The sequence below is a fragment of the Engystomops pustulosus genome, chromosome 6, assembly GCF_040894005.1.
Source record: "Engystomops pustulosus chromosome 6, aEngPut4.maternal, whole genome shotgun sequence".
NCBI classification, from domain to species: Eukaryota; Metazoa; Chordata; class Amphibia; order Anura; family Leptodactylidae; genus Engystomops; species Engystomops pustulosus.
In genome coordinates, this window is record NC_092416.1 from 138,338,705 (window position 1) to 138,448,844 (window position 110,140).

General features: G+C 42.9%; 4 protein-coding genes across 18 annotated transcripts; 2 read left to right on the forward strand and 2 right to left on the reverse strand.

Moving 5' to 3' along the window:
- Window positions 1-1,850: 1,850 nt before the first annotated feature.
- Window positions 1,851-4,990, forward strand: LOC140064415 (uncharacterized). The gene has a single exon (XM_072111293.1). The coding sequence runs from the start codon at window positions 1,851-1,853 to the stop codon at window positions 2,922-2,924; it is 1,074 nt and encodes a 357-aa protein (XP_071967394.1). The 3' UTR covers window positions 2,925-4,990.
- An 8,937-nt stretch (window positions 4,991-13,927) lies between these two features.
- LSM12 (LSM12 homolog) lies at window positions 13,928-22,735 on the reverse strand. Of its 2 annotated transcripts, none has more exons than XM_072111295.1 (5): window positions 22,593-22,735; window positions 20,344-20,477; window positions 17,016-17,125; window positions 15,545-15,671; window positions 13,928-14,632 (listed from the first exon to the last, which is right to left on the reverse strand). In XM_072111295.1, the coding sequence occupies exons 1-5, from the start codon at window positions 22,642-22,644 to the stop codon at window positions 14,540-14,542; spliced, it is 516 nt and encodes a 171-aa protein (XP_071967396.1). In that variant the 5' UTR covers window positions 22,645-22,735; the 3' UTR covers window positions 13,928-14,539. The 2 variants fall into 2 exon arrangements, with proteins under 2 accessions (XP_071967396.1, XP_071967395.1); XM_072111294.1 differs by lacking the exon at window positions 22,593-22,735 and adding an exon at window positions 22,373-22,584.
- Window positions 22,736-27,356: 4,621 nt separating this feature from the next.
- G6PC3 (glucose-6-phosphatase catalytic subunit 3) lies at window positions 27,357-38,482 on the forward strand. 5 transcript variants are annotated; one of them, XM_072111308.1, is made up of 7 exons: window positions 27,357-27,507; window positions 29,482-29,699; window positions 34,438-34,538; window positions 34,636-34,714; window positions 35,612-35,730; window positions 37,204-37,345; window positions 38,025-38,482. In XM_072111308.1, the coding sequence occupies exons 2-7, from the start codon at window positions 29,482-29,484 to the stop codon at window positions 38,383-38,385; spliced, it is 1,020 nt and encodes a 339-aa protein (XP_071967409.1). In that variant the 5' UTR covers window positions 27,357-27,507; the 3' UTR covers window positions 38,386-38,482. The 5 variants fall into 5 exon arrangements, with proteins under 5 accessions (XP_071967409.1, XP_071967412.1, XP_071967408.1 ...); XM_072111311.1 differs by having other exon boundaries at window positions 27,431-27,567; XM_072111307.1 differs by lacking the exon at window positions 27,357-27,507 and adding an exon at window positions 27,574-27,818.
- A 2,556-nt stretch (window positions 38,483-41,038) lies between these two features.
- On the reverse strand, window positions 41,039-105,684 carry HDAC5 (histone deacetylase 5). Of its 10 annotated transcripts, none has more exons than XM_072111300.1 (27): window positions 105,565-105,684; window positions 78,750-78,922; window positions 71,779-71,850; window positions 63,904-64,172; window positions 62,428-62,572; window positions 62,226-62,337; window positions 61,900-62,030; window positions 59,947-60,078; window positions 59,666-59,778; window positions 59,336-59,449; window positions 58,607-58,784; window positions 58,319-58,509; window positions 57,758-57,967; window positions 50,516-50,648; window positions 49,910-50,043; window positions 49,558-49,678; window positions 49,168-49,217; window positions 48,935-49,042; window positions 48,798-48,853; window positions 48,496-48,583; window positions 48,285-48,404; window positions 47,742-47,839; window positions 47,385-47,503; window positions 45,034-45,167; window positions 44,868-44,952; window positions 44,634-44,781; window positions 41,039-43,754 (listed from the first exon to the last, which is right to left on the reverse strand). In XM_072111300.1, the coding sequence occupies exons 2-27, from the start codon at window positions 78,796-78,798 to the stop codon at window positions 43,715-43,717; spliced, it is 3,150 nt and encodes a 1,049-aa protein (XP_071967401.1). In that variant the 5' UTR covers window positions 78,799-78,922; window positions 105,565-105,684; the 3' UTR covers window positions 41,039-43,714. The 10 variants fall into 10 exon arrangements, with proteins under 10 accessions (XP_071967401.1, XP_071967399.1, XP_071967402.1 ...); XM_072111298.1 differs by having other exon boundaries at window positions 105,305-105,684; XM_072111301.1 differs by having other exon boundaries at window positions 63,904-64,169; window positions 105,305-105,683.
- Window positions 105,685-110,140: the final 4,456 nt, after the last annotated feature.

A 110,140-nucleotide genomic window follows, 5' to 3' on the forward strand; every position in this document is an offset into this window, starting at 1 on the left:
CTGTGCACAACCTTATAACCCAGCGTCAGCATGGGTTTATGAGAGATCGGTCCTGTCAGACTAATCTGATTGGTTTCTACGAGGAGGTAAGTTCAAGACTGGATCTGGGGGACGCTGTGGATGTTGTATATCTGGACTTTTCAAAGGCATTTGACACCGTGCCACATAAAAGGTTGGTATATAAAATGAGACTGCTGGGAATAGGAGAAAATCTGTGTATCTGGGTAAGTAATTGGCTTAGTGATAGAAAACAGAGGGTGGTCATTAATGGCACATTCTCCGATTGGGTTGATGTTACCAGTGGAGTGCCACAGGGGTCAGTATTGGGGCCACTTCTTTTTAATATTTTTATTAATGACCTTGTAGTGGGTTTACACAGTTAAGTTTCAATATTTGCAGATGATACTAAGCTGTGTAAAGTAATAAATACTGAGGTCGATAGTTTAGCATTACAGAGGGATTTGTGGAAGCTTGAGGGATGGGCAGAGAAATGGTTGATGAGGTTTAATGTAGATAAATGTAAAGTTATGCACTTGGGCCATGGAAACAAAAAGTATAATTATGTTCTAAACGGTCAATTACTTAGTAAAACTGAGGCTGAAAAGGACTTGGGGGTATTGGTGGATGGTAAACTTAATTTTAGTGACCAGAGCCAGGCGGCTGCTGCTAAAGCAAATAAAATAATGGGATGTATCAAGAGAGGAATAGATTCTCATGATAAAGACATAGTTCTGCCCTTATACAAATCCCTGGTCAGACCACACATGGAATATTGTGGACAGTTTTGGGCACCAGTATATAAAAAGGATATAGTAGAGCTGGAACGGGTGCAGAGGAGAGCAACCAGGATTATTAGGGGAATGGGGGGACTAGAATACAATGACAGATTACAAAATTTGGGACTATTCAGTTTAGAAAAAAGACGACTGAGGGGAGACCTCATTACAATGTACAAATACCTGAACGGACAGTACAAGGATCTCTCCAAAGATCTTTTTATACCTCGGCCTGTGACCAGGACAAGGGGGCATCCTCTACGCCTAGAGGAGAGGCGATTCTACCATCACCATAGACAAAGGTTCTTTACTGTAAGAGCAGTGAGACTGTGGAACTCTCTGCCGCATGAGGTTGTTATGGCGGACTCTATGTACATGTTCAAGAGAGGCCTGGATGCCTTTCTGGAGAGAAAAAATATCACGGGTTATGGGGATAAAACATTTATTTAATTCTTGAAGGTTGGACTTGATGGACTTGCGTCTCCTTCCAGCCTTATATACTATGATACTATTTACTAAGGGCCCAATTCGCGTTTTCCCGACGTGTTACCCGAATATTTCCGATTTGCACCGATTTCCCCTGAATTGCCCCGGGATTTTGGCGCACGCGATCGGATTGTGGCGCATGGGCGCTGGCATGCACGCGACGGAAATCGGGGGGTGTGGCCGAACAGTAACCCGACGGATTCGGAAAAACCGCCGCATTTAAAAAAAAAAAAGTTGGTCGCACGGGCCATACTCACATGCACCACGATATAGACAATGAACTACGGGGCACCTCGGCGGACTTTGGCGCAGCAGCGCCACCTGGTGGACATCGGGCGCAGGACCTTCATGAATCGCCGGAAGACCCGAACGCTCATCAGAGAAGCCGCCGCTGGAACGCGAATGGACCGGGTAAGTAAATGTGCCCCAATGTGTTAAGTAAAGACACCAGTTAAATTGTCTATGCTACAAAAAATTGTAACTTTTAATTCATTTTATATCTCCATAGAATAAGAAAGAATACATCACAAAGTTGCATAAGATGCTTTGAGAGCTATGAGAAGATAAAGCATAAGGAGATCCCTCACCATGTGCTTCATCATGGCAGCACTGCTTACACTCCTAGTCCTGACGTACACAACAGATGCAAATCCCACCCAGTTCTGTCCTTCATCTTGTCTTTGCTATGACTCCTCTAACCTAGTGGAATGTAGAGATCTGGAGCTCCTCCTGGTTCCTCATCACCTTCCTCACAGTACGTGGATGCTGGATCTTCGCCAGAACAACCTCAGCCGCCTTGAGCCTACCTCATTTCAAGCCTTGTGGTCACTTCGGATCCTTCTTTTATCTGATAACCAGATTGAGGTTGTGTTAGCAAGATCATTTCGTTCTCTTGGCTTCCTTGAACGTTTGGACCTTTCTAATAACTTACTCAGTAGCCTTCCTCATGACTTCTCCAGGGGTTTAGGTTCCCTTAGAGAACTGCGAGTTCCTGCAAATAGGTTGACTGCCTTGAATTATGAAAGTCTAAGACACATGGAAAGTCTGGAAAAATTAGACCTGAGCAGGAATTATTTGGGTTCTATAGAACAGGGGGCCTTTCGTGGACTTTCTAGGCTACGTCACCTTCACCTCCAGTCCAACTTTCTAGATTCAGTTAGAGGGGGATATTTTTTTATGTTGCAGAACCTAGAACTCCTTGACCTTTCAGACAACAATATTAGTACCATCGCTGTAGAGTCTTTCACCTCCCTGCACTCCCTTCGACTCTTGTCTCTCTCAGACAATCAGTTAAGTCATCTCAAGTTTAAGACGTTCCTCAACCTCCAAACCCCCAGTACTCACATCCAAGTATCTGGCAACCCATGGATATGTGACTGTGACTTGCAGAGAGTGTTCGGGAAGATTACCAGTGTGAGGCATCTGCACATAGATGACTATGACAATCTCACTTGTGCAGGACCACCTCAACTCTCTGGTGCTGCCCTGGTATCAGTGGACAACCAGCTATGTGTAGCCGAGACTGCCACAGTACTGGTCATCACTATAACCGTGTTAGTTACTGTCATAGCTGCAATTGTAATGGCCGAGAGGAACCGTAAAAAAAATCAAGAGAAGAACTGGAATGAACCTGATGGTCCCTTTGAAACACAGGACAAGTGAGATGAATAATCTTAAATAAGAGGATACATGTAATATGTGCTGCCATGTGGGATTTACTGGAGTTGGTCAGAACAGACAGAAAGCAGGACTTACGTGGAGAAAAAAGTATTTACTCAGCCACCAATTGTGCAAGTTCTCCCACTTAATAAGATGAGAGAGGCCTGTAATTGAATCATATAGGTTGTGAGTCCTCAAGGGCAGGGTCCTCCTTCCACTTGTCTCCTGATCGATATAGTTTGTATTTGTACTTCTATTTGTTCTTGTCTTAATGTAATGTATGTGAACCCCTGAATGATTGTACAGCACCATGGAAATAATGGTGCACTGTAAATAAATAATTATAATCATGGGTCTACCTCACCTAATAGAGATAAAATCTGAAAACAATTCCAGAAAAACACATTGGGGCATATGTATTATCGTATATATGCGCCTAAAAAAAAGTGTTGGGAACTCAAGTTTTTTAGGCACAAAAGTGTTGCGGATCATTTATAATGCGTACGCACCAGAAAGAACAGATGTTTCCGGCTATCCCGACTCGTCCGCCTTTTTGGGGGAACAAGTGGGCGTGGCCTATATTTTTCATATCATCTGACACATTTAAGTTGAGTTTGTCGGCTTTTTATGCACAATTTTTGGCGCAGAACAGGCAAGGAAAAAATGGTCTGAAATCAAAAGAAAAACAGGTGCAGCCCATGTAAGATTTGGCGCACATCTCATTTGTGTCTGCATTTTTATGGCACTCGAATGATTATTTCCGATTAGACCAGGGGACCCACGCAAGTTCTCACCCCGTGCCGTCAAAATGATCACAAGAAAGGCAAGAAAAAAAATCCCAGGACCACACGGGGGACATAATGACTGACCCGCAGAAAGCTGGGACCAATGTAACAAATGCTACCACCAGTAACACACTACCCCACCAGGGATCCTGCAGTGCCAGACGTGTCCCACTACTTAAGCCAAAACATATCCGGGCCCGACTGAGGTTTGCTGGAGAGCATTTTGTTGTTCCAGAAGATTATTAGGAGAATGTCATATGGTCAGATGAAACCAATGTAGAACTGTTTGGTAGAAACACAACTCGTAATGTTTGGAGGAGAGTGAATGGGAGTGAAGCATTGGAGGGGGGGGGGGGCAACATCATGACGAGGGGCTGTTTCTTTGCAAAGGGACCAAGACAATAGATCTGTGTACATGAAAGAGTGAATTTGACTATGTATTGTGAGCTTTTGAGTGAAAATCACCTTCCATCAGAAAGTGCATTGAAGTTGAAACATGGCAGAGTCTTTCAGCATGACAATGATCCCAAGCAGACCACCAGGGCAATGAAGGATTGGCTGGTAAGAAAACCTTTGGAGGGAATTGAAGTCTGTGTTGCAAAGTCACAGCCCCAAAAATCACTGCTGTACAGGAGATCTGCATGGAGGAATGGCCAACATACCAGCAACAGTGTGCGCCAACCTTGTGAAGACTTACAGAAAACGTGTGACCTCTGTCATTACCAACAAAGGATTTATAACAAAGGATTGAGATGAACTTTTGTTACTGACCAATTACTTATTTTCCACCATAGTTTGCAAAATCAGACAATGTGATTTTCTGGAACTGTTTTCACATTTTGTCTCTCCTAGTTGAGGTTCTACCTATGATATCAATTAGAGTGATGGCACACGTAGCGTTTTTGGCACGTTTTTAAGCAGTCCATCAAAAACCGCATGCGCTTAAAAACGGCGCCAAATGTGTGCCATCAACCTTACAGGCCTCTCTCATCTTTTTAAGTTGGAGAATTTGCACAATTGGTGGCTGACTATATAATTTTCCCCACTGTATGTAGACCTCTGAAATGCTTCAGGGTTGTAACATAGTTTAAAAGACAGCACCACTCTTGTCCAGTGGAAGTGTGTGGTATTGCAGCTGGCTTTACCTTTAACACAACAAGGTTGGAATATTATACACAGCTCATGGGCACCACGGACGCTGCTAGTTTTGATTTGAACAGAAGTGATTGATATAAAGAAGAATGATTTGAGCACTCTTCTCTGAGGCATTAAAAATCTACACATTAAAGATGAATTCATAAATAAAACTAAATGTGAATAGTCATTCCATGCAGTTATGGAAGTGGGCATCGGCTGACATGTTCTACTCATCATTTATACATCAGGAAGAAGGCTTCCCCTGATAATATAGGTTTGTGATCAGGGTCAGCTCCAGGTTTCAGTGGGCCCCTTTTCAATGAACTCCTGTGGCAGCATTAATTATAATAAAAATTATAAAAAAATAAAAAGAAGAAACCAATACTCCTGTTCCCTAAAATGTTCCCTAGTTTATCTTACCTAACAGCCCCTTAATGGGTATTTTATATAAAGCCCCCCTCACCCCCATGGATTCCTTATGTACAGCCTTATGTGGGCCCCTGGCACTTGCCCAGCTCTGCCCAGTGCTGGTGCCGGCCCTGTCTGTGATTACAGGTATCATGGTAATGCACATTGTGATGTCACAGCACAGTACAAGGATAAAGTACCCTATAATGTTGTGATTTAGACATGATATACACTCACCGGCCACTTTATTATGAACACCTGTCCAACTGCTCGTTAACACTTAATTTCTAATCAGCCAATCACATGGCGGCAACTCAGTGCATTTAGGCATGTAGACATGGTCAAGACAATCTCCTGCAGTTCAAACCGAGCATCAGTATGGGGAAGAAAGGTGATTTGAGTGCCTTTGAACGTGGCATGGTTGTTGGTGCCAGAAGGGCTGGTCTGAGTATTTCAGAAACTGCTGATCTACTGGGATTTTCACGCACAACCATCTCTAAGGTTTACAGAGAATGGTCCGAAAAAGCGAAAAAGAAAAAACATCCAGTGAGCGGCAGTTCTGTTGGCGGAAATGCCTTGTTGATGCACGAGGTCAGAGGAGAATGGGCAGACTGGTTCGAGCTTATAGAAAGGCAACAGTGACTCAAATCGCCACCCGTTACAACCAAGGTAGGCATAAGAGCATCTCTGAACGCACAGTACGTCGAACTTTGAGGCAGATGGGCTACAGCAGCAGAACACCACACCGAGTGCCACTCCTTTCAGTTAAGAACAGGAAACTGAGGCTACAATTTGCACAAGCTCATCGAAATTGGACAGTAGAAGATTGGAAAAACGTTGCCTGGTCTGATGAGTCTCGATTTCTGCTGCGACATTCGGATGGTAGGGTCAGAATTTGGCGTCAACAACATGAAAGCATGGATCCATCCAGCCTTGTATCAACAGTTCAGGCTGGTGGTGGTGGTGTCATGGTGTGGGGAATATTTTCTTGGCACTCTTTGGGCCCCTTGGTACCAATTGAGCATCGTTGCAACACCACAGCCTACCTGAGTATTGTTGCTGACCATGTCCATCCCTTTATGACCACAATGTACCCAACATCTGATGGCTACTTTCAGCAGGATAATGCGCCATGTCATAAAGCTGGAATCATCTCAGACTGGTTTCTTGAACATGACAATGAGGTCACTGTACTCAAATGGCCTCCACAGTCACCAGATCTCAATCCAATAGAGCATCTTTGGGATGTGGTGGAACGGGAGATTCACATCATGGATGTGCAGCCGACAAATCTGCGGCAACTGTGTGATGCCATCATGTCAATATCAAAATGGACCAAAATCTCTGAGGAATGCTTCCAGCACCTTGTTGAATCTATGCCACGAAGAATTGAGGCAGTTCTGAAGGCAAAAGGGGGTCCAACCCGTTACTAGCATAGTGTACCTAATAAAGTGGCCGGTGAGTGTATAGCACTGATAGCAAAGACCAAAAATGAGTTAAACCAGTGATGTCCCATTACAGGCATAATGCGCACACACAGTGATGTCCCAGTACAGGGATAATGCATACACACAGTGATGTCTCAGTACAGGGATAATGCATACACACAGTGATGTCTCAGTACAGGGATAAAGCACACACACAGTGATGTCTCAGTACAGGGATAATACACACACACAGTGATGTCCCAGTATAGGGATAATGCACGCCATGATGTCACAGTAGTGAGATAATGTACACAGTGATATCACAGTACATTGATAATACACAAAGTGCTGTCACAATACAGGTATAATACACAAAGTGATGTCACAGTAGAGGGATAGTGTGTATGGCAATTACAATATTACTACTTAAGGACATCCGACTCAAAGACAACCCCTAGTTACACATGGACCTCTGCCCACTGTGACCTCTGGTGAAGCTCTCTGGAAGCTTTACTTTAGTCCCAGGTTGCAATGATCAGCTGTAAGGCGTCTGTAATTAAGTTTTATTGATAATCCTACAGCTACAGTTGTAAAATATACTGCCTGACTTATATACAAGTTCAACTTAAGTACAAACCCAAGGAACCTATTTTGTACGTAACCCAGGGACTGCCTGTATAGGCATAATCTAATCAGCACTGGTACAATGCGGGAAGGAATTATACAAAGCGATATCACAGTGGAGGGATAATCTAGCGATATTATAATAGTAATATTGCACAACAAAACTTGGATTACATAGTGGAGTGTTAATTAGTCCAGTCATCAGGGATAATATAGAGTGATGCCACAGTAAAGGAATAACCTATGGCACAGGAAATATTTAAACAGTAATGTCGTGACACCATCTCATAGCACATGCAGAACACAATAAGCCCACCATGTACACCGCGGTTATCAAATCCAATCCACAGCCTTGTGTTAAGTGGCATAAGATACTCAGTTACAGGACTGTGACTATTGGCTTCTGTGTGGTGGCGCTGTGACTATTAGCTACTATAGGGGCACATATTCACCATGGCGATGTCTCAGGTTATTTAACAATATGTGCAGGTTTGTGTCCTAAAAGGGCTGATTGTAAATGGTAATAGTGTATAAATGGATAACAGATGGATTACTTTGGGACTTTTAAGGCAACCACAAGGATGAAGTGGCACCCGGTAAAAATTAGTTACACTGAAGTACAGTATCCCATCACAGCAAAGGAACAATGTCATCAACATGCAGGTATAATGAACTCACACTGTCACAGCACCCTAATAATTCAAGAAATAATTCCCCTCCATAACCATAAATATCACTTATTATACTAAATGTCTAAATGGAGATGGGCTTATTAGGAGTCGCTACATCTGCCAGCTATACCAGGGGCAGACACAGACTCTGAGGGGGAGATTTATCATAAGTCTCAGAGCAGAACTTTTCTAGATACCCATGGCAACCAATCACAGCTCAGCTTTAATTTTCCCACAGCTGTTTCTAAAATTAAAGCTAAGCTCCGATTGGTTTCCACAGGTAACTAGATGAGTTTTACCGTAGAAACTTGATGATAAATCTCCCCCAGGGAGTCTAGTGAATGATTTGCATCCCACCACTGTATGGGGCCTTACCAGGGGTGTAACTACAGTGGTAGCAGCCATAGCAACCGCTATGGGGCCCACAGTGTCAGGAGGACCCAGCATCCAGCCAGACACCCTAAAGCAGTGGTGGCGAACCTATGGCACGGGTGCCAGAGGTGGCACTCAGAGCCCTTTCTGTGGGCACCCAGGCCTTCACCCCAACACAGAGTTTGCCAGCTAGGCTTTCTCCTGTGATCCAATACAGCCCAGGACGTGCCATGCTTGGCGCTTTTTTAAAGCAACATCCTTGGCTGCCAGGACTATAGGAGGAGCTAGAAGGTGTGGATAGAGATGGATTGTCATTGGAGCTTCTGCTCTGGGTCCCCTGATTCTCTCTCTTCAGGGGACCTTGTGGGGAAGCTACAATCCAAATTTCTCCAACATCTTTCTATTGTATTGGTGAATTCAGGAGACCAATACGATTAAAACCTGTGCTACAGCAAGAAGCAATAAGTTACTGCTTAAATTGTCATGTTGGCACTTTGCGACATATACGTGGGTTTTAGTTGTAGCTTGGGCACTCTGTCTCCAAAAGGTTCGCCATCACTGCCCTAAAGAGTGGAGGATGTGTATCATTATATCCATATTATGCTGCACTTTGTACATCATAATATGTATATAACAAATATGCTGTGTGTTTGCATATGTTCTATATGAGTGTGCATAAGTGTACAAATGTGTGATTGTAACTTGCATGTGTGAGTATACAAATATGTATAATTTTTAAGTGGGAAGGGGGGCCCCAAGCCGAAGCCTGTTATGGCGGCCTGCCACTCCTAGTTACGCCACTGGGCCTTACTGGTCTCTGGGACCCAATGCAGTTGAATAACATGCATTATATGCACATACCATGATGTATTAGCCCAAGCTATATGACCGCCCCCTTAGCTATGCCCTTGTTCACATCTGCTAAATCTGTCCTGTTTTAATGGTCATGCAGGGTTTGGTGATCGTTGTACTACTAATAGCTGCTAGATGGCTCCCTAGCTAAACTTTTAGCTTACAAGGTGAACTTACATTTGGTTATTGCAAAGTAGAAAATATTGGTATTCAGGGACCTTGGATGGATAATTGGTACCAAGGTATTCTTGCCAAAAGAAAAGCAAAAAATATACTTTTTATTCATTGTCTCCATACATGAAGTTCTCCAAGTAACAGCAGTGTCTGCACACGTCAGCATAACCCCACTGAAGGGAAGTAATGAGCCAACATCCTCTTATTAAAGGGAGTTTCCAGTTTCATGCAAATATACATATTTAAGTATGAACTTGTTTTACTGTGGTGCCTTCTTTCATGACAGAAGGACCTTTGAGCCCCTCAGGCACCTGAATAGATAAGGGGCAACAACCCATCGGAATCATATCCAAGTGTCTGGTTCTAACATTGAATGGGCACTAATAAATGCTCCGTCACGGTCCTCACTGTATACACTACCAGCATCTATCACAGCAAATAACAGTAGTATTTCTAGAGAAAATTCTTATATAGGAAACATTGACTGGAGTAAACACTATTCCCAGCTCTCCCACAATCCTGAATGTCAAGTCTGCTTATTTATATCATCATCTGCAGGATGTCCATTAAAAAAAAAAACCACAACAGGTGTTCAGGGCTCAGGAAAAGCAGAGTGCCAAAGCTACTGTCACACAGCTTTCCCAGAAACAGATGTGTTGTCAAACGAAATCCTATTTCTATTGATATTTTGGTAGTAAAAAAAATTGTCAGGAGAAGACGGAGAAGCAGCAGGGTCATTATACATCGATTTCGAGGCATCTTTGTATCTGAGAAATTTATTTGTAGACACGACAGCCTTGGACGGACACCAAGGACGCTGCCTGGATGCGTCACTCATGCTTCAACCAATCCCAGATATGACGGAAGGAGCCAATGTATGGACTCCAGTCTGTACCAGACACAAAGATTCCTACGGCGTGGCCTGTCTCCAGCATCTTTGCTGCCTCCTACTGTAAGCTGAAGGCACTACATTCACTAGAGCATCAGCCCCACTTACTAGAGTAAGCAGCTCCTAGTGCCGTTTGAGGTTAGTATGAAAAATTCCCTTTATGTTCCACCAACAACAAATCACATGCGCAATATAAACATTCACCACATTTTTACATGAGTTTAGCAATTTTAACAAGCTTAGCAGTTGACATGCAAATTGTGTCATGTTAAATATAAGAATATCTTTAAGACCCCCATCTCCGTTCTGCAAGAACTGGATATACAAGCAGCAAATGAGCAGGAAGTTGATCTTGCATTTCTAAGTATGTCTTAAAGACGTATTCTTATCTGGGCATTCACATCCAGATTAATTAATCTGCCTTATATAAACTTTTCTTCAATGGGATGTTATTAAAAAAAATGTGTGAAGATAATTTCTCATAAAAGTAGTGATTATGGTCCCTTAGAAACAAGACTGTGTCCCTGGATACGGCCACCTCTGCTGGAGTGATTGCACAAAGAAACAAGGTTTGTGTATATATATAATGTCCGGGAGTTACTGCAGGTCCCACAGCCGTCCTGTGGTAATGATTGCCAAATCCAGGAGGTCAGGCAGGACTCAATAGCGCATGTCTGGCCACTGCTGTCAAAATGTGAGGTGGCCGTATCCAAGGAAGCTCTCATTTCTAAGGGACAACATGACTACATTTATGAGAAATTATCTTCACACAGGAACTTTTTTTTTTTTATAACATCTAATTGAAGAAATTATTACATATGGAAAATGAATTAAATTTAAATGCCCAGATGGGAATACCCCTTTAAGCTGCCTGTACATCTGGTTCTGTAGCCATAGCATGACAAAGAACATGTTAGGTTTCTAGGTATTCTAGAAGCAAAGATAATGGATTCTGAAGTGACCCTCCCTCTGCAATCACAAAACTTAAATTCATGTGAAAATGAGGCAGGAAGAATTGACTTTCTTTTCTTTAAATATGGAAACTTAGAAAAGGGAACTGAGAAAGGAAATTCCATATCCTAGCTGAGGGGTCTAGTAGTTTAGTGGGGGTAAAGCAAAGTGACAGCTTCTCTAAGCTAGGAAGCAACTAATATCAGAAGGTGTAGTATACTATACTTTAAGGACCTGTCACCCATAATTTCGGCACTAGGAGCTGCTTACCAAGGTAAGCAGCTCCTAGTGCTTAAACAAACGCCGCAGTGTTAGAAGGATAGCGTTACCGGAAACCTCCGGTAACCCTAACACTGCTGCGGAGTACAATGTAATCGTCGGACCGCTCGCCATGAGGGGGCGGTGCGAGGCGCTGCCTCTTCCCTGAACCGCCCCGCTCGCTCCATAGGCCAACGTGGCAGTACGTCAATTACATTGTACCCCGCCGCAGTGTTAGATAGCGTTACCGGAGGTTTCCGGAAACGCTATCCTTCTAACACAGCAGCATTTGTTTAAAGGGGTATTCCGGGAATCAGCATAATTCATATACAAATGGGTACTCAACTAATTACACATTAGCTTATATTTTATTTAAAATTTTGCTCCCCTTAGCAGAAAATGCTGGTGACATAGACTAACGAAGAATTAAAATGCTACTGGCCCTTTAATCAGTCCGTTAATTTCCCCCGCGCGGTCCGTTGTGGATCAGACACAGGCCACAAGATGGCCGCTGGTCACATGTCCTGCACCTGCCTGGGCAGGTCATGTGATCACCACTACGTTTGGCTGCAGTGCATCCAGTATGGCCAGTGTTGTGGTGATGGCAGTTACACATCATTACTATGGTAACAGAGCAAGAAAACCTGTTACATCATCACTGGGAGCAGAGCATAAGAGCACTAAAGGATCATGGAACCTGTAGTTTCCAGTGGCGGCCATCTTGGTGATAACCCCACCTACTTTAGAGAGGCCATAAATTTTGTAAATCATAAAATCAAACTATTTAAGTTCTGGTTTGTGACGAATTACATTGGGTATTGTTGTACTCATTTATTTATATCATCAAGGGTGCGGTCACACGTTTCAGTTAAAACTGCATTGCAATCAGCTTTGAGGAGGTTTTAGGTGCAGTTTTGTCAATTTAACAGGTGAAAGACAAGAACTGAATGGGTGAATGACATTTGTGGAGCAGGTTTCCCCTTCAAAATCAAATTCACCCGTTCAGTTCAGGTCTTTCACCTGCTAAATTGACAAAACTGCACCTAAAACCACCTCAAAGCTGATTGCGATGCAGCTTTAACTGCAACGTGTGACCGCACCCCAAGGGTTTTGTGTCAGACGTTCATATTCCTGGAAAACCCCTTTAAGCACTAGGAGCTGTTTACTTTAGTAAGCAGCACCTAGTGCCGAAATTATGGGTGACAGGTCCTGTTTAAGGGTGCATTCACATGTGGCGATGAACGCATGGAACAACCGAGGAGAGATTTGCCTAATTAAATGGCCGTTAACCGTTGCATTTTGTAAACAAATGTTAATGCATACATTACCACACGTGTTATCACATGAACTGCTGCATTTTGTAAATGCAAATATTAACAGCCATTTAATTTGACTAATTTGATAGCATTTACCAAACCTTCTGATAAAACTCCAGAACAGGCGATGCGGATGCTGCGAGTGAGGGGCCGATGTGAATGTTTAAGTGAGAAAAACAACAAGACACACATGCTTACCGAGTGGGACAGGGGTTGGGTAATCCAGCTCATAAGATACATGTGAGAGTCCTTAAAGTACATCTACCACTGAGGTGAAAGACTAAGCAAATTAGGCCGAGGGGCTCCATTAACACCCATGTAAGCTGCTGCCACTACCATTACCACTACCACACTAAAATAATGGTAGAACATTATAAATTTAGGGGATCCAGGAACCGAACTAATGAAGTGCTGTGGGAGCCATTGAGGCAACCCTGCCAACTGGAAGATGGTAGAGGGTAGAATTAGCCAAGAGTTTTGTTCACCTCCTAAAGTTCAATAAGTTGGAGTCTTATGGAGAACAGAGTGGATTCCTCCAACTATTTGCTATCACATTGAAGCATGATATACTATATGATCTTTAAATGTGTTATCCATGGCCTCCTTCCTTCTGAAATCCCCCACCATTCAGATGGCAGCGGTGCTACTGTTTTCTGGACAGAGGCCAAGGCAGACAATAGAAAGGTGGTGTTGGGTGTTACAACCAAGAATATTTCATATTAACCATCTGTCCTATGGTTATGACACGTATGTTAAGGCTGGAAAACCCCTTTATGAAACTTCAAGCTGGAAGATTACCTGTTTATCTGCCCCACATTTACAGCGCTTTTCCCTGTGGTAGCGCTGCAGAGAAACTGAATGCAGTTTTTTTCACAGTCACTGGAGGTCCCAGGGGAACATTGTGATCAGCTTATTGTCTAGGAACGTTTAGACTATTAATAGATTGCACAAAGTTTAAAAGCTCATAATACACAGCATATTAATACCATCCTCTACCAGGGACAGCCCTGATGGATTTCCAAAAGAGCCTTCAGTGCACTTTACAAATGTAACAAGAGAATAAAAGGGCACTAAATAGAATGAATCTACACATAGTCCACACCACATTTGCTGCCAACCAAGGAAATATCTTGCAGACAGGGTTTACTTTTGTTTTTCATTTTTTTATTTTCTGTTTTTTGTGTTTTTTTTTGTTTTTTTAAGTTTGTTGTTCTTTTTACAGGCAAATTTATAACCCTTTCACGGCCAGAGGGAGCCATGCCAAGCACTGTCCTGTCCCAGTGGCTGAGGAAGGGTTGAGGATTTCACCCAGCAACAGGAGAGAAAAGAGAAACATAACACAAATAAAAGACAAAAAGTAAACATTAACAAAAAAAATAGGATTGGGAGAACAGTACTGTTGTGGGAGAAATGCAACCTTGGGAAAATTCTCAACTGGAGCCGGACTGGCAAATGGAACGAAAAAAAAAAAAAATTGGGGGGAAAAAAATAGGGGATCCCCATGGGGTCCGCTATAACTCTGCATCTCCTCAACCCCCTCAATACAAAATCCAGTACTTCGAGGCCATTGTAGGAAGGGGTTGAGAGGGACTAGTCCGGAAATAAAAGCTACCCATACCACCCCGATCCACCCCCCTGCTTGCCCCCATCCCTAAGTTGACCACCCCTTTCTCTGTAACTCTTCGCACGGATCCCACCACAGTGGAATAAAGAGCAGGCAGCTCAGGGGCGGACAGGCCGATGCAGCTGAGGGCTCAGGAGGACGTGCTGGTTTCCTTCTGTGATGGTTGAATTGCATTTCTCTGCAGCCCCTTCTGATTATCCAAATCTCTAAAGTGTTTTTCAACCTAGAAACATGAAATAATTAAATAAAATGTCTGCAAAACAGCATAAAAAGAAGATGGGACATTAGGGAGAAGAGGTATGGAAATATCATGCAATTAGAAGACACCTTAGTATAGGCGTCAGTGGTGGCGAAGCTATAGTACCAGAGGTGGCACTCCAAGCACTCTGTGGGCACCCAGGCTGGGGCTCCAGCGTAGGATTCACCCAATAGAATTCAAGGCCTCCCGTTGCAGGCTTCCCAGGACATACCGCAATCAGCTATATATTTTGGGCTGCTTGGTACAGCAGGAAGAATTAGTAGTAATGGAGTAGTTCTGCTTTAGGGCCCATGATTTCTCCTGTTCAGGGGGGCCTTCAAGCAAAGCTACAATCATAATCCAAATTTCTCCTTTTAACCATATTCATGTCTTAAGGTCACCAATACAATAGAAAGATGACAGAGCAGTGAGCAATAAGTTACTGCTGTGTTGGCACTTGGTAATAAATAAATGGGTTTTGGTTGTGGTTTGGGCACCATTATTGGTATAGGCCAGAGTTACATAAGGGGGATGTTCATTCATCAATTGGCACCAATCAGCAGAATGAGGCGGCTGTGCCTTCGTTTTGTTGACTAACAATTACACATAGAATTCCTTAAATGGATTGTTAATCCACACAAAGATGTCCTCTATTCACAGGATTGGGGATCCCAGTGGTGAATGGGGGTCTATTGCACTTCTAAGGAATGGAGTGGCAGGTTGGATTTGGGAATTTCTCGGCCATCCACAACTAGGCTCATGCAATGCCCATATAACCAGGGGCTTGTACAAATAATAGTAACACAATACCAGAAGTAGAAAGTGAGCAACCCTGACATTCACACAGCAAGACAGTAGCAGATAGAGAAAAGAGTAAGAAACTTAGCAGTAACTCACTATTTTGCGAACATGGCTTAGTGCGCTGCCTTCCTTTCCTTTGCAGTTCTCCACTTGGTAGGGTGGAGAGATTACTACGTCTTCCATAACTACTATATTCTTCTCTTGCCATTTACAGTCCTTTATCCTGTAGAAGACCATATTCATTAATACAAATACGGAGCACATGAATGAAGCTGTTGCCCACAAAAAAAAAAGAAAAAAAAAAAAAGAATTTCCCAGACATCTTTCAAAACTATAAGAGGAGAAAAGCTTTAAAGTGCATTTTTTTCAAATTGTAAACAAAAAAAAAAGTACAAGTTTACTTTACGTAATGTTATGTCTTAGTAAAAGGAAGGTGAAAGTCACTTATTTTATAGTTATGTAAATTTTGACCCATGGTGATTGGTGCCTGAATGTTCAGGTCAAATTTTGACATTCTGCCAGGTAATTCTTTAAATGACGATATCTCTGGAAAAGCTTAACATATCTCAACAATTTTTACTTTGTTTTTGCATGACATGCGAGACTAAATTGATAGAATATTTATCCCGAGCCCATGCACCTAGAAACACAATTCTAGTGTCATATTAAACAGGAGAGTCCTCTTATGGATTGTGCATGGAAGATTGAGAACCAGAGAGATCCATTATTTAAGTTACAATCTGGTATACAAAGCGGTGTATAAAAAAAAATATTACAAACTGAGGGTGAATATATTCAGTTCTGTTAAGCATTCATACAACATATTAAAGGGGAGATTCTTCTGTGTAAATTGACATACAACGTATGTTTCTACGTGCCAGGGTTCAGTAGATATGGCCGTTTGAAGTACTGTCAAGACATTTATAGACGTCCTTTCTGCAAATAGGACGTATATAGCTGTATGGTGGTCATGAAAGGGTTAAAAGTCTTTGTAATATGGCCCAGCAAGTTTACATCTCTACTTCTCTCCTTGCTGAATTCAGTCTTGCTACCAAGACAGAAGCTCATTATGAAGTCAGATCACACAAACTATGGAGAAGGGAGCAGCGGGTCACAGCAGCTAGGTTTTCTCTACCCCCTACACTCTGAAATCTTAAAGAGGGAATAAAGGCTTGTCAGTTCAGACAGAGGAGAGGTTTCAGAGCTTCAGCATGAAGTAAGAGAATCCAGTCACCAACTCACAAATTTCCAACTGTTAATATCTACAGAATCTCAAGTGTAGCATCAGCCAGCGGCTACATTGTATGGGGGCCATCATATAACCAACTGGTAACCCATAACATCAGCCATTTACAGCTGGCAGGGTGTAATAGGCAATCACAATACACTTAAAGAATTATTCCCCTCCATATACAAGATATACATATACAAGTTCAGGGTCTTTCAGCATTGAGCCCATTAGAATATTACAGCGTTTGAGGGGGACACAACACTCAAACAGTAATTAAATTCTCAGGATGAATAATGAAAACCATACTGTGCAGTGCAGTTGGAGCAGACCACTTACGTCTTATGAATGGTCTGGAATAGTTGCTGTCCTTCCAGAGAGACCCCGGCACTGATGGCATAAGCCTGGCTCATCTTCTCTTCCTTCTCCAACCGGGCTCTGCTCGCCAGCTGAAAAAAAATGATATATTATATTTTACATTTCTTCATGACACCACTGAACTAAAAACATATTCATCTGGAGGCCTATATTGTGAAGTCTGGGCAGTAGCTTCTTCCCATATCCATGTCATTTCCGTAATTATTCCTAGAAATGTAGGAATTCAACAACTAGGAATGATCAGAAATGGTTATTTCATATTATTACTAATCCAACAGATCCTATTTAAAGGACATTTAACACCAGAATGAAGGCTTGTAAACCTTTACACTGACATACAGGTGTGTGCTCTCCATTTGGCAGGTTCTTATGCCCTGGTTTAAGAAAAAAAAAAAGGCTTTTAAAACTATGCAAATTAAACTAAGGGGCTCCAGGCTCCATTAACACCTCGAGCCCAGAGGCCCACAGACTAATTTGCATAATTTTAAGAGCTTTTTTGTAAAAGCCAGGGAATAAGCCGAACCAAACGCAAAGCGGGCTGGCGTATTCATAGGTCACCGCCTCCTCGGACACGTACACCCCGCTATGAATACGCCGGACCACTGTGGGCTTCTTCCAGTGTTCTGAGGGCACTGCTGAAAATGGAGTAGGGCTAGGAGCTCATCCTGCCAGAGGGGGCAAACACTAGTATGGTAGTGGGCTTGGTTTACAATCCTTGATTCTGATGGTAGATGTCCTTTAACCCTCAAGAACAAGACCCTTTTTTGTTTTTGCATTTCTATTTTTCACTCCCCACCAAAGACCTATAACTTATTTTTCATGTAAAGAGCTGTGTGACAGCTGGTTTTCAATGTAACAAATTGCACTTCATATTGAAGGTATTAAATACTCCATACTGTGTCCTGGGAAGCAGAAGAAAATTCCAAATTTAGTGAAATTGGTGGAAAAAAAAAAAAAAAAAAAAAAAAAAAAACATCTGCGCCATTTTCTTATACAGGTTTTATGTTTTCATACATTTACAAAAGTTAAGAACTACCGTATACCAAAATTTTCATACTGCAGTGTACGAAGCTTTGTGTTGTCTCATTTGAGGTGTTCATTGCTACCTTTTTGATCACTTTTTATAAATATTTTTTAAATGTTGCAAAATGGCAAAAAAAAGAGACCATTTTCCGTTACGGGGTTAAACGCCGGAAATAACAGTTATTATATTTTGATCGCAAAATAAATATACCAGCATACCATACTGTCAGATCTAGGATGATGATTTATTTACTGTTTTATATCAGTTCTAGGGAAAAAGAGGCAATTTGAAAAATATATACCGTATTTTCCGGGCCATTAGGCGCACCGGAATATAAGGCGCATCAGTCCGATGCGCCTTATATATGTAATAATTCCATATATAAGGCGCATCGGACTATAAGGCGCAGGGTCCGGTGGCGGAGCGGAGACCCGACGAGAAGAGACGCGGCGACGCGGGGAAGGTGAGGTGGAGGAGGGCAGCGGACCATACTTACATAGGTCCCCGCTACCGGAGACAGCAGATCTCCAGCGGGAACTGCAGAACGACGCGGCAGAAGTTGTTCGTGCCGCGTGGTCTGCAGTTCCCGCTGGAGATCTGCTGTCTCCGGTAGCGGGGACCTATGTAAGTATGGTCCGCTGCCCTGCGCCATACATAGGGCGCACCGGACTATAAGGCGCACTTTGGATTTCCAAGGAAATCCAAGGCTTTTATGTGCGCCTTACAGTCCGGAAAATACAGTACATTATTTACAATTTTTAAGATCTAGGGTACTTTAACCCTAGGTTGTCTGATGTATCTTACTATATACAGAAATACTACAGTAGGGCAGTATATGGGACTTTCCCACATCTATTAAATGCACAAACCCCACATTATAATAGATTGGCCAAAACAAGACAGCATCGGGTCTTAGGACCTGAAGCCCGCATGGTAACAGATCGCAACTCCCTGATGACGTCACAGGGAGCAACAATCTAAGCCAATATGGCAGCGCCGCTGGCTTTTTACTGTCGCCGCCAGCTTTCCCAGCAGTGATCGAAGGGTTAATACCAATTGCGGGTTTTGCTAGTGGGTGTTTGGTGAAATATGCAGCAAAATCCACCTTGTATTTCATCAGGTCAGAGTTAGAAAAGGATTACTACAAATTTAAGATTTTAGGAAAAGGAAGTCCATTACAATGGTTTATCTGTGTGCCATTCCATGGCTCCCTGTTCCCACAGTGCAGCCCTTTGGCTCAGTTACAACAATGGCGGTAGCCACACAACTACTGCAACTACTCAGGGCCTCAGCCATTACAGGAAGAGCAGTAATCAACATGAAGACTCATCATTCTCAACCCCGTGAGCAGAGCCTGAGGACCATGCAACAATAATGAGGAGAAGTTTACCTTCCTCTTGCCCCAGCCGCCCAATGAAACTTGAAAATCCTTTTAAGACTAGTCAAGCTTTATCAAAAATCTAATTATGCAAAGCCGCTTATGGCATTGTGTGCACCAGCAAATACTAAACTAAAGAGTATTCAAGGTAATTGACCGCTCCATAACCTATACACTAGGGAGGGTAATTATTGACAAAGGAAATTACCCACTGCCCTGTCTGCAGCCACATTCACAGCTAAAAAGGTGCTTATACCTCTTACCTTACACCTCACTGAATACAACTTTTCGGCAATGGAAAAATCTTAAAATATTCTATTTAGAGAATCTTAATTTAAATGTATAAATATTTAAAAAGGTCCTGACAGCCAGAAATTGGCCACTAGGAGCTGCTAGTGCCAAAACAAATGCAGCGGTGTCATCGCTTCGGAGTACAATGGAAGTGCCGGTGTGCTCTAAAAGCGGTCCGGCGTATTCATGAGGGGGCGGTCCGAGGCGCTGCCTCTTCCCCGGACCGTCCTGCACACTCCATAGCTCACCAGTGACTGCCGTGCATCATGCAGTCACCACCCCTAATCCTGCCCCCCTCATGAATGCCCCGGAGCACTTTGAGAGCGGTCCAGCATTTGTAATGTACTCTGCAGCGGTGTTAGATAGTGTTATCCAAGGTTTCTGATAACGCTAGCAGTGTAATACTGCGTTTGTTTTAGCACTAGGAGCCGCTTACTTTAGTAAGCGGCTCCTAGTGCCCAATTTCTGGGTGACTGGTCCTCTTTAACTATACACCTAAGAAGGCAAAGCCTTTACTGTCATGCGTCAGCAAGTGGATTAAAGGGGTTTTCCCTAATCTACCCAAATGCAATGTGATGAGCAGATGTCCAACCTACCTTGCCAATGTTGAGGGAGGCTAGAGGCGGAGGAGTCTGTGTGCGATCGTTCAATACCTCTACTTCAGACACATACTGCAGGTTAAGCAGGAGGATGTCAGCATGGTTGGGTTTTCCACTAGTCGAGGGGCATTCTGTAGACAAGGTGATTAAGGAAAACACGACATATGGCAGGAAATGACAATCCCACATGAATAGAAAAAATGAGTGGGGCCGTCTCATACCAATTACAGGTAGTGTAAAACCAATGGAAGAGCAGGTAATCGCCAGTTCAGCAGCTGGTGGTGGACTAGTCCTATCTTTGTATGTGTAAGTGGCAGCAGAACTGAAAAGTGCACTTTTAGGGCTCTGGGCAGGCAGTTCTTTCTGGATCGAACTGCTCACCCGCCTCCCCTGTAACTACTGTAGTATCCAAACATGAGCCAAAGACATGGATTTTAACTTTACTTTTCAGTCCCGCTGCTAACAGAGATCACCCAGTGACAAAACCCAACACAATCTGCATTTTAAAAGGCTGAAAAGACTGGCCTCCACCCTGGATGAAGCTGATACAAAGGTGGCAACATTCCTGTACTGTGTCTTTATTTGCAAACTGCTCCCACGTACCATGCATGTTCCTTATGATACAATTTAAAAGGGGTTGAATAAGATTATGAAAAAGTCTGCTCTTCAATTAAACAGTGCCACCTCTGTCCATAATCTATTTAAGGTTTTCACTTCACTGCAGCCACGGCTAAGCAGGGACCCTACTTCCTGTGGAAAACCTGATTAACATTAGAATGGACTAGAGCTACAATGAGATTATATTCAAAACATGATAAAGTAATATGGATGCCCCATAAGGGGGGCAATAGCCCTGTATCACTAGCTATGGTTTTAAATTTATTTAACACAACAAAACATTGTAAACATATTTGAACATAGATTATACCACAAACCACATAACCAGGGGGACCCAGATACAAACCCTAATCACATATACCATGTTCACTACATAACAGAAACCCTAAAGGCAAACAACCTGTATAGTAGGCGAGGTGCTGGAGCCCCCAAATCTGTGCCAGTTTACTGCTCCACTGAGAGCTATCCCCACAACCACTTATGGGTATCATCTATCTGCTCATACCTGGGGGAACGTGGTATAGCACCATATCAATACGGTCACCAGAATAGGAGGAACGCTAAGGGCACCAAACACGTAGAGCCAATAATAAGGGCGCAACCCTCAGTCACACCCAAAACTTTAAAAAGAGTTAAGACAATTTTCCAGGTTGACAAATTCGGGGGCTATAGTAAAGTATTCCTCAATATTAAATTCCTGACCTGTAAATGGTCTTCGATGGAAAATCCCCCTAAATTTACACAGAAAATGGCAACACCACCAGCACTATACAAGAACTTCTAAAGAAACCTCACTATTTGAACGCAATTACAAAAATCCAATTTAAACAAGGGAGTCCACCATTTTTAAATGCAGTGATCAAAGCATACAGAAAAACCCCAGGGCTCCAAGTCCAGCTACAATCCTAGAACAGGAATGCATTTTTAAAATCCTGTTACTACCAACATATACTAAGATTTCCATTTTTCCAGGGCCAATTCCTAACACTACGTGCCGATCCTACAGGTGGACTCCCAGGCGGATGCAGAGCATCATGGTGACCTTGTCACACAGGTAGCATGGCCCTTCCTCATACACGGCCCCTGATAACACCGCACACACACAGGATGCATTAGACACCCAAGTCATCACACCCTGAGGTGCTGCAGGACAGTAACACATGGAGATGAGAGGCCTCCCAGCCCAGCACACAGCGCCCACACCACACCGGTCACCGGACAGCACAGCTGGCGAGCAGCGGGCACCTGCAGCGTGTAAGGAGCCGCAGCGGCGCGGATGTAGCGCCCCCGCCCGCTGGCTACACGCTGTTAGCTCCGCTACAGGCAGCAGCTCATAGTGTGGGGTCCCCCTCCCCCAGCCCGGGCTTTTCCTCCACCACCACCGGCCCCTCCGTCACATTTAGGATACTGAGCGCCAACATCTTGCTCTGGTAGTCAAACGCCACCACCTCCCCCTGCAACCGCGTCTCCTGGCAAGTCCGGCACGAAACCTGGGAGCCAATGCTGAAGTATTCCCCCGGAGCGGCCATCTTCCTCCTGCCGGCCTGTGCGTGACGCGCTTTACCGCTGCGACCTCAGCGCGCAACCTTAAAAGCCAGCGTAAGGCGTGGGGCCTGCCGGGAAATTACCTTGGTGATGCGGCGTGACCGCACCTCTTTCGCCGGAAAACGCCGCCGCCATCTTGGAAGTGGCACTTATTTCCCATTGATTGAGCGTAGAGCGGCCATCGTGACATTGGGACTTTCCTCCTGCTCACCTCGTTGAGGACGTTGGCTTTTGTATTCGAAGGCCACTTCCGTGCAGGCAGTTGACGTCGCCATTTTGAAAGCGGGAAAGCTTTCAACAAACTTTATTGTCTTTGAACAGCTACAATATGTGAATGGGTTTGGACGTGCCCCTGTGCATGTAGAATACCTGTACTATCCTTGTAGCAGTTCCAACCACTGAGGATTTCTTGATCAACTATGTTACCTTGGCTAAAAAGTTTATCAATTAATGTGAAATACTAAAATAACCTTATGGGTTCATTGGATAAGTAGAAAAATATTGAAGGGGTCATTCACAAAGGCACTTGCACCAGTTTTCTATCGGACTTTGCACATTCTTTCTCATGAAAACTGCTTGTAAAGGTATTTAAGAAGAGTCCGAGACACATACACAACGCAAATTTCTGCAGTGAAGGGGACATTCCCGTGCTGTCGGACCATGCGCCACATTTATCATACAAAGTGCGACAGAAGTGTGTCACACGCCGCATGTTAAAAGGTGCACCAAAAAAAGTTGGTACACTCTATCGAAGCAGTGCAGGGAGCACCAGATTCATGAAGAACGGGTGCCACAAATCATGAATCTGGCGCTCCCTGCACTATACACTGCACATAGTACAGTTTGCGCAATTTTGCTAAATATTGGCCTGAGAGTTTTCAGTTGTTGTTACCATGAGTGGCTCAGGGAGGATTCCCAACTGGAGTTTTTAAATGCCTCAAAAATGTAAGTGGAAGGGGACTTGGCTAAAACGCATGGGACAGAAAGATCTACAGTACAAGTCTTACGTGTTACAAGTCATTGCGTCCAGTGGTAACGCATAAGGCCCCTTCCACACTTGCGTTGCAGATCACGTCAGAGTTTGATCAGGGTACGATCAGGGTTTGGTCAGTGAAAAACTGACAATTTGCATCAGGGTTCAATCAGTTTTTAGTCAGAGTTTGTTCAGTGTCTCAGTTTTTCACACGCGTTTTCAATGCAATTTCAATGCGTTTTTCACGCGCAGATAACGCGTGTGAAATGGACTCAGGGCTGAGGTCTATCTTTTCTATGGCAATTGATGCGTGAAAAACGCATTGTACTTGCAAGTGTCTCAGAGTACAATGCGTTTTTTAAGAATGAATCTCCTAGACTTGTATGGTGCGTTTTTTAATGCGCGTGACTTGCAAAGGTAGAGCATGTCGGGATTTAAACGCGCGTTAAAAAAAAATAAAATGCAAGTCTGAAAAGACCCATTGATTACAATGGGTCAGAGTGCAATGCAAGTTCTGCGCGTCAAAATCACGTGCAGAAAACGCATGTGAAAAACGCAAGGGGCCTAAGAATTGTGGATCTTTCTCTCCCATGTTTGGTCATGAGGTTTTAAGAAGAATGAAATAAAGAATCTGAACATTTTTACATTCAATTGTGATGGACTTGCTGATCTGGATGTTCTTTTTTACCTTTATATTGTTCTGCTGCTAAAAATCCCTTCCAAATGTCACATATGAAAAGTTGTAACTAGGGTACTCAGAACCAAATTCACTAAGGCCGGCGGCAAACGTGGCGTTTTGAACCCATTTTTGGTCCGTTTTTAAGCAGTCCAGTAAAAAAGGCATGCGTTAAAAAACACATGCATTTTTGAAAACACAATATAACAGCTAAGGACTGTTACCATTAGGCAATGTTAACACTTATTAACATTGGGGGTCATTTACTAAGGGCGCGATTCCCGTTTTTCCGACGGGTTATCCGAATATTTCCGATTTGCACAGATTTTCCCTGAATTGCCCCGGGATTTTGGCGCACGCGATCGGATTGTGGCGCATCGGCGCCGGCATGCACGCGATGGAAATCGGGGGGCGTAGCCGTAGAAAAACCCGACGGATTCGGGAAAACCTGCTGCATTTTTTTAAAAAAGCGCTTGACACGTGCTTACCTGCACCCAGCGGAGGACGGTCAACTTCAGTGCACTCCGACGAATTTCAGCGCAGCTGCGACACCTAGTGGACATCGGGGGAACTGCCTTCGTGAATCCCAGCCGGACCCAAATCCTCCGCAGAGAACGCGCCGCTGGATCGCGAATGGACCGGGTAAGTAAATCTGCCCCATTGTGTTTTATAAATGCAAATGTTAACAGCAACTTAATTGGGCAAATCTCCTCAGCTGTTGTATTGCGTTTCAAAAACGCAATGTAAACACCACATGTGAACTCAAGAGCCAAGAGCTTTCCATATGTAAATAAGCAATATATTGCATTAGTGTACACTCTACACCCCATCAGGACAGAAAAAAACTGAAATGTAGATTTTGTTATTTTATATAACAAAAGAAACTGAAATATCACATGCTCAAAAGTACTGAGACCCTTTGCTCGGTATTGAGTAGAAGCAGCTTTGGAGCCAGTACAGCCAGGAGTCTTCCTGGGAATGATGTAACAAGTTTTCACACCTGGATTTGGGGATCCTCTGCCTCTTCCTTTCAGATCCCCGTTCCCTCAGGTTGGATGGAGAACGTTTGGGGAAGCCATTTTTAAGCCTCTCCAGAGATCAATTGGCTTTAAGTCAGGGCTCTGGCTGGGTCAGTCAGGAATGGTCACAGATTTGTTCTCTGTACTTGGCTGCATTCACATTTCCTTCAATAGCAACCAGTTGTCCTGTCCCTGCCCCCATAGCTTGATGCTGCCACCACCATGTGTCACTGTTGGGATTGTATTTGGCAGGTGATGAGCAGCGCCTGGTGTTCTCCACACATATCGCTTAGAATTAAAAGAAACCTATCATTATAGATAAGCCCAAAGAGACTGAAGATACTTGCCTACGCTCCTTTCTATGTTGATCCCAGTGGTGGTCTTTGATAAGCTTGACACGCTGGGATCACCTAGAAAATAAAGTTATAATTAGCAGCACGGAGCACAAAACAAGATGCTCCAGGCTGCTAATTATGCACCCCCGCCACCCCCTCGTGTATTATTAGCAACTTGTACACATTTCCAAAAGATAAAATCCGCCATACGCCATAAAATCTGCAGTCTCTCCCTAGTGCAGAGACCCCCACATGTGGCTGTGATTTGTTTTATGGGGGCACAGCGAGGGCCAGGAGGGAAGGAGCGCCCTGCAGCGTTGCCTTGTTTTGTAGGCTATAAAATTTTTGCTTTTTTTTTTTATTGGGGCCATCCAACGGCATTTTTTTTTTTGCGGGATGAGATGCTTTTTCGTTATCGGGGCCATGTGACAGCATTTTTTTTTGCGGGATGAGATGCTTTTTCCAGTGTTGCCATTTTGGGGTTGGTATCACCTACTGTTGAAAATTTAGGAACTCGTTTTTGAGGGCAGGAGTAGAAAAGCATCAATGCTGTACTGGATTTTTGACTTTTTCTTTTTTTCGTGTTCACCGTATAGCCTAATAATCATGTTATCTTTATTCTATGGGTTGATACGATTACGGGGATATCATACATGAATATTTTTTTACGTTTTACTAAATTTGTCAAATAAAACCCTAATGTGGGGAAAAATCTATCATTTTTGCATTGCCGTCTTCCAAGTGGCATAACATTTTTACTTTTTTGGCTACGGAGCTGGTTGATGGCTTGTTTTTTGCGGGACATGTTGTACTTTGAACCAGTATCATCTGGAGTACATATGTTTTTTTGATCACTTTTTATTGCATTTCTTGTAAGAACGGCGTTCATTGTACGGGTTCAATTTTTGTTATGATTTAGACTTTTTTAGGGTTATATGTCTCTTTACATGTTATGGGGCTTATGGGCATTTTTATTGATTTATTACTTTATATTTTATTGAATAACATTTTTTCTTTTAACCTTTTCACTTACTCTGCCATGGGACATGAACAAGCAATCATCTGATTGCTTGTTCATGATAATACTCTGCAATACTCATGTATTGCAGGGTATTAGCAGTGTCAGCAAGATGACGTCATAGACGCCATCTTACCGGCAGTTCTTGCAGGCAGTGCTGGGGACCAGATCGGCGCCCCCCGAAAACGGTTCAGGGGGAAGGGGGGGTATTGTTACAACCGGCACCCCATGATTTCTGATGCCGGTTTGGCTCCGATCCAGAGCCGAGCCGGCATCATCTCAACGGCGGATATATCCGCCGCTGAGCGGGAAAGGGGTTAAAAACGCATCCTTTTTGACCGTTTACCATGGTTTGGCTGCTTACAACCTGTATAGCTATTAAGATAATTGAAAAAAATGGACAGAAACTGTCAAAAACTGATGTGTTTTAATTACAAGATTCAAACACGTGTGAACGCAGCCCTATCCTTGTAACAAAAGGGGAATGGTACAACCTAGTTGTCAATTTCTTCACCACCTTCCAGGAGGCAGAGGAGCTGCACCATGTATGGACTATACAGGAGCAGCTCTCACTAATGTCTTTTTTTTTTAAGGGAACCATAATGAATTTCTATGGACAGAGACATTTATGGCGCTTCCCTATGCGGTGGCGGGTCCTCATGTAATGTGTACAGGCAGCGTTATCAGCTGTGTATTCTAGTCATGACCCAAAATGGAGGGCGCCGCAGCCTCCGGCCATGAAGCGCTTGCTGTATTATCGCTATTGTAAGCATTTATTCGCCGTCAGCTGAGGTGACAAAGCTCCACCCCCTCAGCCGGCCAGGTCACATGGTCTGCTATACCAAGGTGGAGATAGCAACGTGACGTCAGACAAGGGCGGAGCTCGTGACGTGGCCATTACCAGGGAGGAGAGGGAGAGGCTCATTCAAACTGCCTGCACCAACTGCCGGTCTTACCCCGCGGCTGGGGTTATAGCGGTAGGTGGGCGGGGCTATGACACGGTCACGTGGTTAAGCGGCCGTTACTTGGGAAGGGAGGTACGCAGCAGATATTTGAGGGTCGTGTGTGTGAATATGGAAACTATATATAACTTAGTAGTAACACAGCTCCTGCATGTGCCTCTATCCACTGACAGCATGCTAGAAAGTGACAATATGGCGTCATAGTAGTGAGGTGAAGACTTAGTAAAAGTAATAACGGCACTGGACGCCATGTTTATTAACCCCTTTCCTGACAGCTCTCCATAAAAAGAATCAAAAACGCCCAGTGATATTGGGATATTCACATGGTGGGTTTGAATTGCGTTTTGAAACATCCAGAAAGTGCTGCAATACATTGTCACCTGGGGGGGGGCTGGGTGTCAGACCCCCACTGAGCAGGTAAAGAGGGCCTATCCTGGGACAGAACCTACCTTGAAGTCAATGAAGACAGGCTGGTTTCCCACGGGCCAAATTTCGGCACGTTTTAAATGCACTCAAAACGCAAATGGGAGGTTTGGCCAAAACGCATCAGTTTCAGGCAACACCCCCCTCCCGCTTGTGTTTTGAATGCATTTAAAAACGGCATGTGGGAAACCGGCCAGATACATATGGAAATCTGCCTTGGTAGCAGATACAAAAGGAAGAAAACAAAGCAACGTTTAGACTGATTACGGGATGACATAACCGCCCAGTATGACTTTACATTGAAGAAAACATGAACTGTTATACATAAGTAACGATCTGAAAACGCACTTAGTAAAAACGGCCCAAAAACGCCATGTGTGTCTTCACCCTTAGGCTAGTGCCACACGTAGCGCTTTGTCTGCGCTTGCAAACACTCGGCCCGTTTCTATGGAAACGCCTGCGATCGGGAACGCCACCGGTGTTTTGCGTTAATTTAATGCAAAACACCAGCGGCTTGTTCCCGATCGCAGGCGTTTCCATAGAAACGCCGATGCGATCGGGCCGCGCCCCGGTAGGCGAGGCTTTGTCTGCGTTTGTGTTCAAACGCAGACAAAGCGGTGCGTGTGGCACCGGCCTTAGGATAGTGGCACACGCGCCGTTTTGTCCGAGTTTGCAAACGCAGACAAAGCCGCACCCACTGATAACGAGCCGCCGGTGCTTTGCGTATATTTAATGCAAAACACCGGTGGCTCGTTCCCGATCGCAGGCGTTACCATGGAAACGCCAATGGGAACGGGCCGCGGCCCGCCCTGGTGGGTGCGGCTTTGTCTGTGTTTGCAAACGCAGACAAAACGGCACGTGTGCGACCATCCTTACGCCGGTGGCACATGGGTGTTTTGAACTAGTTTTTGGGCCGTTTTTAAGCTATCCGTTAAAAACAGCAGTTTTTTTCGGACTGCTCATAAAGGGCCTAAAAACGGGTTCAAAACGCCATGTGCGCCGCCGGCCTTAGCAAATGGGCCCCAATGTCTGAACGCACCCTGAGGGCGCGTTCATAACGCGACGCTAGCGCACAGTGGGCGGGGCTCGGGCCGATCGCATATGTGTTTCCCGGGAAACGCATGCGATTAATAACCCAATCGCATGCGATTCTCTGGAAACGCATATGCGATCGCCCCAAACTCCGCCCCCTGTGCGCTAGCGGCACGTTATGAACGCGGCGCTAGCGGAACGTGTGAACACGCCCTCAGACTGCATTCACACGATACGTTGCCTGCATTCCTTTTTTTGTTGCGTTTTTTTTGGACACATTTCAAAGGCTTCAACAGTGATCACATCCAAAGGTTACATTGCTTTTCTATTACATTGCGTCCATCCCATGCACACTTTCCATGGAGACGTGAAAAGGGTGCAAATATTTCAGGACTCCAAAATACTGGCATACAAGTCCTGATAAATTTCCCCCATAGAGCACAAGTTATAGTGGTACACAGTCATGTGACTTTTTATAATCCTGAGTCATCATTTTCTATAGATTATTAAATAATTGGGTAATGTGTATTGTAGATGGATGAAGTGCACCAGGCTGGGGTGGCACTGGCTGGCTACCTGCAGGAACACCTTCATGGCTCTGAAGAATTCTGGCTGTGGGTGACCTACCTGGGAGATCCTGGCTGCATATTTCTTCTCTACTTTCCCCTGGCGTATGCCCTCCAGTGCCAGCTGGGTGTAACTGTTTTGTGGCTGGGTGTTATCTGCGAGTGGCTGAATCTTGTCTTTAAGTGGTGAGTTATAAAAATAAACTGGTTTGCCCCAGAAGTTCAGACAGGTGTATAGAATATTGGGGTCAGCACTTTACTTACACTGCATGGGGTCACCCCTCCGGCCTGTGCTCAATGCTGTGTACAGTCATGGCCATAAGTTTTGACAATGATACAAATGTTAATTTTTACAAAGTCTACTGCATCAGGTTTTATAATGGCAATTTGCATATACTCCAGAATGTTATAAAGAGTGATCAGCTTAACAGCAATTAAAAACTGGCCTAACAGGGAAGAGTATCGCAGCTAGAAAGGTTGCACCTCAGTCAACAATATATCACATCATCAAGGAATTCAAGGAGAGAGGTTCCATTGTTGCCAAAAAGGCTCCAGGGCACCCAAGAAGGACCAGCAAGCGCCAGGACCAGTGTTTCTGCACGCACTGTGAGGAGGAGACTCTTGGAGCAAGGGCTGGTGTCAAGGAGGGCAGCAAAGAAGCCACTTCTCTCCAGAAAAAACATATGTAAAAGGTACAGGGAGTGGACTGGGGTAAAGTCATTTTCTCTGATGAATCCCCTTTCTAATTATTTGGAACATCTGGAAGACAGCTTGTTCAGAAAAGACAAGGTGAGCGATACCACCAGTCTTGTCTCATGCCACCTGTAAAGCATCCTGCAACCATTCATGTGTGGGGCGGCTTCTCAGCCAAGGGAATCGGCTCTCTCACAGCCTTGCCTAAAAACACATCCATGAATAAAGAATGGTACCAGAATGTCCTCCAAGAGCAACTTCTCCCAACCGTCCAATAGCAAGCATTGATTGTGCAAGAATGGACGGCTGTCAGTCAGGAATTGGTCCAGAAGGTGATTGAGAGCTGCCAGGGAGAATTGCAGAGGTCCTGAAGAAGAAGGGTCAACGCTGCAAATATTGACTTGCTGCAGTAACTCATTCTAACTGTCAATAAAAGCTTTTGTTACTCATAATATGATTGCACTTGTATTTCTGTATGTGATAAAAACATCTGACAAACCAGAGTGCAACAGATCATGTGAAAATATAATATTTGTGTCATTCTTAAAACTTATGGCCATGACTGTAGAAACTTGATTATTAGGGCGCAATCACACGTTCCGCTAGTGTTTGGTTCATAACGCAATGTTAGCGCACAGCGCCTCAGCCCGATCGCATTTGCGTTTCCCGGGATGAACGCAACACTAGCGGAACATATGACTGCGCTCACTCTTCTAATAGTCCTGGTCTGGAAGTGAGACTGCATAATAAATGTGGGCCAGGTGAGGGCGCGGTTCACGCGATGTGTTGCGTTGCTTTTTTTTTATGCGTTTTGACGCATTCCAAAGGCTTTAGCCTTAATCACATGCTTAGGTTAAATTGCGTTTCCACTGTATCTGCTAAAACGCAATTGAACCTCAGCATGTGATCAAAGCTGAAGCCTTTGGAATGCATAAAAACGCATTAAAAAAACGTGACACAACTCATTGTGTGAATGTGCTCTCAAGCGTGAGACATTTGTCTACCACATGGAACCAGTTCACATCTTTGTCAGGCCGTGTTCACATGCGGCATTTTGATGGTGTTTTTAAATGGGATTGAAAGGTTCCACCTCCGATCACACATTGGGGCAAATTTACTTACCCGGTCCATTCGCGTTCCAGCGGCGGCTTCTCCGCTCTGGATTCGGGTCCGGCCGGGATTTAATAAGGTAGTTCTTCCGCCGTCCACCAGGTGGCGCTGCTGCGCTGAAAGTAAACTCATCGCGCCGGAATGCACCGAGCTGGACCAGGTGAAGGTAAGCGGTCCTTATGCGACACATTTTCGGTTTTTAAATGCGGCGGTTTTTCCGAACACGTCGGGTTTTCGTTCGGCCACGCCCCCCGATTTCCGTCGCGCGCATGCCAGCGCCGATGCGCCACAATCCGATCGCGTGCGCCAAAATCCCGGGGCAATTTAAGTACAAGCGGCGCAAAACGGAAATATTCGGGTAACACGTCGGGAAAACGCGAATCGGGCCCTTAATAAATGACCCCCATTGAGTTAATATTGCATTTCCTGCATATTTACTGAATACTCAGTAAAATGCAATGTTAACTCAATGGGGGTGGAACCTCCCAATTGCCTTTAAAAACCTAATTGAAACACCAACACGTTTTTTTTCCAGTTTTCGTTCAACGATGGATGGATTTGTAAAGCGCTACTGAATTTGATGGCACTATGTAAATAAAGATTATTATTATTATTATTATGGATAATGGATTCCGTTCATTTTTACATTGTTTTCTATGTAAAACGGATGGCTCTGATCAGTTTGTTCTGTATCAGTCATCCATCCGCTTTTTCAAACTGATCATGCTCTGAATTTACATTCAGGAGTTGCAATGCGACCTCTAGTGGCCAAAGTAGAGAAATACAAAAAATGGATGGTTATAAAATAATGAAAAACGGGAACTAACTGGCAGTAATGGAAAGCAAGGTATCTGTTTTTTTGAGCTGATTCATTGAAGTTATTTGTTTAAAAAAAAAAACTGATACCTTGCTATTAATGTATCCATCCAGACATCTGTTTAAATTACAATCCATTAAAAAAACTGCAAAACAGAAGCATGAAACAGATCAGAACCCTTGATCAATGTTCACATGCAGTGTCAACACAATGGGCACACTTACTAAAAGTGCATTGTTCGTCTATAATGTTGTGTGCGGCGATTCACTAAGATCGTGCTCCAGAAATCATGAATGTGTCGCACTGGCCCAACAGAGTTCACCATCTTTTTTGCGGTGCATACAGCGTGCAACACAACTTGCGTTTTTAACGGACTCAAAACGCACGCTTAAAATCTAACCAAAAACACCATGTGTGGCATCACCCTTAGGCCACGGTCACACGTACCGCTAGGCGTCCGTCATAACGTGACGCTAGCGCACAGGGGGAGGTCCTCGGCCCGAACGCACATGGGTTTCCAGGGAAACGCATGCGATTGGTAAGCCGATCACATGCGTTTCTCTGTAAACGCATGTGCGTTCGGGCTGAGGACCGCCCCCTGTGTGCTAGCGTCGCGTTATGAACGGACGCCTAGCGGTACGTGTGACCGCAACCTTAAAGATGGAATCAAAGCACACGGGGTCATGTCACGGCCTTATCGCATATATGTTTATATGGAAACACATGATCGGTAACCACCGGTTGTTTTTCATTTGGACAATACAAGACATCGGGTGCTGGTTACAGATTGCATGCATTTCCATAGAAACGCATATGCAATCGGGCCATGACTCGCCTCCGTGCGCTTTGATTTAGTTTCTTAATGGAGTCAAAGCGCTACATGTGACAGCACCCAAAACGCACTGCAACAGCTGAAGACATATTTGCCTAGTTAAATTGCTGTTGACATTTGAATTTACAAAAAGCGATAGTTAATGCATGTGTTAACATTGTGTTGACAAACGTACTTGTTAGCACATGTTAACATAAATGTTAATTTGGCAAACTTCTCTTCAGCTGTGTGTGAACACCACATCACATTAATATCAGTTATTTTCTGTTTTTATATGCATCATTTTATTATTTTTCTCCTTTGGCCACTAGAGGTAACATGGAATCTCTGGAATGTAAAATCAGAGCATGAAAAAGCGGATGTATAACTGATGGAACAAAATGATACAAATCCGTTTACATAGAAAACAATGTAAAAGTTCTGACGGAAAGGAGTTGGATGGGAAAAATCTGCTCCATTATTCATCCGTTTTTAAAAAGAAACTGAAAAACGAACACCAGAAAGCAGATGGCAACTGGCTTTTAAGCCGCGTTCACACGTTCAGTTTTTTAGATGCAGTTTCCGATGTCTAAACGAGGAGTGGAGTGAAAAAAGAGGAGTAGTAGCACCTCTCAGTGATATGTTCTCCCATTATGATCCACACCTGGTTTTGACTTTGAAGACAGCATCTGATAAACTGTACGTGTGAATGCAGCCTTATAGAGGTGCAAGTCTTTCCATTGTACCTTACCTCTGTGTAGTCCATGAAAAGACTGTTCTGTGTGTGCTGCCTCCCCTGGTTTTCACTCACAATAAGGTCTGATGCATACGTCTGTGGGCCGAAGCAGGTGCATACTGTCCCTAATATAAACCTGTGCCACAGGGCTGAGGATATAGAGCAGTGGTGGCGAACCTATGGCACGGGTGCCAGAGGTGGCACTCGGAACCCTTTCTGTAGGCACTCAGGCCATTGGCCTAGGACATAGTTCACCAAACACTGAATCTTCCTGCAATACCAGGCGGGAACTGTGACAAGGTTTTGACAGAACTGCATTATCTTTGGAGGTCCTCCTACTGGGCCCACCATTCTTCCTGTACAGAGAGACCCTGGAGAGAAGCTACAATGATAGCCTGAAATTGCCCTTCTTATTTCAACTGTATTGGTGGCCTCAGGGGGCCGATACGATTGAAAGATGTGGAGGAACTTGTAGCAATAAGTTAATGTTTAAAATTCCATGCTGGCACTTCACAATAAATAAGTGGATTTTGGATGTAGTTTGGGCACTCGGTCTCTAAAAGGTTCACCATCACTGATATAGAGGAATCACCTTTATACATAGGTACTGAGTGCTGAAGCATTCCACCTTCCCTGCACTGCACTCATGACAGCTCCATGTGACTATAGGGTCCTATTCCTGGAAGAAAATAGCATTCTTGGTGAAGCCCATTTTTCTTTACTCCCTGTATGATATAATCCTATTCTCCATCCACAGGTTTCTTTTTGGTGAGCGGCCATTCTGGTGGGTCCATGAAACTGGTCTACATGGCAGCTATAACTTGATGCAGTTCCCTTCTACATGTGAGACCGGCCCAGGTCAGTTTAGACAAGCTTCTCATCATCTTCTTTCTTCTTCCATATTACATAATTGTAGTGACTAGATATGTGACACAAACCTTAATTCTTTTCCCAGGAAGTCCCTCGGGACATTGTATGATCACTGGAGCTGCCCTGTTGCCTATATTTATGTTCTGCACCGATCGGTTAAAGAGGTAACATGTTACCCAGATCTAATGTTGACCATGAGCATGTGACATATTTATTTCCATTGTGAGTTACATAACTAGAATAAACAAAGGTATAGACAATAATAGAGAATGAAAACCAGTATGTTTCCATAGCTGTGGCATTTTCTGTTGCCAGATCAAATATTATAGCATCTTTGGGGAGATCTGTGACAGAGGCTACATAGGATGCTCCGAACTCCAATGAGAACATACCCTCACATCAGGGGCACATGTACAGAAAACACATCCTTAAGAAGGCGCCTAAAGAGAGTACATTTGTATGGTGTTTATTCTCCGTATAAATACAGCTGATTAGTGAGGCCTCAGGCTGCATTTATATGTTCTGTCTGGATTGTGCTCAAAACAATCACATATGTGTTTCATTGTTTACATGCAAAACACCAGGAGCTAATTGCCAGTTAGAAAAACCCTTGATTCAATATGGTGGTTGTCAAGATGGTGCCCATGTTGCAGACATAGCCTAAAATGGGGACCTCTCACGCATTATTTGCTGGGGTGTTCAAAAAAACAATTTAAAAAAGTTTAATTCCCTCCTCTGACGCTCCCATTGTACCACGGCGCGGCCCGTCACTGCTGTGTCCCTGTTTGTTTACAGAAGCAGCACTGCTGTCCATCCACTGCTGCGCTCCTGATACAGCATCACTTACAATGTGTATCAGGCGGATGGGAGCGCCGACCTCTAGAAACAAACAGGGACTGGCAGCGCGGTGGGACAATACGAGTGCAGGAGGAGGTAATTATACGTTTTTAAAATAGTTTTTATGCCATTTCATGTGCAGGTCTGTTTTTTAACCAGTCATGTTATTTCCATTGCCAAGCCTAATTTACCTGAAAATAAGTTTTCTTCTCCATCTCATTCAGAGGCATGATCCGGACTCTTCCTCTCATATTGTACAGCTTGCTCATGGTGGGCATTGCAGTATCTAGACTCCTTATTCTAGCACACTTTCCCCACCAGGTTGTCGCTGGGATCCTTGCAGGTCAGTGCAGGCTCTTCTCATAATGTCTTCACTTCTACAGAAGCCACTATAAGTAATGTAGTTATATGTGTGCCACAAAGTCTACACAGAAAAGAATAGTCTCTGCTTTCTTCTCACTTCCCTTTTAAATGCCATGGACAACTTTGCACAAGAAAAATCTATAAACACACATGGCACTAAATTCCTGTAATAAAATGAGATTGGGAAGTAAGAGTTTTCCATACATAGACTACCAATTAAGCCCCCTGACATCAAGCATGACCTTCAGGAAGCCTAATGACATGATGCAGGATTAAAACCAAACCAGTTTATCTATTCGAGAAGGAACAGATTCCCAGCTGTAGACAGCACTGTTTCTACCCGATTGGGTCTCCTCAGTACAGTGTAGGCAACTGGTTTGGGTGAGTGAGAGACTTGTGACTAGGGAAATAAGAGTTCTCCTTATAAAATATGCAAATAGTTTTTCAACATTTAGCTGTTTATTGCACAAATCTTCACTTGTCATGTATTCATGAATCATCATTTCCAAATTGTGGCTTCTTCTACTTTCAGACTTGTGACTGTGGGACATTTCCTAGCAATGGTCATGTTATCTGTATGTTTGTATCTCATATGAACTAGCACTCTGCTCCCCCCTTCCCCTACTGTATAGCTGCTATGTCAATGGAGAATTTTCCCTTTCTTCTGGACATAGGGGAATTTGATAGAGTTTCCCTCCCTCGACCTATCCATCTGACTGAGCAATGCTGTGTAAAGCAATGCATGTAAACTGCCTGGTACAAACAATGATGTTGGCAAAGGTTTACATAGCCTTCAACATTCCTCAACTTTTCCTATCCAAGTGTCATTTCACATAGCCAAGTTCAATACATGAAACTCAGTCAATGTAGCCGCTGGATATACAATATCTGATCTGACATTCTGGGGCTTATTTATCCGGGCTTCTGCGCCAGAAAACTGGCATAGAAGCCCTGAAATAATCGCAAATGGTGGCGTACCGCTAGCATTTGCGCTTATTTTCCCCTTTGCGCCCGCTCTATGCTAGGGGGTCGGAGGGGCGTGAAGGGCAACTTGGCATAAAAAAAAAATGCGGCGCTGGATACATTTTACTTAAATCAATACTGGGCCTGTCCAAACTCTCCTTTTGTAGGTGCACTAGAAGGCTTCCTACCCCATCGACAGAATAACATAAATTCTCCAAGTGAGAAATTTGTTTGTTTTATTTGTGTGGCCAATAAACACTTTTGTAACGTTTCAGCAATACACTTGTCAAACAATAGCCGCTATGAGAGAGCAAGACGTCGCTGTGTGGCAAGCATATCTGTGCTGAATGAAATGCGCATTTGGCTGCACCGGAGGAGCTGCGGGGTATCACAAGCCAGTGCACGATAAATAACCCTCTCTGAGTGTGCAATGGCCCTGTGATACATTGTAAAGTCAATAACACAACATTTCTCTTGTCGTCTCACCTAGGTGTGCTCCTAGGATACTTCTTGCAGCGTAACGCTCCCCTTGGCCGTAGTTTTGCTTTCTTCACATGGTCGTCACTGAGCCTGCTCATAGGAGCTCTTCTCATATACTGGGGAATGACTGCATTTGGACTGGATCTTTCATGGTAAGTGAGAAGATTTGGAACAGATTTCTCTATGGTTTCTTTACCCTGTGACATAATGGGGCTCGTTTACTAAGGGCCCCGCGGACTGCACTTTCGTCGGACATCCCGACGATTTCCATTTTGTGCCGCTGGGACAAGGATTTAAAAGGGATTTTTTGCGCACATGATCGTATTTTGGGGCAATCGCGCCAGATTTCATGAAGGGGGGGGGGGACGTCGGACGATCCGGCGGATTCAGATAAACCGCAGGATTTAACTGAGGAAGATAGTGAACTCCGGCAGACCTGAGCGGGGAAGCGACAGATGCAGGAAATCGGGCGCACGATCTAGGTGAATAGCGGCACAGTGCATTCGGGATGGACAATGCACTTTCGGGAACTACAAGGGAGCGGGTAAGTAAATGTGCCCCAATGTGTGAGGGAATTCAAAGCCATAACGTTTCTGAATCAGAACAAAGCATTCTTCATATATATCTCTAAATGAGTCCAGGGAGGAACGGTTATTCCTTGTGGGCACCAGTACTGTGTCTTGTCAATGCTCCCAAGAGAACATAGATTTCCTTTCAAAAACAGATGAATGCGGTCTATGTTTCCTAAAGCAATGCACGAGTAAAAACATATTGCATTTGCATTGGTCCTAGTACAATCAGGCAATCATGAGTAACTACTTTTTGTTCCAGGTCCATCCATCTAGCCACTAAATGGTGCGCTAAGGCTGAATGGATACGGCCGGAGACCAGACCCTTTTCATCAGTGACGAGGAGTGCAGGAAACGCTCTTGGACTGGGATTTGCCCTGCACTGCCCACTATTCCACAGGCTGAACACAGACGTGCCAAGCTGGCGGGAAAGGGGCATATGTCTGCTCCTGTCTTTTCTTTTCCTGAGGCTCCAGCAGGCACTTCCACTTCCAATATCGCCCCCTCTTCTGTACTACCTGCTGAACTTTCTGCGTCACTGTATCTGCCCCCTAATTGTCATTATTCTGTCTCCCTATATTGTACGGGGTTTAGATTTTGGGACTGTGCAGAAAAGAGACTGAGGAAATCCTGAGTGACTGCTCAGGAAATGATATCTTGTTTTGAGTTATATTTTTTGATGTGTTTAAGTTATATTAAAGTTTCCTTTATTTGTTCCTATTTTCTTAGGAATTCAAATGAATAATTTTAGTTTCTATTTAAGTAAAATAAGAATAAAGGGCATTTCCAGACAATGCCAGGACCTGCTTTATATTTAGTGGCCGGGGCAGCTGGCTCATGCATAAGACGTGTGCTAGCTGTAACACATATTGCTAGCACACATCCATATATAACGTTCAAGTGCATGTAGCCTTAATGGGGCTGAAACAAAGAGATGTGTGAAGTGATCTCACACCAAAGAGTTTATACCCCCTATTAGTTGGCATACAGTTAGCACAGTACTGACACATACTGTAAAAATATCTATATAATGTATATACCTAGGAAATAAATTATTAATAATACCGATGCTTCATGCTGTCCAGACAGAGAAACTATAAGGAGGCACCTCTTGGCAGGGGCATAAGCTGCTGTGTTTTTCTAATTAGAGAAGTGTGAACACTGGACAAATAAGTCCCTGTTCACATCTGCATTGGAAACTTCATTAATCGCCTTTGCCACAGATTTGATCAGAAGAGGCAAAACAAAAATGGCAGAAACCATGACTGGAATTTGACAGACCCTTTAAAAACCTATAGTGTTTGTCATGCGACATATTTGTCCTGGTGTAATACTCAACCCAAATGTGAACCACTTTCAGTCTTACCAGAAATCAGACATCCACAGCGTTTCCTGCAAGTCTGAGCACATTTTTTATTTATACAATGACAAACAGGACATATTACAAAATACTCAGATGAAAATTCATACCCACAGCATGTGAGGGAGACATAGAGACACACAAAAAAGGGGGTTTACAGTGGACCAGCCTTTTCATGATGTCCACTCAGAGCCCCCCTGACTCTGCACGTAATACTGCCGAACAACATGTGAGGTTTTCTTTATTAATTTAGAAAAAAATATATATATTTATTTACACGACAAATTACGAGACAGTTGCACAAGTCCACTGCGTGTGATGGTGAGAGGAGTCAAAGCCTTAAGACATCTGTTTAATGGTTTTTCCACCCACACCTGATCCCATCCCCCTGCCCCCTTTTCCGAAATGTTCTGGCCTCAGTAAGAACAAGTACTCTGTAAACAATGGCCATTACTAAATCTCATATTTAATATGTCGAGAATCCATTCATCTAGTATCACACTTGGATCAGAACACTGGGCCTCAAGTATAAAGTTTGGTATAAAACTTACCTAAATCCAACCATCAGATTACCATACTCCTTCCATTATTTAAAATAAGCGTCTGAGAGTGACAGCATCAGATTTTGTTGTAGTGCATCTACCACCAGGATGAAGAATTGTAAACCAAGCACACTGACATACTGTTATGTGCCCCTCTGGTAGGATCTGCTATTCTTTTAAGCTCATTTTGCCCTTGTTTTTACAAAAATAAGCTTTTAAAATTATGCACATGAGCCTGAGGGGTTCCAGGCTCTATAGGTTATAGACCCTCATTACCATAATCTAAAAGCATAATCTAGAGAGAGCTGACACCTCACTTAACCCTGCCACTAACAATGTAGCCCCACCCATTATATGGTAACTTGACCCCAAAAGAAGGTGGAGAATGGGTGCTTGATTACATAGGGAGCCCTTCAGGAGTCAGAAGATCTGGTCTATGGAGGGGAGGGAGCAGTGAGTCACAGCAGCTAGGTCTCCTCCCAGGAGCCTAGGGACAACAGGAAACCTCCTGAAAATCATATATTCCCAGGAACAGTATATTGTGCATACAATGGACTACCGATTTCTGCAAAGTTTGTTGCATAAATCTATTAATAATAGAGATACATACATTCATTTATATTATTGTAGCTTAGCAGGTTTGTGTCTCAGTGAGACAGACATATGTAAGTGCCCTTAATGTAAAGCACGCACTAAAATTTGTTCGTTTGGACGTCTTTTTACATCAAACTTGTGCAAATTAAAGGGGTGGTGACCTCAAGAAATGCCCTATTCTGTATCTAGACCTTATCTAAATTAGCGGATACCACAAGAATATGTGGACAGCTTGTGGCGGCGAATAGTACCTATTACAATAATACCACAACCATATAATTTGTAGCTGTAGCATTTCCTCCCATTCTTTTTGCAGGGGGCCATCAAGTCTCTCTGTATGGTTACAGGTTGTTTGGTGTCTCTATAAACAGAATGGCACATAAATAGCAACTTTATTGCTCAATATCTTGGGGAGTCCTGTCATGTAGAGTGGTGGAGACCTAAACTAGAGCTGCAAGTAATAAAGCTGCAATTTATTCCTATAAGAGACAGGATATACTGTAACAACCCGCACCGATAAGGTAGTCACTGACACAGAGTCCAGTCCACGTTAGAATAAGTAGTGCTGGATCTACCCTGTATAAATGTATGGAATCAGTAGTGTTCCCATCCAAGGAAATTGCTGTAGAACAAATAGATCTCAACATATTAAATATAAACCTGGATGCCCATACAAGTGTGTAGTGTGAAGCCTTTCAATGCAAGCCCCAAAAGTCTAAGCAGAGCCTTGCATCCCCCAGGTCTTCCAAATTTTCTGCACCTGAAGGTTCCATCATAGTGTATCATGGGTGGCCGACTTGCATAGCAGTCAAAGAGTTTCATTATTAACATAATATATGAACTGGGCAGGGAGGGAGGGGAAGGTGAAACTACAGAGAAAAGCAATAAATATCTCAAAGATTACAAAAGTTAAACCCTTCAATAGATGCAATTGGTACAATTTGGTCCTTGGCAGGATAAGCCTCTCGGATCTCTAGCTGTATGAGCTGTGTGCATATGTTCACACTAACACAAAAACGCAAATACACCATTACTTTGTGAACCCCCAGGACAATTACATGGTAAATGGGTAAGATGCACATATACACACGCACATAAGCATTATGCCGATGTCCTGTAGGGACTGGCATTATTTTCAGTTGAAGGGATTGTCCATTTTAGACAATTTGCCCTGCTATTTTTGAGGGGGGAGGTTGATGATTATAAGTGGTGGTTCTCGAAATCTGACACCTTCTGATAAATGGTGAAGTATGGCATACAGCTCTCCAGGACTGCCGACTAACTAGAAACAACGCCTTAAACTTGTCTACGTTTAGTCTGTAGATGACCTGCAATTTGGGGAGCTAATGTTCAGACCAGTTACAGAACCGTATAAGAATCATGCCTGGTCATGTATCAGGACCCCTGGGCCCATTGAAAAAGTCAAAGACCCTGCTATACCTACAGAAGAGGTCAGACATATGCATGAGCAGGCACAAGTCTGACAGTATCAAAGTGTCACACCATAAAAGAGTCCACAATGCTAGAACGTAAGATGTCTCCAATCCTCCGTCTAATGGAGAACAGCTCAACTCCCAAATAAGTGCAGTTCATTCTGAAATAAGTGCAAGTCCAAATTGATAGAGCATCCCAACAGTTCGGTCTTTTTTATGTGGAACAACCATATTAATATGTTTCCAAAATATACTCCATAAACACAGGTAAGCAGTTAGAAATGTGGTTTTGGATAATTTTTTGGATATTTTCATCCACTGACCTGACAAGTGCAATGGAACTCAATGATCTACAAAGATCCCTAAAAAATGAGTAATTGGTTCTATTAACAGTAGTGCCATGAAAGTTTTACCAGGAGTCAAAGACACCATGATGGCTCCCGTTGACCTCTTCTGGGTTCCTTTAGATCCTGTACTGTAGACCACACTGTATTTTGACATAAAGTACATAAACTTGATAAAACAGAACCTAGCACCAGAGTATATACAACAGAATACTCATCCACATCCACTTGAGGTTTCTTGCAGGGGTTCTGGGATATTTGGGTCATTGTTTGAGCCCAGATACCCAAAAAGAAACCCTCTGACTAAGCCCATTATTAGCGAATGGGATCTATCAGGATTGGTTAGTGTTAGACTACAGTCATGGCACCTATGTGAACAGATCCAACAGATTCCATGCACTACAAGTCAGTATATGAGTTATACAACACATAGCAATTCCTTATACCCAAACTATGGGGGAGATTTATCAGAAGTCTCTTAGAAAATAACTGTTCTAGTTGCCCATCGCAACCAATCAGAGCTCAGCTTTCATTTTCCCACAGGTGTTTATAAAATTAAAACTGATCTCTGATTGGTTTCCATGGGCAACTAGAACAGTTTTACCTCAGAAACGTGATGATAAATCTCCCCATAGTATGACATAGTATGTGTCCTTTCTTATCTTGGCTGTTGGCTTGAGCTGACCAGAAAAAAAAACTTTTTGGAGTGGCACCAGTCATCTCACGATATCTCAAGCCAAAAGCCATGTCATGGATGGACACTGCCACACAAAATGGCCATTCTTTATACAAGCTGTTTTACTATTGAAGCCATTGCCAAGAGCAACCAATCAGATTGCAGCTTACATCTTCTATGTGCTGGTCAGAATATGAAAGCTGAAATGTAACTGCTCGAGAAACAAGCCAGGTACTGTCAGCCCTGGATTTTTACAAAATGCCTAAAATGCGCCCATATTTTATCACTGGTGTAGTGTCCGTGAACTTATTTTTCTATCTTTACATAAAAAATAGAAATACCTGTGTTTAAGCAGCAATATCTTCAAACCCTGAGCCGGCTACAAATCTATAGTAATAAAACAAAAGTAAGGATATTCTCCAAAATGGTGAGAAGTCTGAGAAATAGATTGTTTGTGATTAGGAGGAGGGATTTCTGTAGGTCACAATAGATGTGAGAATTGAATTGGAGCGAAATAAAGTGCATATATTGTCTATTCCCATAGTAAAGTCACCAGTTTATTTCTCTTCCTTGGTTCCTAGTCCTCTGTCAGGTTGGATTGGATCATGAAGATGGCTGCCTGGATAGGTGATGGGTACACTCTGAGAGTTGTGGCACAATAACAGGGACCTTATGCGTGCATTGGTGATGTACGAGGCACAGATCAATGAGACGTTGGCAGTAGCGTTTAGTGTTAACGGGAGCCCAGACTCAGCATGGCGTGTAAGCTAAAAGTGACGGGTCCCGAGGATAGGAAGGGTGGGTGTGCTAGTCTTGCCTGCTGGGACACATGACATCTGACCCATTGAATTTTCTTGTATTTTTGATTTTTTTTTTTTCTTTCTTTTTTTTTTTTGACTGTTTCTTGGTTTTAATAGAAAAAATAAACCGATCACCATAACAAAAACTAAGAAAAGAAAATAAAAAAAAGGATTGTGGTGTGTGGAGTCCCCAGAATGGGGGGTTAGGCCGCTGGCTCATCCTCCATGGGCTCTTCCAATGGTCTGAAAGAACACAGAGGAGGTATTAGTTTTTGTAAGGTAGCAAACAGTCCGTGTAGCAGGAGCAGCACAGCGAGTGTAATGGATCAAGTCCAATGGTGGGTGCACGCCTCCAACAAACCCGATCCACTGGTTTGTAAGGTCAGATATCCAAAAAAATGCAATGATGCAGCACTCCAGTAAGTATAAAGGTGACCTTTATTCACCCAGGGCAATATAAGGTGCACCTTGTTTTGCCATGGGTGAATAAAGATAACCTTTATATTGCTGCCTCATTGCATTTTTTTAGTATTTGTAAGGTAAGTGTAGTCATGAGCTGAATCTTAAAAGGATTGTACAGAATTACAAAAATTTCTCTGCTTTTTTTATGTTTTCTATAGGAAAACACTGTGGTACAATGGGGCACATTTACTAAGGGCTCTGCGCCGTACTTTTTTCGAACTGTGCCCATTCTTCAATGTTAAAACGGCCGGCACAGTATTTAAGAAGTGTGTGCGCTAGGATTGTGGCGCATGTGACCCTTTTGTGGTGCAGCTGCGCTGGCTTCCATGCGACACAAATTAGGGGGCGTGCCATTGGACAGTCCGACTGATTTGCGGTATCGCAAGCCCTATGTTTTAAATGCGCCACTAAAAAGATGGTGAACTCTGTGGGTCCTGAGCGGGGAAGCGACATATTTATAATTTCAGGTGCACAATCTTAGTGAATAGCCGTAAGTAAATGTGCCCCATTGTCTCCACTCAATTCACTTTAACATAGCTGATGGACAGCTGTGGTACTGTTTTAGGGAGAAAGCACCCTTTGTTCTATCCCTTTAACATCTGACCAATTAGAATGAAATGGTCTGGTAAGTAACATGCCATATATTACTCTCACTATTACCTGGAGATACAGTCTGTATTGCTTTGCTCTGTATCTACGGATAATGATGCCATCGCGCTGACGGTTTCTGCCTCCTCCACTTCACCTCGTTGTGCTTCCAAGAAGGAGTGACCTAGAGCAATGTTTTTTAAGGAGCTCCAGTGCTTGCCTATGGGGAATAAAGAAAGCTTGTTGGTTTTTTGCACCCCTACCACAGTGAAGACCATATCTCATCCCTAAGGTACCCAAACTCACTCTGGATAGTGATGACTCTCTCTAGAGTGGTCACTGCATTGGTGCTGGGTCTCTGCCGCAGGACACTGTCATCAAATGGTGTGGGCTGTGGAGCAGGAACATAATAGTAAGGTAAGGATCCCATCACCATTTCTCAATGACTTTCTCTCTCCCATCCCCCTCTCACCTCCATGCCTACAAGTGCTGACACACAAGCCTCAGATGCATCACAGATGGCAGTCAAGTCATGTCCTCCTTCTAAGGCCATGACAACTCTACCTCCCGCCAGAGTCATCAGCTGTGTGGTGAGGTGTCCAAAACCTAAGCGGGACAAAGACAAAACGGAGGCATTGATATAGTGCAGAAGAGACTATCATATTATGGTTGCACAGTACATCGAATATTATCCTGGGCAGGTCCAGTTCTGCTTAATTGCAGATTCTACAAGGACCCTACTAGCCACTAGGCATTTAACTAGGGCAGTGGTTGTGAACCTATGGCACAGGTGGCAGAGGTGGCACTCAGAGCCCTTTCTGTAGGTACCCGTCACCCCAGCACAGACAGGATTTCAGGCCTCATTCTGCAATGCGCCGTGCTCAGTGCCATTTTTAGGCGACACATCCTTGCTGGGACTGCAGGAGGAGTGAGAAATTGTGGACAGAGCTGGATTATTATTGGAGCTCTTCTCTGGGCCCTGCAGTTCTTCAAATGCAGGGGACCCTGGCTGGAAGCTACAATATTGTTCTAAATTTCTCCTCCTCTTTTCTACTGTATTGGTGTCCTCAGGACGCCAAAACGATTGAAAGCTATAACAGAGCAGGGAGCAATAAGTTACTTCTTAAATTGCCACTTTGGCATTTTATGATAAATAAATGGGATTTTGTTGTAGTTTTGGGCACTTGGTCTCTTAAAGGAAACCTACCACTTTAAAATGACCCCTCTGACCCACAAATACCTTAAGCTAGCTCAGGATGAGCTGATGCCGGACCATATTTTCAATTAAACCAGAAACCGCTGTATTTGTAGAAACATTATTTTCTTGTGGTAGTAAAATCTCTCTTCGGCGCTTCTATAAGCGTCATACAGCGCGCACCCCGGACCCTGCTCCGCGATCACGCTGTCGTCAGCGCCGCTCCCGTCACGAATTTTGCTGTGCCCGAGAGCCGGTGACGTCACCGAGCTCTCGGGCACACTAGCGCATGCGCACCACCTCCTCCTGGCGCGTCGCGGCCGGATCCCATTGCGCATGGGCGAAGTCCCGAAGCCTCGTAGTATCGTGAGGCTTCGGAGAGAAGACCGAGAAGACCACCTCCACTATGCTCGCCGCTATACTTCGCCCATGCAATGGGATCCGGCCGCGACGCGCCAGGAGGAGGTGGTGCGCATGCGCTAGTGTGCCCGAGAGCTCGGTGACGTCACCGGCTCTCGGGCACAGCAAAATTAGTGACGGGAGCGGCGCTGACGACAGCGTGATCGCGGAGCAGGGTCCGGGGTGCGCGCTGTATGACGCTTATAGAAGCGCCGAAGAGAGATTTTACTACCACAAGAAAATAATGTTTCTACAAATACAGCGGTTTCTGGTTTAATTGAAAATATGGTCCGGCATCAGCTCATCCTGAGCTAGCTTAAGGTATTTGTGGGTCAGAGGGGTCATTTTAAAGTGGTAGGTTTCCTTTAAAGGTTCATCATCACTGACCTGGGGTGACCAGTGGTAAAATTAGTTGCAACAAAAACTGCATTTTTTTAAGTTGGTACCTAATTTCCTAGAATTCATCAGTGATCGGGCCAGTTATGGAATGTCAACCACATTCAATACATACAATGTCTACATAGACAGTTGTTTTCTTATTAGTCAAGTGGCCCATTGTGGAGGACCATACAAACTGCCTGTCTGTAACCAGCACAAATCCTGCTCCAGGTAACCTAATCTGGAGCTTTGTGTTCAATCTAATAAACATTTAGACAATGGAATTACTTCATATTATTGTTTCTTTACGAATTAAAGTTTTGGTAACAAGAATGGTAAAACTAGTATTAAGGTCTAACTTCTGATATAATGTACATTTTTGATTTGCAAATAACATGATTGATGGATTAAAGAAATAGGTGAAGTAAAAGTGAAGGATAACCACTACAATCCTGTATAATTCAGCTTAAATTTCAATGATCAGGACCTGCAGATGTGAGTTAGATAGGCCTCCAGTGCTATACATGTTGTAAAGGTGGCAATCACAACTACTGCCCACCATAAATAAGGAGGACAGTTATGTGATAGTATATGATTTTCAGTATTACTTTGATGTATTCCAACAATACCTCAAAATCTACAAAGATCAATTCTTTCAAGAAAGAAGATATTTTCTAAAACCTATCCTTTATTCCTACAAGGCATAAACACAACAATAGATGTTGCTTGAGTCCTTAAAAAGCCAAAGTGACTAAAAAAGGACTTTTTGAATCTACAATGTGTTTTAATGAAAATAAAGAGCTACATTTTGTGATTGTGAATGTTCTTATATGTTTGACAATCATGCTTACATTTTGCTGTAACTGAGTAGCCTCCAAGTGGGCTCTGGTGCCCCTCCACTGCATCAAAACCAGCTGAGACTAGGACAAGGTCTGGTGCAAATTCCTGGGCTATGGGCATGACCACCAACCTGTGGGCAAGATAACAAATGTTAGGTGATAGAAAGAACATGCACCACTGGGACACCACACTGTTACATGGGTGAAAAGGTGGTCTTCTGCATTGAAATATCATGTGCTCTACTCCTTTTTAAATGGAATGGCAATAAAAAATACACTTGGATGGTTACCAAACCAAAGAGTGCCAATCCACCTCTCATTGAATAAAAAAAGGGAACAAAAATACATTTCACTAGAATAGTACAGTACCTAAAAGCAGCCAGGTACTCCGCATCCCCTACAGGTGGATCCACTCCCCCTGTCCATGCGATGTTCACATTAAATCCAACTCCACAACCGGCACCAACCTGTAAGGATACAGAAACATTATCCACACATCTATTTGGTACCATGAATCTGTAGTGTTCACCTATGAGGGAGTTCCTGTAGAAAGTCTTATATCAGACAACATGCAGCTCTGACATAAGCTGCAAGAGCAAAAGCTCTACCACAGGAGTCTCCCTACCACAGCTCACAGAGCCACAGCTAAGGAAAGAAAGGATGAGAACCATCTGTGGGCTGTGAGACCATACACAAGACACTTGGGGGTTCAACATCTTATAACCCCTATTCACTGTGGTGAGGAACAAAGCAGCAAACAGTATCCAGAGAATGATGACCCAAGGTCTGACCTCAATCCCAAGCTCCTGTCCCCTTCCTCCGGTCAACCAACACTTGAGGACCCCACAATAAGTCTGTGTCACTGTCGACCTATGCCATCATCACATGTAATCACAGGTCAACGCAGCCTACCTCCTCTGGAGAGCCACTGCCAGGAAAAAAGTTCCCATCATCATAACGGTGGAGAGACACATATAGGACATTGGGGTCACTGTAAAAGGCTTGCTGGGTGCCATTGCCATGGTGGATGTCCTATGGAGGGGTAATAGTACAGTGTAATCAGAATAGACTTCCCTCCTTCATAAAAATGGATAACTGTATTGTTAGAATCCTGGAAACTCACCCAGTCCACTATAAGGATCCTACCCACGTTCATCTTTTGACGGAGAATCTTGGCAGCAATGGCTACAGAGTTGAAAAAGCAAAAACCCCTAAATGGTAAAAAGAGGGGAGCATTATTAAGTGGCTTTTCTTAAAAAAAAAAGTAATCTTCAGACTACAGGTCTCCCAATAATCCTCATGATTTTATCAAGATGAGAACTAATGGTAATTGTTTTAAGGTCAGTGTTAAAATGTTATGGCTAAATTCTGCTAAACCAAAGCGGCCCCTATCTCTATACGACCCACCCCCCCAATGATACTTACATGGCAACAGACTCTTCTGCATGGTGCCCTGGTGGACGGATTACTGCAAATCCATTCTGTAGGATCACAAAGAATGGGTTTTTAATGGTCTTAAACATAACTTGATGCTCTTACTCCAATACCATAACATGGCTAACCTTTAGTTCTCCAGATGCTACTTTAAATGTCAGCTCAAGTAGAGATCCTACGGCCGTTCTGACCGCTGCAGGAGAATGGAGCTCATTCCATACGGTGTCACTATCCACCTGTTGTTGAAGAGATAATAAATGAAATAGAGGGCACTGGAGGGGTGTATGGTGGAGGGATGGGTGATATAATAGCGGCTGTGAAGTTACTAAATGGACAAAAACATACATGTGCCAGAACTTACACCAATGCCACCGCAGGGGAGCACTGCATACATCTTCTGGGAAAGTGGTCCTAAAGAAGGAATGGAAATAAAAGTTGGAGAGATTGAGGTTACAAACAGAAGAATTAGGTCATGTGACTATCCATCACTATGTTCTATGCATGACTATACCAACATTTATGTATATATTTATGTAGACAGAGACACTTTTGGTGCTCTAGTGTATCGGCCATCTATGTCCCTTCTCCCCAATTTTTAATGTTTAGGGTTAACAGACCCTTTTACTGCAACATGCCACCCACCCCCTTAGTTTTACCCTCCCATAAATAAGACTTTTGAACCCAGCTCTAAATTTTAGTCCTCCATCTGAATTCCCAGCAAGCGGCAGGTCCTCTCTCTTCAGCCCCTCACCCAGCAGGTTCTTGCTCTCCAGTTTGTGGCGGCTTTGAGGGCTGGTCCCGTACAGGAGGGTGTGGTGCTCTGTATGTACCGTCTGAATCTCGTCCAGCGTGGCCTTCCTGCCCCGCACGCGCTGTGAGAGGGACATCATGTCACTCTTAGTGTATTGCACCCCAATGATTGCCCCTAAGATATATATCCAAATGCTCATATTTACACACCTGCTGTGCAGACAACATGACATGTCTCACCATATGCACACTCTGAGCTATCGAAATTACTCGTACACCCCTTTGTGTGATAATTATGTCATACCCATCCATTCACATATCATCTTCCCAACTTTAACTTCCATGTAAATCACCTGGCATTTGTTTAGTAGACCGGTCTCCTGTAGACGGGACCAGATACTCTGTATTCTCCCAGCATGCTCTGGGTGGTTGTTGGTGTCCCCACAAGTGCACTGGTGTTTCAGCATCAGTGTGTCGTAGACTAAACCTGTGGAGGAAAATAAACCAAATGAATTTCAATACCCAGATAGAGAAGGGAAACAAGTTGAACCAAGTGTTTGACTTGTAACCCAACCACAGTATCTGCAGAGGTGATAATGAATTTGGGTCTTCCCGTATAAATGGAGAAACAAGTTGTGCATGTGTATTTATCTCTATAGGACTTCCCTAGACTGTGCTTTGCTTCAGAATTTCCATTGAGATGAATGGAGCAGCAGTGCACTTATGCTATTTACAGCTCCATTCATACAAGAGGTCACATAACTGGTTGAGGTCCCAGTGGTAAAACCTCAACAATCAGACACTGGATAGGCAAACACTGAGCTCATGTTCAGATAATACAACAGTAATTATGTTTTTCAGTTCCCCAACAAAGAGCCTGGGGATAATGTGGGTACAAGACCTTGTTTTGTTGTAACATTTCCTTGTGCAGATAATGGAGAGGAGAGGACTGGCAATACCTGTGGAGCTGAGTACTCTGCGCCGTGGTTCTGAACTGATAGCGGTCAGTGGAGCTGCCGGAGAAGACTGTGTGCGACTCAGGGCTGAATGAGGAAGGGAACCTTGATACAGAGGCAGAGAATCTGGGAACATCTGTATGTGACACCAAGACAGTCTCAGATTAGTAGAAGCCAATGACAGATGGTCGCCACTCCAAATTCAATAACATGTCAGTGTGATGCTTCATTTAGTAGATAGAAATACACAAGCACAGAGGAAATCAGACCTTAGCGTCATAGTACACAGTCATAGATTAGTGAAGAAAGAAACACATACATGGCTGATCTGATAGCACAATAAAGTAAACATTTGTCAAAAAGAAAAAGATAATCAAAGAAGAAAGCAAATTTCCATGAATAGGTAGTCCCAGGGTTACATACAAGTTAAGTTCTGTAGGTTTGTTCTTAAGTTGAATTTGTATGTAAGTCGGAAATGTATACTTTATCATTGTAACTTCAGACAAATTTTTTTTGGTCCCTGTGACGATTGGATTTTTAAAATGTTGGGTTGTCATAAGACCCTGGATTAACAATAAATCTTAGTTGCAGACACATTTAATAACTGTTACAGCTGATCATTGTAGCTTAGGACTAAAGTACAGTAAATTACCAGCATCCAGAGGTCTGTCTGTAACTAGGGGTCGTCTGTACTGCAGACAGAGAACTTCCTATAAGGAATATTTGACAATATCGGAATCGGAAAGCCCAACTGCGGACCGGGATGCTGCATGAACATGCACTTATTTTTTTTTTTAAAAACTCACTTGGAAATATCTCATGTATAATAGAAAGCGAATAACACAAAATATAGATACAGAAACTCTCTCCCAACGGCCAAAAAACAGTGTTTTTCTCTACCCCATTTAGCAAAGACTATTATCAAGTCGTGGAGATCATGAAAAAGTATCTACCAATCCTCACAGGGGACAATAAACCTTTTGCTATTTTACAAAACGGATGGGCACTACTACATGGTTGGCCACTAAGGGTGGGAACCCATGTGGGGGTAGCAGATGCAATATATGTAGATATATTACAATGTAAACACATGACCAAATGATTGACCACACATCAAAAGACATTCAATGTAGAAAAACTACAATAAATGACATGATATATAAAAAGTTCATATATCTTTATTGAAATCTATATTCCAATATGGACTTAAATAAAGATGTATGAACTTTTTATATGTAGATATATGACATCAACCAAATCCTCTCCTTCAGACATTCAGTATCTCATTTATGATTAATTTCAACAGTCGTCATATCATTTATTTACCTACAATGTAACGTAAAGCAGCACCAATATATCAGGCCACATAAAACCAGAGTGTCAGAACACATTCATGATGCAAGTAAAATAGATCAGCCAATTAACAGAGGCATATCATGCCTGCCGAAATATCTTCTTACTGTTTATCAAGGCAATACCTCTAGCCTACAGGTTACACCCGATAGTTCCCACCCGAAAAGAGGTGGATATAGAGTCTGTAAACTCAGCAATGTATTGGATTCTTAAGCGAAAAACACATAGATCGGACACTATGGGGGTCATTTATCTTTTTTTTCTTTTATTAATGTCTTTTGGAGACTTTGGCGCATTGCAAATTTTGCGCCTTTCTGGGGATATTTTGAAATGTCCACCAGACATTTGTATATGGTCAGTAAGACATATTTATCTTCTATACCACATGTGCTAAATGTCGCAAATGAAGAAAACCTTAGAAAATGGAAAGAAGTGACCGGAGACATTTGTGCGACACTTTTGAGACATTTGTAACAAATGTCTCAAAAAGAGATCTGGAAAAAAAAAATTAACACAAGGAAAAAGTGAGATTGATAAATTACCAAAGAAGCCAACAAACACTAGCCAAAACATACAGAGATAAGATAAATGACCCCCCTAAGTATCTATACTAATATCTATATTTGCTCTGTGTACTACGCTTGCAGGGTATTTAAATGTTTAATCTGGTATAAAAAGTTCGCTGGGTGGTAGGTGAGCGTCAAAGTACTAAATATTACTATGTAGATGGTAGGTGGAAATATACCATTTGCTTTTATGCATTATGAACCAAACATACCTTGAGAATTAAACAAGATATGTTTCTGCATCAGTGTAGCTACAGTATTCTCAAGGTATGTTTGCTTTATAATGCATTAAAACAAATGGTACATTTCCTTTAAACTATAATAGGGCAGATTAGACAAAGTAAAAATGCACCCGCATATCTCAGTGCCCCATGCAGTACGATACATCTTGCATTTTTACAACACCTGTTTTAATGTATGTAATAAAAAAAGAGATTGACAAAACATTTACGAATATTTCATAAACCCATTTCATAAATCTGCCTCAAAGTATGTGACAAACTGAAGTATTGGTGGTCATCAGTGATTTTCTTACCAAATCTACAGAGGGCCATACACACTGCTCAAAAATGGATCCGAAAAAAAAGAATCCCTAACGCTGCCTTCACATGTGGCGTATTGAAACACAATACAACAGCTCAGGAGATTTGCCTTAGTACATTGTTCTTAACATTTGCATTTACAAAATCCAAAGTAAACACGTGTTAACATTGTGTTTTGTAACGCAAATGTTAGCATCAACTTAAAACTCATGATAATATAAATAAATGAATGTAACAAAACTCAATGTCATTAGTCGCAAAGTGGAGCTTAAATAGTTTGATTTCATGATTCAAAACATTTTATGGCCTCTCTAAAGTTATCACCAAGATGGCCGCCACTGGAAACTACAAGTCCCATTAAACTTTAGTTCTCAGTAACTCCTCCCACCTCTTATGCTCTGCTCCCAGTGATGTAACAGTAACAGACTTTTCTGCTCTGTTACCATAGTAATCATGTGTAACTGCCATCTATGCACATGACATCACTGGACACATAAACACATTGGGGCAGATTTACTTACCCGGCCCATTCGCGATCCAGCGGCGCGTTCTCTGCGCTGGATTCGGGTCCGGCCGGGATTCACTAAGGTAGTTCCTCCGCCGTCCACCAGGTGGCGCTGCTGCGCTGAAGAGCATCGGAATGCTCCCCCCTCATCCTCATAGACTGTAAGCTCTTGTGTCACCCCCTCATCCTCATAGACTGTAAGCTCTTATGTGACCCCCTCATCCTCATAGACTGTAAGCTCTTGTGTCACCCCCTCATCCTCATAGACTGTAAGCTTTTGTGAGCAGGGCTCTCACTCCTATTGTTCCATATGACTGTTTGTACTCTGTAATGTAATATTATATGTGTATATGATGGCGCTATACATAATAATTATTATTATTAACTTCATTTCTCTAGTGTGAGGACACTGCCAAATTATTCTCTATATCTCAGTTTCCTAACCCCCATGGGCCTCAAGGTTTACAAAGTGAAGTCCTCGTCAAAGGTCTTCATATCTCAGCTACTTAAAATAATATTGAAATAAACTCCCACTGACCACCAGCCCTCTAATGTGAGGACCCTGCCAAATTAATCCCCAACTGAACCCTAATGGACTACAAGGTTTCTATTGTGAGGACCTTTCCAGAAACACTTCACATCTCAATGTCCTGGCTCATGCATGAGAATCCAGCAAAAATTTGCTATCTGATCTGATGAATGATGGAAGACTAACCAACGTTGAGCACAAGCTTCCCGGTGTCATTCAGCTTCCTAACCACCACTGACCACAGGAGGTCCGAAGGTCCTATCTCATTCACCTGACCACCAGTGATAGATCCCAACTCACAACTCACATGTGCAGAGTAAGGATGCTCCCTGGAAATAGTGGGATATTGGGGTACCTTTATGTTCAGGTTTAAGGGAAGATAAACGAGATGAGTGATGTGTAAATAATCCAATGCAGCAGAGCTCAGCTCGTCTCCCTGCATCATTTGGTTACAGCCCGTGATGCACATCACCATGTGACTGAATAATATCCTCTGCAGCATTTTCATTCACAAAAAAATCCTGTGTTGGCTGTAAGCTCTATGTGATAAATCCCCTCCTTCCCTTCCCATACCTGCAGCCCCCATTGCCTTTCACAGCAGGTCAAAGGGGGGTGTTAGAAGCGTCTGAGTCACAGGAGTGTGGGGGGGGGGGGGGGGTAGGTGAGTCATTAATGAATGAGTCATTCTCCGCTCTCCTCATCAATGAACTGTGTGCTCTTACATCAAAACACACAGCGTAAAGACTGCAAACATCACTGCCTCCTATCGCCTCCCGCAGAGCATTCCTCCTCCTGCCCTGCAACTGCAGAACCTTCCAATAATCTGAATGATCTTCATTCCTTTGTTCTCATCAGCTGTATCATAGACAGACCTAATCTTCACAAAGGCTTATCTGTGTATTATGGCGGCTACATTCATTCAGTAGCTGTCAGCAGAATAGTCACTAGGCTCATGCACATAAACCACCACTGATCTCCCAATAGACAGATGTTTTCTACAGGAAACATTCACAGACGTTTAGGAACAACGGACAGGGAGGCTTATATGTACCAATGTTTAAGAGGAGACCTTTGGGAAATTCGGACAATCTGTGCCAATATAAAATTAGAACAGGACAAGCATGAGATTTCCAAATCTGACAATCTACATTAATACAGACCCCTTAACAGCCTAAAGAGTTGTCTGAACTTTTACGTTTTATTTTAAATGGCAACTTATCCACTAAGGATGGTGCTGACCTTACATCTAGACCCCAAACGGATCAGATGTCCCACAACCTATACCAGGGGTCTCAAACTCGCGGCCCGCGGGCCAACTGCGGCCCGCGGGACAATATTTTGTAGCCCCCACCTGGTCGCGCTGCATGGAGAGGGCTCAGCCGGTAAGTCTTTGCTGCATATTGCAGCAAAGGCTTACCGGCAGTGGCGTACCGATCGCGGTCGCAGGGGTCGCGACTGAGACCGGGCCCATGGTCAGTCAGAGACTGTTCTGTATCTGGTCCGTGCGCTGGATCAGGGAGGGCCCGGAGCTGTCCCAATTCAAAATAAGAACGGGCCCCCGATCCGCCCACCGTCCCACCCACCTCAGCGGCCGTTCCCACCCATCGCATCCATAGACGCCGACACGTCTGCCTGCGCCGGGTCTGCTGAGGTCCATGACCCGGCACCTGACCTGGCAGACGCGTCATCAGCCGTCGCCTGCGCCGATCTGCAGAAGAGAGAGCGCGAAGAGGAGCGGATAACTAGGTAAGAGTTTTATTTTTTATCTTGCTTAAGTATATGGGGCCCTGTTTCTATTTGGGGGGGCATAGGTGAAAGTTAGGAAATTTGGGGGGATATTACCTATGGGGGACATTAATCACGGCTACTGCTGGGGGGATATTAATTATGGCTACTGGAGGGGGGGGGCATTAATCATGGCTACTGCTGGGGGGGACATTAATTATGGCTACTGGAGGGGGGACATTAATTATAGCTACTGCTGGGGGGGACATTAATTATGGCTACTGCTGGGGGGGACATTAATTATGGCTACTGGTGGGGGGGACATTAATTATGGCTACTGCTGGAGGGGGGGACATTAATTATAGCTACCGGTGGGGGGGACATTAATTATGGCCACTGGTGAGGGGGGACATTAATTATAGCTACTGCTGGGGGGGACATTAATTATGGCTACTGGTGAGGGGGGACATTAATTATGGCTACTGCTGGGGTGGGCATTAATTATGGCTACTGGTGGAGGGGGGGACATTAATTATGGCTACTGCTGGGGGGAACATTAATTATGGCTACTGGTGGAGGGGGGGCATTGATTATGGCTACTGGAGGGGGGACATTAATTATAGCTACTGCTGGGGGGGACTTTAATTATGGCTACTGGTGGGGGGGACATTGATTATGGCTACTGGTGAGGGGGGACTTTAATTATGGCTTCTGGTGAGGCGGGACATTGATTATGGCTTCTGGTGGTGGGGGGGGGACATTGATTATTGCTACTGGTGGATGGTGTTCAATGTTTTTATGCATACTGGGGGGGGGGGCCCTGTTGGGAATTTTGCCCTGGGGCCCAGAGGACTCTAGTTACGCCACTGCTTACCGGTAACACCCGCGATCAGTGCTAGCACCGATCGCGGGTGCTTTCACAGCGATGGCTGCCGGCAAATAAAAAAAATTATTTTTGTACAGGAGTTTTTATGGAATGGAGTGTCCCTGACTGGGCTCAGTGCGGTAGGAGCTTGGGACCCCTCGGTACACAGGACGCGTTCATAGAGAAAACACGTCTCCCAGCTTGGGGCTTTCCTTGCACTGGGAGACGCCATGACATTTGAATCTGAATAATGATATTTTGTAAGCGCATTTTGTGTGGAAAACTTGATGCGGCCCAGCCTTACCCAGAATCTACCTCCAACGGCCCCCAGGTAAATTGAGTTTGAGACCCCTGACCTATACAATGGACAGAGCTAAAATATAGGGAAGGCAATTGCTGTATAGGTTTTACAATTCAGAGGTGAATAGAAGAGGTCAAGAGTGTTACTAATGCATAATGCCCCTTTAACATAGGCCTTTATCTTCCTGCAGTTCACACATACAGTAAGCATGGCTCAGATTCCTAGCCGAGTGTAGCACATATGGGGGACAAGCAAATATTGGTCCCAACTGGTCCACACAGAGCATAAAGGCTGCAGGTTAGCTTCTGCAAATCTGCCACAACGTACCTTCTCAGTGCAAGGGTAAGATATGTAAGAGTCACAATGTAATCCTATTTTTCTAACAACAGCACTGTATCACACTTGTAAAGAAGCTAAACATTTTATAACATCTCAGTCCCCATGTCAAAGGAACTGACCTGCAATAGCAGAAAAAGCACATGGACAGATCCGTGGAATATATCCCCTGGGAATTTGGATATAAAGAAGCAACTACTGAGAACTCTTCTCCATAATCAATTAAAAGAAGAATCCATTAGATACACAGCAAACAGTTTTAAAGGACCTTCTGTAACAGACCAAGGGGGAGTCTTCTTGAGCCAGTTAACCTTTTACCTGCTTTGTCTGTGGATTACGCAGAGGAAATTTGGCCCTGACAGTGTCTCGTAAGGAATGTTCCATGTGATCAGTAATGGCTGTGTTCCATTGGAGTCTCCAGATTATATTTTTGCCTTGGCCAAGGAAATGCAATGGAGTCTTGTTTGTATAACACACTACAAGACGTCATGGCTGGTGGTTACACTTAGAAGAATATTCCTACCTTTTTAAATGCATGTTCTGAGCCATTGGTCTGTCCTTCACGGTCATCCTCATCATCCTCCACTCCTTCCTCCTCTTCCTGTGTTTCTTCACTTTCAGTTCCTCCGTCCAGGGTGAAGATGGCACGACACCTCTCAACACCATCTTGTTCTGTCAATTCTTCTTCTGTTTCTTCAGGATGAGTTGGTGGCTGCCGTATTCCTTCCACAGTCTAGTAATTGTAAACATGTTCATCAGCAGATGACCCAACAGGGATTTCAAGGGAGACTACAGTCCTAAAATGATCCCACGATTACCCCATCACTGCATATGTCAATGTATTCCTGTTTCCCGCAGAGAAAATTAGGTTTATTTTTTTAGGCAAATTAGATCAATGCAATTCATAGAGTGCACCCGTTTTCTCCACTGCCCATACCACCCAACATTGCTGCTTTACATTATTATTGGAATACCGCATATAAAGAAAGAAGGAATTTGCACGATGTTGGTTTTACTTGTAACTGATGTTGGTGTTTGTAGAATCCCTTTAAAAGGAGGTCAATCTCCAATCAGGTCAACTTACTTTGCTGAGCTGTTGTTGGTCAAGATAGTGCTGGTGTTGAAGGACCAGTTGTTGGAGGGCCTGCGGGCTTTGTGGAAGAGGAGAGGACTGAGTGCGGCTTAGGGGCCGATGTCGTGGACCTTTTGTGACTGTCCGGAGGGAAGTGGACACGCGTTCTCCTCCTACCAAAGGCGATTGACCGTGTAGTGGGACTAAAGCAGAAGTAAAAAGATTGTAGGTAATCATAACAAAAAATCCAAAGACAGACCAGATAAAAATAGAGATACAGGTAAGGAAAAGGCTAATGACCTGTTATGAGGGCGCTCTGCTGCCTGGCTTGTTCCAATAATAGTACATGCTGCAGGAGGGATGGGGCCCCCAGGCTTATCTCCCCTCCATCCAACGTGGAAAGCGAGTTAGTGTTGAGGAAGGGTCCACCAGGTCGTAGGCTTTGGCGCTCTGCTCCCTCCTGAGGGGTGAACTGGCCCTAAAATAACATTTCTAGAGGTAAGGCAACCATGATATTATGATGTTTCTTTTTCCATCACATATTTTATGATGTCTCAGGGTCCCTTTCTTAAAGGTGTTGTCCAACAACAGACAAGGGTTTCTTTATGACGGAGTTTATGGCTTTCCCTGGGTACTAGTCTCCAGAAAGGGCTCTCTCACACTATAGGAGACAGACGGCCATGCTTTATTCTATATAAGCTTTGAAAACACCAAGTGCACTTGGTAGACATTCTGTTCTAGAGCGAAGTGTAGATATTACAGTAGGTATAGTTGCATATGTAGTTATACCATTAATGTCTATCATTAAAATGCCCCTTTTAAATGATGAAGCTAAATTGGATATATTTATCAGCCAAACTCACATAAAGAAGTAGAAATTGGGTATGTTTAATTTCATGTTTGCTGACCCCTGGAGCAGCTTAACCCCCAACCCCATCCCATGGTAATCCATGTGCAAGAGAAGTTCTTAAAAATAAATGTTGTTCAGATCTAATAGGGATGTGCATCTTCTACATGACATGTACTTACAGTGAGGTTGCTGGCGCTTCCCTGTAGACAGATATTGGGTAGTGATGGAGATGTGTAAAGACCTAGTGGCCCTCCTGTTCCTTCCAGGGTGAGAACTCTCTGCTGTGGTAGCATCTAAAGAGAAGCATGGATTAAAATACAATCATCATCCACTAGGCCACAACAGATGGAAGGAAGGTACTGAATAATGGAATTGTGCTGAGATATAACAGCCTTGGTTATCAGGGTAAAGCAAGGGGGGTACAGCGCTGGGCAGACATGAAGAGAGTGGCAGCGCTTACTCTCCCATCATTTCCCCCCTTTTCTATATACTGCATCATTGCCTCTTACCTCACTAGGAATATTGGGCACACTCCCCGTCAGTCCATTCTCACAGATGGCACTATTTGAGCTGTTTGGAGAGCTGGGTCCGGATCCAGGGGCACTATTACATACAGAGGAAACTACAAAGAGAACAAAAAGACACGCAATGAGCATTTTGGGGCTATTATTGGTCATAAATGAATAAAGAATTAGAATGAAAGATGATGGTGATTTCTGAATGTAAGATGGAGAGAATGAAGGAGAACAGGGGAAGAGTTAGAATTGACATCATAACGATTGATATATACCCTGAATTTCAATTGCTCTTTTCTTGAAAGCACTGATGACGGTTCCATCCTTCCTACGAAGAAGAGGACTGCTGCGCCTTTCTGCAACCTTCTGCTTTAAACGTGAGCGGACCTTCAAGTTTGGTTCAGAAGCTGCAGAGGGAAAACAAAATGTCATAAGCAATTTGGCATGGGTGCAACCGAATTCCCTGCACCCCTTATAGTCAGACCAATGGTAATATCACTGTATTTTACAGGTCCTGTACCTCTTACTGCTTACCATGATTAACTTTTTGTCTGGGGGGTTGTAGGGAGATCTAACTAAAGGGTCCTAAGTGTTAAGAAAACCAGATGTTCATGATTTCCCCATGTGCATGGAGATGTGGTCTGCACCACTTCAGGGAATTCAACTCATTTGTGTCTAAATTAATTAATCTGCCATATATATACATTTCCTCAATTGCATGTCATTAAAAAAATATATATCTGTGTGAAGATAATATCCCAAAAATCTAGCCATGTTGTCCCTTAGAAACAAGGTAGTTGTCCTTGGATACAACCTCTCCCACACTCTGGCAGCGGTTGATCATACACGCGCTATTGAGGCTCCTCCCGACCACTGTGATTCAGCATAATTTGTACAGGACAGATGTGGGACATGGAATAACTACCGGAGATTTGATGTGTAAAAACTAGTTGTTTCTTTGTGCAGTGGTCATATCCAAGGGCAGCTGTTGTTAGTTTCTAAGGGATCATATTCTCTTCACACAAGTACATGTCTTTTAAATATCGTTCAATTAAGGAAATGTATATATATGGCAAATTAATTAAATTAAATTAAATGTGAATGCTCTAATGAGAATACCCCTTTGCGTTCTTATTCAAAAAGTCAGACATTGGCCCACATTTATTAAAGTGTTTGTACTAGTTTTCTGTCTGACTTTGCACAGAAAAGAGTGTGCAAACTGCTTGCACATGTATTTAAGTGTTTGTGCCAGTATTGAGTCGTGGCTGCAAAATTCTGCGCCTAAAGGGGTGTTTCGGTGCCGATTCGGACTGTGTGCCACATTTATTACTGTGACTCGACAGAATTGTGTTAAAAGTGGGGAAAAAAAAGTTGGTGTACACTTCCAGAGCAGGGCAGGGCCCCAGTATTCAATAATCTGGTGCACTCTGCACATTAGTGAAGCACACTGCACATAGTACATACTGCACTACTTTTGGTAAATGTAGGCCACCGTGTTATGAGTGAGAAAACCCTTTAAGGCAGTGGTTCTCAACCTTTCTAATGCTGTGACCCCGCAATATAGTTCCTCATGCTGTGGTGACCCCAAACCATGCAACTCGCAGTAAAAACACAGTAAAACTGCGGCTCCGATGGCTTTAGGCGACCCCCGGTTTTGGTCGTTCGACCCCCGCTGGGGTCCTGACCCACAGGTTGAGAACCACTGCTTTAAGGTATCCATACACCTCTGCTATCTGTAGGACAATAAACATACATGCTCAGTCCCAGTACATGATGTTCATTCAATTATTCCTTCTCCAAATATCATATGTTGAGGGAGAATTGGGAGGCGCTCATACATGTAAGATAGGTTTTGCATGAATTTTCTTTTAAAGGGTTTGTTGCAAGTTTTAAAAGTAAAATTGAATGGAGTAGCAGGACACATGCTCATCCTGCCACTCCATCCATTAGTGAGAATTAGACCCCCATTCTCCAGATTGAAGGGGTCTCGTTCTCAATATCAGTGGCGGTCCCAGCAGTTGTACTCTCACCGATCACCATGTTATATTCTAACTTGCGACAACCCCTTGAATGTATGGGGGTCTTTAGGTGCATCTGCCTGCATTCTTATTGACAAGAGGTGATATATTTTCCAAGTGTATTTCCATAAACTAGCAATATCAGGTAAAATATAAAATAAGAAGGGTAATGAAACTAAATTTCTGATTAGGCGTGAACTAAATAGTTACCAGTCTTGCGGAGGGGAAAGTCATCTCTGCCATCACAGGTTCCCAGAAGAGGTATCTTGTATGAGGGAGGTGTAGCTGGAGAGCCAGCTTGAGGCGGAGAACTGTGGTCCAGTGAGGTATGGTGAGTTCCCCTGAAAAAGGAAAAAGGTGCTGAGATGCAACCATGGATTGCTCATCTCCATCACCCTTTTATTAAGGTTATACATTATATATACTTCTAAGGCTTCTCCTTTTCACGTGTATGGACAGCCTGGATCCAGGACCCATAGACCCACAATGGGAAGGGGTACAAAGGTAACTAGTGCAATGAATGCCTATGGACTTACCAACATTTGGGGTGCTGTAGGATGGAATGGTTTGCACTCCCTGGTATCTCCTTAGATTTGCTGAGCAGAAATTCCTGCAGCTTCAGCTTCACCTCTGTGCTGGCTATGGCACCTTGGAAGGACACAACCAGTTAAATGCCACCTCAACACGAGAAGTCTAAACATAGATTGTAGTTCTCTGCCACCTCAGCCTCTCCCTTACTTTCTTTACTCTTCTCCTTGTTCCTCAGTATAAGGAGTTGCTGTTCGAGCCTCTGTTTTTCGGCTTCCTCCTGTCTTTGCCGCTCACGTTTCCTCTGCTGTTCCAATTCTTGCTGTCTCTTGGCTGCCAGGATCTCCTGCTGTTGCTGCGGTTAAAAAACAGAGCATAAGGATATTATAGATGGAGAAAGGATTATAATAATACTACAATAACTGTATATTTATCTATATATATATTTTATCAAACCAAAAATCATAGGAAGAAGACAAACAATTTTTTTTATATTTATCCTTGGCATCCTTCCTTCTAAAATCACCTTTTAAAATTCTGCTAATTAGCCTGATGGGCTCTGTGGGGAGGGGGGCAGCATTACCAGAAATGGAGCTTCTCAGACTGTTACACTGTGCAGGAAGACTTCCACTGTGTGAAGTTACAGCATGCAGAAATAGGGGGAAGAACTGAGGGAGCAGAGGGGAGGGAGTGCTCCTGCACAGTGTATCAAGCTACAGCATGGATGGGCTCCTCTGGCTCTTTAGCATAATTTTTAAGTTGATTTCAGGCAGAAGGAGGCCATGGATAGAAATTTAAGAAGATTACTAGAGTCACGGTGCCTGTAGCTATGAGTAAGTGGTTTATCATGTTTGATTCTGATGGTAGATTTCCTTTAAAGGACCCCTCTGGCAGGAACTGCTCTTTTTAAGCTTCTTATACCCTTGTTTTTAAGGAAAAAATGGCTTTAACATTATGCAAATGAGCATACTCAAGATTCCACTAACACCCAGAGAGCTTGGAGCCCCTCAGGCTTATTTGCATAATTTTTAAGCCTTTTTTGTAAAAAGAATAAAAATAAATAAAAACAGCATAAGAAGCTGTTCCTTCCAGGTGGGGCACACACCAGTATGTCATTGTGCTTGGTTTACAATTCCTGTTCCTGGTGGTAGATGTCTTTTAAGAACTACTTAATGTAATGCTAAATTTGCCCTGTGGTGGCGCCGCACAAAAACCCTTACTGCCAGATTTCCCTACATCTATGTGATGATGGTGGCAATCAGCTTCTAGTCACCTTCCTAAAAGTAAGGATTCCCAGACTTTTATATCAAAGTGCATGACTTGAAGTTCTCTTTCCAGAACTGTAAATAAGAATTACAGGACTACTTTGGTTTAATGATCAGTATATGACTCTGAAATGAAGAGACTAGACGTCATGTGCTGTCACTGGGACAGATTCAGTCTTTGTGGAGAAAAGGAAAAAAAGGAATAACCACTACAGTAACAAGAAAAGAACCAAGGAAGAACAGCAACAACATATAATAGAGGATGAAAAAGCTTATTGTTTGTGGTTGGAGGAAGGCATCAATAGCCGCATTCACACCAGCAGTTGCTGGACAACTCAGTAAAACCAATGTTAATGAATCGGATGAGGGAGAGCCATAGATGCTGGAGGAAATCAGTGACTTGCAGAATACAATGTCCCACCTTGAGGTGTTTTTGGATCTGAACCTCATGCTGCCTTGTCAGGTTTTCATGTTGTTTTTGGAATTCGGCAAAAAGTAGTTGCTTCTGAAGCTGCTGCTGCTGTTTCAGGAGAAGAAGTTGCTGCTGAAGCTGCTGCTCTCGACTCAAAGTGTCCATGGGTACTCCGGGACCACTCGCTGGCTGGGGCTCTTGCCTCAACTCCCCGGGACTTGGAGGGAGACTGTTTGGAGAGGGCACCGCTGCAGAGAGTAGAGGGGCGACCTCCACTGCTTGGAAGAGTCGAAAGGTACATGGTTAGAACCATTAAAGCCTAAAGAGGCAAAACAGTACAAATTTTGTCCAGGTTACATCTGGTATTGATGCTGATGTTCCATTCAATAGGAGGCAAAGGATAATTCTATTTTATAGTGATGGTTGAATGGATGGACAAGAGGGGTTGAGAGTCTAATAAGGTTCGGTGTAGACTATACCTACAATCATTCCCAGCACCCCTGATGTGTGTCCTAATGTCAGATTAGCTATAATGGCCCTTTAAAGGGGTGCAATTCTCACTCACAGGATTTAAAGTGTAACTAAACTTTCAACAAAAAGTGAGTAACAGATAGTACAGATAATAACAGTAAACTTTGTAATATACTTTATTAAAGAAATCTGATCCTGTGCCCTTTTTCTCCTCTGCCTTTCTTCCTTATTTAAGCACTTTGTGTAAATCTCCTTCCTGTATTCACAGATGAGAGATAAATTAATCTTAAAACTTCACTTTTTACAGACAGCTTCCTTACAGAGCTGAATAATTAGTTTCCAAAAGATTTGAATAAAGAATGAGAACATGAAAGCTGTACAGGGCACTACAGCCATAGGTTCCCCACGCAGGGGGCTTACCGTAGGTTGTTATCATCTTACAAAGTATTTTGTGAGCATATTCCATAACAATTTGTAACATAGTTATAGTAAAACAAAAAAGAAGAACAGAAAAACAAACAATAAAAATACAACAGACGGTGACAAAACAACAAAGATGGGAGACAACTGGGAAGAGACAATGGCAAGACAATGGGAAGGGATAGGAGTGGGGGGGACCAATACCACGTCTATTACATACATTTAGCCCACAAAGGGGTAGTCTCATACTAAGTATACCAGTGTATTTACTTTCTATTTGTTAGACAATGGTTTAGAGTACACCGCAAGGCGTATCATGAACACCATAATATACACATTATACAGCACACTGTACTGCATAATATGTGTATAACATATATGTCATGTATACATGCAGTATATGAGTGTACCTGTGATGTGTATATGCTGTATGTGTATATGGTGTGTATATATTGTATATGTGTAAATATATTGAACATCTGTGTATGGCACTGTATGTGTGTATATGTGATGTATATATGTGTGTGCGAGTGTATAAATGTGTGTGTATGAATGAAGAACAATGTATATGGGTATATAAATGTGTGTGTGTGTGTATATGAGTTTAATATGTATATTTTAAAGTAGGAAGAGGGGTCCTATTCAGAAGTCTGCTATGGGGCCCTGCCTCTCCTAGTTACACCCCTGATCATGGAGATAGTAGCTGCACCCTGGTCAAAGTAGGGGCAGCATTATTACATTAAGTCAGTTAATAACTTTAAATGAGTCGGTTAATAACTGCCTCTAGTGAAAGAGCCGGTTTTCACCACCTGGCTCCCATAACAATTTTCATGGCCATTGCCAAACACCGGATAAAACAATGGGGCACATTTACTTACCTCATCCTGTCGCGATCCCTGATCCGGACTGACCGACGAGTCTGAAATCTGGCGCAATTCACCAAGATCGTGCCCCCGATATCCTGCATATGTCGCTTCCCCGCTCAGGTCCGCCGGAGTTCACCTTCTTCTTCCCGGTGCATGTGAGTGCATGGCTTGCGACACAATTTGAAGTTTAAATCCCGCGTGTAGCCCGAATCAGTCGGATTGTCTGCCGGCCACGCCCCTCGAATTGTGTCTCATGAAAGTCGGCACTATTGCACCAAAATCTGATCGCGTACCCCAAAAACCCCTGTTAAATGCAGCGCAAATCGGAAATAGTCGTGAAACCTGACAGAAAGGCGCCCCATTATGTTTTGTTTTTTAACCCCAGGGGGTTTGTCACCGAGTAATAGGACAGTAGGGCCAATATTCAGGTGGGTGGAGAGAACGTAGGCCAGCAGATTACAAACGTTAGCCACAACTGGGTATGTCCACCAGGTATGCTAATAGCCGCCATCTTCTGGGCAGGCATAAGTCAGAGACGTGGGGATAACATTTATGTAATTGAGATGGTACTAAATATGCTTTATGTAGTAATTTTAAAGACCTGATGACTACGTCTGGATAGAGTATCACAGCAATGTAGAGAAAGAGTGACCCCGGTCTGCTTCCCATTTGCATATACATACAAGATTATTCTCCTACCAAATGGGTCCTATATACAAATCCCTTCAAAGCTAGTAGGTCTGGGGGAGGAATTCGAATTAGGCAAAGCATTTAAGAAGTGTAATACATGCAGTCCCCGGGTTACGTACAAGATAGGGTCCGGAGGTTTGTTCTTAAGTTGAATGTGTATGTAAGTCGAAACTGTATATTTTATAATTGTAGATTAAATTTTTTGGCCCCAGTGACAATTAGAGTTTAAACATTTTTTGCTGTAATTGGACCAATGATTATCAATAAAGCTTCATTGCAGACTCCTTACAGCTGATTATTGCAACATGGGACTATAGTAAAGCATCCAGAGAGCTTCACCAGAGGTCAGAGGGGTCTGTCTGTAACTATGGGTTGTCTGTAAGTCGGGTGTGAAAAAAGACTGTGTCCTTGGATACGGCCACCTCTGCTGGAGTGATTGCACAAAGAAACAAAAGGTTTTTGTATATGAAATGTCCAGGAGTTACTGCAGGTCCTACAGCCGTCCTGTGGTAATGATTGCTAAATCCAAGTGGTCAGGCAGGACTCAATAGCGCATGTCTGGCCACTGCTGTCAAAATGTGAGGTGGCCGTATCCAAGGAAGCTATCTCATTTCTAAGGAACAACATGACTACATTTATGAGAAATTATCTTCACACAGGAACATTTTTTTTAATAACATCCAATTGAAGAAATGTTTACATATGGCAAATGAATTAAATTAAATGTAAAGATGCCCAGATGGGAATACCCCTTTAATTTATCACAACGTTTATCACTTGTTTATCACATAGTTATATTTAAAATAAGGAGTCAAGTTTAATTTCCCTTAAAAAAAACTTTTCCTTGTAAAATATGGGTTCTTGCTTGAAAATTAGCTTTTAGAGAAAACTTTAACTGAACTGCATGTATGGGCAACATCTATAGGTTCAAGATGGCTTTACAGCATGAATCGGGTGTCATCCATTATGATACATGGCATATTTATTTTATATTTTATTTACATGTGAGCAATAAATCCAAGAACAGAAGTGATAGTAGACTGGTGCAAATGAAAACAGATAGATAGATAGATAGATAGATAGATAGATAGATAGATAGATAGATAGATAGATAGATAGATAGAAACTAAAAGCTACAAAAGGGCGGAGGTAGAAGGTAGGACTATGATGACATAATAATAACAGGCAAGTGTCAGAACAGGCAACAGGCAAAGAAATAAAACTTCTGGGTGGGAGAGATGTGAGGTGGGGTGTCAGGTAAAAGGAGGGAGGGGAGACACAAGGAAGCTGTAGGGTGCGTAATAATCACCTTTTATCACTTTCATTGTGATTACACCGCAAAGCAGAGCTAAATATAGAGCAGCACTGCCGAGAGTGTGAGAATGAGGGACGTGCAAGTGCACTTGAAATTGGGGAGCACTGATGTCAGAAAGACTACACAGATATACATACGAGCCGGCATGCACTACACATATATAAATAGAAACACTCTATATGTACAGGCGGTCCCCTACTTAAGAACACCCGACTTACAGACAAACAGACCTCTGGATGTTGGTAATTTACTGTACTTTAGACCTAGACTACAATAAACAGCTATAACAGTTATACATGGTGTCTGTAATGAAGCTTTATTGTTAATCCTGATTCTTCTGACAACCCAACATTTATAAAATCCAATTGTCACAGAGACCAAGAAAATTTAAGCTGGGGTTACAATAATAAAATATACAGTTCCGACTTACATACAAATTCAACTTAAGAACAAACCTACAGACCCTATCTTGTATGTAACCCGGGGACTGCCTGTATTGTGCATTAGTGCAGCCATATAGCCTGCACACCAACATATACAGTGAGTATGGAAAGTATTCAGACCCCTTTGAATTTTTCACATTAGACCTCCATTAGATTCTCCTGTGTTCTGCACTGTGAGGTCTTACATAGACAGGTGTGTGCCTTTCCTAATCAAGTTTAATTAAACACAGCTGGAATCCAATGAAGGAGCAGAACCATCTCAAGGAGGATCAGAGTATATGCGTTAAATATAAGTGTCACAGAAAAGGATCTGAAGAGTTATGATCATGTGATATTTCAGTATTTCTTGTTTAATAAATTAGCAAAAATATCAAAATTTAAATTTTTTCCTGTTAAGATGGGGGTGCAGAGTGTACATGAAGAGCGTACAATGAGCACAAAAAATAACTTTTTTGATCCTACAAATTGGCTGCAATGGAACAAAGAGTGGAAAATGTAAAGCGGTTTCCATACCCACTGTATGCATACATTGTAAGACGCAGACCGGTACTATACATTGTATAGGCTCACTCACATATTTAACAGCAAGCAATGAGAAATAAAACTTATGTAAAAAATATACCAATAATCCATTTAAAACCTAATTGGAAAACAGAGGATTTCATCTGGGGACACACATTTACACCCATACAGACAGGGGGAGAGTTATCAGTGGGGGTGCAGAAGCTATGCAGCATTCCTCCTGTCTACAGACATCAGAGGAGCTAAAAATACACAGCTGGAATTATATATAGTTCATCACACACCACACACAATCTCCAGGACACGTGTGTTATTCTGTATACATGTGCAGTATATATACATGGTGTGCATACACATACTACACACAAACACTACACATACATATAATGCACATACACATACATACTATACATAGATATAATTGTTTTTTTCATTCCGCATACAAACAACAAAAAAATAGAATTCATATAATATATAAAAGGAAATACATACTATGTGTATATATATATATATATATATATATATATATATATATATATATATATACTTTTAAAACACATACTGCACACATACATACAATGTACACACACAATTACATGTATAAACAATAAACATGTATAGTATACATAAATATACATTAAATGCAAATATACATACAGACCACATAGGTGCAAATATGAATAAATACATTCTGATACCTAATAATACATAAATGCTGATGCGAGGATTTATGTATGAATGAATATATACAGTACACACACGTCCATCTATAGAGAGAGAGAAATAAATGCTGCAGCTCCTTTTCAGATGTGTGTCCAGGTATTGGTGGTGGCAGCTGAGGAGATGTACTGTGTATTAGGTGTAGCAGGTGCTGTATTGTCACAGTATGTGTGTACTAGGGAGGGATGCAATGCATGTGTCATTGTGTATGTGACTTTTAGAAACATATACACATAAGCACAGAGATATATGGGAGTTACAAGTATTAGGATTATGGGACAGAAATATGTCCAATACCTGTGTATTAGCAGAAGGTGACAGATGTATGTCTCAAACCGGTGTAATAACATGTATCGAACATCTCAACTACCTGTGTATAAGTTGGGGCAGAAGATACATGAAATACAAGGGACAGGGGTTTACCACATACCTTTGTACTAGCACAAGGTAAGTCTAATGTATTATCTATATGTGTATCTTTATAATGTTATGTCTGTGTATTAAGAGCCATGTAGATAAGGTGAAAATAAGGGAGGGTATTCAGAAACCTCTGTATTACACCAAAAGAAAATAAGTAGGAAATGGGCAATAAAAATAAAAATCATATAACTGGAATAATAGGATACGATATCCTAATGCCTGTGTACAAGGAGATAAACATAGGTGTATTATAAGCGGCTGATCCCTCGTGATACTGGTTGTTTTCTGATATTGGGAAGAAGATACAAGATGCATATTGTGATTATGATGTGATACCTGTTTATTAGGAGGATGGTGACATTTATCATGAAATATATGTATTAGGAGGATACTGTCTGATGCCTGACAATATAATATTTGATATCAGTTTGATAGGAGGAAGATGGAGGCTTATGTACATAGACCGAAGTAAAATGATGAGGATATATAGATATATGTGTATTATGGGGAATATACAGGCGCAGTATGTGTCCTGATACCTGTGTATGAGGTGCAGAATATAAGTATATAATGTGATACATGTATATTAGCAGTAGACAGGTATTGTCATACCTATAAATGAGTATATTTAAGGGAATGTGACCTCATACTTATGTATTTTGATGAGGAATACGCTATATGTTCTGATACCTGTGTATTAGCAGTAGGTCTAGGAATGGTGCATTAATGCTTGGATGTAATCACATTTGAGAGGAGATAATAGGTGGCATATGTCTCAATATATATATATCTCTTATCTGGATATTACAAGGTATTACTGTAAGTACCTGAACTGAGGACATGTATATGTAATATTAAGTGATAACTGTGCATTAGGAGGGGTAAGTAAATGTCCCCTGGTACCTGTATCAGGATAAACATACGTGCCCTGATACCTGTGTATTACGATACATGTGTTTTCTGTAATACCTGTGAATGGTGAAGAGATGTATTTCTCTATGTTACCTTATACCTGTGTATTAGGAGGATGGAGGAACATGCCCTAACCTGGGTTTAGGATAGATATACAAGTCATACACTGTGTGTTAATAGATACAATATCTTTATGCTGATATGAATGTGTATTTGAAGGTTAGAGTAAGTGCAGGTACCATATGACATCAGCTATATACAGCAGGTAGGGTATATACTAAGGCTGTTTATCTAGAGGACATAGTTTAGAGCTTCAGGATGAGGTTGTAATAATAAAAATAGAGCATGATGTAGACTCCAGGCAGATGTTATATACGTGAACATTGAGTAACACGATCATCTCAACAAAATGTCACAACATAGGAAGAGACGGAGACTACTTATGGGGGAGAAGATGGGAGTAGTGGAGGATCTGCAGCCAGGGAAAGGAGGGGGGTGAAGGTACACAGTCATTACTTATGATGGAGAAGATGGGAGTAGTGGAAGCTCTCCAAGCTATAAGATGAGGATGAAGGTACATGGTTACTACTTATGATGGAGAAGGTGAGTGTAGTGGTAGCTCTACAAGCTATTGGGTGATATTGACGGAACACTTTGACTACTTCTGGTGAAGAAGATGGGAGTAGTGGAAGATTTGCAAGCTATTGGGAGATGAGGAAGGTACACGGTGACTACTTCTGGTGAAGAAGATGGGAGTAGTGGAAGATCTGCAGGTTACTGGGAGAGGATGAAGGTGCACGGTGACTACATATGATGAAGAAGATGGGAGTAGTGGAAGATCTGCAGGGCTAGTGGGAGAGGATGAAGGTACACAGTCACTACTTATGGGATGCAATGGGGAACACATCAAGAGCAGGGTCTTAAGTGGAAAGTAATATATGGAAGTCTATGATGAGGGGAAGGTGTGAGACATTGTATGGTTTAGTCTGGAGAGACATCTCATCAGAATCTATACAAGAGTTTGGTCCATGACTGAACTGAAGGTGTGTCTGAATGATGACAGACATGAATTTTCCTATGAATGGAGTAAGGAAATGCTTCTCACCTGCAGCGGGCATCGAATGCCCCTGTGCCCGGCTGAGGAGCTCCAACGCTGGCTCTCGCCCCTTAACACCATCTGCAGAGGACACACAAGGCTCTGTCTCATAAATAGTCTGCAGCATGTCAGGCAGCGCCAGGGCTCTGGGAACCAGCAACATTCCCGGACCCCCCTCTGCTGCCAGCTACCAACAAGCGGCCGACCTCCCCTCCCTCTTCCCAAGAAAGCACACCCTAACTCCCAACAAGTCCTCCACTTCTGGGTCTTCTTTAAAAGGGGCTCAGATAATCCATATCCAAATGATCGGAGCTGCTCCTTGTTGTGAAGGGCTGGTGGGTGACAGTGCCAGAGGTATTGGGAGGTTTAGTTAGGCCGTACCCTGCCCTCCCCCCTCTTGCCTAGTGAACGCTGGGCTGCAAGTGGAAGGCTCTGCAGCAGAGCGACTGAAATAGAACAGTATAGGAGGAGTCAGATATAAATAGACAGGAGAGAGAACGAGGGAGAAAGGAGAGAGCTGGGGGGGGGGGGGGGACGACTGCTCAGAAATAACAGAGCCTAAGTGTTACACTAGACAGGGACATGGGCAAATGCAGCATTGCTGAAGGATCAGCCACCAGCAAAAAGTGCAGAATAACTAACATACTAATCATATAAAGTTACAAAGTGCAAAGAAGAAATAACAACGTGGGGGGACGTGTAAGAGACAATAATGATGAGACTGGGGAAAGAAGAGTAAGCACTGCGGAGGGAGAGAGCGCAGGGAGTGATGGGAGAAGGGCAGGTGCAGGGGGAGGCCAGGGGAAGACTGGCCAGAGGTGCCATCATTATAATGACCCAACCTTGACCGATGAAAACTCAATCCCAACATCTTAGTCTTTCAAAGTAGGAATACTACTAAATACTGGTGGTACCAACAATACATCCTTCATGGTAATATCTGCTCAAAACAGACATCTCCTCAAATGTATACCCAATGGACACTAGTGATGGACATGCTAGGATGCTCCTCAGATCTAAAAGGAGAGAATAAAGCCTACTCAGGTTTTGTATATCCTAAAAAGCCCCTAACACCAGTCACAACTGGGGCACCTGAGCTTAGAAAACCCATGGTGATATGAGTAAGCATTCCAAATGCTTGACAAGAAGAAGATGGGATTCAATTTGAGACCCACAATTCCCCTGAGGTCTACATACATCTGGATCAGACATTAAGAAGACATTACTGATGGGGTCAAGTTTATGGAGCCTTTGTGATTAACGTAATGAAAGGATTGTCTACAGAAAAGACTTGGCTTCTGGCTTAGTAGGCTGAGAGGGTATTGGAGATGCAGGGAGTAGGGGATGACGGCTTGAAGTGGTCTCCAGGAATATAACAGAGAAGATTTGGTGTTGACAGCTTCAGTGGCAGAAGGTGACAACCGTATACAATGTACTTGAATGGGTGTATATAGCAGGAAGAGCATATGGTGTACTGAAGGGTAGACTTAACGTTGACAGTAGACCTGGCCAACTATTTGTTTAGCAGATATCCTCAGGAATAGAAGGCATATCAGATACATCCACCATCAACATCTGATCAATGTGGGTCCAATTGTTGGAAGAACTAAAGAAATTAGTCTTGTTCTAATAATTGATGCAACTCCTTGTTATAAACAGTGAAACGGTGATCAGATAACCAGTGGAAGAACTTCAAGCTTCTGGGCACCAATGTGAAACCTGTAAAAGGTCCCCCCACCTTTCCACCGATATGCCACCAAAGTTTTTGGGCACTGCTTTGGGTGTGACTTCTACCTGATCCACCTCCACAGATCCGTACAAATCTCACACCATATCTAACATACCATTATGTCCATCTTTACTCGGCAGATCTTTAATTGAAGAAAAAAATCAACAAAATGATTTAAAAAAACCCTCAAACGAAGATATAAACACCTAACAAAACAAGCCGGTACAAAACATGTCTATTTATATGCCTGGAGAAATCCAGTCTGGTAGATAGGTAGAAAACAGAGCGCAGTGATCTGCACAGTATCATTAAGATGTCACTGTGAATTCTCCACATAAATAGCAAGATGGGCGTTATTATTAGACAGAGTGGAAGTATATATAGCTGGGACCTCACTCTACAGGCATGTCATCACACCAAAGTGTGACCTGCCTGCGCTCCGGGCCCAGGGGCATCACAGATAAGAACAAAAAACTTCTGATGTGCACAGAATTTACTGCAAACATCAGCCAAAAGTCTCTTCCCACCGTAGATCAATGCAATAGAAGCAGGACGTATAGAGAGCTGTATTTCCCAATGACAAGACTCAGTAGGGATGTTCTAGTTTAGGCACAGGTGACAGCACCCACTGATCGCCACCTTAGGGAAATTTGGAGGAGTTATACATGGCAAAGCCGTGGACCAGATAAATTGGGGACGGCTTTTGGTAGATATCCACACATTTCAATAAACATGATAACAATACCCACACCATTAAGTAAACATGATGGTAATTTTAAAAGGTGGATCTTTTAGCTGGTGCTGTTAATAGGTGCGCCAATTAAAGGGAACCTGTCAGCAGAAAATGACCTAATAAACCACCACGAGTTTATTGTCGTGCAGATTAACACTTCCCAGATGATGTGTCTTTCATGGCTGTGGGTGGTGGCATTATTCAGAGAATTTACTTTGAAGTGAGATGTAAACTGGTTTTATAGGGCGGCACGGTGGCTGAGTGAGTAGAGCTTGTGCCTTGCAACACTGCGGTCCTGGGTTCGAATCCAACCCAGGTCAACATCTGCAAAGAGTTTGTATGTTTTCTCTGTATTTGCGTGGGTTTTCTACGGGTCCTTTGGTTTCCTCCCACACTCCAAAACATACTGGTAGGTTGTTTAGATTGTGAGCCCCATGGGGACAGGGACCAATTTGGCAAGCTTTGTCCAGCGCTGCGTAATCTGTGTGCACTATATAAATAAATAATTATTATTATCATTATTATAAAGTCGGGGGAACAGAGAGTTGAGCACTCAAGTCAAGCTCTCTCTGCTTGAGAATGTCCCCTTTTCAGTAAATTATACCCCTTCATCCAGGAAAATTCACTAAGTGACTCTTGAAAAGTATAGTACATGAGGTCAATCAACACAGAGGAGATGTCCTGAGGTGGGGAGAGTGACTTCACTGCTAAACTCTCCGCCTCTGTGACTTTATACAACCAGTTTACATCTCACTTAAGAGTTGACTCTGATGCCATCACACTGGGTCATAAAAGAAACATGACAACATTTTAGTAGTGATTTATTAGGTAATTTTCTGCTGACAGGTTCCTCTTAACTGGTAATATTAATGGTAGCGTTCTCTGATTGGACAAAAACTTTAGTTACATTCTCATTGGGAGAGCTCTGGCATTTATTATGGGGGGTTATCATCAGTATTTTTGGTTGGAACTTATAATTATAATTGGAACTTATATTATAATTGATAATTATATTATCTCAAAAGTTGGTAACTAAGACTTCCACTTGCCATAAAACTTTGATCGGTAGGATGAGTCCCGTAGGAGGAGTATGAGGATGAGGATGCTCATCTGGAAGGTTGAGGGTTAAGCTGCACATCAGTAATGAAGACACTGGTTGCTGGCCACCAATGTCTGCTTTTGGCATTTACTTTATTCCTAACCTAAGGAAGTTTTCTTTAAAATTTAGGGAGAGATGCCCAGCAGCTGGCATGACATGTATGCCACAGCATCAAAAATAAAAATCTACAGGCCAAAACGTTTTCTGACACAGAATCTGAACAGGTCCTTAAATTCCATTTCCTAGAAAATCCTTAGTTTAAAGAGACAAAACACAGTCCAAGGGCAGTCCTAAAAATAAAGAAATATTATCATACCACAGATAGTAAAAGTATGCACACTGGAGGTCAGCATGAAATGTCATATTGCACAGCCATGTAATGGAGGCAATGACTCATTTAAAGGGATACGGCTGCCAAAAACACAGTGGTGAGATTTACCACCCTAGATATATCATGAGCTATATGCGGACTGACTTTTATTATGTGAATTATAGTAGGTGTCTGGTTTATAACCCATATTAGATTCACTACTGATAAGTAAATATTGTGTATCAGTAGCATAGATTGTAAGCTCTTGTAAACAAGGCCCTCATTCCTATCATTTCACCTGATAATGTTATGCAAACAAAATGAAGACCTTACAGAGCAATATGTCCCCCCATGATCTGTACAGCGCTGCGGAATATGATGGCGCTATAGAAATGAAGAGTTAGTAGTAGAAGTAGCATTGTATACTGAACAACGTAATAGATCCTCTGTTATAAAGCAAGCAGTAGGTATTTTAAGCTCCTTTACACACATATACGTATGATACGCCCTGGTTCCGGCATAAGCCCGGCTGGGGAAGGGGAGAACACTCCTCACCCCTCCCCACTCTATAGGAAAGCGAGCATGCTCTATATTTGTCCCGGTGACGCGAGAGTGCACTACTTTGTGCACTACTATGGCTTGCACACGTTGTGAAAGAAGCCATAATCAGATTATCTACAATTATTAAAATGTTTGGGTGTTACAGATTATCCCCCTTAGGCTGGGGGTCACACAGCTAGATGTCCCTGTACAGTGGGAACAGAAAGTATTCAGACCCCTTTACATTTTTCACTCTCCGTTTCATTGCAATTGGTAAGATCATAAAAGTTCTTTTCTGCTCATTAACGTACACCCTGCACCCCATCAGGACAGAAAAAGAATGAAATGTAGATATTTTTGCTAATTTATTAAACAAGAAAAAGTGAAATATCACATGGTCATAAGTACTCAGCCCCTTTGCTCAGTATTGAGTAGAAGCACATTTGGAGCCAGTATAGCCAGGGGTCTTCCTGGGAATGATGCAACAAGTTTCTCACACCTGGATTTGGGGATCCTCTGCCTCTTCCTTTCAGATCCCCGTTCCCTCAGGTTGGATGGTGAATGTTGGTTGAAGCCATTTTGAAATCTCTCCGGAGTTGCTCAATTGGGTTTAGGTCCGGGCTCTGGCTGGGCCAGTCAGGAATGGTGACAGAGTTGTTCTGAAGCCTCTGCTTTGTTATTATAGCTGTGTGCTTAGGTCATTGTCTTGTTGGAAGGAGAACCTGGCTCCCAGTCTGAGGTCCAGAACACTCTGGAAGAGGTTTTCATCCAGGTTATCTCTATACTTGGCCGGATTCATCTTGCCTTTAATTACAACCAATCGTCCTGTCCCTGCCCCCATAGCATGATGCTGCCACCACCATGTGTCACTGCTGGGGTTTGGCAGGTAATGAGCAGGGACTGGTTTTCTCTACACATAACACTTAGAATTAACACCAAAAAAAATCAGGCCAGAGCATCTTATTTCCAATAGTCTATGAGTCCTTCTTGTATTTTTTTGTAAACTGTATGCGGCTTTAATATGTCTTGCACTAAAGAGAGGCTTCCGGCTGCTCTGTCTTAAAGCCCCAACTGGTGGAGGCTGCAGTGATAGTTGACTCTGTGGGACTTTTTCCCATCTCTCTACTGTATCTCTGGAGCTCAGCCACAGTTATCTTGGGGTTCTTCTTTACATCTCTGGACAGCCAGGTCAAGGAAGAATTGTGGTCGTCCCAAACTTCTTCCATTTAAGGATTATGGAGGCCACTGTGCTCTTAGGAACCTTGAGTGCTACAGAAATTCTTTTGTAACCATGGCCAGATCTGTGCTTTGCCACAATTCTGTCTCTGAGCTCCGTGAGCAGTTCCTTAGACCTCATGATTCTCATGTGCTCTGACATTCACTGTGAGCTTTTATATAGACAGGTGTGTACGTTTCCTAATCAAGTCCAAATCAGTTTAATTATACACAGCTGGATTCCAATGAAGGAGTAGAAAAATTTCAAGGTGGATCAGAAGAAAAGGGACAGCATGTGAGTTAAATATGAGTGTCGCACAAAGGTTGTGAATACTTATGACCATGTAATATTTCAGTTTTTCTTATTTAATAAATTAGCAAAACTATCTACATTTCTGTTAAGATGGGCTGCAGAGTGCACATTAATAAGCAAAAGAAAATGAACTTTTTTGATCTTACCAATTGGTGGCAATGCAAGAAAAGTGAAAAGGGGTCTGAATACTTTCCATACCCACTGTACAATTTGTCATACAGCATTGTATATGGCATTTAATAAGATTTTCCCATAAAATGTTCCCTTTTCCACAAAAAAATAAGATTTTACTTTTATACAAATCATATACTTTGGGCTCCAAGGGCGTGGCCAAAGCTGCAACAAGAAGCTTATTTGCATAAAGATGAAATAGTTTGGGTGTAGAAAGCTTATAAACACACTACATAATGCTGTTTTACTTGTGGGGTGACAGCTGAGAGCTGGGGAGGGCGGTGTATAATCCTTGAGTATTACACTGCCCCCTAAGCGCCAGCATTAGGCATAGCATGGTGTGCAAATATAGTCCAATAAAAGTGACGGCAGTGTCTGCATTACCAGAACAAGGTGATATCTACATCGAAATCTTCAGTATATGTTCAACATCGGCCTCTAGTGTTGAACTGCAGAACTGCGTACAACCTTATGATGGAGATGCACATATATGAGCACATCTGCTACAAAAGTCTATATAGATCAGTAATATATTATACACAATATAGAAATATGAGATATATAAAAGCAGCACAGCATTATGGGACATTCATTGGAGCACAAAGCACTGGTGAAATCTGATATATAGGCGTATAAATAGTATACATAAAGATAGATGGTGCATAATAAACATGTCAGCGATGGGTAACACTGGAAGCCCTTATGTCAGTCTATCCTTGTCAGGACCAGTCTATATTTTGGTTCTAAATAGTATTTCATTAGAGCAGAATTTTATGCTCCAGAGCTGCTCTTCCTTCTATAACTTATAGTCATCTCCCCTTTCCATGACACAATTCCCTCATCATAACATAGGGATTACCCCCCACTTACCAGACTGGGTCGGTAGGTTCATGCCGATGTCCACAGGTTGGACAGACATATAGAGGGGACACGGACCCCCGCTCTCTGGATCTCCAATGCCCAGGACTGGACTGTCAGGTGAGAACAAAGATGGCGCCACTTAAGATATCAGTCCACTGGGCACATCCCTCTCATGTACTGTCCTGTAATAAATACAACAATGTCAGTCTTCCATCATCTCTCTGCCTGTACACTCATGGCGAGAGGTAAAACATCTGATTCGTAAGCAAATCATGTAAAGAACAAGCAGCAGTAATTATCCCTCATGGGGTGAGAGTCTACATCACTAGAATGAATGAGAGGAGGAGAATATATTCAGAGGAAAAGTACTAAGCAAACATCCAAGATATAGGGAGGTGTTATATGGAGTAATAGGAGGAGATATAGGAGGTGTTATATGGAGTAATAGGAGGAGATATAGGGAGGTTATATGGAGTAATAGGAGGAGATATAGGGAGATGTTATATGGAGTAATAGGAGGAGATATAGGGAGATGTTATATGGTGTAATAGGAGGAGATATAGGGTGAGGTTATATGGTGTAATAGGAGGAGATATAGGGAGAGGTTATATGGAGTAATAGGAGGAGATATAGAGAGAGGTTATATGGAGTAATAGGAGGAGATATAGGGAGATGTTATATGGAGTAATAGGAGGAGATATAGGGAGAGGTTATATGGAGTAATAGGAGGAGATATAGGGAGATGTTATATGGAGTAATAGGAGGAGATATAGGGAGATGTTATATGGAGTAATAGGAGGAGATATAGGGAGAGGTTATATGGAGTAATAGGAGGAGATATAGGGAGAGGTTATATGGAGTAATAGGAGGAGATATAGGGAGATGTTATATGGAGTAATAGGAGGAGATATAGGGAGAGGTTATATGGAGTAATAGGAGGAGATATAGGGAGAGGTTATATGGAGTAATAGGAGGAGATATAGGGAGATGTTATATGGAGTAATAGGAGGAGATATAGGGAGAGGTTATATGGAGTAATAGGAGGAGATATAGGGAGATGTTATATGGAGTAATAGGAGGAGATATAGGGAGGCGTTATATGGAGTAATAGGAGGAGATATAGGGAGAGGTTATATGGAGTAATAGGAGGAGATATAGGGAGAGGTTATATGGAGTAATAGGAGGAGATATAGGGAGATGTTATATGGAGTAATAGGAGGAGATATAGGGAGAGGTTATATGGAGTAATAGGAGGAGATATAGGGAGAGGTTATATGGAGTAATAGGAGGAGATATAGGGAGATGTTATATGGAGTAATAGGAAGAGATATAGGGAGAGGTTATATGGAGTAATAGGAGGAGATATAGGGAGATGTTATATGGAGTAATAGGAGGAGATATAGGGAGATGTTATATGGAGTAATAGGAGGAGATATAGGGAGATGTTATATGGAGTAATAGGAGGAGATATAGGGAGATGTTATATGGAGTAATAGGAGGAGATATAGGGAGATGTTATATGGAGTAATAGGAGGAGATATAGGGAGATGTTATATGGAGTAATAGGAGGAGATATAGGGAGATGTTATATGGAGTAATAGGAGGAGATATAGAGAGAGGTTATATGGAGTAATAGGAGGAGATATAGGGAGATGTTATATGGAGTAATAGGAGGAGATATAGGGAGAGGTTATATGGAGTAATAGGAGGAGATATAGGGAGATGTTATATGGAGTAATAGGAGGAGATATAGGGAGATGTTATATGGAGTAATAGGAGGAGATGTAGGGAGAGGTTATATGGAGTAATAGGAGATATAGGGAGGAGTTATATGGAGTAATAGGAGGAGATATAGGGAGATGTTATATGGAGTAATAGGAGGAGATATAGGGAGAGGTTATATGGAGTAATAGGAGGAGATATAGGGAGAGGTTATATGGAGTAATAGGAGGAGATATAGGGAGAGGTTATATGGAGTAATAGGAGGAGATATAGGGAGAGGTTATAAGGAGTAATAGGAGGAGATATAGGGGATGCTATATGGAGTAATAGGAGGAGATATAGGGAGATGTTATATGGAGTAATAGGAGGAGATATAGGGAGGAGTTATATGGAGTAATAGGAGGAGATATAGGGAGGTTATATGGAGTAATAGGAGGAGATAGAGGGAGATGTTATATGGAGTAATAGGAGGAGATATAGGGAGAGGTTATATGGAGTAATAGGAGGAGATATAGGGAGATGTTATATGGAGTAATAGGAGGAGATATAGGGAGATGTTATATGGAGTAATAGGAGGAGATGTAGGGAGAGGTTATATGGAGTAATAGGAGATATAGGGAGGAGTTATATGGAGTAATAGGAGGAGATATAGGGAGATGTTATATGGAGTAATAGGAGGAGATATAGGGAGAGGTTATATGGAGTAATAGGAGGAGATATAGGGAGAGGTTATATGGAGTAATAGGAGGAGATATAGGGAGAGGTTATATGGAGTAATAGTAGGAGATATAGGGAGAGGTTATAAGGAGTAATAGGAGGAGATATAGGGGATGCTATATGGAGTAATAGGAGGAGATATAGGGAGATGTTATATGGAGTAATAGGAGGAGATATAGGGAGGAGTTATATGGAGTAATAGGAGGAGATATAGGGAGGTTATATGGAGTAATAGGAGGAGATAGAGGGAGATGTTATATGGAGTAATAGGAGGAGATATAGGGAGATGTTATATGGAGTAATAGGAGAAGATATAGGGAGATGTTATATGGAGTAATAGGAGGAGATATAGGGAGATGTTATATGGATAATAGGAGGAGATATAGGGAGATGTTATATGGAGTAATAGGAGGAGATTTAGGGAGATGTTATATGGAGTAATAGGAGGAGATATAGGGAGAGGTTATATGGAGTAATAGGAGGAGATATAGGGAGATGTTATATGGAGTAATAGGAGAAGATATAGGGAGATGTTATATGGAGTAATAGGAGGTGATATAGGGAGAGGTAATATGGAGTAATAGGAGGAGATATAGGGAGAGGTCATATGGAGTAATAGGAGGAGATATAGGGAGATGTTAGATGGAGTAATAGGAGGAGATATAGGGAGGAGTTATATGGAGTAATAGGAGGAGATATAGGGAGGTTATATGGAGTAATAGGAGGAGATATAGGGAGATGTTATATGGAGTAATAGGAGGAGATATAGGGAGAGGTTATATGGAGTAATAGGAGGAGATATAGGGAGATGTTATATGGAGTAATAGGAGGAGATATAGGGAGAGGTTATATGGAGTAATAGGAGGAGATATAGGGAGATGTTATATGGAGTAATAGGAGGATATATAGGGAGAGGTAATATGGAGTAATAGGAGGAGATATAGGGAGAGGTTATATGGAGTAATAGGAGGAGATATAGGAAGAGGTTATATGGAGTAATAGGAGGAGATATAGGGAGATGTTATATGGAGTAATAGGGGGAGATATAGGGAGAGGTTATATGGAGTAATAGGGGGAGATATAGGGAGATGTTATATGGAGTAATAGGAGGAGATATAGGGAGATGTTATATGGAGTAATAGAAGGAGATATAGGGAGATGTTATATGGAGTAATAGGAGGAGATATAGGGAGATGTTATATGGAGTAATAGGAGGAGATATAGGGAGAGGTTATATAGAGTAATAGGAGGAGATATAGGGAGAGGTTATATGGAGTAATAGGAGGAGATATAGGGAGAGGTTATATAGAGTAATAGGAGGACATATAGGGAGAGGTTATATGGAGTAATAGGAGGAGATATAGGGAGAGGTTATATGGAGTAATAGGAGGAGATATAGGGAGATGTTATATGAAGTAATAGGAGGAGATATAGGGAGAGGTTATATGGAGTAATAGGAGGAGATATAGGGAGATGTTATATGGTGTAATAGGAGGAGATATAGGGAGGTGTTATATGGACTAATAGGAGGAGATATAGGGAGATGTTATATGGAGTAATAGGAGGATATATAGGGAGAGGTTATATGGAGTAATAGGAGGAGATATAGAGAGATGTTATATGGTGTAATAGGAGGAGATATAGGGAGGTGTTATATGGAGTAATAGGAGGAGATATAGGGAGATGTTATATGGAGTAATAGGAGGAGATATAGGGAGATGTTATATGGAGTAATAGGAGGAGATATAGGGAGATGTTATATGGAGTAATAGGAGGAGATATAGGGAGATGTTATATGGAGTAATAGGAGGAGATATATGGAGAGGTTATATAGAGTAATAGGAGGACATATAGGGAGAGGTTATATGGAGTAATAGGAGGAGATATAGGGAGAGGTTATATGGAGTAATAGGAGGAGATATAGGGAGATGTTATATGGAGTAATAGGAGGAGATATAGGGAGAGGTTATATAGAGTAATAGGAGGAGATATAGGGAGAGGTTATATGGAGTAATAGGAGGAGATATAGGGAGAGGTTATATAGAGTAATAGGAGGACATATAGGGAGAGGTTATATGGAGTAATAGGAGGAGATATAGGGAGAGGTTATATGGAGTAATAGGAGGAGATATAGGGAGATGTTATATGGAGTAATAGGAGGAGATATAGGGAGAGGTTATATGGAGTAATAGGAGGAGATATAGGGAGATGTTATATGGAGTAATAAGAGGAGATATAGGGAGAGGTTATATGGAGTAATAGGGGGAGATATAGGGAGATGTTATATGGAGTAATAGGAGGTGATATAGGGAGAGGTAATATGGAGTAATAGGAGGAGATATAGGGAGAGGTTATATGGAGCAATAGGAGGAGATATAGGAAGATGTTATATGGAGTAATAGGAGGAGATATAGGGAGATGTTATATGGAGTAATAAGAGGAGATATAGGGAGATGTTATATGGAGTAATAGGAGGAGATATAGGGAGATGTTATATGGAGTAATAGGAGGAGATATAGGGAGATGTTATGTGGAGTAATAGGAGGAGATATAGGGAGAGGTAATATGGAGTAATAGGAGGAGATATAGGGAGAGGTAATATGGAATAATTGGAGGAGATATAGGGAGAGGTTATATGGAGTAATAGGAGGAGATATAGGGAGAGGTTATATGGAGTAATAGGAGGAGATATAGGGAGATGTAATATGGAGTAATAGGGGGAGATATAGGGAGAGGTAATATGGAGTAATAGGAGGAGATATAGGGAGAGGTAATATGGAGTAATAGGAGGAGATATAGGGAGATGTTATATGGAGTAATAGGAGGAGATATAGGGAGAGGTTATATGGAGTAATAGGAGGAGATATAGGGAGAGGTAATATGGAGTAATAGGAGGAGATATAGGGAGAGGTAATATGGAATAATTGGAGGAGATATAGGGAGAGGTTATATGGAGTAATAGGAGGAGATATAGGGAGAGGTTATATGGAGTAATAGGAGGAGATATAGGGAGATGTAATATGGAGTAATAGGGGGAGATATAGGGAGAGGTAATATGGAGTAATAGGAGGAGATATAGGGAGATGTTATATGGAGTAATAGGAGGAGATATAGGGAGAGGTAATATGGAGTAATAGGAGGAGATATAAGGAGATGTTATATGGAGTAATAGGAGGAGATTATAGGGAGAGGTAATATGGAGTAATAGGAGGAGATGTAGGGAGATGTTTTATGGAGTAATAGGAGGAGATATAGGGAGATGTTATATGGAGTAATAGGAGGAGATATAGGGAGATGTTATATGGAGTAATAAGATGAGATATAGGGAGAAGTTATGTGGAGTAATAGGAGGAGATATAGGGAGAGGTTATATGGAGTAATAGGAGTAGATATAGGGAGAGGTTACAGGCGGTCCCCTACTTAAGGACACCCGACTTACAGACAACCCATAGTTACAGACGGACCCCTCTGCCCACTGTGACCTCTGGTGAAGCTCTCTAGAAACTTTACTATAGTCCCAGGCTGCAATGATCAGCTGTAAGGTGTCTGTAATGAAGCTTTATTGATAATTCTTGGTCCAATTACAGCAAAAATTTTGAAACTCCAATTGTCACTGGGGCAAAAGAAAAAATTTTGTCTAGAACTTCAATTATAAAATATACAGTTTCGACTTACATACAAATTCAACTTAAGACCAAACCTTCAGACCCTATCTTGTATGTAACCTGGGGACTGCCTGTATATGGAGTAATAGGAGGAGATATAGGGAGAGGTTATATGGAGTAATAGGAGGAGATATAGGGAGAGGTTATATGGAGTAATAGGAGGAGATATAGCGAGATGTTATATGGAGTAATAGGAGGAGATATAGGGAGAGGTAATATGGAGTAATAGGAGGAGATATAGGGAGATGTTATATGGAGTAATAGGAGGAGATATAGGGAGATGTTATATGGAGTAATAGGAGGATATATAGGGAGAGGTTATGTGGAGTAATAGGAGGAGATATAGGGAGATGTTATATGGAGTAATAGGAGGAGATATAGGGAGAGGTTATGTGGAGTAATAGGAGGAGATATAGGGAGAGGTTATGTGGAGTAATAGGAGGAGATATTAGGGAGTAATAGGGGAAATATGGAAAGAGGTTTTATAAAATAGATGAAGACAAGATTGCATTTTATGAAAACATATGTAATGTAAAATAGGTCTATAGGATATGAAATAGCAGAGTATTATATGCAGTAATCCTGTAGGGCAGAACACATACAAGACATAGGAGGAAGTACAACCTCTCCTCCGCAGTCATTGTGTATTCATCAGGCAGTGGAGGGTTAAGGCTGTCTGCACCCCCATACTGCTCGGAGATCACGTCTCCATGCGTCTGTGACCCTCAGCACCAGCACAGTCATTAACATTCAGAAAACGCAGAGAGTGTGGGAGGGAGAGCGCTGTATGAATGGAGACGCAGAGAAGGGAGAGAGAGAAGGAGGGAGGGAGAACAAAGTATGAATGGAATATAGAGGAAGAGAGAATCATGAATGGACCTATATAACAAGCCGACAGAATGGAGAAAACAAGACTCCCTAGCTAGACAGACATGGTGAAATACAATGACAGAAGGGAGGATGAGGGGTGGACAATCAGAGATTTGCCTTAGTATGACACAGGCAGGTAGAGGGAGGTAGTGACATATTTCGGCTGTATACACGTCAGTGGTATATATAAATAGATGTGCCCTCACTCCTGTAACCGGCAGAGGATTTCAGCCTCATTCAAGCTTCTGCATTGACAGGTTTGCCCACATCATGAGTACAGTGGTGGCGCATGGGTACAATGCCAATGTTTTAAACACCTACACACAGTGGAGAAGCAAAATCAGAATTTTTAGGAAGTATGAATTTATACCCCATTGATGCATTCTGGGTTAATAAAGGGAGGATCCCTCAATGAGATCTTTATACCATAGTAGAAAATGTTTTTTAAAGAGAGTCCCTACCTCTGTAACATGGACAGCGTGATACTAACCCCCACTGTGCGATGCTTACTCTCTCCTGCAGGGGCGCTGTGGCCCCAGATTCCTCTGTAGATTCCCAGATGCATTAGGACTAGCTGGAGGAGTACTACCCGTATGAGGCTCGCTACTTCCTCCTATTAGCAATGTACCATATTTCCCAGCATTCCTTGGTTTATTATATACATAGATTTCATCCAGCAGTGAGTGTCCTGTGAGTGCCAAGGGAACAAGACCTGCAGATCTGCAATATAGACATGGAGGACACTGCGGCCTCTCACAACCACTGAGCAGTCACTTACCTTTTCTACGCTTTGTCTCTAGGTTTTATGCAGTAACAATGCACTGCTATTCCTTTATGCACTTTTAGGTCTGGCACTAACACTTCTGTTTATAGAATGATTATCTCTTTTTTTTTATTAATAAACTGTTCATTTATGTCAGATTTTTATCTGATAATAGTTAAAGAAATAAAATGATCTGAAGTGACCGCAACATCAACAGGCCTGCAGCACTCTCCATAGGGAAAGACACTGGACAGGGTGCTTGGCTCTCTACCACCACCTGCTGGCAGCTTGTATTATGGCAGACCCTCCATTTTTGAGGCTAATAATGCTACTGGGCTAAGATCACTGTAATCTCACGCTTGGCATGAGAAAAACTCTTTTGCAACTATGAATTGTGTTCTTTTAAGTTATTTTAGTAATTTTTAATTGTAACACTGTAACTCTTGGTGGTGTGAGCAGAGTCACTATGAAAATTTCTGAGTAGCATCAGCCGGTAGTGTACACCCGATGTGATACGTCATTCTAGATGTGAGGGTTCACTTTCATTCCATCATCTCTGGATCCAGCCATCCCTGTTCTCCCCAAAACTCCAATTTGGCAAAATGCATACCTTTTGAAGGAAAGAGGGACGTAAGTGGAATTTTGTGGCTTCTTTACCTCCATCCATCTCATATTGTAGCTCCTAATCCCCCTAATATTGTGGACCCCGATATCTATCCAACAAATATTGTAGCCTCAGTGTCATCTATCTGCCAAAGAGAAGTGTGTGGAGAGAAGTGGGACAAAGCGCGGCAATCCGGGACGATCTTACAACTGCCTTGGTGAAAACCGGGATTGTCCTCTGGAATCCGGGATGGTTGGGAGCTATGCAAATGTATTAAAAGTACAAAAGGGAACTCACCCCACCACTCCCAATACCCAGTCCCAATCCATACCCCCACCCCTTTTCCCCTCCATTGAAGGACACTTCTGGAGAAAAATGCTCTCTTTTGTTAACTGAATGATGATTGATATTTGAATGCTCATTGGTGGACTTATATTTGCAATGTAAAATATAAAATCAATAAACAAAGTTTAAAAAAAAAGAAAGAAAGAAAAAAAGAAATAAAGGCTGAGAGGGATGAAGGGGATGGAAACTTCTCTCATGAAGCAAACCACAAACATATCTTCCTATTTTAAATAAATTAGGAACAAGAATTAACATGAGCACAGGCACATACAGTACAGCTCCAGAACAAGGGACATCACCACACATTCAGCTCCAGAGCAAGTGACATCACCACACATTCAGCTCCAGAACAAGTGACATCACAACACATACAGCTCCAGAACAAGTGACATCACTACACATTCAGCTCCAGAACAAGTGACATCACAACACATACAGCTCCAGAACAAGTGACATCACTACACATTCAGCTCCAGAACAAGTGACATCACCACACATACAGATCCAGAACAAGTGCCATCACTACACATACAGCTCCAGAACAAGGGACATCACCACACATTCAGCTCCAGAACAAGGGACATCACCACACGTTCAGCTCCAGAACAAGTGACATCACCACACATACAGCTCCAGAACAAGTGACATCACCACACGTTCAGCTCCAGAACAAGTGATAACGCAACACATACCGCTCCAAAGCAAGTTAATTCACTACACATACAGCTCCAGGACAAGTGATAATAACACCACACAAATAGCTCCAGAAAGAGTGACATCACCACACATTCAGCTCCAAAACACGTGACACCACCATACATACAGCTCCAGAACAAGTGGTAATAAAACCACACGAATGGCTCCAGAACAAGTGACATCACTACACATACATTCTCCAGAGCAAGTGACATCACAACACATACAGCTCCAGAACAAGTGGCATCATTGCACATACAGCTCCAGAACAAGTGATATCACCACACATACAGCTCCAGAACAAATAATATCTCTACACATACAGCTCCAGAACAAGTGATATCACCACACATACAGCTCCAGAACAAGTGATATCACCACACATACAGCTCCAGAACAAGTGCCATCACCACACATACAGCTCCAGAACAAGTGAAATCACTATACATACAGCTCCAGAACAAGTGATATTAACACCACACAAATAGCTCCAAAACAAGTAACATCACTACACAAACAGGTCCAGAACAAGTGACATCACAACACATACAGTTCTAGAACAAGTGACATCACTACACATACAGCTCCAGAACAAGTGCCATCACTACACATACAGCTCCAGAGCAAGTGATATTAACACCACACAAATAGCTCCAGAACAAGTAACATCACTACACAAACAGGTCCAGAACAAGTGACATCACCACACAAATAGCTCCAGAACAAGTGGTATTAACACCACACAAATAGCTCCAGAACAAGTGACCTCACCAAACATACAACTCCAGAACAAATAATATCACTACACATACAGCTCCAAAACAAGTGACATCACAACACATACAGCTCCAGAACAAGTGACATCACCACACATACAGCTCCAGAACTAGTGATATCACCACACATACAACTCCAGAACAAGTAATAACGCAACACATACAGCTCCAGAGCAAGGTAATTCACTACACATACAGCTCCAGAACAAATAATATCACTACACATACAGCTCCAGAACAAGTGACATCACTACACAAACAGCTGCAGAACAAGTGGTAATAAAACCACACAAATGTCTCCAGAACAAGTGACATCACTACACATACAGCTCCAGTACAAGTGACATCACAACACATACAGCTCCAGAACAAGTGAAATCACTATACATACAGCTCCAGAACAAGTGATATTAACACCACACAAATAGCTCCAAAACAAGTAACATCACTACACAAACAGGTCCAGAACAAGTGACATCACAACACATACAGTTCTAGAACAAGTGACATCACTACACATACAGCTCCAGAACAAGTGCCATCACTACACATACAGCTCCAGAACAAGTGATATTAACACCACACAAATAGCTCCAGAACAAGTAACATCACTACACAAACAGGTCCAGAACAAGTGACATCACCACACAAATAGCTCCAGAACAAGTGGTATTAACACCACACAAATAGCTCCAGTACAAGTGACATCACAACACATACAGCTCCAGAACAAGTGATATCACCACACATACAGCTCCAGAACAAGTGACAACACCACATATGCAGCTCCAGAACAAGTGATGTCACCACACAAATAGCTCCAGAACAAGTGACATCACAACACAAACAGCTCCAAAACAAGTGACATCACAACACATACAGCTACAGAACAAGTGGCATCACTACACAAGCAGCTCCAGAACAAGTGAAATCATTACACAAGCAGCTCCAGAGCAATTTACATCACCACACATACAGCTCCAGAACAAGGGACATCACTACACATACAGCTCCAGAACAAGTGATAACGCAACACATACAGCTCCAGAGCAAGTGATAATAACACCTCACAAATAGCTCCAGAAAGAGTTACATCACCACACATTCAGCTCCAAAACACGTGACACCACCATACATACAGCTCAAGAACAAGTGGTAATAAAACCACACAAATGGCTCCAGAACAAGTGACATCACCACACATACAGCTCCAGTACAAGTGACATCACTACACATACAGCTCCAGAACAAGTGACATCACCACACATACAGCTCCAGAACAAGTGACAACACCACACATACAGCTCCAGAACAAGTGACATCACCACACATACAGCTGCAGGACACATGACACCACCACACATACAACTCCAGAACAAGTGACATCACTACACAAACAGCTCCAGAACAGGTGACATCACAACACAAACAGCTCCAAAACAAGTGGCATCACTACACACACAGCTCGAGAACAAGTGATATCACCACACATATAGCTCCAGAACAAGTGACATCACCACACACACAGCTCCAGAACATGTGACATCACTACACATACAGCTCCAGAGCAAGTTAATTCACTATACATACAGCTCCAAAACAAGTGGCATTACTACACATACAGCTTGAGAACAAGTGATATCACCACACAGATAGCTCCAGAACAAGTGACACCACCACACGTACAGCTCCAGAACAAATAATATCACTACACATACAGCTCCAAAACAAGTGACTTAACCACACATACAGCTCCAGAACAAGTGATATCACCACACATACAGCTCCAGAACAAGGGACATCACTACACATACAGCTCCAGAACAAGTGACATCACCACACGTTCAGCTCCAGAACAAGTGATAACGCAACACATACAGCTCCAGAGCAAGTGATAATACCACACAAATAGCTCCAGAAAGAGTGACATCACCACACATTCAGCTCCAAAACACGTGACACCACCATACATACAGCTCCAGAACAAGTGGTAATAAAACCACACAAATGGCTCCAGAACAAGTGACATCACCACACATACAGCTCCAAAACAAGTGACATCACTGCACATACAGCTCCAGAACAAGTGATATCACCACACAAATAGCTCCAGAACATGTGACATCACTACACAAATAGCTCCAGAACATGTGACATCACTACACATACAGCTCCAGAGCAAGTGATATTAACACCACACAAATAGCTCCAAAACAAGTAACATCACTGCACAAACAGGTCCAGAACAAGTGACATCACAACACATACAGCTCTAGAACAAGTGACATCACTACACATACAGCTCCAGAGCAAGTGATATTAACACCACACAAATAGCTCCAGAACAAGTAACATCACCACACAAATAACTCCAGAACAAGTGGTAATAACACCACACAAATAGCTCCAGAACAAGTGACCTCCCCAAACATACAACTCCAGAACAAATAATATCACTATACATACAGCTCCAGAACAAGTGACATCACCACACATACAGCTCCAGAACAAGTGATATCACCACACGTTCAGCTCCAAAACAAGTGATAACGCAACACATACAGCTCCAGAGCAAGTTAATTCACTACACATACCGCTCCAGAACAAATAATATCACTACACATACAGCTCCAGAACAAGTGACATCACTACACAAATAGCTCCAGAACAAGTGACCTCCCAAACATACAACTCCAGAACAAATAATATCACTACACATGCAGCTCCAGAACAAGTGACATCACCACACATACAGCTCCAGAACAAGTGATATCACCACACGTTCAGCTCCAAAACAAGTGATAACACAACACATACAGCTCCAGAGCAAGTTAATTCACTACACATACAGCTCCAGAACAAATAATATCACTACACATACAGCTCCCGAACAAGTGGCATCACTACACATACAGCTCCAGAACAAGTGATATCACCACACATATAGATCCAGAACAAGTGACAACACCACATATGCAGCTCCAGAACAAGTGACATCACTACACATACAGCTCCAGAACAAGTGATATCACCACACATACAGCTCCAGAACAAGTGACAACACCACATATACAGCTCCAGAACAAGTGACATCACCAGACATACAGCTGCAGAACAAGTGACATCACTACACAAACAGCTCCAGAACAAGTGACATCACCACACATACAGCTCCAGAACAAGTGACAACACCACACATACAGCTCCAGAACAAGTGACATCACCACACATACAGCTGCAGGACACATGACACCACCACACATACAACTCCAGAACAAGTGACATCACTACACAAACAGCTCCAGAATAGGTGACATCACAACACAAACAGCTCCAAAACAAGTGGCATCACTACACATACAGCTCGAGAACAAGTGATATCACCACACATATAGCTCCAGAACAAGTGACATCACCACACATACAGCTCCAGAACATGTGACATCACTACACATACAGCTCCAGAGCAAGTTAATTCACTATACATACAGCTCCAAAACAAGTGGCATCACTACACATACAGCTCGAGAACAAGTGATACCACCACACATATAGCTCCAGAACAAGTGACAACACCACATATGCAGCTCCAGAACAAGTGACATCACCAAACAAACAGCTCCAGAACACATGACACCACCACACATACAGCTCCAGAACAAATAATATCACTACACATACAGCTCCAAAACAAGTGACTTAACCACACATACAGCTCCAGAACAAGTGATATCACCACACATACAGCTCCAGAACAAGGGACATCACTACACATACAGCTCCAGAACAAGTGACATCACCACACGTTCAGCTCCAGAACAAGTGATAACGCAACACATACAGCTCCAGAGCAAGTGATAATAACACCACACAAATAGCTCCAGAAAGAGTGACATCACCACACATTCAGCTCCAAAACACGTGACACCACCATACATACAGCTCCAGAACAAGTGGTAATAAAACCACACAAATGGCTCCAGAACAAGTGACATCACCACACATACAGCTCCAGTACAAGTGACATCACTACACATACAGCTCCAAAGCAAGTTAATTCACTACACATTCAGCTCCAGAACAATTGATGATAACACCACACAAATATCTCCAGAACAAGTAACATCACAACACAAACAGCTCCAAAACAAGTGACATCACTGCACATACAGCTCCAGAACAAGTGATATCACCACACAAATAGCTCCAGAACATGTGACATCACTACACAAATAGCTCCAGAACATGTGACATCACTACACATACAGCTCCAGAGCAAGTGATATTAACACCACACAAATAGCTCCAAAACAAGTAACATCACTGCACAAACAGGTCCAGAACAAGTGACATCACAACACATACAGCTCTAGAACTAGTGACATCACTACACATACAGCTCCAGAGCAAGTGATATTAACACCACACAAATAGCTCCAGAACAAGTAACATCACTACACAAAAAGGTCCAGAACAAGTGACATCACCACACAAATAGCTCCAGAACAAGTGGTAATAACACCACACAAATAGCTCCAGAACAAGTGACCTCCCCAAACATACAACTCCAGAACACATGACACCACCACACATACAGCTCCAGAACAAATAATATCACTACACATACAGATCCAAAACAAGTGACATCACAACACATACAGCTCCAGAACAAGTGACATCACCACACATACAGCCCCAGAACAAGTGATATCACCACACGTTCAGCTCCAAAACAAGTGATAACGCAACACATACAGCTCCAGAGCAAGTTAATTCACTACACATACAGCTCCAGAACAAATAATATCACTACACATACAGCTCCAGAAAAAGTGACATCACTACACAAATAGCTCCAAAACAAGTGACATAACAACACATACAGCTCCCGAACAAGTGGCATCACTACACATACAGCTCCAGAACAAGTGATATCACCACACATACAGCTCCAGAACAAGTGACATCACCACACATACAGCTCCAGAACAAGTGATATCACCACACATACAGCTCCAGAACAAGTGACAACACCACATATACAGCTCCAGAACAAGTGATATCACCACACATACAGCTCCAGAACAAGTGACAACACCACATATACAGCTCCAGAACAAGTGACATCACCAGACATACAGCTGCAGAACAAGTGACATCACTACACAAACAGCTCCAGAACAAGTGACATCACCACACATACAGCTCCAGAACAAGTGACATCACCACACATACAGCTGCAGGACACATGACACCACCACACATACAGCTCCAGAACAAGTTGCATTACTACACATACAGCTCCAGAACAAGTGACATCACCACATATGCAGCTCCAGAACAAGTGACATCACCACACAAACAGCTCCAGAACAAGTTGTAATAACACCACACAAATAGCTCCAGAACAAGTGACATCACCACACATACAGCTCCAGAACAAATAATATCACTACACATACAGCTCAAGAACAAGTGACATCACATACAGCTCCCGTACAAGTGACATCACCACAAATTGAGCCCCAGAACAAGAGACATCACCACACAAACAGCTCCAGAACAAGTGGTAATAACACCACACATTCAGCTCCAGAACACATGACACCACCACACATACAGCTCCAGAACAAGTTGCATTACTACACATACAGCTCCAGAACAAGTGACATCACCACATATGCAGCTCCAGAACAAGTGACATCACCACACAAACAGCTCCAGAACAAGTTGTAATAACACCACACAAATAGCTCCAGAACAAGTGACATCACCACACATACAGCTCCAGAACAAATAATATCACTACACATACAGCTCAAGAACAAGTGACATCACATACAGCTCCCGTACAAGTGACATCACCACAAATTGAGCCCCAGAACAAGAGACATCACCACACAAACAGCTCCAGAACAAGTGGTAATAACACCACACATTCAGCTCCAGAACACATGACACCACCACACATCACATACAGCTCCAGAACAAGTGACTTCAATACACATACAGCTCCAGAACAAGTTGCATTACTACACATACAGCTCCAGAACAAGTGACAACACCATACATACAGCTCCAGAACAAGTGGCATCACTACATATACAGCTCCAGAACAAATGCCATCACTACACATACAGCTCCAGAACAAGTGACATCACCACATATACAGCTCCAGAATAAGTGAAATCACTACACATACAGCTCCAGAACAAGTGACATCACAACACAAACAGCTCCAGAACAAGTGACATCACCACACATACAGCTCCAGAACAAATAATATCACTACACATACAGCTCCAGAACAAGTGACATCACAACACAAACAGCTCCAGAACAAGTGACATCACCACACATACAGCTCCAGTACAAGTGACATCACCACAAATTGAGCCCCAGAACAAGAGACATCACCACACAAACAGCTCCAGAACAAGTGGTAATAACACCACACATTCAGCTCCAGAACACATGACACCACCACACATCACATACAGCTCCAGAACAAGTGACTTCAATACATATACAGCTCCAGAACAAGTTGCATTACTACACATACAGCTCCAGAACAAGTGACAACACCACATATACAGCTCCAGAACAAGTGACATCACCACACATACAGCTCCAGAACAAGAGACATCACTACACATACAGCTCCGGAACAAGTGACACCATTACACATACAGCTCCAGAACAAGTGACACCACCACACATACAGCTCCAGAACACATGGCACCACCACACATACAGCTCCAGAACAAATAATATCACTACACATACAGCTTCAGAACAAGTGATAATAACACCACACAAATAAGTCCAGAACAAGTGACATCACTACACATACAGCTCCAGAACAAGTGATAACACCACACAAATAAGTCCAGAACAAGTGAAATCACTACAGATACAGCTCCAGAACAAGTAATAGCACCACACATTCAGCTCCAGAACAAGTGACTTCACTACACATACAGCTCCAGAACAAGTTGCATTACTACACATACAGCTCCATAACAAGTGACAACACCACATATACAGTTCCAGAACAAGTGACATCACCACACATTCAGCTCCAGAACAAGTGATATCACGACACATTCAGCTCCAGAACAAATAATATCTCTACACATACAGCTTCAGAATACGTGGCATTACCACACATACAGCTCAGGAACAAGTAATATCACCACACACATACAGCTCCAGAACAAGTTACATCACTACACATACAGTTTCAGAACAAGTTATATCACCACTCAAACAGCTCCAGAACGTTGTAGGGTATAGTGAAGGTTGTATATATGGTGTTGTCATGTATAGTGAAGGTGTATGTATGGTGTTATGCATAGTGAAGGTGTATGTATGATGTTATGTATGATGTTTTGTATAGTGAAGGTGTATGTATGGTGTTATGTATAGTGAAGGTGTATGTATGGCGTTATGTATAGTGAAGGTGTATGTATGGCGTTATGTATAGTGAAGGTGTATGTATAGTGAAGGTGTATGTATGGCGTTATGTATAGTGAAGGTGTATGTATGGCGTTATGTATAGTGAAGGTGTATGTATGGCGTTATGTATAGTGAAGGTGTATGTATGGCGTTATGTATAGTGAAGGTGTATGTATGGCGTTATGTATAGTAAAGGTGTATGTATGGTGTTATGTATAGTGAAGGTGTATGTATGGTGTTATGTATAGTGAAGGTGTATGTATGGTGTTATGTATAGCGAAGGTGTATGTATGGTGTTATGTATAGTGAAGGTGTATGTATGATGTTATGTATAGTGAAGGTGTATGTATAGTGTTATCATGTATAGTGAAGGTGTATGTATGGTGTTATGTATAGTGAAGGTGTATGTATAGTGTTATCATGTATAGTGAAGGTGTATGTATGGTGTTATGTATAGTGAAGGTGTATGTATGGTGTTATGTATAGTGAAGGTGTATGTATGGTGTTATGTATAGTGAAGGTGTATGTATGGCGTTATGTATAGTGAAGGTGTATGTATGGCGTTATGTATAGTAAAGGTGTATGTATGGCGTTATGTATAGTGAAGGTGTATGTATGGCGTTATGTATAGTGAAGGTGTATGTATGATGTTATGTATAGTGAAGGTGTATGTATGATGTTATGTATAGTGAAGGTGTATGTATAGTGTTATGTATAGTGAAGGTGTATGTATGGTATTATGTATAGTGAAGGTGTATGTATGATGTTATGTATAGTGAAGGTGTATGTATAGTGTTATGTATAGTGAAGGTGTATGTATAGTGTTATGTATAGTGAAGGTGTATGTATGGTGTTATGTATAGTGAAGGTGTATGTATGGTGTTATGTATAGTGAAGGTGTATGTATAGTGTTATCATGTATAGTGAAGGTGTATGTATGGTGTTATGTATAGTGAAGCTGTATGTATAGTGTTATGTATAGTGAAGGTGTATGTATGATGTTATGCATAGTGAAGGTGTATGTATGATGTTATGCATAGTGAAGGTGTATGTATGGTGTTCTGCATAGTGAAGGTGTATGTATGGTGTTATGCATAGTGAAGGTGTATGTATAGTGTTATTATGTATAGTGAAGGTGTATGTATGGTGTTATGCATAGTGAAGGTTTATGGTGTTATGTATAGTGAAGGTGTATGTATGGTGCTATGTAAAGTGAAGGTGTATGTATGGTGTTATGTATAGTGAAGGTGTATGTATGATGTTATGTATAGTGAAGGTGTATGTATGGTGTTATGTATAGTGAAGGTGTATGTATGGTGTTATGTATAGTGAAGGTGTATGTATGATGTTATGTATAGTGAAGGTGTATGTATGGTGTTATGTATAGTGAAGGTGTATGTATGGTGTTATGTATAGTGAAGGTGTATGTATGGTGTTATGTATAGTGAAGGTGTATGTATAGTGTTATCATGTATAGTGAAGGTGTATGTATGGTGTTATGTATAGTGAAGGTGTATGTATAGTGTTATCATGTATAGTGAAGGTGTATGTATGGTGTTATGTATAGTAAAGGTGTATGTATGGTGTTATGTATAGTGAAGGTGTATGTATAGTGTTATCATGTATAGTGAAGGTGTATGTATGGTGTTATGTATAGTGAAGGTGTATGTATAGTGTTATCATGTATAGTGAAGGTGTATGTATGGTGTTATGTATAGTGAAGGTGTATGTATGGTGTTATGTATAGTGAAGGTGTATGTATGGTGTTATGTATAGTGAAGGTGTATGTATAGTGTTATCATGTATAGTGAAGGTGTATGAATGATGTTATGTATAGTGAAGGTGTATGTATGGTGTTATGTATAGTGAATGTGTATGTATAGTGTTATCATGTATAGTGAAGGTGTATGTATGGCGTTATGCATAGTGAATGTGTATGTATAGTGTTATCATGTATAGTGAAGGTGTATGTATGGTGTTATGCATAGTGAAGGTTTATGGTGTTATGTATAGTGAAGGTGTATGTATGGTGTTATCATGTATAGTGAAGGTGTATGTATGGTGTTATGCATAGTGAAGGTGTATGTATGGTGTTATGTATAGCGAAGGTGTATGTATGGTGTTATGTATAGTGAAGGTGTATGCATGGTGTTATGTATAGTGAAGGTGTATGCATGGTGTTCTGCATAGTGAAGGTGTATGTATGATTTTATGTATAGTGAAGGTGTATGTATGGTGTTATGTATAGTGAAGGTGTATGTATGTGTTATGTATAGTGAAGGTGTATGTATGGTGTTATGTATAGTGAAGGTGTATGTATGGTGTTATGTATAGTGAAGGTGTATGTATGGTGTTATGTATAGTGAAGGTGTATGTATGATGTTATGTATAGTGAAGGTGTATGTATGGTGTTATGTATAGTGAAGGTGTATGTATGGTGTTATGTATAGTGAAGGTGTATGTATGATGTTATGTATAGTGAAGGTGTATGTATAGTGTTATGTATAGTGAAGGTGTATGTATGGTGTTATGTATAGTGAAGGTGTATGTATGATGTTATGTATAGTGAAGGTGTATGTATAGTGTTATGTATAGTGAAGGTGTATGTATGGTGTTATGTATAGTGAAGGTGTATGTATGATGTTATGTATAGTGAAGGTGTATGTATAGTGTTATGTATAGTGAAGGTGTATGTATGGTGTTATGTATAGTGAAGGTGTATGTATGGTGTTATGTATAGTGAAGCTGTATGTATGGTGTTATGTATAGTGAAGGTGTATGTATGGTGTTATGTATAGTGAAGGTGTATGTATGGTGTTATGTATAGTGAAGGTGTATGTATGGTGTTATGTATAGTGAAGGTGTATGTATGGTGTTATGTATAGTGAAGGTGTATGTATGGTGTTATGTATAGTGAAGGTGTATGTATGGTGTTATGTATAGTGAAGGTGTAATAACCTGACAGGATAGTGAGCACTGACCGAGTGACTTGGGAGAGTCTGATGCAGGAAAACGGATGAATATTCGGGGATTTTCTCTACCAGTGAAATATAGGTGAATGTATTTGCATTTCTCCCCTCTCCTGGTTGTGACTCATAACAATAAATGGATGAGAGAAGGTCGGGTTATGGCTAATCCATTGCTATAGGAAACACAGGACATGTTCATGAGATTTCCCTGAAGCACAAATAAAAACGGACAAAACTTGAAAACCTAATACAATAACAAAATGTGAGAAAACATTGATGGAAGATGAGCAGTTATACAAGACACAACACAACTGTGCTGAAGCTGACATGTTCACTATCCTCTCTGATGGTGTATTGAAGGTGTGAACTGGCGGTGAATATTTGACACCAAACTACCTGTAAACACCATAACAGTCAGATAACCATGAAAACACCACACATACATCTCTAATACTTATCCACATCACAGCACTATACATACAACCCCAGGATAGCCTAATACAAGGCCTGGGGGCCAAATCCGGCCTGGATCTTGTTTCGCTGCCCCAATGCCCTGGTCTGCGTGTGCCGGCTACAAAGCAAGAAGATTCTTGTGCTCTGCTTCAGGGGAGCGAGGAAAGGTGCTCATTTTTTTCACAGTGGGATGGGGGGTGGTGAGGGCTTCTGGGGGCAGTGTGCTTACTGGGGGCAGTGTAACTGATGGTGGCAGTGTGATTACTGGGGGCACTGTAACTGTTGGGCCAGTGTGGTTACTGGGGGCACTGTAACTGCTGGGAGCAGTGTGGTTACTGGAGGCAGTGTGGTTACCGGGGGCACTGTGGCTACTGGGGGCACTGTGGCTACTGGGGGCACTGTGGTTACTGGGGGCACTGGTACTGCTGGGGGCAGTGTGGTTACTTGGGGCACTGGTACTGCTGGGGGCAGTGTGGTTACTTGGGGCACTGGTACTGCTGGGGGCAGTGTGGTTACCGGGGGCACTGTGACTACTGGGGGCAGCTTTGTGGTTGCCTCAAATGTTGGTTGCGATGGTAATTTCAATATAAATGTAACTACTAAACAGCTCATGTTGACACAGTTAGAGAGGAATAAAATGACATTCGGCCCATTAAGGCATCCGTGAGGCTAATGTGGCCCCCTTAAAAATGAGTTTCACACCCCTGCCTTACACTATACCTACAGCTCCAATATACCTGATAAAACAGACATGGTTGCTTTTAGTTTTCATACATTAAAATGGATCTGTTAGACAGGCCCGGCGCCGGCACACGGCTAACCCGGGCAAGTGCCGGGGCCCCGGGGTACTGGAGGGGCCCACTCGGGTCCCCGGATCTTCCCGGGGTCAGCAGGACATCTGCCCCGCTGCCCGGGAGGTTCCTTCCCTCTCTCATCGCGATCTGTGTCCTCCGGGCACAGATTGCGATGAGAAGATGTGCAGTCACTCACCCGGCAGGAGCTGCAGCATGAGAGGTTGAAGGACCTGTGATGACGTCATGGTCACATGACCTGCCGGGGAAAGCAGTGACCACACAGAGAGACCTGCATCAGTGAGGTGAGGGGAAGACTTACAGGGGCCAGGGAATATACAGCTGCATTCATAGAGCGCTAGGGAGGACTTGAAGGTCCCTGTTCTTGAGATGGTCCCAGGGATCAGATCCTTAGCAGAAAACCCTTACAGTTTCTTAATGCAATAAGAACACAAAGGAGACATATAAAAGAAGATGCTAATGACACAGGATATACACACATTTCCCAAACCAGAATGTCAGAACAAGAGATTGGTCCTCTTAAAAAAATATAATGGAGATCTACAGCATAGATTGGATTTTACGTATTCTGCCCCATGCTTTATTGGTACTTTCACAGTGCGGCAATGAAGATTACACAGAAGACGTGCCAGTGCCACCTCTACCCAATGTCTTATACAACTGGCACCCACCCAACTGCTAAAGTCAGAGATAACACTGATTCCAATAGATTTCCTCCTTAGAAACTGAATTTAATATTGAATCTAAGGGGTTAAATATCACAACAGCTGAATGTGCGAGAGAAGCCAAATACAGAAGTAATGAAATATATTATACAATCAAACAAGTGATCACATTTTCAAGTCACTTTGATAAAAAGTCATATCATATCACCAGCGCCGCACAGTGAATGCAGCCAAAAACCGAAATCTAATAAAACAGCGATACTTTTTTTTTTTTGTTCAAGCCTCTCAGTATATCGGGTGAAAATTCCAGGATCCTGCTATAAGTCTTCGCAAATGCCAGACCAGGGCATTAAAATGATGCAATTCTATTCTGTGCCCCCTCCAATATCCCCCCCACACCCGCCTATGTATCCTAAAATGGGGCACTCTAAAATGACAACACATCCTGCAAAAAACAAGCTGTGTATGGCAATGGTGACCAAAATATAAATTATCTTCCATGCAGAAAATGTGCAGCATATCAGTCAGGTGTGTTTGTGCAAGAAGAATAACACTGTTCTGTCATGACATGACTTCATCCGCACGTCAGTGAGCTTCTGTCCATGTATCTAGCAAGTCAGAATTCAGCAGAGATCTCAGAGAGAAAGGCTAATTAGGAAGGTGGAGGGAGGAGAAGTAGAGAGATACTTAACAATAATAAAATACATTGGGGGTCATTTACTAAGGGCCCGATTCGCGTTTTCCCGACGTGTTACCCGAATATTTCCAATTTGCGCCGATTGTACCTGAATTGCCCCGGAATTGTGGCGCACGCGATCGGATTGTGGCGCATCGGCGCCGGCATGCGCGCGACGGAAACCGGGGGGCGTGGCCGAACGAAAACCCGACGGATTCGGAAAAACCGCCGCATTTAAAAAAAAAAATTGTGTTGCGAAAATTACACTCACCTTCATCCTGGATAGGCCGGTGTATTTCGAGGCATTCCAGCGGACTTCAGCGCAGCAGCGCCACCTGGTGGACGTCGGAGGAACTGCATTGATGAATCCCGGCCGGACCCGAATCCAGCGCAGAGAACACGCCGCTGGATCGCGAACGGACCGGGTAAGTAAATCTGCCCCATTGTGTTTACTTGGACTATAGATTTGTTGAAAAGTTAGTGACCATTTAAGCTTAAAGGGTTAGTCCAATTTCCACAAGATGAAAACATATAGGGTCTTATTTAGTAAGAGTCCCACGGATCGCGCTTTCGTCGGCTTTCAGAAATTTTCAGGATTTGCGCCACTGTGACAGGTATTTAGAAGAGATTGTGTCGCACGCTATCGGATTTTGGCGCAATTGCGCTATCATGCAACAGAAAATAGGGGGGGGGGGCGGCCGTCAGACGATCCCACTGATTCGGACTGAACGCGGGATTTAACTTTAAAACAGTGTCGCACTTACATGCACTGGGAAGAATAAGGTGAACTCCTGCGGACCTGAGCGGGGAGCGACACATGCAGGAAATCGGGCAAACGATCTTAGTGCATCACGGCAGAGTGCATTATTGTCAAACAACGCACAGCGGGGATCGCGACAGGACCGGGTAAGTAAATGTGCCCCATAGACTTTTCCCACATATTTTCAGTAACAATTCCTCACGGTTTTCAAGAATGGTTTTATAGAATTTGTTGTCCCTAATTCCCTTCATCATCCAATTCCTTCCCTTCCTTGGTTGAACTTGATCTACATGTGTCTTTTTTCAACAGTATAAACCATAAGATAGAGGGACAAATTTACTTACCAGTTCCTGTGCCGATCCACGATTCGGAAGTCCGATGAAGATGAAGTCCGGCGTGATTCACGTAGCTCATGCGCCCGAGATCCTGCATCTGTCGCTTCCGCGCCAAGGTCCGCCGGAGTTCACCTTCTTCTTCCCGGTGCTTGTAAGTGCGTGTCGTAAGTACGATTTGTGTCGCGTCCAAGCCGGCGCCGATGTGCCAAAATCCGATCGCGTGTGCCAGTGCAAAACGGAAATCGTTGGGAAACTCGATGAAAATGCGCTCCGCGAACCCTTAGTAAATGAGCCCCAATGTGCACATAAGCTCTGCTTGTAGTTATTCTATTTGTTAAAACTGGACAACCCCTCTAAAAATCCACCTTATTTAAACTAAGATTAGATTGGGGAAAAAAAATCCACCTAATCTGGCTGGTGCTGCCATAAAATTATGGTAAAAAGCTTGAAAAGCTCCTGGGAGTGTTACCAGAGCCCATCCGGGTTCCTTGGTCATGCATAATTTGGTAGTAGATTCTGATGCTTTTATAGAGAGGTGGCTCCATTCTGAGCACCCAGATTTTTATTTTTAGAAAATCTATCACCAGATTGAAGGATTATAGACCAAGCACACTGACATACTGGTGTGTTCCCCCTCTGGCAGGATCTGATCTTCTCTTAGGTTTTAATGGAAACATACCATTTCAAAATGGTGATTCTGACCTAAACATACCTTTACCTTGGGGTACATAAGCTGATGCTGGAGGTGATCTTGTTAAGGCAGATAAATCTGCAGTTTCACCAAAAAAAATCTATTTTTACACTAATCAATGACCCCATTCGGCGCACCTGTACGGCCTTTTGATGACTTTTAATAGAATTTTCTATATTTTTCAAAATGGCAAAAGTGTGCCATTTTTGCATTTGGGCACTATTTTCTGTTACAGGGTTAAATGCGCCAACGTTCCTGTTTTTCTAGCATCACAAAAAAACTTTGTATTGGCCTGTTCTTTTGTTATTTCTTCTAGAAAATTACTAAAAAAAAAAAAAAAAACGGCAACCAGTATAGGGCATCCAGACATAGTCCACAGAATTCATTGACAAGCGGAACAATAAAACACAGTTGTCAATTAATTCACAAATTTTAAGGAAAAACAACTCTTCACATTGTTACATCTGCTCTGTCTTTATATCATCCAGGATATTCCTTATTGCTAGAACTGATCTCATGGTTGTCTATAGGTCCATTCATAGCAATGGACTGGTCCATGAAGAAACTGCCTCTGTAATCTGTCTTTATTATATCATAGCCTCATATAAGAAGAAATGACACTTGGAAACCATCAACAAGCAGGTTAGTGGACGGTGATGGATTTCCCTTTGAGTGCACTAGATTATCCCGCTCTCCATATTCACTTCCCCTTCACCGTTCCATTATAAGACAAATCAGAATCATTCAGTGATGAATTTTTTATCTTCTAAAAACATAAAATCTAAAAAATTTAAATCTATATCAACATAATTATCTAAACTTACAATTCTGAGGCACAGCCCCTTTCTCTGGCTCTGCCTGACGGACGCTGGTCCCACTTTCGGTGAAGAGAGAAAATACTTCTCAGTGTTTATTTTCCTTTTTACGCCTTTTATTACCCCAATAACATCCCATACACTACTTGTTAACCCTCTGATTCCCAGTTCTCTGCTTCAGTCACTACATCGGTTTCTATTCACCAGGGAATGACAACTAAGGTTTTCACCTTCCATCCACAGATAAGCAGTGACATAATAAGTCATGACTTCCATCATATATAACACATGTCATTGGACACATACAGGTGAGAAACCAGGAGGCTGGACTGAACAGAACCAATAAGGTAATGGTATTCTGGGACTAACTGGACCACAAAGGGCATGACTTCTACAATCTCTATAAGAGACTGAATCCTCGACTCCTCACCCTTTGGATCTGCTCCGCTGAGGTGCTACAGGGGGCCCTTCCTCCATTAGGCAGAGGAATCATCAGCAGCAGCAGCCCTCTCTCCTCTATCGCCCATTGATGTGATGGATGATGTGTGATCATTACCTGTGCTGCACCTACCTTATCCTGATAGACCCTGATCTCCCCCCTCACGACCCCAGGACCTTACTTACAGGCACTAACCCTAATCCAGTCCTCGGCATCTCCATCAGATGCAACATAGAAACTCATAGTAACAATACACTGTAACAACAAGCAATCTCATAGTGATGATGATGAGGATGATGGGAATCCACCCCCTCCATAACAGGTGTCACTCACCTGCGCTCTCCCTGCTGTCTCCTGTGATGTCTCCTGCAGCAGCTGCCTGCCTCTCTCATTCAGCGTCTCATAGATGGAGTGTCTTCTAGGCTGTCTCTTGAGTCACTCAGAGAGGATGGCTGTCTCTCCTATCCCCTCTGCTGTCTCCTTAGAGGGAGTGTCCATAGTCACCTACATCAGGTTGTCACGTAACGGGGCAGCAGCTCTCTCCTGTCAGACTGCCTCCCGGTCCATCCTCATCCTCATGGCCCCTCACTTACTTGCCGTCTCTGTATCCGGCTGTCTCTCTCCCTTTCCTTCTAGCAGTCTCTTCACCAACAACAACATTCAGTGACGTCACCCGAGTCACGTGACTCCGTGGTCCAAAAATAGATTCTGTCAGAGAACAGGCGGGACTTGCAAATAGAGGGGCGGAGCCGAACGAATATAGAGCCTGCATCTCTATAAAGGGGCCGCTGCCGGCAGAAGCTACAGCCGAGCTGTGACGTCACATTGTCCTTTACTCCTGCACGATCCTAGTAGTCTCAATACTGCAGTGTTGTGCTTCCCTCCATCTGGAAGAACATATTAGGAAGTGGAATAAATCAGTCCTGTAATCATTAGTATATATGTATCACACCTTCCCCAGGCCCACATTCTGGTCTAATATGAAAGTATAGTCCAAATTACAGGTCCTTAGGGTCCCAAACTCACCTATTTACGGTCTATATGTGGAGTAAAATATATTTTAAAAAAAATTCTTATACTTACTTAGATGTGAGTCCAATGATGAAGCTTTATTGTTTACTTCAAGTGGGTAGAAATCTGTCCATGGTTATGTGATGTCTCTTCCGTGCATCATTGTGACATGTGCAACATCCCCCACTGGGGCTTAGCCTTTTCTTGGGGCCTGGAGTCACCCGGGGCCCAGAATACCGGAGTGGCTGGCGGTTGCGGCCTGGGCACGCTTATGTCACGGTGCTTGGTATGGGGACCGGAGGGCTGTCCTAGATCCGTGCAGGTCTCCCACAGGTGGTCTGTGCCAGAAAAATGGAGGGAGAAGCTGCTCAGACAGAGGCAACATTGTGCAAAATATCTCACGGCTCTTTATTGAACAACAGGTAGCAGGCAACGCGCCAGAACGGTCAACAGCAGATTCTGGTACTGGAGTGGTCGTGGAGAGGGGTCCTCAGCAGTGGCGTAACTACCACCGTAGTAGCCGTAACGGTTGCTACGGGGCCCGTGAACTTAAGGGGCCCGGGGACGCACGGCCGCATGTGCCTAACCCGCCTACTCCCTCCCAAACAGCCTCCCATACGCCGGCCGACAAAGGGGACCGACCACCCACCCCGTGACTGACCCACCCCGAATACTGAACTTCCCTCCCAGCCGCTGGCACAAGGAACCTCCGACCACACTGCCCGCCCCCACCGCACTATCCCCGCGCGCCCCCCACACTTGCCAACCGCCCCTCGCACTTGCCAACCGCCCGCCCCCCGCACTTGCCAACCGCTCGCCCCCCGCACTTGCCATCCGCCCGCCCCCCCCGCACTTGCCATCCGCCCGCCCCCCGCACTTGCCAACCGCCCGCCCCCCGCACTTGCCAACCGCCCGCGAACCCACCTGCCCGCCCGAACGCCGAACCACCCAGCTGATGGCCTACACAGCCGCCACGCTGGAAATCAAAAAAGTAAGTACTATTATTTACATGTGTTTGTATATATATGCTAATGTGTGTGTGTTTTGTATATATATGCTTATGTTTGTGTGTGTATATATATATATATATGTATATATATATATATATATATATATATATATGCTTGTGTGTGTGTATATATATGCTTATGCTTGGGTATGTGTGTGTGTGTATATATATATATAGTGCTTGTGTGTGTGTGTCTATGTGTATATATATGCTAGTGCTTGTGTGTGTGTGTCTATGTGTATATATATGCTTGTGCTTGTGTGTGTGTGTCTATGTGTATATATATGCTAATGTGTGTGTGTTTTGTATATATATGCTTATGTTTGTGCGTATATATATATATATATATATATATATATATATATATATATATATATATGTGTGCTTATGCTTGGGTATGTGTGTGTGTGTATATATATATATATATATATATATATATATATATATATAGTGCTTGTGTGTGTGTGTCTATGTGTATATATATGCTAGTGCTTGTGTGTGTGTGTCTATGTGTATATATATGCTTGTGCTTGTGTGTGTGTGTCTATGTGTATATATATGCTAGTGCTTGTGTGTGTGTGTCTATGTGTATATATATGCTTGTGCTTGTGTGTGTGTGTCTATGTGTATTATATATATATGCTTGTGCTTGTGTGTGTGTGTCTATGTGTATATATATGCTTGTGCTTGTGTGTGTGTGTCTATGTGTATATATATGCTTGTGCTTGTGTGTGTGTGTCTATGTGTATATATATGCTTGTGCTTGTGTGTGTGTGTCTATGTGTATATATATGCTTGTGCTTGTGTGTGTGTGTCTATGTGTATATGCAACATCCCCCACCGGGGCCTAGCCTTTTCTTGGGGCCTGGAGACAGCCTGGGCCCGCAGTACCTGAGTGGCTGGCGGTTGCGGCCTAAGCACGCTTGTGTCACGGTGCTTGGTATGGGGAACCGGAGGGCTGTCCTACAGCCTGGCAGGTCTCCAGCAGGGTGGTGTTGGCAAGAAATTATGAGGGAGAGACTGCTATAGCGGATCTCCCTGGGGCAACCCTTTGGTGTCTAGAGTATGAGTCTCTGTGTGGTGGACAGGGTGCCCGTGATGGTGACAGCCGGAGTAGCAGGGACCAGACGGAGGCAGAGGTTGAACAGAAACACTTACAGTTCTTTATTGGAACCGACAGGAACATCAGCAACGTGCCTTTAACAAGATGGTGGAGTACTGGAGAGGTATTTGGAGGGAGCCACAGGATGTAGATCACCAGCCTGGATGCAATGGCAGGCTGGGAGGTAGCTGTGTCCTGGAAGGATGCTTCAGCTTGTCCTGGATTGCTTCAGGTATCACCCTTGAAGGTAGGATGATACCCCTTTCCTCTCTCTCTGTCTAACTTGTTCAGACTCTCTGGTCTGACTGGAACTCCTCTAAGAGTCTTCTCTAGAACATTCCTGGCCAGGGGTTTTATTATCTCCCCTTGGTCAGGTGGTGGCTGCTCCTCCAATTACCTCTCAGCTCACAGAGACAGGATGCAATACATGTGATTGGCTGACACATATGACATCACATAAAACAATTTGAGGCATAAGATAGCGGTCAGGGTTTTACATAGATTAGACGGTCCGACACAGCCACACTACAATCTGAAAAGCCTATCAAAGGTTAATGCAAACTACTGGCATAAATTGACAGTGTGCAAACATTTTGTGAACTCACATTGGCTTGGGAGCCCAATGGGTACATATCTTGAACGTTACAAACGTTACAGAGGTAGGCTACTCAGGGTAGCAGGATAAAATGTCTCTTTACCTGAAAAGGAAAAGGCATAAAAGTGCATGCAGAATGTCCATACCTAAAAGGAAGGCATTAAGTGCAATAGAAGAAGTCAATAAAGTAGCAACTTTTCCTTGGAGTTGGCAAAAGTCTCACAGAAGGTCTTTAATAGCAAAGTCCATCTTCTGCGTACAGCCCTTGATGTGGGGAAAAGTGCAATAAAGATGCAAAGGGTCTCCTCTATGTGTAGAGGGACAGAGTCCTTTGAAGGAATCTCTGCTGTGGCAGAGGAAGGGGTGCTATCATAGCACATGACAGTGGAAAATCTCTTGACTGAGATAAATAAGGGTAAGAGTCTCAGGAAAGTTTCTGGCTCTGTAGGGATAATGGAAATAAATATACAATATGTACACAGTACCTGAAGAAGGCTTTCAGCCCATCAGGGGTTACTCAGTATCGCTGGGTTCAGCAGGGACAGGATCCAAAGTCAGCAGGGAATCCTGTGCATCCTCAGCGGGAGTAGGTGCCGGCTGGGGACACCCGGTGGCAGTAGCAGGTACTGCAAGTTCAACAGCAGCCTCCGGACCTTCAGGGGGAGGAGCGCTGTCGCCCGGGATGTCGGCTGCTCCAGCCGGGGGCTCAACTGAGCCAGGGACCACGGAGGGGTCCAGAAGTAAATAGATGGGAACCTGCGGCAGCGCCGCAGCTCCTTCCAGCTCCGGTTCTTCTGCGGCCGGGTCGTCACCCCATTGGTAACCGGCAAGTGGAGATGTGGGCCTAGTCGGAACCTTCGGACAAGGTTCACTAGCCGGGATGTCTTCTCCCACGGAAGAACTGCGGGATCTGGCCACGCTCCCGGCAGGGGAGACGGTGGGGGTGGCGCCCTGGATCATGCCCGGCCCATGAATGGCAATGGGACCCGTACTCACGATCACCGTGGATGGAGCATTCACGTGGGTCACCGCCCGGGGACTCGCAGCCGAGGAAGAAGAGGTGTTCGGGGATTTCGGCCACTCGTCGTCCTCATACAGCTCATCGCCCGATGGGTAGCGGTCCTCATCGGAGTCTGGGATCCGGATCACGCCAGCTGCCCACGGCCCTCGAGGTCCCTCCTGCAGGGAAAATTCGATACACTCCCCCGGTCTCAAATTGTGCAGGCTTTCCGGAAGGTCAGGCCTCTTGACGGACCGGCGGGGGATAAATACTTCCAGTCCAGTATAGTCCTGAGTGGCAAAGCCATAGCCACGCTGCCGGTCGAAGTACCGGACCATGCCAGTGGTGCGGTTTTGCTTCACCCAGGCTCCCTCTTTAGACCGGCCGGCCATGTAGCGCTGGGCCTCCTTCTCTCGGCGTTGCTGTTCCGAGGCTGCGGAGGTGCCGGTGCT

Excerpts from the sequence above, each read along its gene's own strand:
- G6PC3 (XM_072111307.1), top strand. Across the intron at positions 35,731-37,203 it reads TGTCGCTGGGATCCTTGCAG|GTGTGCTCCTAGGATACTTC; the intron begins GTCAGTGCAGGC and ends CGTCTCACCTAG. Across the intron at positions 37,346-38,024 it reads TTTGGACTGGATCTTTCATG|GTCCATCCATCTAGCCACTA; the intron begins GTAAGTGAGAAG and ends TTTTTGTTCCAG.
- LSM12 (XM_072111294.1), bottom strand. The coding sequence starts at position 22,493 with ATGGCCGCTCCGGGGGAATACTTCAGCATTGGCTCCCAGGTTTCGTGC. Across the intron at positions 17,126-20,343 it reads CCTCCCTCAACATTGGCAAG|CTGGCGAGCAGAGCCCGGTT; the intron begins GTAGGTTGGACA and ends ATTTTTTTTCAG. Across the intron at positions 14,633-15,544 it reads TAAGCCATGTTCGCAAAATA|GTTGAAAAACACTTTAGAGA; the intron begins GTGAGTTACTGC and ends TCATGTTTCTAG.
- HDAC5 (XM_072111296.1), bottom strand. The coding sequence starts at position 71,932 with ATGTTGCTGGTTCCCAGAGCCCTGGCGCTGCCTGACATGCTGCAGACT. Across the intron at positions 59,779-59,946 it reads AAGAGCAATTGAAATTCAGG|TTTCCTCTGTATGTAATAGT; the intron begins GTATATATCAAT and ends TTCTCTTTGTAG. Across the intron at positions 47,840-48,284 it reads GCAGTGGCTCTCCAGAGGAG|GTTGGTGCCGGTTGTGGAGT; the intron begins GTAGGCTGCGTT and ends GTATCCTTACAG.
- LOC140064415 (XM_072111293.1), top strand. The coding sequence starts at position 1,851 with ATGTGCTTCATCATGGCAGCACTGCTTACACTCCTAGTCCTGACGTAC.